General features: G+C 40.0%; 1 protein-coding gene across 1 annotated transcript; it reads right to left on the bottom strand.

Moving 5' to 3' along the window:
* Positions 1–42,832: 42,832 nt before the first annotated feature.
* OTC (ornithine transcarbamylase) lies at positions 42,833–120,710 on the bottom strand. Its single transcript, XM_005593294.5, has 10 exons — positions 120,540–120,710; positions 105,166–105,304; positions 102,743–102,824; positions 91,151–91,238; positions 70,495–70,648; positions 68,198–68,320; positions 63,112–63,165; positions 62,882–63,031; positions 59,615–59,752; positions 42,833–44,751 (listed from the first exon to the last, which is right to left on the bottom strand). Exons 1-10 carry the CDS (start codon positions 120,614–120,616, stop codon positions 44,692–44,694), a joined length of 1,065 nt encoding a protein of 354 aa, XP_005593351.3. The 5' UTR covers positions 120,617–120,710; the 3' UTR covers positions 42,833–44,691.
* Between the last annotated feature and the right edge of the window lie 23,352 nt (positions 120,711–144,062).

Genomic DNA, 144,062 nt, shown 5'->3' with positions numbered 1-144,062 from the left:
TGGCTGGTAAAGCATTGTTCTTGAGTATGTCTGTAAGGCTGTTTCCAGAGGAGATTGACATGTGAGTCAGTGGACTGAGAGAGGAAGATGGCCCACTCAATGTGAGCAGGCACCATCCAATGGGCTGCCAGTGTTGATAGAACAAAGCAGGAAGAAGAAGGGGGTATTCAGCTGCTTGCTCTTCTTTCTTTTGCTCGCTCTCTCTCTCTCCTGGTGCAGTATACCCTTTCCTCCCCGTGCTCTGGGACATCAGACTCCAGGTTCTTCAGCCTTGGACTCTGGAACTTGAACCAGCAGCCTCCCCAGGGCTCTCAGGCCTTTGGCCTTAGAATGGGGATGCACTATCAGGTTTCCAGGTTTGGGGCCTTACAGACTTGGACTGAGCCATGCTACCAACTTCCCTAGGGGCCATGCTACCAGCTTCTATCTTTCTCCCCCAGCAGACAGCCTGTTATGGGACATCACCTTGTAGTTGTGTAAGCTAATTCTCCCTAATAAATTCCTTTTCGTGTATGTATATATGTGTATACATATCCATATATATATATATATATGGTATACATTTTAACATTTTATATATATCCTATTAGTTCTGGTCCTCTTGGAGGACCCTGACTAATACAGAAAATTGGTACCAAGTAGCGGGGCATTGCTATAAAGATACCTGAAAATGTAAAAGCAGCTTTGAAACTGCATAATGGGCAGAGGTTGAAGAGTTTGGCTCAGAAGAAGACAGGAAGACAAGGGGAAATTTAGAACTTCTTAAAGACTGGTTAAATGGATGTGATCAAAATGTTGACAGAAATATAGATAGTAAAGGCCAGGCTGACAAGGTCTCAGATGGAAATGAGGAGCTGATTGGGAACTGGAGCAAAAGTAGCCCTTGTTACCCCATAGCAAAGAACTTGGCTGAATTGTGCCCACGTCCTAGGGCTTTCTGGAAAGCCATACTTAAGAGTACCTAGGGTATCTGGCAGAAGAAATTTCTTTTTTTTTTTTTTTAATCTTCTCATTTTTTTTATTATTATTATTATACTTTAAGTTCTAGGGTAATTTCTAAGCAATAAAGCATTTAAGAAGTGGCATGGCTACTCTTAGCAGCTTACAAACAGATATGGCAGCAAAGAAGCAATCTAAAGTTGAAATTTATAATTAAAATGGAAGCAGAACATATAAATTTGGAAAATTAGCAGCCTGGCCATGTGGTAGAGAAGGAAAGAGCATTTTCAGGAGAGGAATTTAAGGGTGCTGTGGTGCATCAACTTGCTGAAGAGGTCAGCATGACTGAAAGGGAGCCAAGTGATAATAGTCAGAACAATGGGAAAAAGGCCCCAAAGGCATTTCAGAATTCTTTGATGCAGCCCCTCCCATCACAGGCCCAGAGACCTAAGAGGACAAAATGGTTTTTTAGGGGACAAGCCTGGGGCACTGCTGCCTTGTACCACCCTGAAATACTGCTCCTCGCATCCCAGCTGCTTTGGCTCCACCCACAGCTTAAAGGGCCCCAGATACTGCTCAGGCCACTGGGCCTTCTGGAGGGTACAGTCCATAAGCCTTGGCAGCTTTCACCTAGTGTTAAACCTGAAGGCTCCCAGAATGCAAGAGTAAAGGAGGCTTGGTGCCTTCCACTTAGATTTCAGAGAATGTATTGGAAAGCTTGGGATCCCAGGCAGAAGCCTGCCACAGGTGTGAAGGCCCCACAGAGAGACTCTACTAAAGTGATGCCAAGGGGAAATGTGGGCTTGGAGCTCCCACAGAAAGTCCCCGCTGGAGCATTGCCTAGTAGAGCCACTGGAGCAGGACCACTACCCTCCAGAACCCAGATTAATAGAGCCACCATCAGCATGCAACCTCAGACTAGAAAAGCCACAAACATTCAGCTCCAACCAGTGAGAGCAGCTATGTGGGCTGAGCCTGGCAAAGCCATGGAGTCAGGCTGCCTAAGACCTTGGGAGCTCACCTCTCACGCCAGTGTGCCCTAGATGTAAGACCTGGAGTCAAAAATTATTTTGGAGCTTTAAGAGGTGATGTCTGCACTGTTGGGTTTCAGATTGTATGGGGTCTGTTACCTTTTCCTTTTGGCTGATTTGTCCATTTTAGAATGGGAATGTTTACCCAATGCCTGTATCACCACTGTATCTTGGAAGTAAATACTTGTTTTTGATTTTACAGACTCATAGGTGCAAGGAACTTGCCTTGAGTCTCAGATGAGATTTTGGACTTTTGAGTTGATGCTGGAATGGGTTAAGATTTGGGGGCACTATTGGGAAAGGATGATTATATTTTGCAATTTGAGAAGGACATGAATATGGGGGATTGAGGTTGAATGATATGGTTTGGATGTGTGTCCCCTCAAAATTTCATGTTGAAAGGCAATTCCCAATGTTGGAGGTAGGGCCTAGTAGGAGGTGTCTGGGTCATGGGAGCAGATCGCTCATGAATGTCTTGGTGCCGTCCTCATGGTAATGAGTGAATTCTCCTTATACTAGTTCCTATGAGAGCTGGTTGTTAAATAGAGCCTGGCACCTCCCTCCCCTCTCTCTTGCTTCCTCTCTTGCCATGTGATCTCTGCACACCATCGCTCCTCTTTCCTTCTTCCATGAGTGGAAGCAGCCTGAAAGTCTCACCAGAAGCAGATGCTGGCACCATGCTCCTTGTACATCCTACTTAACTGTGAGCCAAAACCACCTCTTTTCTTTATAAATTACTCCCCTTCAGGCATTCCTTCATAGCAACACTACACAGACTAAGTCAGGGGCCCTATAGGGATATTGTAAGGCAGGAGAAGAGACCATTCTTTCTCATTTTTGCATAATGCTCCTGGCAACATTGCCCCGGCAACATCACTTTGTCAGTTCCTGTCTCCAGTTTCTTTGGCATTCTCACAACTGACTGATCTTGCCCCTTCAGAGACAACAGCAGCAGCCAAGAGTACACATTCTTCAGAGGTCTGAGGATCAGCTCTGCAGGGCCTCTTCAAGCTCCTGAAATGCTAGCACCAGCCAGGCAGCACCCCTTCCTAGAAGGTTGGGGTCCCTGCCTCCAAGCTTCTAGGTCCTGTTAGTTACTTCCATTTGTTCCCACCCCTCCCACCCTGTCTTAGGAATGGTAGCTGTTTCCTGCAGGTATTATCTCTGATGATCACCCCATGTACTTACATAGTTGTCCCGTATTTTAGTTGTATCTTATTTTTAAGTTTAAAGATTAGATGTTATTATCTTTATATTCACTTGTTTTTTTTAAATTCTCCATTTGGATTTTATTCATTATTATTCCTTTTTGCATTTCAGACCTTATGTCTGCCATTATTTTCTCCTGCTTGACTGACAATCCTTTAGAATTTAATGATGATCTACTGATAAAAGCCTTTTATTTTTCTTTGTCTAAAAAAAGTTTTTTCATTTCTGTTCTTGAAATATAGTTTCTGTGGGTATGAAATTCCAACTTGACAGTTACTTAATCTCAGAATATTAAAGATAGTCCACTGCCTTCTGGCTTCAATGGTGGCTATTGATCTAATAGCTATCCTTTTATAAGTGTTTGTTAGCCTTTTCCTCTCTGGTTGCTTTGGATATTTTCTGCCTTTGTTAATTCACAGTTTCACTAAGATATATGAAGGTGTGGATTTTTCTTATTTTTCCTGTTTGGGATTTATAAGAATTTTATAATGAGGCTTGGGTCTGTCAACAATTCAGGAAAATTCTTATCCATTATCTCTTTGAATAGTTGTGTTGCACCATGTCTTTTAACCTTTTCTTTAACAGATTTTATCTCCTATCTCCGGGCTACATTCTAGATCTTCTCTTTAGGTCTCCCAGCTGGTGCTGTCACAACACATTCCTCTGTGGCTCAGGCTCTTGCCTCCCATACTGCAGCAGTGCTGCAGAACTGAGGCTCCCAGTTGCACCTTCTTTTTGTTAATGTGGGCCCTATCTTATGGCCCTCTCAGGAAACATGAATTTAAGTGGAGTTTGTTCCTGGCACCCTCTCGGCTTCATAGTCATCTACCTTGCCACGTCCTCCCAATTCTTATTTCTCTCCTCCAGGGACAGTCTAGCAAGTTGTCTGGCCTAAGGAGACATCCAATGAGGGAGTGCAATTCCAGTCTCCTTTTCTAACAGGCTATAACTTTATGAATGATTCTCTTGCAACTCCCATCTTGGCTTTGAAAAAGGGAAGTACCCTCGCCCCAGGTCAATCAGAGAAAGGTTGATGGCAATGGTGAAGGGTCACAACGGCTTACTTTACAGATACAGAGTCATGGGCTCTCCCTGAGTTCTCCTATAGTATATACTAAGAGAAGGGAAGGGGAGGATCTGCTTTCTTTTTTTAATTTCCAGTTCATATTCTTTGCAGTGGAGCAGTTGGCCTCAACTCTAGATGGCTATCTAAACTTAGATTTAGGGTACTATTTAGTCTTTTATTAACAGCTTTAGGCCTTAACTTTAGTTCCAGGGAAACAGAAAAATCTCACTCAACATCTAATCACACATTATTTTTTAGAGAAGTTGCTCAACCATTGGGATACTCAACTGTTACTGTCAGTTGTATTCCTAACTTTACTCCTTAATATACTGTGCTTAACTCAAATAATTCAATGAACATATGTTTAGAAGAATTATTAAATCTTTCTGAGCTCTTAGTTCTGATATAGCAATTTCTTTTATGATTTCTAGAATTCTATCTAAGGGATAGTTTGTTAAACACTTTAAAACGTATGAAATCTATGCAACTCAATAGACCCTATCCTCATCTTGGCTATTCCCTAAAACAGCAGCAAATAAACAAAAACATCTACTTCTGATTAGCTTCTCAAATTAGAGCAAGTATAAGCACAATCTATTGATTGTCTGGGATGCACACACACTAGCGTCATCCATTAACAATGTTAATTAGAGGAATCATCAATTAAAGTATAGCAGGCCTGGGGCTGAGAATAGACATTACAGAAAACAGTCATGATCTGCTAATTATCTAATCACTAATGGACATGAGTGAGTTAAACAGCATTATGACACTCATAAAAACAGTAAAAATTTTAAATAAGATGGCATATGCTTTTTGTAAAACAAGTTAAATAAAACAGAAAAGTATTAAAAAGAACGTAAAAATCCCCACAAATCATCTGACCTGGAGGTGAACACTGGGAATATTTTGGTAAACATCTTTATAGACAAATTTTAAAAGAATCACAGTTTGTCATGGTTTTATGTATCACAGGCATTACCATTTCAGATGCTTCTCAATATTCTCTGTAACTTCCTCATATTCTTTCATTTTATAGAAGATTAATGATTCACTAGTGTCTATTTGCAGACATTTGCATAAGGGAGTGGGATTAACCTCCGGAAAACTAGAATGTAAAGAGGTCATGGAGCCTATTTAGAAGCATCAGACTTTAAGAGTTGCCTATAATTTTAAGGAAATTCCCGAGCTTTAATGAGGAAGATTATATCTAAAGGCATAACATAGCAAGTGAGTTTTGCCCTGTCGATCCTATGTTGGTGTTAAATCAGTGGCAAGTTCTTTTTGGTTTTCTTCTGTGTGAATCTTTATAGTCGTCTTTATGGTGTCTCCTTTAATTGCTAAGCAGGACTGCCACCTAGCTTCAATTGCCTAAGCTTTCAGAATGTCAGAGCTTCCATTAGATGATGAGTGGCCAACTTGAAGGTCCCCTCAAATGCCTCTATCACTATCACTTAAAGTGCCTTTATCCCAGGCCAAAGGAGGTCTTCATTTGGCTTTGTTATATTATCGTTGCAGACAATGAAGATTTCAGAGGAAAAAATGTGATTGTTACTCTTTGTGTGATCACAAGATAACAGGAATCTGTTAGCAGCCCCTTTGGCTACTCAGAGGATGAAGCCAAAAGTATGCCATGGTCAAGTATGGTGGGCAGGGACATCCTTTTTCCCCAGGCAGATCTTAAACTTCCTACATCATTTACAATACCAGGTATTTTGTAATAGAAATAATTATTTAATGACTGTCAGAATCAATGATTCTCAACCCTGGCTGCACATTAGAATTATCTGGGAATCTTTTAATCAGTATCAATGATTACGTCCCACCTCCAGAGACGCTGATTTAATTGTTCCAAGGTTCTTCTCAGACACTGGTATTTTTAAGCTTCTCAGAGATTCTAATTAATGCCCACATTTTCAAACCACTGATTGAAATTACTAGAAAGGAGAGGAAACCTCATTATAGCTATAGTTTAGATAATGAAAGAAGCCAGTTTAGGGCCGGGAGCAGTGGCTCACAACTGTAATCCCAGCACTTTGGGAGGCCGAGGCAGGCAGATCGTCTGAGGTCAGGAGTTCGAGACCAGCCTGGCCAACATGGTGAAACCCCGTCTCTCCTAAAATAAAAAATAAAAAAATTAGCTGGGCATGGTGGCGTGCGCCTGTGATCCCAGCTACTTAGTAGGCTGAGGCAGGAGAATCGCTTGAACCCGGGAGGTGGAGTTTGCAGTGAGCCAAGATTGTGCCACTGCACTCCAGCCTGGGCAACAAGAGTGAAACTCCATCTCAGAAAAAAAAAAAAAAAAAAAACAGCCAGTTTGAGCAGATGCTCAAATTTTGAGGAAGGAAAAAATGGGAAAAAGTAATATGTTTTTCATCTTAGTCATGTTTCAGTGCTGTTTCCTCATAGCCAGGATGACCATATAATTTATCACCCAAATCAGGACACTTCTGAGAGTGAAAGAAGGAGCTATTAACAAATACGCTGGAACAAAAATTAACTATTACTGTCCAGGCAACTTGGGACCAGTTGGTGCCATGCTTAGATATATGGCTTGCCTGTCTTCTTGATCTCAATAGTTGCCCAAAGGTAAGCAATACTGTTGTTGATGTTTTAGTATTTGCCTATTGGAAGACTTTTAAGTCACTTTTAAAACTATGTGTCACTATCATATCAAATTCTAGCAGTCATTTTTTGGAAAGTTATTTTTTCCTTGTTTAAAAGATGCATGTTCTCAATATTCTTATTTTACTGCACCACCTTTCTCTTGCAGAAGAGATAGGAAATGCAACCCACATATATTGCCTTAAAAAAAATTTTGGCCGGGCGCGGTGGCTCAAGCCTGTAATCCCAGCACTTTGGGAGGCCGAGGCGGGTGGATCACAAGGTCAGGAGATCGAGACTATCCTGGCTAACATGGTGAAACCCCGTCTCTACTAAAAATACAAAAAACCGGGCGTGGTAGCGGGCACCTGTAGTCCCAGCTACTTGGGAGGCTGAGGCGGGAGAATGGCGTGAACCCGGGGGGCGGAGCTTGCAGTGAGCCGAGATCGCGCGGCTGCACTCCAGCCTGGGAGACACAGTGAGACTCAGTCTCAAAAAAAAAAAAAAAAATTTTAACCACTGTGGATACTTTTTAGTACCTCCAGCCAAAATTAAATGAGACAGAAGTTAGAAACCAGTTGCTGTAATTAAGTTTTTAGTTTGTGTGTGGATCTTGCACACACAAACTTGGTCCATTTCCCATTAACAAGGATAATTAAATGTTAATTGGACTTAAGACATTTGTGAATGTATAGTCTTAATTAATTACGTTTATTGATTAGCTTTATTCTTCTGGCTAAATGAAATGTCTGTGAGAACTCTTTAAAGAAGTAGAAAGTGCCATATAAGTGAAAGACATTATTATATCACTGAAGTTTGTGTTTTAAAACAAATAATCCTAATTTTCCTATGAGATTTGGTTCAATGGGTTTTCAATAGTTTTCTTAACCTGAGAAATATTTTAGCAAATGAAATTTTATTTAGAAACTCAATATATAAAATAGGTTAAAGACCTGCTGCTTGGATTGAAGTGAGAAGAGGAAATTGGGATGGGGACAAGGGGAAGGAGGCAGTACTTTGGCTATTCTGTTCACTCCCCCTCTTTCAGAATAAAGGTATATGAAGAGAGTGGGAGAGAAACTTGGGGCTTTGAAAATCTATGTTGTGTTCCTAGTTTCAGTACCAGCTTTCTGCTACAGCCCAACATATTAACTTATTTCCAGGGGTTTCCTTTTCAACTGATAGAGGATAACACAGTCTGCCATCTGCCTGCCACTCAGGGATGATATTTGAGCCAAAGATGATAAATACGACATGCTTTGATTTGCCAATGAGAATTTAATTAAATCTAAAGTACTTTAGGTTTCTATAATAAAATTATTACTAATGAACAAAAGAAGCAACAAGCCCAGAGAGAGAAAAGAAGACAGAGATTTAGTTGCTGAGTTGAAGAATATTTTAGCAAGAATCTTGCTCTCTTTACATCTTCTGTTATTCATAAAGCCAAGCTAATAGATCTACATGATCTTTAACCCAGACTTCTTTCTCTTATGACCATTTTCCCATCAATTGGTGAATGAACAAATTGTGGTATATCCACACAATGGAATATCACTCAGTAGTACAAAGCTAAATGAACTTTTGATACACATAACATGTCTGAATCTCAAAAACATTATGCTGAAGGAAAGAATCTGGGCACAAAAGACCATATACCCTATGATTCCATTTATATGACATTTGAGAAAAGACAAATCGAATCCATAGTATCAGAAGGAAGATTAATGGTTGCCTGGGCTAGAGGTGGGGAGTATTGAATAGAATGGGGTTGCAAGGGAGCACTTAGGGGTTTGGGAAATGTTTTGCATCTTAATTGTGTTGATGCTTACACAAGTTTATACATTTGTCAAAACTAATCAAAATATACACTTAAAATAGGTGCACTTTAGTGTATATAAACTAATGTCAATTTCATTGATTAAAAAGTTTCATTTTCTTTTCAAAGAAAGAAAGGTATGGGAAGAGAGTGGGAGAGAAACTTTGGGCTTTGAAAAGTTTTCTTTCAGTTCTTTCCAAACTGAATAAATACTAGTTTGTTCTTGGCACTGATGCCAGTGGAACAAGATGAAATATTACATTGAAATACTCCTATGCAATATATTGATCAGTTGGTCTGCTGTTATCTCCTAGACACTATCATATCTACTTCTAAAGCTTACACTGTAGATGTGAATGTTGTTATTGTTTCTACTTCTATGTTTACTCTTAGCTTCACATTATCCTCTGATTTATTTAATTTCCCTTCATGTAACGCTTGCTATTTTTTATGATGACATGCAACCATACAAGCTATATGTACTAGAAGTACAAGGTAGAGTATAAATTTTTTAAATAAAATAAAATAAACGTATTTGGGTTTTTAAAAATTATAGCCAAAAGCAACATGAAATTTTAACTCACTGTATGTATATGTATGTGTGTGTGTGTGTATATATATATGTACATAATATATATATAAAATAGAGCATGCATCTCACACACACAATTACTAACCATTAATAGATTTAGAAATCCAATGAAGTTGATGGATTTGGGAAGATAGTTCATAACTGTGACAGGTTCAATAAATGAAATATTTGCTGTGTTCTATGAGTCTTCTCCTAAAACAGAAACTGATCAAATAGGATTAATAGTGGACACCCTGTAATTGAGAAACCTGGCAAAAAATAACTCTAAAAAACCTCATTAGAAAAGCATTGTATGGATTTAGATGTTGCTTTTCATGTTACTGGTGGCAATGGAGATGAGTAACAATAAGCCCTACTCTTGTATTTAGTAATACTGAAAACCAGCTTTTCTTTCCTGGAATCAAAGCTATCTCATGACACCAGTGAAATGTGTTGTTTAAAGGAGATTTGCTATTGGGAAGAGTGCCCAAAGAAAAGTGAATAAATTAAGTTTCAGATATGGAATTGAGGGAACAAATTTAGGAATAACCCTTATTCAGTACTTTCATATCTTATGTATGAAATATATAGAAATATGTCCTTGTAATAAGGATAAAAAACATACAATTCTATTTGAAGGTACAGATGGTGCCTCTATGTGACTGAGATAGGAATTGGCAGTGCAGACATGCTAATAAAATTAAAATTATCTAAGAAAATACCACGTTCAAAATTTGTTCAAAATCCAAAAAAGAAAACTAAATAAATGATACAACATAAAACATACAGCAACAACTGCAATCTACGATTTTTGTATCAATTAAAATGCTAATTTTTTGTATCTTGAATACCTTTCCTTTAACTTTTTCATAAACATAAATGCTCTATTGGCAAGTACTTTAATTTCTCTTTCCTTCACCATGAATAGTCATAAAGAGATATGATTATCACATAAACACTTTTCTTTCCTTAAGTTCAAAGTTCAATAAACTAGGGCCGGGTATGGTGGCTCATGCCTGTAATCCCAGCACTTCAGGAGGCCCAGGCTTTTCTTTCCTTAAGTTCAAAGTTCAATAAACTAGGGCCCGGCTAATTTTAGCTGGGCTAATTTTAGCTGGGCTCACGCCTGTAATCCCAGCACTTTGGGAGGCCGAGGCAGGTGGATCACATGAGCTCAGGAGTTTGAGACCAGCCTGGTCAACATGGCAAAACCCTGGCTCTACTAAAAATACACAAATTAGCTGGGCATCATGGTGGGTGCCTGTAATCCCGGCTACTCGGAGGGCTGAGGCAGGAGAATCACTTGAACCTGAGAGGTGGAGGTTGCAGTGAGTCGAGATCACGCCACTGCACTCCAACCTGGTCGACAAAGTGAGACTCTGTGTCAAAAAAAAAAAAAAAAAGTAGATATAAACTGAAATTAAATTTCAAATGTTGAAATGTGCAACGAAACTTAGCATCAATATCCCTACCCTTGACCCTTGCTACTTCAAGTGTGGTCCACAGGTGGATCAGAAGCATCAATATCACCTGAAAACTAGAAAGGTAGACTCTCAGGCCCCACCCCAGCCCTGTTGAATCAGCATCTGCATGCATGTTAACAGGAAATTTGGGGACTTTGAATGCAGTTTACCATGAGAAGCCCCGTCCTAAACCAGTAATATAACCAGAATTATTCACAAAATGGCTACAGTAAATAACCATTCCAGTTTGCCCTAAGTCTGAGACTTTCAATGCTAAAATTGGGAAAATCCCAGACAAATCCAGATAAGATGGTCACCCCAGAATTGATCAAAATTCAACTTTAGAATTGAGGAGGAACAAAACATGGATGTGGAGAAATTACATCCTGGATCAATTTCCATTCATGTTAGCTCTTCTCCCATAGCCTGTTTCCACTCACTAATTTTAAGTAATAATAAAATAAATGAAATGAGGAACAGCTTTCTGCTCTCTGTGATGTTGAAATCCGAGAGCTCTTTAGGTCCTTCTATAAATAAAAACATGAAAACCAGGGTGAAAGGCCTAAGAGATAAAACTTGCTTTGTCAGTAAATTTCTTGCCACTGGGCTAAAATACTTGATAGTTTCAAGCAAGGTATTCTGTTCCTTTCCTTTCCTGGTTTCTCATTCAGGATTTTTGAGCTGTACCTCTGGCTTGTGCGTGATTATCTTATAGTTGCAAAAACCTCCAACGAAGGCCGCCTGGGATAGAACTGTTTGCTGTCATTAGCTGAGAAAACAAAGCTCTGTTTATTCCTCTTGCTAGTGTCAGGGGAACCCTGGTTTAATTCCAACACAGGTCTGGGTGTTGATTTCACACAAAGGGATTACCCTATGCATCAGTGAAAATTCTAAGGTACCCTCAAAGGAGACATTTGACTCAACACTGTGTGACTAGGAAATACTGGGTGTACATAATACATCATAATTTTCTTTTAACACATGTGATTAGCAAATTGTTATAAAGTCAAATCAAGTAAATAAGATGCCAATAATATTGACTCATCTATCATGGACATGGGTATTTATTTTGAAATCATCCCTGATACATGTCTCTTTTGTTCGGTGCTGACCTCCTGTGAGTGTGGAATGGGTAGTCACTCATTAAAGTAGTTGCTGCCAGTGCTCTACCCATAACCTCTTCAGTCTATTCACCATGTTCATGCTTTCTGGCTCCCTGAAGGCTTTCATTTCCAGTATCTACATTTCTTAGTTGGATGACTGCTCTCAGGCAGCTGAAGCCTGATTTGCCCAGAGATATAGAGAGCTGGAAGTGCCTGGGGGCCTGTGTCCCCTGAGAGCAGCCCTTAACCAATCAGTGACAGACAGTGAAAAGAAAAAACTGTTCTACCTCCCTTGCCACCTGTAGGGGACAATTCTGAGGCGTGTTTCACACGGTCTCCGTAACTCTCCTATGAGACTGACCCAGAGCAATATTCTCTGGAACTTTGCTTGCTATCATACCCTGGCTTAGCCTCCTTCTTTTTCTTGTCCCATTTTTCCTTTAGCATACTGTCTTCACATGGACATACCTGCTAATAATTCACAATCACATGAATCCTTGTTTTACGGTCAGCCTCTGGGGCACTGAAACTAAGACATTCATGTTACATAATTTGAAGAGCATTTAAATCTCTTCTGTCTTAAAGAGACAGACTGTCTATACAAATAGATATACAAATGAACCTCAAGCACGTGCAAGGATGCTCTGCTTAATCATGGTAAGATAAACAAATGCAAATGAAAACTACACAGAGATACTATTTATCACCCATTCAGGGGCAAAAGGAATCTCAAGGTTTGACAACATACTCCATTGGTGATGTTGTGAGGAAACAGGCATCCTCATTGGAAATGCAATGTTTTTGGAGAAGAATTTGTGACATTTGAAAAATTACATATGTATTTATCCTTTGACCAGCAATTTCACTTCTAGAAGTCTAGGAAAAATTCAAGATGACATATACCAAAAACTTCATTTCACCACTATTTGTAGTAGCACAAGCTTGGAAATAACCCAAACGACCCTCAAGGAGACTGGTTGAATAAACTATGCTACATCTAATCAATGAAGGACTAGTTTATGTTAAAAAGAATGAGGACGAACTCTTTATACCGTTGTAGGTAATCTCCAAGATATATTGTTAAAACCAAAAAAAGCAAGGTGAAGTAAAATATGTATAGCTTGCCACCTTTGGCACAAAAATGGTCTTGGAACACACACGCGCGCGCACACACACACACACGCTTGCTTCAATAAGAAACAATGGAAGGAAAAAATTAATAAAGAAATATTACTTACAGGAGGGGGAAGGAAATATATGGGGATATGTGAACAAGAACAATGAAGGAAGTTAGGACTCTGAATGTACCTTATTCTATAATTTTGACTTCAGAATCAGAGAATAATTTTTACACAAAACCAAAATTAAATTAGATTGTAGTGATGGAATCTAATTATAGTTCAGTTTGGTGGCATAACCACAGAAGTACTATTTCAAGTGATTTTTAAATGAAACCGTTTTAACCCCCTTAAATTATTTGAGGACTATATCCTAAAGACCAAATAACCTCAAAGAAATCTTACACTGCACTCAATAGTCTTGTTTTTAATAACAATATTGTTATTTCTGAGGCTATGACATATAAAGCAGGAAAATAAAATGATCGATTATTAATATGTTAATATTATTACGATGTTTTCCATTTAAGAGAAAAGGGATACACATCTAAAATAAGTTAAAAACCCAGTAATCTTAAATTTTTCCTTGGAACTAACAGCATAAACTCATGATTTGCTTTTCACTTTATAAAAATGTACACATTTTGTAATTCTGTTCATTGAAAAAATGTAGAAGCAATGAAAATCCAGTAGAAACTAGAATCTCTAATGTCCCAATTATGGTCTCTAAATAGCATTTGCCACAAAAAGGAATCAGGGCTCCTTAGAGTAATGTTTGGTTCCATGTCTGCAGCAGAAATGTATAAAAAGAATCTGAGACATCACATTGCTCCACAGAGCAAGAAGCTATAGAAGCCTATTGAGGTCATGACAAAAAGGCAACAGCATGAGGGGGCTACTGCTGGTGAAAGATGGGACAATTTGAGCATCAAAAGAAATAACGAAGCACACCAGATATATACATATTTATGAATTCACAATATTATTTGAAAAAAGGGAGGCTTCTTTGGAGGTTACTAGAACATCAACTCTTCTGAAAAATCAATAAAGAGACATAATCAAACATTTATTCTCTTTATTGTACAAGCTATACTTTAGGTAATGACATAATTGGTGCATGGCATTTCTAGCAGCAATCATCAAAACCTATCAAAATCATTAGATGGATGTCAGTGGGGACCTTTATAATGGAGGATACAGACTTACAACACCTGAACCCAATGTCATCAGTCAGGTCACAGAAGGAAACAATATGGCACAGCCAAATAAGACAGTTGAGGACAGTTTAATAAAAAGACTGCTTATCATGGTATGGGTGTGTTTAAGGAAAACCAACAAGGAATAATGAGGTACCCTAGGAGTCCCATAAGAAGGATGCCATTATTGCTTCTCGGCCTTTTGGCTAAGATGAAGTGTAGTGGAGAAGGATGCCATTAACCCAGAGCCTGAAGAGGTAAAGGGAGCAATTACTGGAACGTAGAGAGAGAACTGTAGCTATAAGAGAAGGCCATGCAATGGGAGTTGTGGCCTTTGGTGGAGAACTACAACCACTGCCAACCTGTGGCAACTCAGAAGAGAAGAAACCAAGGGAATAAGTACTCTGACTTCACTCCATTCCCATGCAATGATCTACATGTGTCTACCATTAGACAGCCAGGAATTAGAAGACAAAGAATTCTGTTGATGCAATCTATAAAAGTCAGCTCCTGGGGCAACGAGCATGGTAGAGAGGAGTGGAGAGTATAAATGAGAAAAACATATCTGACATGCAAGTGATAAATCCTTTCAGTACGTCTGAATCTTCAATAAACCCAAACAAAAGACCAGACTTCATAAGGATGCTCCCACCATTTAGGATTTTTTAATTCTTCCCTCACTTTGAAAACCAATAAGAAGCAGGCTGATGTTGTAATCAATTCCAACAGAGTCCTCAGGATAGAGGCCATAGGGACCCTATTTGTTCATCCCCATTTCCAGCTGGTGCACTAAAACACCCACAGTGAGATGCAAGATTTGGTTAAAATTCTGAGCTTCAGGAACTCCAGAAAAGGATAAAACTTGTAACAAATTCAATCTGGCCCCTTGCAGCTCCTTTAAGTTGATTTTAAACATAAAATTATCTTCAACAAAATCTTGGCAAAATTTTAAATCTTTCTTCCTCTCTAACTAATTATTTCAGAGTTCCTATCCTTTCTACCCATGAAAAAAACCTAATGACTTTTGTCACTTGATAACTAGGGTGAACTCTCAACAAATTAGGTATAGAAGGAATATATCTAAAATAACTAAAGGCCATATATGACAAATCCACAGTCAACATCATATTTAATAAGGAAAAACTGAAGGCCTTTCCTCTTAGATCTGGAACAAAGCAAGGGTGGTGCTTTTACCACTATTACTTAACATGGTACTGGAAGTCATAGCCAGAGCAATTAAGCAAGAGAAATATATAAAGGGCATCCAAATTGGAAAGGAAAAAGTAAAATTAGCCTTGTTCACAGATGACATAATCCTATATTAGGAAAACTAAATACTCTACAAAAAAAAAAAAAAAAAAACCCTGTTAAAACTGACAATTGAACTCAGTGACATAGCAGGATACAGAATCGCCATACAAATATCAGTAGTATTTCTATATACCAACAGCAAAAAAATCTGAAAAAGAAATCAAGAAAGCATTCCCATTTATAATAGCTACAAAAAATAAAATACCCGGAAATAAATGTAACCAAAGAAGTGAAAGATATCTATAATGAAAACTATAAAACACTGATGAAAGAAGTCAAAGAGGAAACAAAGAAAAAAAAAAGATAGCCCATTCTCATGGATTGGAAGAATTAATACTATTAAAATGTCCATACTATCCAAAGTGATCTATAGATCCAATCCAATTCCTATCAAAATACCAATGACTATCTTAATATAAATGGAAGAAACAATCCTGAAATTTGTATGAAACCACAAGAGACTGTGAATAGCTGAAGCAATTCTTTGCAGAAAGAACAAAGCTGGGGCATAACACCACTTGACTTAAAAAAGTACTACTAAGTGATGGTAATCAAAACAGCATGGTACTGACACAAAAACAGACACACAGACCAACAGAACAGAGTAGAGAACCCGAAAATAAATCCATGTATTTACAGCTAACTCATTTTCTGCAAAGGCACCACAAACTTATATTTGGGGAAAAAAACAGTCCCTTCAAAAAATGATGCAGGGAAAACTGGATATCCATATGCAAAAGAATGAAACTAGACCTCTGTTTCTCATCATATACAAAAATCAACTTAGGTGCAGTGGTTCATGCCTATAATGACAGCACTTTAGGAGGCCGAGGTGGAAGCATCACTTGAGTCCAGGAGATTGAGACCAGCCTGAGTAATATAGGGAGATCCTGTCTCTACACACACATACACACACACATACAAAGCATTATCTGGGCATGTTGGCACATGCTTATAGTCCCAGCTACTTGGGAGGCTGAGGTAGGATGCAGTGAGCCATGATCATGCCACTGCACTCCAGCCTGGGTGACAGAGCAAGACCCTGTCTCAAAAAAAAAAAAAAAAAAAAAAAATCAACTTAAAATAGATTGACTTAAATGTAAGACCTGAAACTATGAAACTACTAGAAGAAAACATTAGAGAAACACTTCTGGACATTGATCTGGGCAAAGATTTTTGGGGCAAGACCATAAAAGCACAGATAACAGGCCGGGCGTGGTGGCTCACGCCTGTAATCCCAGCACTTTGGGAGGTCCAGGCGGGCAGATCACGAGGTCAGGAGATTGAGACAAGCCAGACCAACATGGTGAAACCCCGTCTCTATTAAAGATACAAAAAATTAGCCGGGCATGGAAGCAGGCGCCTGTAGTCCCAGCTACTCAGGAGGCTGAGGTGGGAGAATGGTGTGAACCCGGGAGGCGGAGCTTGCAGTGAGCCAAGATCACGCAACTGCACTCCAGCCTGGGCGACAGAGCCAGACTCCATCTCAAAAAAAAAAAAAAAAGAAAAGAAAAAAAAAGCACAGATAACAAAGGCAAAAATAGACTAATGGAATTACATCAAACTAAAAAGCTTCTGCACAGCATAGAAAATGATCAACAGACTGAAGAGAAAACTTACAGAATGGAACAAGATATTTTCAAGCTATCCATCTCACAAGGGATTAATAACCAGAATATGTAAGAAACTCAACTCAATAGCAAAAACAGAAAACAAAAATAATCCAATTAAAAATGGGCAAATGATCTGAATAGATATTTCTCAAAAGAAGACATACAAATGGCCAAGAAGTATGTGGAAAAAATATTTGACATCACTCATTATCAGAAAAATGCAAATCAAAGCCACCATGAGATATTATCTCACTTCAGTTAAATGGCTATTATCAAAAAGACAAACAATAACAGATGCTGGTGAGGATGTGGACAAAAGGTAATGGTTTTACATTGTTGGTGGGAATGTTAATTAGTACAGTCACTATGGAAAACAGTATGGAGTTTCCTCAAGAAACTTAAAATAGATCTACCATATGATTCAGATATCTGACTGCTGGGTATATATCCAAAAGAAAGGAAGTCAATTTAGCAAAGAGATATCTGCACTCCCATGTTTGTTGCAGCACTATTCATAATAGCCAAGACGTGGAATCAACTTAAGTGTCCATCAAAGGATTAATAAATAAAGTATGGTATTCAATAACATTCAAGCTGAGAGCCATATCTGTAAAGAAATCATAGATAACACAAACAAATGCAAAAACATTCCATGATCATGAATTGCAAGGATCAATGTAGTTAAAATGGCCATATTGCCTAAAGCAGTAAACAGATTCAATGCTATTCCTTTCAAGCTACCCATGTCATTTCTCACAGAACAACAACAACAACAACAAACTATTCTAAAATTCATATGGAACCAAAGAGGAGCTCGAATAGCCAAAGCAGTACTAAGGAAAAAGAAGAAAGCTGGAGTTGTCTCATTACTCAACTTCAAACTATACTACAAGCCTTCAGCAACCAAAACAGCATGGTACTGGTACAAAAACAGACACACAGACCCATGGAATGTCATAGAGGACCCAGAAATAAAGCCATGCAACTACAGCCATCTAATCTTTGACAAAGTCAACAACAATAAGCAATGGGGAAAGGATTCCATATTCAATAAATGGTACTAGGATAGCTGGCCAGTCATATGCAGAAGAATGAAACTGGCTCCCTACCTTTTACCATATACAAAAATTAACTCAAGATGGATTAAAGATTTAAGGATTAGGCCTCAAACTTTAGTAACCCTAGAACAAAACCTAGCAAATACTTTTCTGGACGTCAGCTTTGGGAAAGAATTTATGACCACATCCTTAAAAGCAATTGCAGGCTGGGTGTGGTGGCTCACGCCTGTAATCCCAGCACTTTGGGAGGCCAAGGAGGGTGGATCACTTGAGGTCAGGTGTTTGAGACCAGCCTGACCAACATGGTGAAACCCCATCTCTACTAAAAAAAATACAAAATTAGCCGGGTGTTTTAGTGCACTCCTGTAATCCCAGCTACTTGGGAGGTTTACGCAGGAGAATCACTTGAACCTGGGAGGCAGAGCCTGCAGTGAGCCGAGATCCTGCCATTGTATTCTGGCTTGGGCAGCAAGAATGAAACTCTGTCTCAAAAAAAAAAAAAAAAAAAAAGCAATTGTGACAAAAACAAAAATTGAAAAGTGGGACCTAATTAAACTAAAGAGCTTCTGCACAGCAAAAGAAACTATCAACAGACTAAACAACCTACAGAGTGGGAGAAAATATTTGCAAACTGTGCATCTGACAAAGGTCTAATATCCAGAATCTATAAGGAAACTATACAATTGAACAAGCAAAAAACAGCCCCATTGAAAATGGACAAAAGACATGAACAGACACTTCTCAAAATAAGACATACAAATGGCCAGCAAACATATGAAAAAATGTTCAACATCACTAATAATCAGAGAAATGCAAATCAAAACCACAATGAGATACCATCTCATACCAATCAGAATGGCTATTATTAAAAAGTCAAAAAATAGGCCGGGCGTGGTGGCTCAAGCCTGTAATCCCAGCACTTTGGGAGGCCGAGGCAGGTGGATCACGAGGTCAGGAGATCGAGGCCATCCTGGATAACGTGGTGAAACCCCGTCTCTACTAAAAATACAAAGAAGATTAGCCAGGTGTGGTGGCGGGCGCCTGTAGTCCCAGCTACCCGGGAGGCTGAGGCAGGAGAATGGTGTGAACCCGGGAGGCGGAGCTTGCAGTGAGCCAAGATCGCACCGCCGCACTCCAGCCTGGGCGACAGAGCGAGACTCTGACTCAAAAAAAAAAAAAACAAAAACAAAAAAACAGATGTTGGTGAGGTTGCAGAGAAAAGGGAATGCTTATATGCTGTTCAAGGGAATGTTAGTTCAGCCACTGTGGAAAGCAGTTTGGAGATGTTTCAAAGAACTTAAAAATAAAAGAGGATTGCCATTTGACCCAGCAATCACATTGGCTGGGTATGTATGCAAAAGAAATACATCGTTTTACCAAAAGACTAATGCACTCATATGCTCATCACACCACTATTCACAATAGCAAAGACATGGAATCAACCTAGGTGCCCATCAACATGGACTGGATAAAGAAAATGTGGTACATATACACCGTGAAATATGATGAAGCTGTCAGATACAACCGATTGTTTCCTTTGCAGCAACATGGATGCAGCTGGAGGCCATTATCCTAAGTGAACTCACACAGGAACAGAACACCAAACACCACATGTTCTTGCTTATAAGCGGGAGATAAACAATGGGTATTTGTGGACAATAGACACTGAAGACTACTGGGGAGGAGGTAGGAGGAGAGCAGGGGTTGAAAAACTACCTATTGGGTACTATGCTCAGTACCTGGGTGATGAGATCAATAGTATCCCAAACCTCAGCATCATGCAATATATTCAGTTCACAAACCTGCGCATGTACCTCCTGAATCCAATATAAAAGTTGAACTTATTTTTAAAATGTGGTACATATACACAATGGAATATTATTTGGTCAAAAAGGAATGAAATTGTGTCATTTTCAGCAACATGGATGGAACTGGAAAACATTATGTTAAGTGGAATAAGCCAGGCACAGAAAGATGAATATTGTGTGTTCTCACTCATGTGCGAGCTAAAAAAGTTGATCTTCCTGAGTCCAAGTGATCTCATTGTTCAGTTCCCACCTATGAGTGAGAACATGCGGTGTTTGGTTTTCTGTTCTTGTGATAGTTTGCTAAGAATGATGGTTTCCAGCTGCATCCATGTCCCTACAAAGGGGAACATCACACACAGGGGCCTATCATGGGGAGGGGGGAGGGGGGAGGGATTGCATTGGGAGTTATACCTGATGTAAATGACGAGTTGATGGGTGCAGCACACCAACATGGCACAAGTATACATATGTAACAAACCTGCACGTTATGCACATGTACCCTACAACTTAAAGTATAATAATAATAAATAAATTAAAAAAAAAAAAAAAAGTTGATCTTATAGAGGTAGAAAGTAGAATGATGGCTGCCAGACGCTGAGAAGGGTAATGGGGATGGGAGGATGAAGAGTGGTTGACTAATGGATATAAAAATACAATTAGATAGGAAGGAATAAGTTCTAGTGTTCAATAGCACAGTAGGGTGACTATAGTTAACAGTAATTTACTATATATTTCAAAATAATTAGGAGATTTGAAATGTTCCCAATACAAAGAAATGATAAATGTTTGAAGTGATGGATATCTTAATTACTCTGATTTGATCACTACACATTGTATGCATGTATCAAAATATCACATGCATCCCATAAATATTTACAGTTATTATGTATCAATAAAAATCTTTAAAAATAACTAGGGTAATCATAATATACAGTCAGTTTTCATTATTCATGGATATTGTATTTAGAGATTTGCTTGCTTGCTAAAGTGTATTCATAACACCAAAATCTCTACTTGTGGTGCTTTTGCCATTGTTCATAGACCTGCTCAGAGTGACAAAAAATTTTAGCCACTCAACATGCATTCTCCTTGCTTAGGTTGAACAAGGTGACACCCTGCCTACTTGTTTCAGCTCTTACACTGTAAACAAGTGTTCTTTTCATGGTCTATTTACTGCCACATTTTCCCCATTTTTATGCTTTTACTTAATGATTTTGCTGTTTAAAGTGGCCTCCATGTGTAGTGCCGAAGTGCTGCTATTGTTCATAAACACAAGAAGGCTATAATATTTCTTTTTCCTTTTTTTTTTGAGACAGAGTCTCGCTCTGTCGCCCAGGGTGGAGTGCGGTGGCGGGATCTCGGCTCACTGCAAGCTCTGCCTCCTGGGTTCATGCCATTCTCCTGCCTTGGCCTCCCGAGTAGCTGGGACTACAGGCGCCCGCCACCACGCCCGGCTAATGTTTTGTATTTTCAGTAGATACGGGGTTTCACCGTGTTAGCCAGGAGGGTCTCGATTTCCTGACCTCGTGATCCGCCCGCCTCGGCCTCCTAAAATGCTGGGATTACAGGTGTGAGCCACCCTGGCGTATAATATTTCTTAAAAAGAAAATATATATGTCAGATAAGTGTCCTTCAGGTATGAGATAGTGTTATTGGCCGTGAGCTCAATGTATAATCTATAACTATATGTTAATGTATAATGAACCAACAGTACACATTAAATAAGGTGTCTTTAAACAAGAACACACAGAAAACAAGGTAATATATTGATTTGTTGATAAAAATGTGACCAGAGTCTTGCCGGAACCTGACCTTATGTTTTACCTAGGAGTGATAGTTCAGTATTCACCAATTTGGTGTTTGCAGTCAATTTATAGAACATAACTACTGTGCATAACAAGAATAGACTCTATTAAATAAAATACTTTGGGAAGTGAACGATGGCAGGTATGAACAACAGATACAGGGTGGGGCTGCCCTGGACACCCCACTGATAAGATTATATCTAATGTGTTGTAGCCAGCTCCCACTAACCTGCAGAGCTGATTGTGGGTGTCCCTTTCCAACTTCACATTCATTGATTCCACATTGCTAGCTTGATATTGGCCATTGTGGGAGTATTTACACCATGGAAATAGTCAAACCCTGTAAATCATGGATTCTTCCCCCAGGAGAGCCAGTTGTTAAACATTTACCAGCACACCACTGACTATAACTCTTCCTTTCTGTAATTCTCCCCTCAAATTTTTCACCAGTTGGAGGGATCTTTCCTCAGGTCATTGATTATCCCATATGCTGCCTAGAAAATGGAATGAATTTCTGTCTCTAGTTAATTCCTTTTTTGAACACTTCTTCTCAAGTGGAATTGACTAGGAAGCCCCAAATATCCCAAACACAACCATGACAAAATGTGATGAATGATCTATATCTCACCAAATGTGTTGAATTACAGGGAAGCTACGAGCAATGATATCAGCTGCCTGCAGAACTGGAGAGGGGAATGCTAAGGCAGATGCCTGGAAGTGGGTGGCAAAACCCCATGCCTTTTGTCTTTGTCTGCTGATGCCCATTGCCTTCTATTGTGAAATAATAGCTCCTCCTTCATTCCACTTTCAATGTCTCTCATATCAAACTCTAACTGGAACTGTGATGGCAAAAGAATCTGGGAAATATAATTTCCAGGCTTTCAGTCCTTGTGGTACAAGAAGGTGTGGATAATAATGAATATCAGTAAACTCTATGTGACATGGAAGGTAAATAACTCTGATATTAATATATATTAATAAATTATTCAATAAATAAATGTGCAAAGCAACATGCTAGAGCAGTAATTTTCAAATTATGGTAAAAATCTATAATTGGTTGTAATATAAATTTACTATGTTGTGTTCGATATTATTTTTAATACAATTAAAGCAGAATAGAATAGAAATATCAAAGTGCATCCCACATAGTATGAGTAAATTGTTTTTCTAAAACTTTTAGATAGATATATGTATGTATCTACTTGTTCGCTAAGTAAAATGCATTTCTTACTGTCAATTACAGACAAAGTTTTTTTAAAAAATGTTACTTTAGAACAGGGATCAGCAAGCCTTTTCTGTAAAGGGCCAAGTAGTAAATATTTGAGGCTTTGAGAACCATACAGTCTCTGTTGGAGCTACTCAACTCTGCCTCTGTAGTGTGAAAACAGCATATATAACAAATGAATGAGCATGACTGTGTTCCCATAAAACTTTATATACAACAACAGGTAGGTGACCAGTAAGATGTGACTAACAAGCCATAGTTTGCCAACTCCTTATTTAGAGCAGTGCTTTTCAAACTATCTGCATTAAAGTACCAGTTCTGTTCTTTTTATTCCTAATTAATTGCAAGCCAGACCAATACATGGTTCTGCTGCCCAGGGCAAGTATACAGCTCACACCACATGCAAGTCATTCTAGCCAGTTCAACAGCACTCAATCTGGCCTATGCCTTGTTCTACTAGACGAGCATACTCATCATGTACTTAGACGGTATGGTAATAGTAAATTTCTACAAAAGATCTTAAATATGTACTCTCAATTTGTGTACTTATCTTGTTGCAAACTGGCAACCAACTGTTCCCAGACCAGCTCCTCTCCATGAACCACATCTCACCGCTTTAGAAAATACAAAGAAATAAAAGATACTGCCATTGTATTCAAAAGGTTTGTAAGCTAATGGAGATGAACTTGTTAACAAAGAGCAATAATACAAGGTAGAATACAATAGGTGCTCTAATACAAAAGCTAGCTCATAGCACACATTTTTCCCAAACCTAATTTACCTGTCTGGAATGGCATATGCCATTTACAAAATTTCAAATAAATTATTTAATGCATATCAGTCATTATTAAAACTTTGTATTTGATAATAAGATGTATGTGTGTATCACAATTTTACATATATATATATATATATATAAGAATTTTTTACCATCTTTTTTGTTTTGAAAGGTGCTCTGTGAAATTTAAGAGGAAAAAGCCTCTGTGAAATTTAAAGGAAAAAGTTGTTCATAGACATCATTATGAACAACTCTGTGAATGAAGACTTGGAAAACATCCAACTCAATTACTGCTGGAGCTGCGGTTGACCAACTAGAGACAGAAGGGATTGTTATTTCCATGTCAAATGGCTTGTTTCTGTCTCCAGTGAGAACCATTACTCTCCATATGCTAGTAGCAAAAATAATTTAGGAAATATGTTTAGATTTATAAATATATAATATGGTAGATGAGAGCCAGATCATAGTGCGATGGAGTCACACTTTTTGACGTGAAAGTTTCTGGCAATTCCCCCTCCCCATTCCCTCGAAAATGGACTCTTTTCTTGCTATTTCTTTTTCTACCCAGCAAGGAGGGACTTCTGATGACAGAGTGGTTTGAGAGCTTCTATGCTGGAGAATCGGAAGAAAATGGTGAAGCAGGGTGTGTGATCAAGAGTTGCATGGAATCCTGATTTGCTAGATGTGGCTAGATCCTTGCAAGCATGGGTTGCTGACGTCAACTTCAATTTTAGTTATGTGAAATGTACTTCCTTGAAAGATAACACTGTATGTGAGGGATGGTTTTATAACAGTAATATTGTTGCCTTTAAACGAGTAGCATTAACTAGCAACGTTTTACCTCGTCATTTTCCTCCCTCAAAGTACTCAATGTTTGAAGCTAGATCTTCAAAATCTGTCAGAGCTATTTTTTTTTTTTTTTGATGAATGCAAAACCAAACATGGATAATGCTGAAAGAATCCCATGAGTCATAGATTTTAACACTATTTTTGGCTCTTATAATATTGATTCAATTAAAATTTGGGCATTTTCTCCTTTATAAGAACCTATAAAATGAGGAAGAGATAATCAATATAATCTCAGTTTTACAAACAGATAAATTTACATGCAAAAGATTAGATGCTTGATTTAAAGTCACTTGGTGAATTGGGTCTCCTGATAAATTAAATTACAAAACTGGCATGGACTCACAGAACTTTTTGTCCCAAAGAGAATGACTAGATGATTTTGGCAATTGGAACAGCTACAGACATAAGAATGAAGAGAAACTTCAATCAGCTACTGATGTTCCAGCAAGCTCCTCATCCTAATATCCTGCCGTGAACACCAGCATGTTCCACAGAAACATTACTGTTAAAGAAAGATCTTTTGGGACTTTTTGTGCTTTGAAAAAGGCTTCACTCCACCTATATCCCAGACCCCCACCTCCAGTTTCTCCTCTGCTCACATATTACCCGAGAAATGTCATACTCTTCATTACTTTAAGTTGGACTGACATCTGGGGGGATTTGGGACAATGCATTTTTATAAAATAAAATTTTTATTTTATACAGTATGTTTTGAGGGGAAAAGACCCAGGAAATATCACCAGGACAAAAATGGGACAGAAAGAAGACAGAGGATGAATTTTGCTTGAGTTTGTTTTTTATCATGCCATGAAATAGAAAGCTTGGAACTATTCTTGATAGTATACCCATGAATAAATGGGTCAAGGAGGAGCACTCTGAATCAGTCCTGTCACTAATAAGAGAAGGGGAAGTTGCCAGGCTCTGAAATACTTCCCCATGGGCAACAGATCTATTAGGTAGATATTGTCCCTCTCCCTGCTGGCAGAACACGATTAATATCATGGGAAAAGCTCAAGGATGATTAGGAAGCACATATTTTATTTTTAAAAAGCCTAACTGTCTAAAACCTGAAATGTATGTATTTAATTTTCTCCAGAAATGGTTTGCAATCATCTTCCCTTGTCACTGAATTTTTCAGGATAGAGAAAGCTCATGCCTTTGTGTTTGTGGTACACTTCAAGTTCTTGGAGTGACTAATAGCACTGCATTCTTGGATGATTCAGGAAGGACATTTAGTATTGTTAATGTATTATTTTAATAAGTAAATTTAAGGCAGACTATTTCTCCAGTTGAATTGCCTTTGTGAAATTCCACTGAGTCTTCCTAGTTTATATAATAAGGCTGACTCTGTTGGAAGGGTGACCTGCCTGCCTGGCCAGAGGGAAGAGAAATCGCTTTTTGACCTAAACTTACTCCCATCATTGATTTATTTTTCCAGATGCTTCAGCACAATCTTACTTACCTGGGTCAGGGATACTGCAAGAAAGAAAGCATTGATCTGGGTCAAGAACGGCTCCATATTGTGTTTCTGGTTTTTCTAAGGCAGGAACACAAACTCAGCATCTGGCAAATGGGTTGTATACAACCTTTTTTAGGTCATAAACGTTTTGAGTATCTGATGAAAGCTGTGTTGATCCAGGTCCTCTGAGATGGGGTTAACTGTGCAAGGGAGTCATTGAGGGAAAGACCTGTGAGGGAAAATGGTGAGAGAGAGGTGGTTAGGAGTGCCATCTGACTCTTAGGGTAGGCCAGGAGTGCCATCAGACTGAGAAGGGGATTCTGACCCCCTGTGGAGGAGAGACAAAACAAAGGTAGGCTAGGTGGAAGTGCCTTAGACTTTAATGCATGTCTAAGAAACTTTTGGCAAAGCTGATGAGTCCTCGGGCCATAGGGGCAGGTCAGAGGAGTCCTGCATCTCCCATTGAGGTGCCTGCCCTAGTGTCCCTGCAGCACTTACTCATGGCTGAAAGCAGCAGGTGGGAGGCATGGCTTCAATGAGTTGATGGATTTCAGAGCAGCAGCATGTCAATTATAATCCTGATAGTCAGGTCTGAGAGGGACATTCTCATGGCTGCCACAGTCTCCTTGCACTGCACAGATCTACTTCACCACACAAGGTCAGGGAGCAGATCCTACGTGGTTTCCATGAACCTCTTTTTCTGAGGGAAAAACTTAGTAAAGGAAGGTTAATAAGACGAATTACAACCCCTGTTCTGCAGCAGGTCTTGGGGCTGTCTCTTCCTCAGCCGTCACCTGTGCAGGTTTTACTGGCTTTACCTGATGGTTTAATCCAAATCTTCATTCCTGAGAGGTCTGAGCCTTTGGGAATCACACACTTCTGAGGTTGCAATCACCACACTTGCCCATTCAAAGTCATAAATGGGCAAGAGAGTACCTGGAGGCACCAAAGTGTATTATCTGGGCAACACGCACACATTCCTCCATGCTCCAATTGTATAAAAACAGCCCTACTTCCTCCTGATGATCAGCATCAATTATTGCCATAATTGTGACCCCTCTTCTTGCCTGCTGGCCCCTGGACACAAGTAGTCCAAAGTGTCCTGGTGGCAGCCATAGCTTAGAGTTCCATGGGACCCTTCCTACATCCCTTGGCAAGAGTGGGCCCTCTTTGAGGATCATAACCACAAACTCTGCAGAACCCAGAGTTGATGAGACAAGAAGCACAACGTCCTCCAGTGTAAGGCTACTCATGCTTCCACCCTTTGTCCTCTGGATCTATGTATTTTTTCCTACTGGGGACACAGCACCAGATAAAAGCCTCATATTTAACACATACACTGTATCCTGAAGGATGATGCCTCCTTCTTTCAGAGTGTTGCCTTCAAAGCAACAATTTAGTTACTTTCAAAGACCATTCCAGCACTGGTTGAAGCTGGCTGCTTCTGGACACTGTAGTACCTGATATGACCGGTGAATCTCATTATCATGGGGTCATTCTCACCCCTCCTTTGTAGTAACATGGGTCCTCTGGTCAGATGTTATGTTGCATGGGATTCCATGCTTATGAATCAGGACTTTCATAATCCCTCGATAGTGATGCTGGCTGAGATTCTGCAGGAAGTAACAGCAAACCTATGCCTAGAGTGGTTATCTATCCCTGTGAGGACAAACTGCTGGCCGTTGCAGAATGGAAGACGCCCAGTGTTTTTGACTTGACAGCTGACCAAGGGATAATGTCATATCTGGGAGCTCAGTATGGGTCTCTTTTGTTGACAGGTTGGATGTTCAAAGGCAGCATTAACTAGATCAGTCTTGGTAAATGGGATTCCGTGCTGTTGGCCTTTGTCTCTGCCAACATGACCCTCCATGTAGATGCCCATGGTGCCCTGCTTGTGTGGCGGATATTTTCTGGTGGATAGTTATGTGTGATACAAAGATATTCATACTTTGTACCCACTCCCATATGTCCATTTACATACCCCTACCCCAGCACCCCTGGTCTCTGATCTAGTCTTCACTTCCAGGATTCTGACTAGACAGACAGACCATTGGCCACTGCCTGTGAATCTGTAAATATTATTATTTCAGACCACTTCTTCCACAGAAAGTAGATGACTAGATGTACCACTTCAGCTCCCCATTCAGAAGATTTTCCCTCTCACTGTCTTTCAGGGCCACTTCTGAATGTGGTTGCAATGAAGCCATCATTCATGTTTAGCTTTCACTCACGTAAAAAAGCAGACTCATCTGTAAACCAAGAAAGAGGTTTATTCTCCTTCAGCTATTTATATGTGAACTCTCCTTCATATGGCTATAGGTGCAAACCAGGGAAGGAGAACTGGTGCATCATTTATGGATGATATGAGGGTCTGAGCTACCTGCTTATGCAATTTACTTGTGTTCTTGAGTCTTGCTTGGACTCCTTCCTAGATGTACCATTTCCATAGTATGATGGATTGATGGTAGGTCTATCTGACTTTATGACTTGGGTGGGTCAGAAAGAACCCAACTCATAATGAGTAGTTCTGGCTGCATGGTCACTTGACACCCATAGTCAAGTGTTTTGTCTTTATTGGGGCCCAGTAACATGCCGGGACTTGTTTTTCAAAAGGCATAACGTTTTTTGCTGCGGGTGGCAGGTCCTTGCTCCAGACCCCTAGGACCTACATTGTTTTGCTCCCACTGGAGCTTGCCATAAACTCCAGACTGTATATTTTTCCACCACTAATAACTGTAATACCATATGGTCTGCTGGATTATATGGCCCAAGTGGCAAGATTGCTTGTACCATAACCTGGATCTGCTGCAGATTATATTCCTGCTCAGGATCCTACTCAAAGCCAGCAGCCTTGCATGCCACCTTGTATACAGGCTAGAGGAATATTCATAGGGGTGGAATGTGCTGCCTCCAGAACCCAAAGAGACCTATCAGGTGCTGGACTTCTTTCTCTACAGTAGGGCATGTAACATACAGCACTGTGGTTTACTTTAAAAGTTGTATCCAAGCATGATCCTGACCACTGAACTCCTCTATTGGGACATTTTCCCAGGTCACTATCAGTGAAATCTTTAGCAATAGAACTACCACTTTGTGCTAGGGACTATCCGAACCCCACCTGTTAACCAGGACAACTCCTGGTACCACATGTGTAGTCCAACTCCTCCAAGAAGTAGATACTACATGGGATTAGTAATGCAAGAGATTTATTAAGGACAGTGCCTATGAGGGAAAATTGAGAGGGAGCCAGGGAAGGCTCAAAGCAGATCTGACCCTGGGTGAAGGACAGAGAGAAGGGAGGAAGGAAGGAAGAGAGGAAGGTTGAGTGGATGCATCTTGGACTGAAGTACAGTTCTGAGGGAGTTCAGCAAGGCTGTCAGGGAGCCCTTGAGCCAGAGTTGCCATCAGAGGAGTCCTGCCATTGTCTTGGAGCAAGCTGTGGGAAGTGTAGCCTTGACATCAACTCAGTAATGGATTTCAGAGTGCTGGGGCCATCAGTCAATATGCTCTTGGCAGTAGATCTGAGAGGTGCATATTCATGGCTTCCCAAAAAGCTCTGATTCCCATCACAGAAAAAAGTACTAATATACACATAAAATGTTGTGCGTAATTTTACACAGTTAATTGATCCACTCAGGTGTATTCATTGCCTCTCATGGGTGGTTAAGAAAACCTGTTTCAGAGTTCATTGTTGATCTCACTTAGTAAGAATAGATTCTGTGAGCTTTTATCTGGAGGATATGCAACACATCAAAAATCACTATAAATTAATTGCTGCTATGATTTGAATGTGTGTGTCCCTCCAAAATTCATGCATTGGAACTTAAACCCCAAGGTGATAGTTTTGGAAGGTAGGGACTTTAGGAGGTCATTAGTTCATGGGGGCTTCTTCATCGTGAATGGGATTAATGCTCTTTTAAAGAGGCTTTACACAGCGTTCATGCCCTTTTGCCCTTCTGCCAAGTGAGTATATAGCAACAAAGCACCATCTTGAAAGCAGAGATAAAACCTCCACCAGACACTGAATCTGCTGGCACTTTGTTACGGGACTTCCTGCTTCCAGAACTGTGAGAAATAAATTTCTGTTATTTATAAATTACCCAGTCTGTGATACTTTGTTACAGCAGCAAGAATAAACAAAGACAACTTCTTAAGGAGATATATAGCCTCTTCATTTATAAAAAGGGACCATATACTCTTAATATAATGTAAAGTACTGTATGCATTATAGATAATCTGAATTTGTCAAATGGGTATCAAATAAAGATACTAGCCAAAATTGTCCCATGTTAGAAATAGCTTTAGGAGTAGGAGTGAGAAGCAGCAATGGCTTTTCAATCTCTTGTTTTCCTCCTTTCCCCATCCTTCCCCTGGTCTTTCAATCTTGAACCCCTCTCTTTACTCGTAGTTTGGCAGAGCAGAAATTTGGCGAATCTACCAATTGCAGAAGGTTCAGACCCTCATTCTAATAAAGAAGGTGCCCAATTTCTTTAATCAAATAAGATGATTTAAAAGTGTAATTCCTCTTTGATAGGCAGTTCAGTTGAAGTGATGCAGTAGAATACATTTCCAAATCCAGACTAAAGATGATCTTGGGCAACTCATTTATTTCCTTTGCTTTGGATTTCCTTACCTTTCTTAATGTTTACAAATATATCATTATTTATTTACTTATAATTTTAATTGAGATAAAATTTAAATACTCTCCAGTGCATAAATAGTAAAGCAACAGCTCAATACATCCTTACAAACAGTTAGGCAACCACCAACCAGATCAAGTTAAATTACTGGGTCATAGGACATATGTATGTTAGCTTTGCTAGATACTGATAAATAGTTCTGCAATGTGGTTGTAGCAGTTTACAGTCCCATCAGCAAGGTATAAGAATTTTAGGGCCAGTCATGGTGGCTCAAGCCTGTAATCCCAGCACTTTGAGAGGCCGAGTTGGGCAGATCACGAGGTCAGGAGATCGAGACCATCCTGGCTAACACGGTGAAACCCCGTCTCTACTAAAAATACAAAAAAAAAAAAAAAAAAAAAAAAAATTAGCTGGCACCTGTGGTCCCAGCTACTTGGGAGGCTAAGGCGGGAGAATGGCGTGAACCTGGAAGGCAGAGCTTGCAGTAAGCAGAAACTGCACTCCAGCCTGGGCTACAGAGCGAGACTCCATTTCAAAAAAAAAACAAAACAGAATTTTAGCTGTTCCATATCTTATCCTTACATACACTAAGAACTGCAATTCCTTTACATTCTGGCCATTCTGGTGGGGATTTCCCACTTTTAAGTGAGACTAACTGAGCTACTATTACTCTGTATCACTCTGAGAGTCTCTTAGAAAGCTTGGGATTGTTTTATCCTGCTAGATACACAGAGTAGTGATGTGGTTTCATTTTATTGACTACATGTTAAAGTATTCTTAGTTCTTTGGAAGAGAGCTTACAGAAACAACCAAAAGAGGGGGGTGGGGGTCTTTAACACTACAAAGGCCCTCAGAAAAAAAACACTGGAAGTGATTCCTGGAAACTGGAAGTTGTGTCTATGGCCAAAATTGAAGTGGTATGAGGAGGGAAATGGCCTCTTCAGGGACCAGAGAAGTGGTCAGGTCCAGAGAAAAGAATGGACCGTGTATTTTATTATTGTAAATAACTGTCTGCTCTTACTTAAATATGTATAACTTCTTCCCAAGGCATTTAAATAATTTAATGATCAAAGAACTTGAGTTGTGTCGAGTCAGCAAAACATATGTTTATAGCCATAAGTTTCTGCTGAGATTTTCCTAATAAAAGGGGAAGGAGAAGGAAGCCATAAATAATCATAACTAAGTAGTTACCCTTCTTCATTCTACTCTCAGACTCATGAGCAGCAAATAGGTTCGTTTGATGTATTAGAGTGTAAATCAAATTTGAAGACAAGAAGTATAGATTCAGTATCTTCTTTAATCCTTTCTTTCCCTTAGCTACTCTCCCCCTATCAAACTGCCTTGATTTGTCTATGAGGCTCCATTTCCAAAAGTATAAAAATAGTTTAAAATGAACAAACATTTATTAATTGTTTTCCTTATGCTAGGCAAGGGGCTAGGAGCTCTTGCATCTATTATCATATTGATACTTCACAGTAAGTATCTTGCTTAAGTTCTTCTCATCTCTGTGAAGCTCAGATGTTATATTTTATTAACTCTGCTTTAAAGATAGAACTATTAAGGGAAAGAGGCCAAGTGGCCTGCTTTTATACATCGCATGATAATTTTTTTTTCAGACCTGGGGCCTCACTCTGTCACACAGGCTGGAGTGCAGTGGCACAATCATGGCTCACTGCAGCTTCAACTTCCTGGGCTCAAGCAATCCTTCCATCTTAGTCTCCTGAGTAGCTGGGACTACAGGCACATGCCACAGCCACTGGCTTTTTGTTGTTGCTGTTGTTGCTGTGTTGCTCAGGCTGGTCTTGAACTCCTGGTCTCAAGCAATGCTCCTGCCTTGGCCTCCCAAAATGCTGGGATTACCGGATGAGCCACTGCAGCCGACTATGATAATTTCAAGTTCAAATTGATTATTCTTTTCTTCAACTTTTAGATTCAACTGCCAAGTCCTGCCGGTTTTCTCTTGGCTCAAATCTTCCATTTTCATGACTACTGCCCTAGTTCAGGGAACAAACTAGCCAGGAGACTGGTTTCCCAAATAAATCTACACAACACCACCAGATTAATCTTGAGGAAGCACTGCTTTCATTATATCCCTCTTTAATGTCAAAATGTTCAATTTCCCCAGTGCCTGCAGGAAAAATTCCAGACTTAGTGCCTTATTAATGAAGGTGCTCCTCAGTTTTGTGCTAACATACTAAAGACTTCCACAAACAAATCCTCCACTTCAAATCATGTGGACTACTCACTGACCATCAAACATTCTCATCTCACACATTTACTCACAGTCATACCAACTGGAATGTCCTTCTTTTTCTTTGCCCACCCAAATGTTGCCAGTCCCTCAATGATCAAGTTGCATCCATCCACTGACCTGAAGGGGTTCTTTATCAGTCTTGCAGGTGGCATTTTCTCACTCCTCTTAGGTCTTGTGGCATTTCATAATTGTATGAAGCAGAACAAATATTTACAGAGTGGCAACAGAATGCAAGGTGATATGGTAGATTTGAAAATAAATGATATACTCCTTGAACAGAAAGTGCTCAAAATGTGAGATAACAGTAAAAATGGAAAGTTTGAATAGGAAATATGAGATATGTCACTAACATTTTTGAGCACGTGCTATGTAGAAGGCCATGCTCTAAACATTTCCCTGGACTTGCACATATATTTCTATAAGTAGTTGTTAATACTATCCTCTGTTTACAGATGAGGAGTCTGAGGCTATAGCATTCAGCCAAGGTCATCCAGCTAAGAGGACCAGTAGGATTGGAATAGCTGATATTCTCATCCTTCGGGCTATCAAACTAAAAAAAGAAAAGGAGACAAAATTAACATAGAGAGTTTATTTGGGCAAAGATTGAGGACTGCAGCCCAGGACACACTTCCAAGTTGCCTTGGGGAATGCTCCATTTGGGCCTTTTTGTTACAAGATTTTTAAAGGCAAAAGGGGACAAGGACTTGTCTGATACAAAGTTGTTTGACAGGAATTCTCACTAGTTTACCAGAACAAGATTGGTTAGTGGTTGGTTATGCATTGCTAAACTATGGCTATGAATTATGGTGTCTAGCATATGGCATTTCATAGCTACTTGGCTTCAGTTAGTCTAGAGCCCATATAGCAAGTGCCCTCAAGATGTAATTATTTAGCTCAAGTGGGAGTGAGATTTCACTGCTGTTGATTTTAACACCTCTCTGGGCCTGATAATCGAAGAGGGCTTGCATTCGTCAGACAAAAAGTCTCTTTTCCTTTTCAAGGCCAACCTGCACTTAAGATGAGATCCCAAGTTCCAATTCTTCCAGGAGAAAGAAAGATTGGAAGGATGGAATACATTGAAAGACTAATAGGGAGGTGGATACAGAGAAGCAGAGGAAGGCGAGAATTAACAATGGAGAAATGAAGAGAGAGAGTGAAGCATGAACCAGTAAAATGGAGCTCAGAATCCTGGAGCTAGTTCTGCCAACATTGATTGTGCTCCCAGGTACCTATTTTATAAACAGATCTGTTGTACAAACTCAAAGTTGTCTTCACAGGACACTTTTGATGGATAGGTTGTGTCAATGGCTCCCCATTGAACATAAAATAAACCATATTTCTTATCTTAGCCTCAAAGGCCAATATAGACTGATCCCTGCTGAACTTTTCAGATGTATCTTGTGCTCCTCTCTCTCTTGCTCACTATACTGTAGCTGTACTCTCTTCTTCCAGTCCCATGAAGAAGACAAGCCCTCTTTCATCTCAGAGCCAATCTGTACACTATTCCCTCTAGCTGGAATATTCTTCCCCTCCATTCTTCACTTAATTATGCGGAAATCAGAAATTAAATACCTTGATTTCTTTTACTGACCTTAAAGAAATGTAATTTTTACAATTATATTTAATGAAAAGCCTTGAGGGGAGATAATCTTATTAGCATAAGCACTTTGAGAATTAATTCAAAGTGTCATGCTGGTTGTTAACTTCTTAGCAAGACAACGAAGCGAATTTCAGAGAACTCAGAATTTATCGTTCAGTGACTATGTAAAAAGGCATTGTCAGAAAAAGAGCCAATTGTGGTGAAATGTTTTAAAGGTAAAGATATGTGATCTGTCCCTTGTTAATGGGATAAGTCTTTCAGAGAGATGTTCCGTGACATGGTTAGTAAATACAAAATGTCTAATGTAACCACTCCTGCTCATAAAACACGTTTGTTGTAGGAGCCCCTCTAGTCGTTCACTTAAGTAATCAAATGTATTTGTAATAAGAAATAGAATGGGCTCACTTAAGCTGTAAGTGAACTTCTCAGCCCTACAGCTGAAGCACTGGCATCACCTCAGACAAATCTAATCCAAATCCAATGAAAAGCCTGTTTTTCCCAATTATTCTCATCAGTCAGGACTCAGTTTAAGGTCACCTTCTTTGAGAGGCTTGCTCTGGGAACTATATTTAAAGCAGTACTACTCAAAATTTGGAAAATCATTTGGTAAAAATACAGAGGCCCAGGCTTTCCTTACTTTGATTAAGCCAGGACAACTGCATTCTTTATTAGCTCTCCAGTTAATTCTGATACCCATAAAAGTTTGAGAACTACCAATCCAAATGTTTATCTTTCCTTTCATCCCTTTATTTTCTATTATAGCATCCAATTTGTTTCCCACACAGCTCTTATCACAGTATCTATTTACATGTGGTTGTCAGTCTCCCCTACTAACCTATAATCATCATGAGGGCAGTGATCATGTCTTTCTTGTCAATTACTGTATCCCCAGAACCTAACACAATGCCTGGCACACACTTGGGGCTCTAAAAATAGACAGCTTTGTATGCATAGAATTTTTTTAAAAAAACTTCAATGTGAATTGCCTCCTAGTACAGCCAAGACTTGTTTTATAATAGTAAATCATAAACTTTTTTATTTTCCACCAGAATCTTTTTGAGGGAATGCTAATAATATTACAGATAAAATCAGAATGAGAGTTGGGCCTGGTGGCTCACGCTTGTAATCCCAGCACTTTGGGAGACTGAGGTAGCTGGATTACTTGAGGTCAGGAGTTCAAGACCAGCCTGGCCAGCAGGGCAAAATCCCGTCTCTACTAAAAATGCAAAAATTAGCCAAGCGCGGCGGCAGGCACTTGTAATCCCCGCTACTCAGGAGGCTGAGGCAGGAGAATCGCTTGAACCAGGGAGGCAGACGTTGCAGTGAGCCAAGATCACACCACTGTACTCCCGTCTGGGCGATGGAGCAAGACTCCGCCTCAAAAAAAAAAAAAAAAAAAAAAAAAAAAAATTCAGAATGGGGTCAGTGGTTCTTGTTTAATCAAAAATGGTTGTTCCAGAGTTCTGCCTTCTTGGCCTCTCTTGGATCCCTGAAGGCAGTATAGGGCCATGCTTTACAAAGTGTGGTCCCTGGAACAGCAGCATCAGCAGATGATGCAAAAGAAATGTTGAGAAAAACTGCCGACACCTTAGCACAAATCAAAGCAGTAGAACCAAAAATCATTGTATTCTTCACTATCACACAGAGGCACTTAACAAAAAAGCCAAGTTCACTTAAGAATGTCCTCGATGGCTGGGGCAGTGGCTCAGGCCTGTAATCCCAGCACTTTGGAAGGCCAAATCAGTCCGATCATTTGAGGCCAGGAGTTCGAGACCAGCCTGGCCAACATGGTGAAACCTCGTCTCTACTAAAAATACAAAAATCAGCTGGGCATGGTGGCGGGTGCCTGTAATTCCAGCTACTCAGGAGGCTGTGGCCTGAGAATCGCTTGAACCTGGGAGGCAGAGGTTGCAGTGAGCCAAGATCACGCCACTGCACTCAAGTCTGGGTGACAGAGTGAGACTGTCTCAAAAAAAAAAAAAAGTCCATGATGAAACAGTAAAAATTATTAATATTAAATTTCAGCCCTTGAGGACACATCTTTTTTTTTTTTGAGACGGAGTCTTGCTCTGTCACCCAGGCTGGAGTGCAGTGGCCGGATCTCAGCTCACTGCAAGCTCCGCCTCCCGGGTTTACGCCATTCTCCTGCCTCAGCCTCCCGAGTAGCTGGGACTACAGGCGCCCCCACCGCGCCCGGCTAGTTTTTTGTATTTTTTTTTTTTAGTAGAGACGGGGTTTCACCGTGTTAGCCAGGATGGTCTCGATCTCCTGACCTCGTGATCCGCCCGCCTCGGCCTCCCAAAGTGCTGGGATTACAGGCTTGAGCCACCGCGCCCGGCCGAGGACACATCTTTTTAATATTCTGTGTGATGAAGTGGGAGGTGAGCATTAAGTCCTTCTGTGGCATAATGAAGTATGATGGTTGTCTTGAAGAAAACCACTTTTGCAATTCTTTGAATTGTGCATTTAACTAGCCACCTTTTACATGGGACACCAGTTTTACTTGGGAAGAAAGCAACTGACAAAATGGTTGCTGAGACTTGGATATTTGGCAGATATCTTGAAAATTAATAAAATATACCTGTCACTTTAAGGAAAGCAGTTGGCATTATTTGTTTTCTTTTTTTTTTTTTTTTTTTTTGAGACGGAGTCTCGCTCTGTCGCCCAGGCTGGAGTGCAGTGGCGCGATCTCAGCTCACTGCAAGCTCCGCCTCCTGGGTTCACGCCATTCTCCTACCTCAGCCTCCGGAGTAGCTGGGACTACAGGCGCGCACCACCACGCCCGGCTAATTTTTTGTATTTTTAGTAGAGATGGGGTTTCACCGTGTTAGCCAGGATGGTCTCGATCTCCTGACCTCGTGACCCACCTGCCTCAGTCTCCCAAAGTGCTGGGATTACAGGCGTGAGCCACCGTGCCCGGACAGCAGTTGGCATTATTTCTTGTCAAAGATACAGTTTTTGCTTTCAAGAGAAAACTAGAATTGTGTAAAATGTGTATCTACTTCTCAATGCTTAAAGATTTTTCTAATGAGATCAGCAGTGATATTAACAAATATGATTTTCTGATTTTATAGAATGAAATGTGCCATTATTTGGAAGATCTGTGTAACTCAGTGAACTAATATTTTCCAAACGATCAGTGTGGAATCATGTGTGAGTAAAAGGTTCATTCAAAGGGCAAGATAGACATGAAATTGAATGTAACAGTGTAGAAAAGTTAATTTATATGGTTTCACATTCCACATTGCAACTAATTTTTTTTTTTTTTTTTTGAGACTGAGTCTCGCTCTGTCGCCCAGGCTGGAGTGCTGTGGCCGGATCTCAGCTCACTGCAAGCTCCGCCTCCCGGGTTCCCGCCATTCTCCTGCCTCAGCCTCCCGAGTAGCTGGGACTACAGGCGCCCGCCACCTCGCCCGGCTAGTTTTTTGTATTTTTTAGTAGAGTCGGAGTTTCACCGTGTCAGCCAGGATGGTCTCGATCTCCTGACCTCGTGATCCACCCATCTCGGCCTCCCAAAGTGCTGGGATTACAGGCTTGCAACTAATCTTTAAGGAGTTATAATCAGTTGTGGAGTTTCAGTGTAACAACAAAAGATATCCACAATTAGCTGCAAAGACTATTAAAATAGTCCTTTTTTCCAAAAACATATAATGTAAGGTGAGATATAAAACAAGTTTAGCCACTCCATTGATTAACTTTATTTTGTTGTGGAAAATGTAGTTGTTTCTCATAAAATATGTTGCTTATGTTAACTTGTGATATGTTTATTATTGATATAATAAATGAATCAATAAATATTTCTAAAATTTCTGTTTTACTTTCTAGTGTGGCATATACCGATATATCCCACATAAATAAAAGCTTTTTAAGATCTTCATAATTTATAAGAACATAAAGAGTTTCTGAGTCCAAAACTTTTGAGAACTGCTGCCTTAAAAACAGTGTGAAAACTTCTTCTTTTGAGCAGTACTATTCTCAGAGATGGATGATAAACCTTGATCAGTTCTTCCTAATCTTTTCCTCTTTTGCCAGCTAGACCTAAAGTCCAGCAATTACTAAATGCCCCTGATTTATTTCCCATAAATATATATTCCTGTGATGCCTTTCTAAGTAGAGTTTAGTCACCTTGATTAGATTTTCAGACTTGTTGGCCTCCATGATTCCATTTGGCAATGAGCCAAGTCACTCCCCTCAGTTGCATATTTACAAACCAGCTCCTAGACAGAAATTACTAAATAAAGTGTCAGCTGCTGGACTCTGCCAATTTCAGAAGACAAGCTCATTCCTTGTACTTTTTTTATACCAAATATTCCACTCAATATCTTTCTGATGATGGGATAGAAATTTTTACAAAGGGCTAAAGAAACAATAGACAGTGTTAAAAACAATTGAACAAATAAAAGGGGGCTAATATTTGTTTAGCATTTGCTCTAAGCCAAATACTATTATATATGTTACTGCATTTAATTCTCCCAACAACTCTGTGAGATGAATATTATTATTCCCATTTTACAGATGAGAAGAGCAGGGTTGGATAACTGTTATACAGTAGAGGAGGGATGAAACCCAGGCCTCAGTGACTCCTAAGACAGAGCAATAGTCAGACAATCTGGGTTGTGTCATATACTTTATAGTGGTATTTTATGGATATGGGGGGTGAAAACCCTTCATATAAGCCTTCAGAATTGCCTCAGACCAGTGATCTCAGTGTGGTCCCTGGACCAGCAGCATCAGCATCCCTAAGAACTTGCCAAAGTACAGATTCCTAGGCCTCACTTCAAATCTGCTAAATCAGATACTTTGTAGGTGGGGCCCAGTAATCTGTGTATTATCAAGCCCTCCAGGGGATTCTGATGCACACTTAAGTTGGAGAACCACTAAAACAAGCTTGTGTTTGTCCAACCCGTGGCCCATGGACCACATGCGGCCCAGGACAGCTTTGAATGTGGCCCAACACAAATTTGTAAACTTTCTTAAAACATTATGAGTGTTTTTGCAATTGTTTTATTGTTAGTTCCTCAGTTACCATTAGTATTAGTGTATTTTATGTGTGGCTCAAGATAATTCTTCTAATGTGGCCCAGGGAAGCGAAAAGATTGGACATTCTTGCACTAAAGTATGCCAACACAGCCTCAGGAAGCCAGGGCAAGGGGCAGACCAACTAAACAGCTACTGGGGTTGCCAATCTATAAGGGTGCTAAAATTCCACAGAAGTTAATCAGAAATATTTTGGCAGTTAACTTAAATCTCCTCTTCTCTAGGGAAAGTAAATTGGTCTCATTCCTATTCCATGCAGGTAATAAATTTCCTATTTTGAATTTGAATATGTGACAGAAAAATAGTGTTTGTTATTTTTAATATTCTGCTGTCTTCTACAAAAGGTTGATCCTGGTAACTGGAAGAGTTTTTGCTTGCTAAACATGAGTTCTTCCACATTTGTCTAATAGCCTCTTAGCTCTCCACTCCTCCTTGACGTCTGAAGGATGAGCAGTACAGACCGACAAAACATCTTATTCATGGGTCATCTTAGATCGTATTCCCTAGAACGTAGCCTGAGATGGGGATTCTTGTGCCAGTGATTTATTGAGGACACTCTCAGCAGAAGGCAATCAAGTTGAGGTGTCAGAGAGGGGTTGGGGGAGCAGTGTGGAGAGAAGCTAAGCAAGGACGTGGTCTCAAGTGGTTACTAGCTTCAGCCTGATCCCACCCACGTGACGTTATGAGGCTGAAATTTCACCCACACACTTGGTCCTGCCTGGAGAGAAGGGAGCCAAGTTTTTATATCCCTATATCAGTCCCTCATTAACTGTGGGCTACTAGTGGCCAGGCCAGGGTGAGAGTCTGACATCCTGGGCTAACAGTACTTCCTGGTGCCTGAGAGCAGCACTTTAAAGAAGGAGGCGGCTGTGAGGCATTAGCGCGCAACCCTGTCAGCAGCTGCGGGATGGACGAACCCAGGTGAAAGGCATCTGGATGGGGCACCACCAGCATCTACTACATGGATGTAATTTTAGGTGTCTGTTTGTATCTCTGGATATCAGTGTCCACTTCTGCCTAAGGTGTGAGTTTTCCTCTCTATCCCTTGGCCTTATAGAGCCATAGCTCTGGACCAGCCAGCTTCCCGTTCCCCATTCAGCCTATGGGTAAATCAAATCAAGCAGCTATATGTGTAGGATCCCAGATCATTTGCAGAGGGGCATTGAACACATGAATTATCCCTCCCTATTGAATATATTTCTATACTAGGAACATTGTTGTTATTTCCTAGTTTTTTCTTTTGTGAAATGAAGGGATAGACTGGATTTTTAAAAACCCTGTTCCAGTTTTAAAATTCATTTGCCTAATAATTTTGCTCCAGAACGCAGTTGTGCTTGCATTTTCTCTGGGGATGAGTTTCACAAAAGTGTGTATTAGAGACTAAGTCTACTGTCATGGACATAAGTGAGGCACTGATAAGACTGTGAAATGTTTTAGCACCTGCCAGGGAATTCAATTCCATTTGATCTGACCATGATTCTTTTATCAATAATTGATATTAATTTTTCTGAATAATTGTTAGGGAAGAATTTCTTTAAAATATTAAAGAACTACAGGGTTGATTATCAAATACTTGTTTCAATGATTCGTGTCATATGTTTGCCACACAAAATGGACAGACGCTATCATTTTCACTATGGGGTCTTAAGGAACCTAGCAGAAACTGAGGCAAGACACCAAAACTATCACTGCATTGTATGTGTCTCATTGCCCTCAAGTATAAGATGATACTGAAAAAATTCCTGATATAAGTTGTTGATGGCAGGGTCTCCCCTACTAGACAATGATCCTTTGTATGGTTTAAAACAAAGCACCTATTCGGGTATATGAAATACTAAAAAGTGCCCCCTCTCCATGGACAACATACAAAAAAGGCGTTCCTTCCTCCTGGCTACAAGGCCTGTAAGAAGACACAAGACTTGGTAACTGAAGTGCAGACTGGGTCTCAACCTTTATTCATTTCTTTCACCTGAGACTTTTACACAAACCACAACTTGCAAGGCAGTATGTGGCATTCTTGGTTATAGGAGTCTGATCATTGTGACTTGAGTGGTTTTCTGTTATTTAATATGACCCTTTATATTTGTCAAAGGATATCAATCCTACAAGATTGCCAAGTGGCACCATGTCTCAGATTTGCCTCAATCATCTCTACATAAGACATCAGTGAGAGCTTCCAAGATGAAAAGGCTCAAAAGGAATGTGTTCTGAATACTTTCTTCATATGTAGTGCTCACTCATCTTTATCACATGAGAAGACTTGCTATGGAATTTTGGCACTGGACCGAGGGGGCTCTGACATTTCAACTGAGGTTCTAAGGTCACTTGTATAGGAGATCTACAGTGACATTGCCATGCTGATTCTCTATGCAGATCTTTCTACCCAGGGACGCTACCAAAGTCAAGTAATTTAGCACAATCTCCAGATAGAAATATCTGATACTGAAGCTGGTTATGGTGACCCACGCCTGTAATCCCAAGCACTTTGGGAGGTCGAGGTGAGTGGATCACTTGAGCTCAGGAGTTTGAGACCAGCCTGGCTAACATGGTGAAACCCTGTCTCTACTAAAAATACAAAAATTAGCTGGTCGTGGTGGTACGTGCCTGTAGTCCCAGCTACTCGGGAGGCTGAGGCAGGAGAATTATTTGAACAGGTGGAGGCTGCAGTGAGCTGACAGCATACCACTGCACTCCAGCCTGGGTGACAAAGTGAGACCCTGTTTCAAAAAAAAAAAGAAAAAGAAAAGAAAAAAGAAAAAAAAAAGAGAAATATCTGACATTGAATTATTTTTCTTTATTTTCTTTCTTTATTTTTTTTTTGATGGAGTCTCGCTCTGTCACCTAGGCTGGAGGGCAGTGGCGTGTTCTCAGCTCACTGCAGCTTTCACCTCCAGGGTTCAAGCGATTCTCCCACCTCAGCCTCCCGAGTAGCTGGGATTACAGGTACCCACCACCACGCCCAGCTAATTTTTGTACTTTTTTAGTAGAGATGGGGGGGGGGGTTCACCATGTTGGCCAGGCTGGTCTTGAACTCCTGACCTCTGGTGATCTGCCCACCTCGGGCTCCCAAAGTGCCAGGATTACAGGCGTGAGCCACCATGCCCAGCCCTGACACTGAATTATTTTTCTAAAGTACCTGGAAACTTATCACTGAAAACAAAAACAAAAACAAAAACTGATGACATTGAAATCATTGCAGTGTAATCACTCGTGGTTTCTACTCCCAATGTTATTGTGGAGAAATCCTGGAAGAAAAGAGCTCTTTGGCTAGTTATGTTAGGTAATAGGATTTATTATGTACACCAAAGATGTAAGGGTCATTTCTATAGTTCTCATTAGACTTTGGAGTTGTAATAGTTATGCAGGAAAAGGGGTAAGAAGAAAGAGGAGATGAAAACAGCTTTGCAAAAATTAAGGGTGAATTTTCCTCCCCTATTTTCTTTTTTCCTGACAGTATAAATAATGTCTGATTAAGAGGAAAAGTTAAGAAAGCATATACATTCCTACAGAATTGGGCTGAGAATGAGGTTAAATTGTATGTACCCAATAAAGAAAGCTATAGGGCTTTTTGAGGAAAAAATGACTATATTTTGGCAAGAAAATGATTACAAGTTCTTTCCAATTGAGGGAAGAAGACTATGCTATCCATTTAATTCAAAGAATAACCAGGAATGAGACGGGACCTCGTTACTATGGGAGACCATTTGGTAAGTGGAAGGACACTTCTTTCTGTGTAGGCAATTTGAGGGTGAGCCTTCCACAATCCATATGACACCTTCTGGTTAAATCATTGTTATACTCTCTGCTGAAAGATATTCCACTGAACTCCACTCTCTTTCTAAGTGCTTCCAATAAATTACCACGGACATGAAAGTCACCTTTGACATTTACTGGAAAATTTGATTTTTTTTTTCTGTAACATTATAAGCCTCTTTCCCCCACAAAAAAAAAAAAAAAAGTTTTATTGCATCTTCATTGCAAATCTAATTTGTAATTCATCCCTTGCTTACTCATTTAAGTCAGAGATGTGTGCTGAAGAATATCAGTCAACCAGCCTGGAAACATTTTTCTAATAGTAAATGTAGAATGTAAAGGAAATTACATTATTTTGTATTCTGTAAAATGTATAATTTAAAAAAAAAACTTCACTTATGTTATTTAACATTTTAACTAAAAAATTCAAATTATGTCATAATCATTCAGCAATACAAATGTTGGTCACCCACAAGAGAAATCTAGTTGTAATTACATTATAATAATTCAATAATGTAAATTTTTATTATCCCAAAGAAAAATTCGAGGAAAAAGATTGGCCAAAATGTTGCAAGTAGTAGATTTATGGAAATATTCAGCATATGGTGTGAGTAGATGCATGATAAACACAGACATGAAAAAAACTAAATTGCTCTTGCTGGAGAATTTGAACCTAAGAAAATGCTACTCTAGGTATCCATGGTTTTACCACTTGCTAACAAAAGCTTCTTATGGCTTGTAACAGTAAGTACTCATTACAGAGAAGAGATGCATGCTCTTGAAGAACTCCCCACTACCACATTCTCACAAGTTATTGGAAAAAACTTCAGAGTTTGGGAACAGTAATAGCTATATTTTAAGAATTGTGTTATTTGCCTCCATAAATGAATGCCTGTCTACCTCATTGGCCTGAAAATTGTACCACATCTGTAAGATGAATCATTTGGCTTTCTAGTTGGTCCTGGGGGACAGGAACGCAGCCCACAGATTTACCAGTAGCTCACTGCCTGGTAAATGTTTACTTATAAATTAGTGTGGGTGATAATTTATTCAGGTAATAAGCATAGATTACATTTAATGGCTTAGACATTATACATTATGAACACAGTATTTTATGTTGAAGTAAATGTATATGATAATATGATATCTTAATGTAACTCAGAAATTGTGAATTAGAGAGTTTAAGCAAAGTTAAGCGTGTATTACAGTGCATCAGCACTTAAAGGCTTCAGGAAAGTTTCACAATGGCAAAGCGGTATCATACAGTTCACCCATACCATGTGTTAGGGATCTGTTTATTTTTTAGATTCTCTTCTCCTTTCCCCACAAACCAACTCATTCTGTTACTGAAGAACATTGCTTCTTTCTTGACAAGCAACACAACATCAAAATTTAGGCTTCTGGAGCTGAGGTGAGTAATCTGTCAGCAGGGACACCATGACAGCCTGATGACACGACAAAGAAAGAAAGAAATGGATAAACATTAGCGACAGTCTGCTTAGGGACCTAGAGAAGGTGAATTAGGTTTCAGCTTTGCAGGGCTACAGTTAAAATGCGTTTTCTCAAGAAAATGGTAAGAGAACAATTCTGAACTAATATTTATTTATTTATTGGAGGAGGGGATAAATGAAGGTCAACAGAGATCAGACTGACCCAAATAGATACACAAACACTGCATAATTAGGACTCACTCCAGGACTAGTGGGTCACAGAGTTGAAATGAGATGCTACAGTGGTAGCCGTGATTGAATTTTCCAGTCATATGTAAACCTAGTTATTGGCTAGTTTTAGAGAAATATAATCCCTCCTATCCCAGATCCTTGTGTTTATACTATGGTTTGATCACTCACAACCTAGAGAAGTTTAGGATGAATCAGATGTAGAGTGATCTGAGCAATGTCTGTTGTCTGAAGCTGGGTATTCCTGAAAGAGTATTATCTCTATAGCCAAGAGTATACAGCTTCCCCTTGGTCTGTCAACCACAAATGGTAATTTTCACTTTTACTCTTCTCAACCTCCACAAGAATGACAATAATAATATCAGAAACAATGGTGAGTGTTAGCTGAGTGCCTACTAGGTATTAGATAGAATACTAAGTACCATTTCATGTATTAGCCAAGAAATATTTTTCAAGCACTGTGCCAGGAGCTTTGGTGAGCTAGAGGGAAATGCTCACTCATTACCTCGTTTAATACAACAAAATTCTAAGGTAGTTTTTATCATTATAATTTATAGTTGAGGAAATCAATCCTTGAGATGACAGATAGTGCAGAACTGGGTTGGAACCCAGGTTTTCTCTGACTCTATTCTTTTTAAAAATTATTATTTTTTGATTGATAAATTATAATTGTATATATTTATGGAGTACATTGTGATGTTTTGATATATGTATACAATGTGCAATGATTAAATCAAGCTAATGAACATATCCATCACCTTACTTACCTATCTTTTTTATGGAGAGACATTTGACATTTCTTTTCTAAGTTATTTTGAAATATATATTATTATTGACTATAATAATCATTCTGCTGTGTAATAGATCTCAAAATCTATTCTCCCTGTCTACTTGAAACTTTGTAACCTTTGATCAACAACTCCCCATTGCCTTCCTTCCCATCCCCTAGCCTCTGGTAATCATCATTCTACTCTCTACTTCTATGAGTTCAACTTTTTTAGAGTCCACATATAAGTGAGATCATGTAGTATTTGTCTTTCTGTGCCTGGGTTATTTTACTTAGCATAATGTCCACCAAAAAACTGTTAGAACTGATAAGGGAATTCAGTAAAATTACAGAAAATGAAATCAACATACAGAAATCAGTAGCATTTCTAATGTACTAATAATCAACTATCTGAAAAGAAAATTAAGAAAATAATCACATTTGTAATAGCAACAAAAAATTACTTATGTATAAATTTTATCAAGAAGTTAAAAGACCTGTTTACTGAAAACTATAAAACACTGATGAAAGAAAATAAAGAAGACACAAATAAATGGAATGATATCCCATGTTCATGGATTGAAAGAATTAATGTTGTAAAAATGTCCACACTACCCAAAGTGATCTACAGATTCAATGCAACCCCTATCAAAATTTCAATGTCATTTTTCACATAAATCAAAAATACAATCCTTAAGTTTGTAGAGAACCACAAAGACCCCACATAGACAAAGTGATCTTGAACAAAAGGAAGAAAGCTGGCAGCATCACACTCCTTGATTTTAAAACATATTATAAAGATATTTTAATAAAAACAACGTGGTACTGTTATAAAAACAGACACATTAACCAACAAAACAGTAAGGAAAGCCTAGAAATGAACCCATGCATTTATGGTCAATTGCTTTTTGACAGAGGTGCCAAGAGCACATAATGGGGAAAGGACAGTCTCCTCAGCAAATGGTATTTAGAAAACTAGATCTCCACATGCAGAAAAATAAAATTGGACTCTTGTCTCACACCATATTAAAAAATCAACTCAAAATGGATTAAAGACTTAAATATAAGCTCTGAAGCTGTAACACTACTAAAAGAAAACATAGGGAAAAAGTTCTGTCTTAGTCTGTTTTCACGCTACTGATAAAGACATACACAAGACTAGGAAATTTATAAAGAAAAAGAGGTTTAATGGACTCACGGTTCCAATGGCTGGGGAGGCCTCACAATCATTGCAAAAGGCAAAAGGCATATCTCACATGGTGGCAGGCAAGAGAGAGAATGAGAGCCAAGCAACAGGGCTTTTCCCTTATAAAACCATCAGATCTCATGAGACTTATCCAGTACCGCGAGAACAGTATGGGGGAAACTGCCCCTATGATTCAATTATCTCCCACCAATCCCTTCCACAAAAATTATGGGAGCTACAATTCAATATGAGATTTGGGTGGGGACACAGCCAAACCATATCAAGCTCCATGACATCAGTCTGGTAATTATTCACATATGACCCTGAAAACACAAGCAACAGAAACAGACATGGACAAGTCAAATTGCATCAAACTAAAAAGCTACTGTACAGCAAAAGAAACAATAAATAAAGTGAAGAGACAATCCACAGAATGGGAGAAAATATTTGCAAACCATACATCTGTTAAGGGATTCATATCCAAAATATATAAGGAAGTCAAACAACTAAAGAGAAAGAAAACAAAATAACCTGATTAAAAAATGGGCAAAGGACCTGAACAGACAGTTTTCCAAAGAAGATATACAAATCATCAAGTTCATGAAAAAATGCTGAGTATCACTAATCGTTAGGGAAATGCAAATTAAACCACAATGAGATATCACCACACACCTATTAGAGTGGCTTTTATTTTTACAAAAATGAAAGATAAGTGTTGACAAGAATGCAGAGAGGGAGGATCTCCTGTGCATTGTTGGTGGGAATCTAAATTAGTATAGCCTTCATAAAAAATGGTATAGAGGTTCCTCAAAAACTAAAACTAGAACTCCCATATGATCCAGCAGTCCCATTTCCTAGTATATATCCAAAGGAACTGAAACCAATCTGGTGCAGGGATATCTGCACTTCCATGTTCACTGCAGCATTATTTACAATAGCTAAGATATGGAATCAACCTAAGTGTCCGTTACAGACAGGATTACTGCTTTCATAAAGAAGTTTTCATTATAGTGGGGGGACAGGCAACAAACAGACAAAAAAATACAAAAATATCAAGTAGTGCCATTAGAAAATAAAATGTAAAAAGAAGATAAAGGAGCCTTGGGAACCACTTAAGAGTGAGTGGCATGGGAAGATCTTGCTCAACAGTAACATTTAAGGTGATGTCTGAATGACAAGAAGGAACTGGTTTACCCAGGGCAAACTTTGGCATAAGAATGTCTACCAGGTAAAAGACACTGTAAACTTTTTAATGGGTTCCTGGGAGCCCCTCTCATTTTTGCTTTGTTTTTAATTGTCTATGGATTGTATCAACTTTATTTCCAAATAAAAACTTACAAATTCAACTTGGATTAGGATTGTCAGATTCAGTTAAATAAACGCAGACCGACAAGCAGTTAAACAAGAATTTCAGATAACAACAAATACATTTTTTACTGTATGTTCTAAATAGTACATGAGACATACTTAGACTAAAAATTATTCATTGTTTATCTAAAATTCAAATTTAACTGGGTGTCCTGTATTTTATCTGGCAACTCTAACTTGGGGAGAAGTAAATGACTATAAAATACTGTGAGTTACATTTGCAATGGTGTTTTGGACTTAAGAGTCATATGTGGATAACAGTGCTTTGAAGTGTCAGCTTTTTTTCTTTTTTTCAAGGTCCCTTTAGGTTATTTTAGCTCCAGTGTAAAATTTATAGGCAGAGGAAAAATATCTGTCCACATTTTGTGAGTCCTACTGCCTTATTAATCACTGAAAAATACAAAAGCAAGCTTCATGGGGAGGAAATGGGTGATTTTTGTTTTTAAACAAAGGGATCCAAAGACCTGTGCACTATGAAGAGAATGATGCAATTAGTGAAGCGTTCTGAACAGCACTACTGGAAGTCTCTTAGCATGGAGGCCTTAAAAAGCTACTCCGAGCGCTGAAAGAGGACACTTACGCTTTAAAAAATGCTACACCATTAAAGAAAAAGCCCTTCATCCTATTTTAGTTATATACCTTAAACATCAGTCATTACAGACATCTCAGAACTAGAGGGTCACGTTGCGGCTTTCCTTTCTTATTTCATCCTGATTTTAAATCAAGTTGTATGTGTGAAAATTATTCCCTGGAGTAGTGCTGTCCAACAGAGCTCTCGGCAGTGATGGAAGTGTTCGATGTCTGTGCTGTCCAATACCAATAGTGTAGCCACCAGCCACATGTGGCTATTGAGCATTCAACAACTTGGTTGGTATAATTGAGGAACTGAGGAATGGAATCTTCTTTTTTTTTCTTTGTGTTGAGATGGAGTCTTGCTCTGTGGCCCAGGCTGGAGTGCCGTGGCACAATCTTGGCTCACTGCAACCTCTGCCTCCCAGGTTCAAGCAATTCTCCTGCCTCAGCCTCCTGAGTAGCTGGGATTACAGACGTGCACCACCATGCCTGGCTAATATTTTTGTACTTTTAGTAGAGATAGAGTTTTACCATGTTGGCCAGGCTGGTCTCAAACTCCTGACCTCAAGTAATGCCCCTGTCTCAGCCTCCCAAAGTGCTGGGATTACAGGCATGAGCCACCGTGCCCAGCCTGAATCTTCGATTCTGTAAAATTTTAATTAGTTTAGATTTAAATTTAAAAAGCCACATGTGCCTACTGGCTACTGTATTGGATAAGCTAGTCTGGAGGAAGACAAGTATTAGAACATCTTAGAAAAATGTATCACAGCAGTGCTGAACCTAAAGGCCATTCTAAATAAGCTGTATAAGAATAATTAATTTGCGGCTGGCTGCGGTGGCTCACACCTGTAATCCCAGCAATTTGGGAGGCCGAGGCAGGTGGATCACCTGACGTCAGGGGTTCGAGACCAGACTGGCCAACATGGCTAAACCCTGTCTCTACTAAAAATACAAAAATTAGGGGGCGGAGCAAGATGGCCGAATAGGAACAGCTCCAGTCTCCAACTCCCAGCGCGAGCGACACAGAAGACCGGTGATTTCTGCATTTTCAACTGAGGTACTGGGTTCATCTCACTGGGGAGTGCCGGACGATCGGTGCTGGTCAGCTGCTGCAGCCCGACCAGTGAGAGCTGAAGCAGGGCGAGGCATTGCCTCACCTGGGAAGCGCAAGGGGGAAGGGAATCCCTTTTCCTAGCCAGGGGAACTGAGACACACAACACCTGGAAAATCGGGTAACTCCCACCCCAATACTGCGCTTTAAGCAAACAGGCACACCAGGAGATCATATCCCACACCTGGCCGGGAGGGTCCCACACCCACGGAGCCTCCCTCATTGCTAGCACAGCAGTCTGTGATCTACCGGCAAGGCAGCAGCGAGGCTGGGGGAGGGGCGCCCGCCATTGCTGAGGCTTAAGTAGGTAAACAAAGCTGCTGGGAAGCTCGAACTGGGTGGAGCTCACAGCAGCTCAAGGAAACCTGCCTGTCTCTGTAGACTCCACCTCTGGGGACAGGGCAATAACAAACACAGCCGAAACCTCTGCAGACGCAAAGGACTCTGTCTGACAGCTTTGAAGAGAGCAGTGGATCTCCCAACACGGAGGTTGAGATCTGAGAAGGGACAGACTCCCTGCTCAAGTGGGTCCCTGACCCCTGAGTAGCCTAACTGGGAGACATCCCCCACTAGGGGCAGTCTGACACCCCACACCTCACAGGGTGGAGTACACCCCTGAGAGGAAGCTTCCAAAGCAAGAATCAGACAGGTACACTCGCTGTTCAGAAATATTCTATCTTCTGCAGCCTCTGCTGCTGATACCCAGGCAAACAGGGTCTGGAGTGGACCTCAAGCAATCTCCAACAGACCTACAGCTGAGGGTCCTGACTGTTAGAAGGAAAACTATCAAACAGGAAGGACACCTACACCAAAACCCCATCAGTACCTCACCATCATCAAGACCAGAGGCAGATAAAACCACAAAGATGGGGAAAAAGCAGGGCAGAAAAGCTGGAAATTCCAAAAATAAGAGCGCATCTCCCCCGGCAAAGGAGCGCAGCTCATCGCCAGCAACGGATCAAAGCTGGACGGAGAATGACTTTGACGAGATGAGAGAAGGCGGCTTCAGTCCATCAAATTTCTCAGAGCTAAAGGAGGAATTACGTACCCAGTGCAAAGAAACTAAAAATCTTGAAAAAAAAGTGGAAGAATTGATGGCTAGAGTAATTAATGCAGAGAAGGTCCTAAACGAAATGAAAGAGATGAAAACCATGACACGAGAAATACGTGACAAATGCACAAGCTTCAGTAACCGACTCGATCAACTGGAAGAAAGAGTATCTGCGATTGAGGATCAAATGAATGAAATGAAGCGAGAAGAGAAACCAAAAGAAAAAAGAAGAAAAAGAAATGAACAAAGCCTGCAAGAAGTATGGGATTATGTAAAAAGACCAAATCTACGTCTGATTGGGGTGCCTGAAAGTGAAGGGGAAAATGGAACCAAGTTGGAAAACACTCTTCAGGATATCATCCAGGAGAACTTCCCCAACCTAGTACGCCAGGCCAACATTCAAATCCAGGAAATACAGAGAACGCCACAAAGATACTCCTCGAGAAGAGCAACTCCAAGACACATAATTGCCAGATTCACCAAAGTTGAAATGAAGGAAAAAATCTTAAGGGCAGCCAGAGAGAAAGGTCGGGTTACCCACAAAGGGAAGCCCATCAGACTAACAGCAGATCTCTCGGCAGAAACTCTCCAAGCCAGAAGAGAGTGGGGGCCAATATTCAACATTCTTAAAGAAAAGAATTTTCAACCCAGAATTTCATATCCAGCCAAACTAAGTTTCATCAGTGAAGGAGAGATAAAATCCTTTACAGATAAGCAAATGCTTAGAGATTTTGTCACCACTAGGCCTGCCTTACAAGAGACCCTGAAGGAAGCACTAAACATGGAAAGGAACAACCGGTACCAGCCATTGCAAAAACATGCCAAAATGTAAAGACCATTGAGGCTAGGAAGAAACTGCATCAACTAACGAGCAAAATAACCAGTTAATATCATAATGGCAGGCTCAAGTTCACACATAACAATCTTAACCTTAAATGTAAATGGACTAAATGCTCCAATTAAAAGACACAGACTGGCAAACTGGATAAAGAGTCAAGACCCATCAGTCTGCTGTATTCAGGAGACCCATCTCACACGCAGAGACATACATAGGCTCAAAATAAAGGGATGGAGGAAGATTTACCAAGCAAATGGAGAACAAAAAAAAGCGGGGGTTGCAATACTAGTCTCTGATAAAACAGACTTTAAACCATCAAAGATCAAAAGAGACAAAGAAGGCCATTACATAATGGTAAAGGGATCAATTCAACAGGAAGAGCTAACTATCCTAAATATATATGCACCCAATACAGGAGCACCCAGATTCATCAAGCAAGTCCTTAGAGACTTACAAAGAGACTTAGACTCCCATACAATAATAATGGGAGACTTCAACACTCCACTGTCAACATTAGACAGATCAACGAGACAGAAAGTTAACAAGGATATCCAGGAATTGAACTCATCTCTGCAGCAAGCAGACCTAATACACATCTATAGAACTCTCCACCCCAAATCAACAGAATATACATTCTTCTCAGCACCACATCGTACTTACTCCAAAATCGACCACGTAATTGGAAGTAAAGCACTCCTCAGCAAATGTACAAGAACAGAAATTATAACAAACTGTCTCTCAGACCACAGTGCAATCAAACTAGAACTCAGGACTCAGAAACTCAATCAAAACCGCTCAACTACATGGAAACTGAACAACCTGCTCCTGAATGACTACTGGGTACATAACGAAATGAAGGCAGAAATAAAGATGTTCTTTGAAACCAATGAGAACAAAGATACAACATACCAGAATCTCTGGGACACATTTAAAGCAGTGTGTAGAGGGAAATTTATAGCACTAAATGCCCACAAGAGCAAGCAGGAAAGATCTAAAATTGACACTCTAACATCGCAATTAAAAGAACTAGAGAAGCAAGAGCAAACACATTCGAAAGCTAGCAGAAGGCAAGAAATAACTAAGATCAGAGCAGAACTGAAGGAGGTAGAAACACAAAAAACTCTCCAAAAAATCAATGAATGCAGGAGTTGGTTTTTTGAAAAGATCAACAAAATTGACAGACCACTAGCAAGACTAATAAAGAAGAAAAGAGAGAAGAATCAAATCGACGCAATTAAAAATGATAAAGGGGATATCACCAGTGACCCCACAGAAATACAAACTACCATCAGAGAATACTATAAACACCTCTATGCAAATAAACTGGAAAATCTAGAAGAAATGGATAATTTCCTGGACACTTACACTCTTCCAAGACTAAACCAGGAAGAAGTTGAATCCCTGAATAGACCAATAGCAGGCTCTGAAATTGAGGCAATAATTAATAGCCTACCAACCAAAAAAAGTCCAGGACCAGATCGATTCACAGCTGAATTCTACCAGAGGTACAAGGAGGAGTTGGTACCATTCCTTCTGAAACTATTCCAATCAATAGAAAAAGAGGGAATCCTCCCTAACTCATTTTATGAGGCCAACATCATCCTGATACCAAAGCCTGGCAGAGACACAACAAAAAAAGAGAATTTTAGACCAATATCCCTGATGAACATCGATGCAAAAATCCTCAATAAAATACTGGCAAACCGGATTCAGCAACACATCAAAAAGCTTATCCACCATGATCAAGTGGGCTTCATCCCTGGGATGCAAGGCTGGTTCAACATTCGCAAATCAATAAACATAATCCAGCATATAAACAGAACCAAAGACAAGAACCACATGATTATCTCAATAGATGCAGAAAAGGCTTTTGACAAAATTCAACAGCCCTTCATGCTAAAAACGCTCAATAAATTCGGTCTTGATGGAACGTACCTCAAAATAATAAGAGCTATTTATGACAAACCCACAGCCAATATCATACTGAATGGGCAAAAACTGGAAAAATTCCCTTTGAAAACTGGCACAAGACAGGGATGCCCTCTCTCACCACTCCTATTCAACATAGTGTTGGAAGTTCTGGCTAGGGCAATTAGGCAAGAGAAAGAAATCAAGGGTATTCAGTTAGGAAAAGAAGAAGTCAAATTGTCCCTGTTTGCAGATGACATGATTGTATATTTAGAAAACCCCATTGTCTCAGCCCAAAATCTCCTTAAGCTGATAAGCAACTTCAGCAAAGTCTCAGGATACAAAATTAATGTGCAAAAATCACAAGCATTCTTATACATCAGTAGCAGACAAACAGAGAGCCAAATCAGGAATGAACTTCCATTCACAATTGCTTCAAAGAGAATCAAATACCTAGGAATCCAACTTACAAGGGATGTAAAGGACCTCTTCAAGGAGAACTACAAACCACTGCTCAGTGAAATCAAAGAGGACACAAACAAATGGAAGAACATACCATGCTCATGGATAGGAAGAATCAATATCGTGAAAATGGCCATACTGCCCAAGGTAATTTATAGATTCAATGCCATCCCCATCAAGCTACCAATGAGTTTCTTCACAGAATTGGAAAAAACTGCTTTAAAGTTCACATGGAACCAAAAAAGAGCCCGCATCTCCAAGACAATCCTAAGTCAAAAGAACAAAGCTGGAGGCATCACGCTACCTGACTTCAAACTATACTACAAGGCTACAGTAACCAAAACAGCATGGTACTGGTACCAAAACAGAGATATAGACCAATGGAACAGAACAGAGTCCTCAGAAATAATACCACACATCTACAGCCATCTGATCTTTGACAAACCTGAGAGAAACAAGAAATGGGGAAAGGATTCCCTATTTAATAAATGGTGCTGGGAAAATTGGCTAGCCATAAGTAGAAAGCTGAAACTGGATCCTTTCCTTACTCCTTATACGAAAATTAATTCAAGATGGATTAGAGACTTAAATGTTAGACCTAATACCATAAAAATCCTAGAGGAAAACCTAGGTAGTACCATTCAGGACATAGGCATGGGCAAAGACTTCATGTCTAAAACACCAAAAGCAACAGCAGCAAAAGCCAAAATTGACAAATGGGATCTCATTAAACTAAAGAGCTTCTGCACAGCAAAAGAAACTACCATCAGAGTGAACAGGCAACCTACAGAATGGGAGAACATTTTTGCAATCTACTCATCTGACAAAGGGCTAATATCCAGAACCTACAAAGAACTCAAACAAATTTACAAGAAAAAAACAAACAACCCCATCAAAAAGTGGGCAAAGGATATGAACAGACATTTCTCAAAAGAAGACATTCATACAGCCAACAGACACATGAAAAAATGCTCATCATCACTGGCCATCAGAGAAATGCAAATCAAAACCACAATGAGATACCATCTCACACCAGTTAGAATGGCGATCATTCAAAAGTTAGGAAACAACAGGTGCTGGAGAGGATGTGGAGAAATAGGAACACTTTTACACTGTTGGTGGGATTGTAAACTAGTTCAACCATTATGGAAAACAGTATGGCGATTCCTCAAGGATCTAGAACTAGATGTACCATACGACCCAGCCATCCCATTACTGGGTATATACCCAAAGGATTATAAATTATGCTGCTATAAAGACATGCACACGTATGTTTATTGCAGCACTATTCACAATAGCAAAGACTTGGAATCAACCCAAATGTCCATCAGTGACAGATTGGATTAAGAAAATGTGGCACATATACACCATGGAATACTATGCAGCCATCAAAAAGGATGAGTTCGTGTCCTTTGTGGGGACATGGATGCAGCTGGAAACCATCATTCTTAGCAAACTATCACAGGAGCAGAAAACCAAGCACCGCATGTTCTCACTCATAGGTGGGAACTGAACAATGAGATCACTTGGACTCAGGAAGGGGGACATCACATACCGGTGCCTATCATGGGGAGGGGGGAGGGGGGAGGGGGGAGGGATTGCATTGGGAGTTATACCTGATGTAAATGACGAGTTGATGGGTGCAGCACACCAACATGGCACAAGTATACATATGTAACAAACCTGCACGTTATGCACATGTACCCTACAACTTAAAGTACAATAATAATAAATAAATTTAAAAAAATAAAATAAATAAAATAAAATAAAAGTAGCAAAAAAAAAAAAAATACAAAAATTAGCCAGGCACAGTGGCGGGCACCTGTAATCCCAGCTACTCGGGAGGCTGAGGCAGGAAAATCACTTGAACCCGGGAGGCGGAGGTTGCAGTGAGCCGAGATTGTGCCATTGTACTCCAGCCTGGGTGACAGAGCGAGACTCCGTCTCAAAAAATAAATATAAAATAATAACAATTTATTTGCCTATAAAAGAGGAATTTAACATGGATAATCTCCAAGGTCTCATCCCACTTGAAAATGTTTATGCTTCTATGAACTGTACAGGCTATGTGGTGACTGCATACTATTCTCTTTTTTTCAATCTCCAATGCCTGGCAGAGGACCTGGCACAAAGTAGATGCTCATTGTATGGCTCCTGAAATGAACTGAATTCAAAGGGACCTCCAAATCATGTAGCTCAGAGACATAAAGAACACGGATGCAGCTGGAAACCATCATTCTCAGCAAACTATCGCAAGAACAGAAAACCAAACACCGCATGTTCTCACTCATAGGTGGGAACTGAACAATGAGATCACTTGGACTCGGGAAGGGGAACATCACACACTGGGGCCTATCATGGGGAGGGGGGAGGGGGAGGGGTTGCATTGGGAGTTATACCTGATGTAAATGACGAGTTGATGGGTGCTGACGAGTTGATGGGTGCAGCACGCCAACATGGCACAAGTATACACATGTAACAAACCTGCACGTCGTGCACATGTACCCTAGAACTTAAAGTATAATAATAAAAAATAAATAAATAAATTTAAAACAAATTAAAAAAAAAAAAGAGCACAACACATGGCCTCACCACCTCCTTTCTAGTGTCTGTGTTATGCCACTCTTTCTGTCTCACATCATAGGCAGGCTCAAAATCCTTCTCAACAGAATTTCTGTAGCCTGGTGATGAGATTAGGGATCTAAGAATTAAAACTCATTTGCCATCTCTATGGCTCAATCTGCTTATTTTACAGGAGAGGACACTGGGACCTAGAGAGTTTATACTTACCTAAGATGGCACAGCCGACTAGTATTAAGGCCAGTTACAGAAGTCAAATCTCATCACTTCCAGATGAGCATTCTTTCTACTTTAGACTCTCTACTTTCATTTTAACACGATTCTGTCTCTTGGTTTCTTTAAAATATTTTCCTTTAATAATAGTGGATAACTCAGGGGTATGGGGAATGGGGAGATGGCGGTAAGATCTAGATGGATGGAAAAATGGGTGGATGTAAGATTTCACCGTAAATATTTCAACCATGTGAATACATTCCGTATTTAATTTTTCAAGTAAATTGGTTTTAAAGATGTTGTTTAATACGCTCTTTAAAAAAATCAGAAGTTCAGAGCGTCTCCACAATTGATGTTTTAGAAAGTTTCCTTTTTGTTTTCCCTACTGAATTTCTACAAAGGATCTACTTTGATGGATTTACTTGATTTATCTTTGTAACTTCAATTGTCTTCTGATGCAAAACAGAGCTCAAGGAAAATGTTTCACTGTGTCTGTTCCTGAGGTATGTGGTTGGGGAGCTCACATTTTCTTCTTTGTCATCTAGATCTGTTACTCAAAATGTGGTCTGCAGGACGGTGGCACCTGCATTAACTGGGTCCTTATTAGAAGTGCTGGGCTGGCACGGTGGTTCACACCTGTAATCCCAGCACTTTTCAAGGCTGAGGTGGGTGGATCATTTGAGGTCAGGAGTTCGAGAGCAGCCTGGGCAACATGATGAAAACCCCATCTCTACTAAAAATACAAAAATGAGCCGTGCATGGTGTCGCCTGCCTGTAATCCCAGCTACTCGTGAGGCTGAGGTAGGAGAATCGCTTGAACCTGGGAGGCAGAGGTTGCAGTGAGCCGAGATCGCGCCATGGCACTCCAGCAACAGAGCGAGACTCCATCTCAAAAAAAAAAAAAAAAGATGTGCCAAATCTCAAGCCCCATCTTAGACCTGCAGAATTCAAATCTGCACCTTAACAAGACCCCCTAGGTAATTTAAATGCACATTAAGGCTTCAGAAGTACTGGCCTAGATAACAAGGCAGTTGACATTTTGGCCAAAGTTAGTGTCCTGAGGTGGCAAGCTGGAAAGATGCGGTGAAAAAATCATCCCTGTTATTAGATATGACAAATTTAGGCCTAATATACAAGCTTCTATTGAAAAGGGAGTCATGGTTGGCTGCCAAGCAACCATAGTTGAGCTTGAACCCCTGCTTATTTTATTGGGTCTGTATCAGATCAATAGTGAAGATGATGATAATGAGGGTAATAATTATGATAACAATATTTACCATGTGTTATGTGTTATGTACTATGCTAAAAGCTTTACAAATATTACTTTCATGTTCACAATAACCCTATTCCAATTTATAGATTAGATAAATAATTAGCAGCTCGTCCTTTCCAACTTGCTTTTCTCTACTCCAGAGGCTGAAAGCTAAAAACTACATTTCCCAAACTCCCTTGCAGCTAGAGTACAGGCATCCCACTCAGCTGCGTCTACTACAGACTTGGATGCAGAAGTGAACAACATGCAGTAGAAGCCGTCTTCAGAGAGATTGGATCTTCTGCTATATATGCAGGTAGAGAAATCCATTTCAGCTGTGGTGGCTGTAATGGAGTATCTGACATCTAGTTTCAAGGGCCTTAGGCACCAGGCTGTGTCAGTGGTGTTCTGGCTACAGAAGAACCACAGTGTCCCCTTGGGCAGTTTTTCTGCCTGTGTTGTCCCTGGCTATGTGGTGTCCAAGAATTATTCACTGCACTTCCTTTCCCAAAAGATTCTGGGAGCAGCTTAATGTCTCTTAATACATTATTCTCCATGTATCTACCTAGAGTGGACTCCCGTTTGCAAGTAAGATCCTGGCTGATACAGTAATTGAGACCAGTTAAGTCACTAAAAGCTAAAAAATGGTGGCGCTAAGTTAGACATGTCAGTACTATTTTCCAGAGCAGGTGACATTTGGGATATTGTAAAGTAGACATATGGTTAATATTTCCTAGAATGACAGTGATGGAGATGAAACGAGTGGCTTTATCTGAAAGGAACCATTAATTTTTAAGATAAGTTTTGCCATGAAATTTGGAAATGTTCTATACCTAAAAACACATGTATCCCTATGGCCAAACTCAAAGAACCAAAACAAGTATCTAGCCCAGTCATAAAGTAAGGCACGGAATGACGAAAAAGAGAAGGGAAAAAGTAAGATGTTTTGAATGCCCAGTTTATACAGGAACTGAATTAGGGCCTTCTCTAAACATGAACAAAGAGATTCTAAAATAAGAATTATACAACTTACAATGGTTGGCAAACAATGGTGGCTGGTGCTCAGGCGGATCAAGGGTGGTAAGAATTTTGGTTAAAATGGATTTATTTGAAAGGAGATTAATCTCACTCCATGCAAATACACTATAAATGCTAATAAGCACTAATGATGTATTATAAAGTTTCTGGAAAAAAAATAGATGTTACATGAGCAAGTAATGTAGTTGGATAATCTCACTTGCTTATTCTTTCCCCAAAGGCATGAATGACCAAGTTGGAACCACACAAAGAACTTATCCTCCATTCCTTGTTTCTTGCTTACCATGATTGTCCACTTTCTGTTTTCTGCCTCTGGGAACACTAGTGATCGTGGAGAGTAAAAGACTTCATCGTCCACTTCTTCTGGCTTTCTGGGCAAGCAGTGTAAAAATGTCCAGTCAGAGGCAGCAACTTTAGCAGTCTAAAGAGATGGGGATAAGACCATATTTTGACTATTATATGTGGCTGTCATATTTGTTTTCTTCGGTATTTAAAAACACACATGGCCTGCAGTCAGAGATCAATGCAAAGGGAGAGACAAGGAGCAGAGCGGTGGATTTATCTCAAGATACTCAGGAGAAATATACGTGGTACTTTCATTTATTATTATTATTATTTTTTTTTGAGACAGATTCTCGCTCTGTCGCTCAGACTGGAGTGCAGTGGTGCGATCTCGGCTCACTGCAACCTCCGCCTCCAGAGCTCAAGCAATTCTCCTGCCTCAGCTTCCTGAGTAGCTGGGACTACAGGCATGCGCCACCATGCCCAGTTAATTTTTGTATTTTTAGTAGAGACAGGGTTTCACCATATTGGCCAGGCTGGTTTCAGACTCCTGACCTCAAATGATCTGCCTGCCTTGGCCTCTCAAAGTGCTGGGGTTACAGGCATGAGCCACCGTGCCCAGCAAGTCTTTTTTTTTTTTTTAATTTAACAGAGCATCACTTCAAGTTACACCAGTAACTCAGTTTTCTGGTATTCTGTCTAGTGGAACAGTGGACATTTCAGTAAATAACTCTACTAATATAATATGTGGCTGATAGTAAAAGTCACCAATTATAGTCCACTATATTTAAAAAGTTGCTTTGGTGTGCTAATATTATATTTGGAGCTTATCTCCAAATTATTATTTTTAGCACTTGAAGCATACTTCATCACTAGTTAAAACAATTTGGATCAAAGTACTGAGGTAGGGGTGAATTAAACAGGATTATAAGCACTATGCATTCGATTTTTCATTCTTAATGCAAATGTACTAGCAGTTTTAATTTTCTCCAACAGTTAATTCCTGAAAGTTACATTTCCCTATATATTTCTATTGTTCACATACAGATTCAAAACTACATTCCTTCATACTTTCTTACCTCAAAATTACTGCCTTTATACTAAAATTTTGTTTTACCTCCCACCCAAGCTCTAGGTTCAGAACACTTAGAGTTTCTAAAATACCAGCAAAATTACATGGAAAAAAATAACATTTATACATGCCATACATCAATAAAATGACTGTTCTTCAAGCCTACAGTTCCAGCACCAGAAACACATATAAGATTGGCCAAGTAAGTGTAAGTATGAGGTGATTTATGTAATTTAAAATATCTCCATGAAAATATATTCCACATGTATAAGGGATTAGCCATAATATATAAAGAGCTCCTATAATCAATAATAGAAAAGGTGAAAAAATAGAAAATGGGCAAAAAATGTAATAGCAATTTATAGAAAAAAGGGCAATGCCCAATAAACATAAAAAGATGCTTAACTTCATTACTAACCAAGGAATTGCTAATTTTAAAAAAGATGAGATGCCATTTTTCCTCCAGATTTAGAAAAATTAAAAATGTAAATGAAAACTAAACATGGAGAGCGTATGGGAAAATAACTATAATATGCAGCTTCAGGAGCATACATTTTCAATCTTCTTTGGGTGAGCAATTTAGCAGCACTCTCATATTTTATTTTATTTTATTTTATTTTATTTTTTTGAGACTGAGTCTGGCTCTGTCGCCCAGGCTGGAGTGCAGTGGCCGGATCTCAGCTCACTGCAAGCTCCGCCTCCCGGGTTCACGCCATTCTCCTGCCTCAGCCTCCCGAGTAGCTGGGACCACAGGCGCCCGCCACCTCGCCCGGCTAGTTTTTGGTATTTTTTAGTAGAGACGGGGTTTCACCGTGTTAGCCAGGATGGTCTCGATCTCCTGACCTTGTGATCCGCCCGTCTCAGCCTCCCAAAGTGCTGGGATTACAGGCTTGAGCCACCGTGCCCGGCTACTCTCATATTTTAAAAAGTATATACCACTTCACCCCAAAATTCTTCTTCTCAGGATCTTATTCTCCAGTAATATTTGCACAAAGAAATATGTATAAGCAAGTTCATTGCAGCATTTTTGTAATCGGCATTCTCAGAAATAGCCTAATTTATCAATAGGAAACATTTTAAGTTAATTATGGTTCCACTTATCCTTTGGAATTCTATGCAGCAACTAAGAAAAATGAATGAGCAAGAAAATCTAAGATTTGTTAAGTGGAAAAAGTAATAATAATAATAAATAATGTCTAAAATTTATGAAAAATCAATAGTTATGTGTGTATTGAGGCATATATATGTGAATGCACAGAAAAGGTCTGCAAAGAGACACATCAAATTGTTAAATAGTGGCTACCTCTAGGAATAGTCTCTGTTAAAGAGATGGGAGAAAGACATTTTTACTTTTTATTTTTCAAACTTCTGTTCTATTTTATATGTAACAATAAAGAACTTGTATTTATGTATTACTTTATCAATATAATATTAATTGTACTTGCTTAATCCCTTTCTCCACCAAAGTAGATTTGTTGCTTTGCTGACAAAACCTCTGTGCACTTGGCTTTTAGGGTATTTCTCCAGAACATTGCTTCTCAAAGTGTGGCCCTGGAGGCAGCAGCATTGCATCACCTGGGAACTTGGTAGAAATGCAGATTCTCAGGTCTCACCCTGACCTACTGAATCAGAAACCCTGGGGGTGGGACCCAGCCGGCTGTGTATTAACAACTCCTCTGGGGATGCTAATACCTGCTCCAGACTGAGAAGCACTGCTCCAGATCTTACTGGAAGACCACCAAACAGATGAGTCCCCCGGAATGCCCTGGAGGGAGTTAGCAAAATCAAACTGGATTTAGAGGTCCTTGGAAAATGGAGGTAAGGACTAGCCTGAGGAGCATAGTTAAGGGGCTTTTCTTAGGGGAGAAATCACAAGAAACTGCATGCATCAGAAGTAACCTAATTTTTTTAAACACACAAAGAGTAAAACACTGCAAGGCCTCGATTCTTGTGAAAGGGAAAAGCCTGCTCCTCTCTTCTGACCGGGTTTCAAATTGCTTCATCCAGCACAAAAATGCCTTTCCAAAGGACACAGCTAATCTTTGGAAGGAGAGAAGTCCCTAGGGGATAGAGTCAGTGAGTATTTTTATAGGGAATGAAAGGACAGTCTGCTCCCCGTAAAGTGAATGAGTGATTAGATGGTTCTGGCCTTTATGAATGGAATTAATGAACCTTCAGAGAGGCATCAATTTGTACCTTCATTGTAACCTGGTAACCTTGGAAAGCCTGGAGCCGCTTTTTCTTCTCCTCTTCTTGTCCCATGCTTATCCAAGTGTCTGTAATTAATACATTGCCTCCATGCGCTGCTTCCAATGGATCATTCGTCAGCAACAGCTTGGTACCATTCTAGCATACATAAGCACGCTGGTTAGATAACTTCATGGGACAGTAAAAGGCAATCATAGCTTTACAGGTAAAGAGCATACCTCTTTGGCATACTGCTCTGCCAACTTGGTTACACTAGGATCCGGCTCATAACCCTACAGGAGGAAGAATTTAACTGTTATTTAGGTAATTTTATTATACATGTTTTCTTCCATATATATTATTTTCTTTTCAATATCTCTTCTCCTTCCCTTTTTCAAGATGTGGTCCCACCATGTTCAGTAAAATATGATTTTTACACCTAGAATTCCAAACTCAGTAGTGCCTTTTGGAATTTAAAAAGACAACAAATGGCCGCATCTTTCACTATCTCCAACCTCTTTAATCATAAAGGCAAACATAAGGCATGGTGCTTTCTAACTCTTGGACACACCTCTTCCGGTTTCCATAATGGCTTAAGAGGATTATATTCAGAAGTGTACAAATGAATGCATGTTTGCCTATCTTTGCACATGCTATCCTTTTTTGTCTGAAATTCTTTCTTCCACCCACTCCATGTGGGTAACTTTTTCAGGTCTCAGTTGAAATGTCCCCTCCTCAGAAAAACCTTCCCTGACCATCCCAGCTCAATACCCCCTCCCCCATTACACACGTCTCATTCTTTGGCATTCCCCAGCAAGCGTTTTGAGTGCAGGGTGCTTGTTTTGAAAGGCATTAACAGAACAAATACATTGTTTTTGCTAAGATTATACATTTGTTCGGGATTGTTTGGTGAGGGCAGAGTCAGACACCAGAGAGGCAAGTGAAGTGCCTAGGGCAAAACATTTAAGGAGGCGCTATAAAAAAAATTTAAAGAAACACGCATTCTCAGGGCCATGCATGCACAAATTTTGCACCCTAGGTGACTCGCTTGCTCAGCCTAGCTCCTACTCTGGGTGAGGGGACGTCATGGGAACAGCTAAAGCTCCCCAAGCTATCCCAGGTTCCCACAGGCAGCCTCCCTGTCTCGACCCTCACTCTCCAACCTATTCTGTACACAGCAGCAATAACTGTTTTCTCTGAAGCCTCTGATGTTTACTACTTGTTTCTTAAGTCAAAACTGATTAAGAGCATCAAGGCTCCCCACCTCCACCCCCTGCTTCTGTCTCTTTTAATTCTTCTCAACATCTTGCTGCAGGAAAGCCAATCTTATTGTCATCCCTGTACACATCTTGCCCTTTTCTGCCATCACAGCCTTTCACCCTTGAACACCTCCTCTCTCGTCCCCTCCTGGGTGTCTTCATCACAATGTGTCAGCTCCTCAAAACTCTAGCCCAGCCTCACCTCCAAGAGCCTCCATATGGAAGTCTCGTCAGTTCAAACACTGTCATTATCCTCACCTTCCTCTATCCTTCTCATTTTCCCAAGTTCTTAGCATTGATTACGAGTTGACTTTTATCACTTTTCACTGAGGCATTGTGGTGAATGCTGTGGTCTGCTCCCCAGATCCCCCTCCATGAATAATCATGAATAAAGGACTTATTCCCCCAGCTGCTGGGAGTGCTGCCAGAAGATGGCTTTCAGCTGTCAGCCCCCTTTGGGCACTGCCTCAGCTGCAGAGAGCAGCCGCACCCAAGGTCACACACCCTTTCGGGGCAACCCACATTCAATGGCTGATTGACAGGAGGGTAAGAAAACCTGACCCCCTATGCCCAACTTCAGACAGCTGAACGGACATCTCAGATCCAGAACTTTCCATAAGATCAGCCAAGGCTGTTGTTGGGCCTGCATCGCAACTCAGCTTCTCCCGCTTCTTACTCCTGCTTCCTTCTCTTCCTTTCCACAGTTGTTGATTTCAAGGGCAAATGCTAATAAGCATCCTGCCTGTCCCGCACGCTAAACTCTGAGTCTGCTTCCCAAGAAACCCAACCAGTGACAGGCATGTCTAGGTTTATTTGTGAAATTGTGTTTATTTGCACATGATTGTCTACCATAGTTTCTTCTTCTGTTAAAGCATTCTTGAAAGAAGAAACTACTCAGAGGTTGATGAAGATGCCTGCTGACATTTTAGCAGCTTTTCTACCCTCATGTAGCGATTAATTCTGGGGCCTTGTTTATAGAGATTTGGGGAAAGTAATTAATAAAGGCTAGCTAATTTAGCAACTAATGTTGTGAACAGCCATACTGGTAAACATAAATGAAGAGACTTGGATATTACCCCAGGTGCCTCCTACCCTGAAAATTTAGCCTTCCCTTTGGAGAGTAGGTTTTATACTCCCTAAGTATAATAATTCTTAGAAAATGAATCAATAAGTACTTAGAGAACCAACAGAGAGGTTTGGAAATTAGAAAATCACCCAACCTTGCATGCACTGTGGCATGACTTAGAATACAGAGAGGAATTCTTCACTCACATCTCAGCTTTCAATACTAAATCACTCACTAGCCTTTACATAAATTTTAAAACCAGACAAAGAAGGTGATTAACACACCCAGTTCAGTCTAAGTATTCACTTAGAACAATGTTAAAATCATTACTATTGATAGTTTATGGAGCAATTTTACAATCATGGACAAAATTATTTTTTCTTGAACATGTAAGTTATTCTTGGTTAAAGAACGGGAAAATAGATTAATCATGGCCTTGGAAACGTTTCAGTGTTTCTAAAATTTACAATAAATCTCCTAGCTTTATCTTTAAAGGAAATAGGTCTGCTAACAACTGAAGACTTACAAATTGATGGAACGACTTTTGCACTATCAGACTTTCCAGGAGACTTTGCAAAACTCTTACTCCCACCAAGGTTTAACCAGGTTTTAGTACCCTTTATCATTTAAATGAGTTTCTGCATAAGAACAATACTGCAATTACTCTGTAATATTAGAATTTTTTCCTTTGATGTTAATAAAACATCTTTGTCATACAATAAAATGTTTAAACCATATATTTCTTCAACAGAATGAAGCCTTCCAAAAGATCTTTATACCAGCGAACAATTATTGTTAATGTATGTTTCATCTGTGGGAACCAAATGCAATAAGAGTTTGCATTAATATAGAGCCTTTCTTCAAACTAGCTTTGTATGGAGAGTGTACTCACCCTTCCCATAAAGTGAATAAAAGCCACCTTAAGCACATATCGGATCTGACCCTTATTTCAGTTCACGCTGAATAAAAGAGGAGAATTATCTGTTGTAAGGATCATCTCTCTGAGTCCCGCAAATTTACTATAATAGGATGACTTCCACTGCATGCAGTGGAAATTTTTTCTATGGCAAGTGTACTTGGTTGAATAGTGTTCTTCAAAATTCACGCCCACCCAGAACCTCAGAATGTGACCTTATGTGGAAATAGTCTTTCCAGATGTAATTAGTGAAGATGAGGTCATACTTGATAAAAGTGGGCCTAAATTTAATATGGCTGGTGTCCCTATAAGAAGAGGGGGGATTTGTACAGAGAGACACAGACGCAGAGGTAAAGTGATGGAAGCAGAGATTAGAGAGATGCACCCATAAGCCAAGGAACGCCTGGGGCTACTAGAAGCAGGAAGAGGCAAAAAATGATCCTCCCTGAGAGGCTTCCCAGGGAGTGTGGCCTGTCAACGCCTTAATCAAACTTCTAGTCTCCAAAACTGTGAAAGAGTAAATTTTTATTGTTTTAAGCCGTGCAGTTTGTAGTAATTTGTTACGGCAGCCCTAAAAATCCAAGACAGCAAGAATAAAAACACCTGGTGAAAGCATTTGTTGGTGTCTAGTTTTGTTTTGGCCGGATGCAGCAGATGATGCTGGTGCTCTATTCAGAGGCACCCAGGAGATCCCTTTTCATGGCTTCTGCTCCCTCCCCCAGTTTCAGTGTTTTTAACACCTAGTGCTTGTAGTTCGTCTTCAGGGGACAGCTCTCTGGCTACCAGGCTGCTTTTCCCATCAAAAGTGCCAGGGGATTTACCACTCCACCTCTTCTGCTGCCCTTGACCAATGCTGGGATAACTTTAGGGCATAACTTACACTCCAGAGCTCACCTGTGAGATCAGACTGAAGCTGCTTTCTGTGGGACTGTGCATGACATGGGACTAGGCTGACCAAATCACCTTGGTTTGCCCGGACTCTCAATTTTAGCACCCCAAACCCCATGTCCCCAGAAATCTCTTGATCTTGGGCAAATCGGGATGGTTGGTCACTGTAAATGGCATCCTTGCTTAGATTCTTCCCTTTCCCTGTCCTGCTCCCTCTAATCCCTTAGGGATCTCCCTTGGGAGTACTTCCTTAATGAATCATCTGTACACAAATCCCCACAGTGGTGTGCTTGTGGGGAACCTGGCCTAAGGCTGATATTTAGTAATGGTGCTGGAACATTTATTTCACCATGTGAAAGAATATAGATAAATAAAAATATCTACCATCTACGTTTGTGTAAGTACACTGTATGATGTTCCCACAACGACAAAGTCACCGAAGGACCCATTTCTCAGAACGTATCCCTGTTATGAAGCCATACATGACTGTATGGTGAAAATAAAGTCTCCCTCCTACCTCTATCCTCAAGCCTCCCAGTTCCCCTCCTCAGAGGCAACAATTATTACCAGTTTCTTGTGTATCAAAAGGGTTACATTGGGCCTATGAAAGAAGTCATGTATTCCACACATGCTGTGAGAGATAGCAGCAAGGTAGGAGGTATGCAAGGGTCATTTTCATAGCCACGTGGGGCTCAAATTTTATAAGCCAAAAGGCCCCCAGAGTTGAGTTTTGAAATACTAAGCTGATGTGTATGCCATCACTGTGATCCTCACATTGAATTTACATTTTTCTACCAAATTACAGTATTAGAAAAATGACAGTATCATTCCCATGGGTTGAGAATTCTATGCTGCCTGAATTTTATTGCTTTCTTCAGCCTTCGTGGTGGTAATGCACGATGCCAGTCATCATAATGGCCTACAGCAGGGTATTCAAAGGGATAATTCAGACATGCTTTCAACACTGACTCATAGAATAAAAGGCATCAGCCAAGACTATCTCTTATTGTAGAGATCGGAAATTGGACTCTCAAGAGGCCAGATAGCTATTTAATAGTAGGGCTAGTAACGTAACCTAAATTTTGTGGCCTCACCTGTGCTATACTTAAATAGAAGAAAGCTTTTTTGTCACTGGGTAATTGCATCTGAGGATGATTTAAGAGAGGGGTTAGTTTCAAGGCAAAAAGTTTCCCTACCTTTGGAGTAGCTGCCTGAAGGTGCATCCCGAATTTCGCTGCGCTCATCATGATGGAGTGCAGGATATTGTTCCCATCCCCGATCCAGCTGAGGGTAAGACCTTTCAGAGAGCTATAGTGTTCCTAAAAGCAAGGGATGAAGGAGATGAAATCCAGGAGTAAATTCGCTTGTGCGTAGCAATTATTAAGGTTAAAATAGTCTTAATCTCAATATTAGTGCCTTATTAGAAGGAATGAATTCCCAATTTTTTTGCATTACACAGAGCAATTCAATAAGATGAATGTACAATCACAAAAACATGGTAAAATGTCTTAATATCTTAAACCAAGGCATCATATGAACTTGTACAGAGACTAAGAGTTTCATACATTTCAAATCTGAATCTTAGTTATATTCATTCATTGGATACAAATGAGCACCTTTAATGTCCAGACACTGAGACACTGTCCTTGGCCCTGGAGATATAACAATAAACAAAAGAGACACAAATCACTGCTTTTATGGAGCTGAAATTCTTTGGTATGAGAAAGGGGAAATACAGAATACCTGGAACAGTGTAGCATGGTGGCTCAGAGCATGTTCCTATTATATGAAGTTGACAAAGATGCTCAATAATACTGTTAGTTGGCCAGGTGTGGCGGCTCATGCCTGTAATCCCAGCACTTTGGGAGACCGAGGTGGGTGGATCACCAGAGGTCAGAAGTTCAAGACCAGCCTGGTCAATGTGGTGAAACCCCATGTCTACTAAAAATACAAAAATTAGCCAGACGTGGCACACACTTGTAATCCCAGCTACTACGGAGGCTGAGGCACGAGAATCACTTGAACCTGGGAGGCGGAGGTTGCCGTGAGCCAAGATCATCCCGCTGTACTCCAGTCTGGGTGACAGAGTGAGTCTCTGTCTCAAATAATAATAATACTGTTGGTTGTTTATGGCTATAGATATGTGTAAAGATACTAATATCGGGATAATAATATATTTGTGGAAGGGAAGAAAATGAGATCAGGCAGAGTCACGTGGTGGGCTTCAACTCTATCTGTAATGTTTTATTGAAAAACAGCAAAGAATTATAAAGTAACTACTCCATCACGTTAAAAATTGACAAAACTGTGTGAACACGTGAACGTTTGTTTTATTTTCTTGAAGTGTCTGTAGGTTTCATATATTTTATATATTTTAAAAGATTAAAAAAGAGAAAGGCTAAGCAATTTGGAGATCACAGAACTATTAGTTAGCTAAGCTGGAATTTAATTCCAGATCCATCTGATTTCTATTCCATGCTCTTAACAAGCTGCTATTTATTCATTCAGCTCCTACGTTAAGTATCTCCTATATGAAGGCATTGCACGAGGTCCTGCAGGGGACATTATGATGAACAGGACAGCTCATTTTCCCTCAATGAATTTATAATCTAGTAATGAATGATAAAGCCCCAGGGGGAAGCATTAAATTATCTGGTGTATATGTAAAGCCACAGGCCCAGACAGTCACTTTGGTATCTGACATAATTATATCATCTTCTCTGCATGGATCTCATCCTCATGTCCAAAGTGTTTTATTTTGAGCTTAACCTCACATTTAAATGTGTGTAGTTTATTCAAATGTGGAAGAAGATGGAACTATCCAGTTTATCTTGTCTCCTCAGTCATCCATAGACATAGAAACCATGGCTGTTAGGATTTCCAGAGGCAATACCATGTAGATTGGCTGTGGCAAACCAAACAAGGGAAATCTTTCAAAGTTATTCAAGTTCCTAATTTGGGAGGACTAGAATGGCTAAATTTGAGCTCCAATTCTATAAATTCTGCATATTCTTAAACCTACTTTTAAACAACCAGTTTATTAAAATGATAGAGAGTGGCCCCCTCTCCCAGAGTGACTTAGTAACTGGCCGTTTTGAATATTCAAAGCACACTCCACCAGTCTTCACTCCCAAGCCACAGACTCTGATGTCTATAGAATCACATACGGCTTGTCCATGTTGTATGCTCCAGTGTTCTCCATTCATTCATTGTGTTAAATATGGCACCGAAATCAAAGGGATTGACAGAACAGAAGATGAGATACGGGCTAAAAGAGTTTGGGAATAGGGTTGAGTGCAGAAGGATCTTAGAGTCTGTTTTTAACAATGCCCTGTTTTCCCCAGAAAATGTACACATAAGCTATAATTCTTTGTCAAGCTGGTATTTGAAAATAAAACCCCAATGCCATGATTTAAGTAAACGGTTTCACTTAGAGCAAGTCAGGAATTATTTGTTGATTTTTCTCTTTTGTAAGACAAATAAATAAACCAACCTGGAGCGTGAGGTAATCAGCCAGGATCTGGATAGGATGGTACAAATCTGACAGCCCATTGATAATTGGGATGGATGCTTCTTTAGCCAGGGTGTCCAAATCTGATTGTTTATACACTCGAGCCAATACTGCATCTGTCATGCTAGACAATACACTGTGGCAAACCAAGAAAAAGATAACCTAAGTTAATGATGCTTAATAATGCCTTATTTAATATAAGATAAGAAATAATAACAAGAAATACTAACAAATAGAATTTTTACTACGTGAAAAAAACTACCAACATTACAGGTTTAAAAGGTAATACTAAACATGTATTCATTACATAAGCCAGATGTTCTACCTTCCACAACTTATCCAGTGACCAGCGATTTTACATTTTTTATGGAGATAATTGTGGGCCCAGCAGACATAATGATGAATTATAATTGATAAATGGCCATTGGTTAAAAGGGACAAGACCAAAAGCAAGATATACAGAGAAACATTAATGACCTGCCATATGGCTAATTTTCTTTTACATCATCCAACAGAAAAAAGATACATTTTCACTGTGGAATTGCAAGTCCCAGTGTGGCAGCCATGGAAATGCACACACAGATCGCCCTACAGAAGAGAACTTGCTTGAAGAGAGCCATTGGCTGACACTCTAGCTGCTACACCTTTGGATGCCCTGCAGCATTCCTGCTAAGGCCACCCTCCCTAGGCTGTTCCAAACTGATGACAGAACACGGTGGGGAGAATAGTGCTGGGCCATTCCTTCCTGACAGGGGACCCCTCTGATGGGCAGTCTGTGCTCTGGGGCTCCCCATCAGCCTGGCTGAGACTTTCTCAGAGCTGCACTACTGGATGAGGCTCTCCCTACCCACCCATCCTTCCTTCCCACAGGGGTCAGACCTGCCTCCCTGTCTGAAGGCCCTCTTGGCCCATTCCTGCTTCCTCTCTCATTTTGTTTCTTGGTGTTTCCCTCAATAAATCTCTTGCAAGTCTAATTGCTTCTTGGAGTCTGCTTCTTAGTGGACCTGAACTGACACAGAAAGCAATAAACTCTGGTGCCTACAAAATTCAAGGACTGCTTGGCCCCAGGGATTACAGGATCAAAGATTAAAAACTATATTTCTATAACAATATTTTTCTAGACTTACAGATCAGATTTTTTCTAATTTTTAATGGATTTATCATGCCCATGGCTCCCAGATTTTCAAATTTCATGAACCAGCAAAATTTCCAAAAATATGTGGAGATCAACATAAGATTTGCAACTCTTTATTTACCAAATTAAGAGCATGAGAAAAGCAAATAAACAGGTATACTATGTTCCTACCTTAATTTAATTTACAAAGGATATTTTTAACATCAAAAAGGTGTGAAAGACAATTTCAAAGAATAATCTTGAAATGAATTATTTGAGTTTTATGAAATTCACTATATAATTCTTATCCTTATTTTTCTTATTTCACCACTTCTGATGGAAGTTTCTCCACACCAGGGTCAGTGAGGATAGAGATTTGTAAACCACTGCTTTGAACTATCTAAGCACACTGTATTTTATAGCATGAGGAGTGAATAAAAGATCCATTTTACAAAAAATAAAAACCAAAAAACAAAACAAAAAACATGTGATATTGGTTAACTTTTGATGGTGGACTAAGACAAGGGGTTTTCAAATTTTGCTGCACATGAAAGTCACTCGGAGAGTGTTGGTTTGTTTTTGAGTTGGAGTCTCACTCTGTCTCCCAGGCTGGAGTGCAGTGGCGTGATCTCAACTCACTGCAATCCCCTCCTCCCAGGTTCAATCGATTCTCCTACCTTAGCCTCCCAAGTAGCTAGGATTACAGGCTCTCCACCACACCCAGCTAATTTTTGTATTTTTAGTAGAGATGGTGTTTCGTCATGTTGGCCAAGCTGGTCTCAAACTCCTGACCTCAGGTGATCCGCCCGCCTCGGCCTTGCAAAGTGCTGGGATTACAGGCGTGAGCCACTGCACCTGGCCACTTGGAGAGTTTTTTAAACTCTTGATGCCCAGGCCATATTCTCTATCAATTAAGTCAGAAAAATCAAAATCTCTAGGAGTGAGACCTAGGGATCATTATTTTTTAAAATATTCCTACTATATTCTAACATGCTGCCAAAGCTGAGAACCAAAGCTAGCACCTTGCTCCTCAGAGTAGCAACATCAGCATCATCTGAGAGCATATTAGATCTTCAGAATTTCAGGTCCCACCCAGATTTACTGGAGCAGAATCTGCATTTTAACAAGGTTTAACAAGGATTCATTTGCATATTAACATTTTAACAAGGATTCATTTAACAAGGATTAACATTTTAACAACAATATCCATTTTAACAAGGATTCATTTGCATATTAAAGTTTGAGACTCCTAAGAAAGAGGGAATTGAGACCGCCATATTTTTGAAAGCATCATCTATTATTTTCTTAAAATCCTAACCAGGCAATACATCAAGAGTAGACAAAGCTTCTGAGATGGCAGCCCACAAAAACAGAAGACTCTATCTATAATATCCTTAGCAGGGAGGGAATTGAGGGAAAAAGGCAGCTAAACTCCTCTGAGCAAAGAATAATTCACCATCTTCTGTTAAGGCCCTTCTCATTAGAGAAGCAACTACCCTTCCTTATTCGATGCCCTAAGACAATGGTTCCCAGACTTGGGTGTGTATGGGAACTAAGTGAAGAACTAATACTAATAGATTACACAGAAATAGAGTAGGTCCTAGGCCTTTGTCCTCTTACTAAAACAGACATTCTGTTTTTCATACGATAAGAATGCAGGCTTCCATCATGGAAAAGTAACTTAAGTGGAGGTAGATATGTCAATAAGGTCTATAATTATAATCAACTATCAATTCCCTATATCAGATGAATTCATTAATTTTATGATGCCTAAAACCCCAAGAAAGAGAGAGAGAGAAGCAGAGCGTGGGGGCAGAGGAGTGTTTAATCCTAGAGGTCATACTTCAGACTTCTTTAAACATGTAGCACTCCCTAAAGTGTGTACAGACAGGATAAAAAAAAGGATAAGAAAAATGTGGATTAACATTGCAGTTGACCTTCTGGAATCTCATAGCCAGAGAAGCACATTTGACTTCTGTTATAGCTTCTCAAATCCTTTTAGGCAGCTAGGACCCTTGACTGCCAACTTGTTATGGTTTTTTCGAACTTTACAATACGTTGTTGAATTTTACTAGATTTAGTGTGTGTCACATGCAGACATTATCTTAACCTCAGAGATGAAGAAATCAAGGCCTTTTAAAATCTTGAAGTAATTAGAGCAAGGTTAGGAAAGAGTGAGGAAGATGAGGCTGAAAGACAGAAATGCTAGTGGAGCAATTGGAGAAGTCAACGACCTGTACACATGAGTCTTTCAAGAAGATTGAAAAAAAGGCAGATGTGTTTTCCTCTTTAACAAGTCCCCATCCCCAAAGCTCCTGAAGCAAAGCAGTCAAAAGATAAGCATTCATTTAATTTCTCTGTTTATAATGTCAAGCTGATATCCCTGGAACCTCTGTGGTGTAATTTCATGGGACTGTGCCTGGTTGGTTTTATTCAGGTTGCAACACTTTTCTAGAACAGAGGTTCTTTACTTTGGCTGCACCTTAGTATCACCTATGGAGCTTTTACAAAATCCTGACACCATATTCTGCTTTTTGGAAGGTTAAATCAGAAGCTATGATAGTGGGACCCATATCAACATTTTTAAAGCTCCCCAAGCTGCTCCAATATGAAAACTAGGCTGAGAACCATTGTCCCAGAAAACAGAGAGTCAGAGAGGAGGTAGGAGGAAAGCGGGCTACGGTGCTGCTGGGTGACACAGTGCATCAATGTAGAGGAAGAAACTCTTAGTAATTGCTGAAATCTCATACAATAAGAAAAATAAGGGATAACGATATGATAAGCTATACTGGAAAGAACAATATTTTACACACTTATAAAAGAAGTATTTTCTTTTTTTTTTTTTTTTTTGAGACGGAGTCTCGCTCTGTCGCCCAAACTGGAGTGCAGTGGCCGGATCTCAGCTCACTGCAAGCTCCGCCTCCCGGGTTTACGCCATTCTCCTGCCTCAGCCTCCAGAGTAGCTGGGACTACAGGCGCCCGCCACCTCGCCCGGTTAGTTTTTTGTATTTTTTAGTAGAGATGGGGTTTCACTGGGTTAGCCAGGATGGTCTCGATCTCCTGACCTCGTGATCCGCCCGTCTTGGCCTCCCAAAGTGCTGGGATTACAGGCTTGAGCCACCGCGCCCGGCCAAGAAGTATTTTCTTTAAGCGCAGTCACTACCAAGAGAAGTCCCAAAGCAGCAGTAATAGCTGTACTCTTTCCCCACTTGACACTTGTAAACATCCCTAGTGACCAGATTTTTGTCTCTAATATTGTTCTATTTAAAAAAAGAACCAGAAACCACTAGAGGATAGTCAATTTCATGTTATTGGGCAGAATAAAATCAGAATAGGTCTGTAACATTTTGTTGTTGCCAGGAAACAAGAGTGATTTGTTTTCTAAATGGCAGGGACACTGCCGAAAGGAAAAACAGTCAACTTAAAGGAGCTCCCATTTTTCAAGTTGTGATCATTTGTAGTAACAAAGATCATGAAATGAAATAAATTATGCTTCTAAAGGGACGTGATGCACATAAGAAAAAAGTTAATGTAAATAAAATGTACAAAATTATGATAGTAATATCAAAGAAGAGTGAATATTATGTACATTTAAATTTATTTACTTAAGTAGGAAAGTGTTTATACATAGCTATAACTATAGATAGATATTTGTGGGGTTTTGTTAAGTATATTTCTGTTCATATAGTATAGATATGTATTGTTTTTATCTGCATAAGCCACAAATAACTAACATAATTTGTAAGCCAAATTATTGCAAGAAATAGTAGAAACCGTACCATGAAAAAATAGGCCTCAGCGGCATTTGTGGTGTTATATATATAAGTGAACTGGAAAAGGAGTCCAGAGGTTAGCTAGCACCAGTCACATATGCAATTTCCAATGAGGAAAACAATAATAACCATTTGCTCCAAAATACCAACTTAGTTAAATGTCCATAAAAATAAGTCAATTTTTTTTTTTTCCCAGACGGAGTCTCGCTCTGTCACCCAGGCTGGAGTGCAGTGGCGCTCTCTCAGCTCACTGCAACCTCTGCCTCCCAGGTTCAAGCAATTCTCCGGCCTCAATCTACCGAGTAGCTTGGATTACAGGCATGCGACACCACGCCTGGCTACTTTTTGTATTATTAGTAGAGACGGGATTTCACCATGTTGGCCTGGCTGGTCTCAAACTCCTGACCTCAGGTGATCGCCCACCTCAGCCTCTCAAAGTGTTGGGATTACAGGCGTGAGTCACCGCACTTGGCTAAGAAGTCTAAATTTTAAGATTCACTTTTCTGTTTCTCTGGAAGTGAAATCTTTTGATGATTTTTTAACTAATTAATTACAACACAATGCCAATAAGAAAGGTCAATGTTTTTAAATATTGAAACCAGGCCAGGTTAATATATTATTAAATATTGCAATGGGTCATGTGATGCCAGAGATTAAAAACAGACAAATAAAACTTAAATCTTCTAAATTTCTTTAAAAATCAGAATCCATGGCGGGGCGCAGTGGCTCACACCTGTAATCCCAGCACTTTGGGAGGCCGAGGCAGGCGGATCAACTGAGGCCAGGAGTTCGAGACCAGCCTGGCTAACATAGTGAAACCCCATTTCTGCTAAAAATACACACACACACACACACAAATTAGCCAGGCATGGTGGCACATGCCTATAATCCCAGCTACTCGGAAGGTTGAGGCAGGAGAATCACTTGAACCTGGGAGGCAGAGGTTGTGTTGCACTCCAGGGGACAATGACAGAGTGTAATTTTGATTGTGGCCATTTCAAAAGCATTTGAACTGGAATTAGTTGGTCAGGTTGGGCCACCATATCTTGCATGTCTATGTCAGGGAGACTTGGCTTTCTTTTTTTTTTTTTTTTTTTTTTTTTTGAGACGGAGTCTCGCTCTGCTGCCCAGGCTGGAGTGCAGTGGCCGGATCTCAGCTCACTGCAAGCTCCGCCTCCCAGGTTTACGCCATTCTCCTGCCTCAGCCTTCCGAGTAGCTGGGACTACAGGCGCCCGCCACCTCGCCCGGCTAGTTTTTTGTATTTTTTAGTAGAGACGGGGTTTCACCATGTTAGCCAGGATGGTCTCGATCTCCCGACCTCGTGATCCACCCGTCTCGGCCTCCCAAAGTGCTGGGATTACAGGCTTGAGCCACCGCGCCCGGCCGGAGACTTGGCTTTCAAGGGGACAGCACTCAGCCCCAGGAGGAGCCTGCAATTCGTCCTTGTCTCACAGTTTGTGCCATCCATGGGGATAAAGGACAGTAAGGAACAAAACAGAACCTGCTGTCTAAATGGGGGAACCTACACGCTGGGGTGCTTTCGTGTCTGCCCTTCCTCCTATGGATGGAACTGTGACCTTGTTGTGTGCAGAGAGAGCTGTGAGTCTGTGCACCATGACACCTGGCTGCCCAAGAAGTATTTATGTGTAAATACTGGCATGGCCAACCCCACGGCTTTCCTGAGGCATTTCTACCTGGTTGTGATGGTCTTGTGATGGATGAGCACCTCATGGCTCTCAGGACTCTGGAATACTACCATCTACATGTACCACTTTTATGCTAGCTGGCATGTGCCGTTCCATACAAAGTTACTATTAACTGACACCTATTTCCAGAAATAACAATTTTAGATCTCATGCAATTTCATGACCAGTAAAGTCTGCTTCTCCAATGTCCTAACTGAAAGAAGATCATTTGTTAGTTGCCTTAAAATAATGAATACAATTTTGGGAGGCCGAGGCAGGCAGATCACAAGGTCAGGAGTTCGAGACCAGCCTGGCCAACATAGTGAAACCCCCGTCTCTACTAAAAATACAAAAATTGGCTGGTTGTAGTGGCATGCGACTGTAGTCTCAGTTACTTAGGAGGCGGAGGCAGGAGAATCGCTTGAGCCAGGGAGGCAGAGGTTGCAGTGAGCCAAGACCACGCCATTGCACTCTAGCCTGGGTGACAGAGTGAGACTCCGTCTCAAAAAAAAAAAAAAAAAAAAAATTTCCATAATGGTCCCTAACACTTCCTCACTTCCTTAACATACCAATTACTTCTTACCTCTGCCCTGCCGTCCCCTCAGAAACTACTTTCCTTTTTCAAAAGAAAGTCAGCCGTATGTACATTGTGCCCAAGTCCTATGTTTCTTGACACATGTAACTCTACCAAGGTCTTATTAAGATGGTCTTTTAAACAATTGAATTATATCTTCAGATTATTAAAGGCTAATCCTAATGTGAACCTGAGGATAAAGTTTTGAGCAGAGTTGATCAAAATCAATTAAAATGGTCTCTTTAAAATGAAAGAAAGCCTCTTTAAAGGGAGGTGATGGAGGGAAGGATCAGAAAGCGCTGGGATAATAGAAATCTGTCTGCATGTGTGCCAGCGAGATGCGGTAAAAAGGAGGAAGCAAATGGGAGAGATGGACAGGAAAAGAGAAAATGAATTACTTGATTGATGATTAGGCGGATGTAGAGAAGCAAGTTAAAAGACTAAATTGAAGGGCAAGTTTCCATCATCTACAGAAAGTTATACAAGACAGACTCTCCTTTTTGCTAACAGCATTATAAAAAGAATGAAATCTCCTTGGAAAAAAAATTATACCTAAATTTCCCCAACAAGATTGCTTAGTAAACTATATTTTCTCCAAGCTATGCAATTATTTTAACTGTTATAAAAGAAAAGAAAATGTTCACAATATATTTAGTTGTAAACCAGGCAATAAAATTATATATTGTAAAGCCTAATTAAAAATGCATTGTGTATATGTGTATGCACAGTAAAAATGGGAAATATATTGACAAAAAGTGTCAGGTGGTAGACAAAATAATGGTCCCCAAAGATGTTGATGTCCTAAACTACAGAATCAATGAATATATTGCTTTACTTGACAAAAGGAATTTTGCAGATTCATATTCATAAGTTAATGATGTTGAGATGGGGAGAGTACCCTGGGTGGGCCCAATATAACACTAGAGAATAAGAGAGAGGCAGGAGGTTACAAATGAGAGGAGAAGCTATGAAGACACTGGGTTTGAAGACGGAGAAAGGGGGCCTCAAGCCCAAGGATATAGGCAGCCCTTGAAAGCTGGAATGGACAAGGAATTGGATTCTCCTCTGGAGCCTCCAGAAGGAACACAGCCCTGTATACTCATGTTAGACTTCTGCCCTCCAGACCTGTAAGATAATATATTTGTATTGTTTTAAGCCACTAAGTGTGTGGTAATTTGTTAAAGCAGCAATGGGAAACCAATGTAGATTCCATGACAAAAAGCAAAAACTATGTGATAAAAAGATATTGTCTAGTGGCCAGCAGCTTGAGTTTAAGTCACCTTGAATTTAGCAATCAGTTCCCACTAACCAACCAAAATTAAGTGACTTGCCAGTAATCCACTTAACCTGTATCCCTGACTTCCTGAGGCAATGTGTTTGTTCTTTCCAGTCTGGAAAAATGACATAAACCCTGAGAAAGTATAAAGAGTCTCTTGTAGAATTCCCAACAACCCAGCAATGCACAGAAGTTTAAATTCCAGGACCATACAAAAGTAAAAATAAAAGGAGATTTAAGAATAAAAAACAAAATTAAATCTATGGTATTAATAGCTTTGTGCCCAGTTACGTTGTCAAAAAAATAATTGGCTCTGTAATCGGTATGGTATTTTACGTGTATTTTTTCCTTTGTAAGATGTTTAATGCAGGGAAATCTGAAATGTTAGGCTTGTGATTAAGTTAAATGTTTAAATGCATTTCACTAAGTTTGCAATCAATGTGTAAATGGTTGAGGAGATTTGTTTTGTTCACTTAATATACATTTGATTTATTGGTTGTATAAGTAGTATGTGAGTATTTAAAGCAACGAAAACTTGAACAGGCATCAGAATTACCGGGACGACTTGGTAAAACACAGCCAGCTGCTTCTGATTCAGGAGGTCTGGGTTGAGGCCCGAGAATTTGCATTTCTGAAAAGCTCCCAAAGGCTATTTATGCTGTTGACTTGGTGGCCATGCTTTGAGGAACGCTTATTATTTTAGGTTTTAAAAATGCTAAATGTTTGACAAATTCATAAGGTTATGAAACTGGACTGTAAACAAAGGACAAAGGGTGTGGAACATCCCTGTAGGCACAAAAAGCCCCTTGGACATTAAAGAACCTGTGGGCAAAAGGGAGCATGACAAAGCCTGGCAGAAAATGCCACTTTAGTCCTCTTTCAGCCTCAGGAGCTGCAAGTAAGGTGGAATCCAATGATATGGGGTTTGAGACGGAGCAGCTTCTAGGTTACTTTCACATTGGACTCAGTTGGGGGAACAAAGATATTAAAGACACTTAACTAGACAATTAGTTCATATTATTTTGTGAATGACATTGATATCTACTTCATGCTTAAAATTACTAGAAATCACCATTTTAATTCTTCCAGGCTACTAAAGATCTTTAAAAAATGAAAACAAACCTTTTTCACTGGAAACAATGACAACCCTATAACTAGAGCTGGACTACAAGCACATTAATAGTAATCTGGGATTTATAGAGCTCTCCATCAATCTAAAACCCCAGCTTTAAATGTTGTAAGAGTTTTATTATACGTGTTACAAATGAAAAGTAGATAAGTTTAAAAAATACTCTCTGGTTCTGTAATGACTTTTCATTTTGGCGTCTTTTCATTTCTATTAATACATACAGTTCTGCTTGCCTTCCAGTACATTCTTACAGCTCTGCAGACGATCTTTGGCATTAGCCAACAATGGTAGCAAAAAAGCTTTTGCAAAATCCAAATTACTCAAATTTAAAGTTTCCCACATATACCAGTTTGCCCTGGAAATTTAATGGCCAATATTAGAATTTTTCAAAAATAATTAACAAGTTAAAATATGTATTCAACCTATTTTGTCTAAATATTTAAAATGTCTAGTTTCATTCATCATCTCTTTTCCTACTGTTTAGAAAAAGGAAAGGCACGGCATGAAACTTTAAATGGAAAGATGGTTTGAGAGATAAAATCCATTATTCATCCATTATTTCTGGATGATGGTGGTATCAGTGGCTCTGTTTTTTTTTTTTTTTTTAATCTTCCTTAGTATATTCTATCAAAAGGAATATTATTTTAATAATCAGACAAAATACCACTCAAGAAAGGAAATTTCTCCCAAGCATGACTTTGAAAGTAATTGAAAATACCCCAAGTCTTCTTAGAGCAATGGCTAATTCTTGGTCTTGATAAAGAAATGTACAAGATGAGCCTGCAACATCTTGTCACACCGCAAAGCAAGGGAGTTATCGAAGACTGATGGAGTTAGGTCAAAATGACCCAACTTGAACAAAGATGACATTGACCAAATATGGAACAATTTGATAATTAATAAGAATAATAATTATAATACATTGAAACATTCAAATGTATGAGCATCCAATGAGTTTATAAAGATACTAATAAAATGGAAGAACAATGAGAAGAATCATAGCAAGACCAATTCTAACTCAATTTCGAAGAGAATTCTCAGATTGTATAAACTTTTGGTGAGAACAGTCAGACTACATAGATATCAGACAAAATAGCTGAGTATGTAAAGAGTGCCTTAGTACTGGGTACTTTTATGCAGGGCTCAATGACCATTTTGAGAGAGTGATGGTCACTCTCTCCATGAAAACGATGGTCGCTATGAATAAATCCTTTCCAACCCTTAGTTTCTGTTGTTGTTTGGTGTTTTTTTTTTTTTTTTTTTTGGTATAAGATTGAAACTTGTTTAGGAATTAATGAAAACACCCTGAAGGCTGAAACAAAACAAAGCAAAATGAAACAAAAAAAGACAATAAACAAAGCCCCTCATGACGCCAGGAAAAGCTGGTGCAGAGTTAGTGTGGTTGGGTGAACAAATACTAAAAAATAAAAAACAAGTAGTGTGCTGGGTCAGATCAAACATGGATGTTGATGAGCAAACATGGATGTTGATGAGATGAACAATCATACAGCAATCCTGGTGCTCTTAGGAGTTGAGTTGTTCCTAAAGTATTGGAACATGGTGAAAGTGTCTCAAAAGCCAAAGGCAAACAGGTTGTATTCTCATAGGGTCCTGTTATTCATTTCCTCTTTTGTCTCCATCCTGCCTTGTTCGAATCAGACTGCATGCCCTCTAAACTCCAGTTTCTTTCACTGATAACTCTTACCAGTTGAACAGCTGACTGGGAGATAGAGGAAGGACGTTTTGGTTGTGCATATTACATCCTTGAGAACACCGTAATCACTTAAAAATGGATGTTTCTGATTTTATTTTTTGTCAAATTCGGCCAAGTCCCAAAAGGAGACTTAAGCCAACTTAATCTCTATCCCCAATGTAAATTCGTTATGAGATAAACTCTCTGAGTCTCCCTCTAGGAAACAGAATATTCTAGCCCTCTGGCATCTCTACTCAGATAATGATTTTAGTTATATCAACATAAGAATGATGAGGAAATAAGATGGATAATACCCTCAGCAAACCTAGATGAGTTCTTGTCAAATGGGCTGGTGTTGGAAAAAGCCAGAGATGTTGAATAAAATTGCCATATTCAATTTATTAATGAAGGATCTATAATGGCCAGGTTGTTTTGATTTAAATGTTAGATCCCAAGTTTGAAGACCTTAGAGAAAGATGAACGGGGTATAATGACATTTAGAATAACTTCTTCAAAATGTGCTAATGGAAGTTCAGTGAGTCAGTGTAAGCTGTTTAGGAAAACCACAGATATAGCCAAAATTGAGTCAGTGCTTGTCTTGAGATTGGGTTAGATCGTAACTTGATTCAACCAACATTGCTTGAGTTTCTTCTGTGTGCCTGTCCTTTACAAGCATGATCTCATTTACCCTCATATAATGCATTAAGATAAGTATAAGTATCTCCATTTTGCAACTGAGGAACCTGAGACTCAGAAGCATCTGGCCCAAACCATAAGGGCTAGTGTGTGGTAGAGCTGTGAATTGAACCAAAACGTGCCTCTGCTTTGAAGGCCCTGTCCTTGATGCTCCGGCAAACTGCCTCTAAGAGAATATATCATTGCTCATGCTGTGAGAGACTGGTTTTGTCATCATTCTTCCCAAGAATACAGAATTTTCATACCTGCTGGGTTCTTGTGTTCTCTGTAAAGGTTCATGGAAGTATCATATTTCCCATTAAGTACCAATTTATTACTACCTCATGAGGTACATATTTCCCATTAGGTACCAATATTTTGAAACATTTTACCAAAAATTATAAAACATTTAACCTTTTCAGTCTGGATATAATTGGTATAAATACATAAATAACAGTATTCCAGCTTTTTTTTTTTTTTAAGAAATATTCCTTTTAACATGACAACGATTCACTCCTCTTGAGGATTGGGCCTCATCCACAAATCCCTCTATAACTTTCATTATTTGAGAATAGCAATGATTGGAAACCCCTTTTATGGTGTCACAGGGACATGTGGATATGTGGTTGTAGTGGGTTGAATGGTGTTTCCCCAAAATCCATGTCTACCTAGAAACTCAGAATGTGAGCTTCATCGGAAGTAGAATATTTGCAGATGTAATTAGTTAAGATGAAGTCATATGGAGTAGGGTAGGTCCTAAATTCAATGACAGACATTCTTATAAGAAGAGAGGAGAGGATACACAGAGAAGCCCAGGCAAAGATGGAGGCAGAGTTTGGGGTGATGCCAAGGAATGCCAAGGATGACTGAGAGGCACCAGAAAGGGAATTGTGGTCCTGTTGAAACATTGATTTTGGACTTCTAGCCTCCAGAACTGTGGGAAAATAAATTTCTGTTGTTCTAAGCCACCAGGTTTGTAGTAATTTGTTGTGGCGGCCCTAGGAAACTAATACAGTGGTCTACATTCGTTTTCTTTTCTACTGGTTTTACATTAGCTAAACACACTTTAGCAATCACTACCATACGTAAATTACATCTATAGGGAAAGAAATTAGAGTAGAACAATGTTACATTATTTGGCTTTAAATGGAGCCTTTCATACACGTGGTTCCTGAAGCTGCATTGCTAAGTACAATATTAGAAGGCAAACGACTGTGAAGCTATTATGCACTTTTCAGTAGTACACGCAGAGCATTAGGCATGAAAAGCTGTCATTACAGAAGAAACAGAAAGCCTTGAAACTGGAGTGATAATGCCCCACTTGCTATTGCTAAATTCCATATGATTTAAAACTTCTAAAAAATCAGTGATCTCAGTCATGCAAAGGTGTCACTTCTAGTGTCACATCTAAAAGGACAAGCCCAGAGCAAGAAAAAGAAAAAGAATATCCAGTTCACAACCCCAGTAGAGCACCTGGTAACTGACAAAATCTGAAAATACCCTCACCTCTGACATAAACTTAACTGAATATCTATGTGTATGTTTTGTGTTTTCTGATATGTTAGGGGGTGAGAAAGAGTTTCTAAGGGAGACTCTTCAATAAAGGGATGTGAGCAATGGGACTGATTCTATCCAGGGGAACCTAGGCCTCCAGGGATCCATACTGAAGCAAGAAAACAACTCAAATCTTAAGGCTGTCTTCCCATGGATATAACATACACTCCCTTACCAGTTACAGTACATCTAGGTAAAAGAAATTGAGCAAAATTCAGAAGAGAGATGAGAGCCTGGTTGTGTAGAAAAAAGCTAACACAGCAGCCTTGAGGTGGCTGTCCTTCAAAGGGCTGCTTACAAGGCTGACCCTTGACTAGCATCTGGGAACTTGGACTTTAGGAGGGTTCCCACCATTCCCAGAACTGATAAGGGTGGTTCACTGTGCCCAAACTATTTGTATATGCACTTTGTTTTATGCTGCACACCTGCTTTCCTTCTGGAATCTGGAATTTTGGGATCACGCTAGGCAGAGGGCACTTTTGTAACTAGGCCCCAGTAAAAGCCTTGCGAACTGGTTTGCTGGGGAAATTAAGCACATCCTGTGTGACACCACTGGGAGGGCACTTGTGGAAGCTTGTGCCTCGTCTCCCCTAGACTTTACCTCATGCACCTTTTTTCTTGACTGATTTTGCTTTGTGTCTTTTGTTGTGATAAGTCTTAGCCATGAGTATCACTGTATGCTGCTCCCTGTGAGTCCTTCTCATGTGGTGTTAGAGACTCCAACACATCAGCTCCTCCAAAATATCAGTGGACAGCTCCACCTCAGTGCTCCCCTTCAGTCACCTTCAGATTATACAAAATGCAACTAAGACCGAGCTAAGGAGATTTCAGCCACAATATTCTGTATAGTGAATAGGTTTTATTATGTAACAAGGAAGAAAAGAACAAGACATTTTTTTTCCCTCCTTAATTGTCAGATCTTCTTTGGGATACTTGTTTATTATGATCTAATTTTTAAAATCTTACTTAACTCTAAATGTGAGACTTTTTATTGTAATAATACTTCAAATGAGATCTAAAAAGCTTCTGCACAGCAAAAGAAACTATCAACAGAGTGAAAAGGCAACCTATAGAATGGGAGAAAATATTTGCAAACCTGTGTCTCATAAGGGGTTCATGTCCAAAATATTAGGAATGCCTACAATTTAACAGCAAAAAAAGTCAAAATTTAAAAAATAGGCAAAAGGCTTAAATAGATATTTCTCCAAAAAAGGTATATGAGTGGCTAAAAGGTATATGAAAATGTGCTCAATATTACTAACAATTAGGGAAATGCAAATTAAAACCACAGTGCAATATCACTTTACACCTGTTAGGATGACTATTATCGAAATGACAAAAGATAACAAGTGTTGACAAGGATGTGGAAAATTGGAACCCTTCCGCACCATTGGTGGTGATGTAAAATGGTGCCACCACTATGAAAAACAGTGTGGAAGTTCCTCAAAAAATTAAACATAGAATTATCATATGATTGAGCCCCCTTCTGCGTATTTAGCCAAAGTAATTGAAATCAGAAACTCGAAGAGATATTTGTATTATTGTGTTCCTTGCAGCACTATTCACAATAGCAATATGTGGAAACAACCTAAATATTCATCAACAGATGAATGGATAAAGAAAATGTGGTATGTATTTACAATGAAATATCATTCAGCCTTACAAAGAAGGAAATCCCAGCATATGCAATATCACGAATGAACATGGAGAACATTATGCTAAGTGAGATAAGCCAGTCACAGAAGGACAAATATTGCATGAGTCCACCTATGTGAAGTATTAAAATAGTCAAATACAGAAAAGGAGAAAGTAGAATGGTGGTTGCCAGGGGTTGGGGGTAGGGGGCAATGAGCATAGATGTTCAACAAGCATTTCAGTTATAGAGGATGAATGAATAAGTTACATATATATATATATATATTTTTTTTTTTTTTTTTTAGAGAGTCTCACTCTGTCACCCAGGCTGGGGTGCAGTGCTGTGACCTCAGCTCACTGCAACCTCCAACTCCTGGGTTCAAGTGATTCTCCTGCCTCAGCCTCCTGAGTAGCCAGGATTACAAGCATGTGTCACCATGCCTGGCTAATTTTTGTATTTTTAGTAGAGACGGGATTTCACTATGTTGGTCAGGCTGGTCTCAGACTCCTGACCTTGTGATCCGCCCACCTCAGCCTCCCAAAGTGCTGGGATTACAGGCGTGAGCCACCATACCAGCTTTTTTTTTTTTTTTAACGGAGTCTTGCTCTGTTGCCCAGGCTGGAGTGCAGTGGCACGATCTCGGCTCACTGCAACCTCCACCTCCTGGGCTCAAGCGATTCTCCTGCCTCAGCCTCCTTAGTAACTGGGACTACGGGCGAGCGGAATTTTATTTTACTTTATTTTTAGTAGAGATGGGGTTTCGCCATGTTGGTCAGGCTGGTCTCAAACTCCTGACCTTGTGATCTGCCCACCTCGGCCTCCCAAAGTACTGGGATTACAGGCATGAGCCACCACACTGGCTTTTTTTTTTCTTTTTTTTAACAGAGTCTTGCTCTGTTGCCCAGGTTGGAGTGCAGTGGCACAATCTCAACTCACTGCAACCTCCACCTCCTGGGCTCAAGCGATTCTCCTGCCTCAGCCTCCTTAGTAACTGAGACTATGGGCGAGAGGAATTTTGTTTTATCTTATTTTTAGTAGAGATGGAGTTTCACCATGTTGGCCAGGCTGGTCTCGAACTCCTGACCTCAGGTGATCCGTCTGCCCCGGCCTCTCAAAGTGCTGGGATTACAGGCGTGAGCCACCACACCCAGCCATAAATAAGTTCTAAAGATCTGCTGTACAATACATTGTATTTTGAATGTGTATTTAGGATTTTTATTCCTTGTTCTGATTTTATCTTTCCTTTCTTTGGTGGGTGAGACTGAGGACCAATCTGTAAGGTGCTTTTTAAAAAATCAGGTTTAAAATATGTTTCTTTGAAGATTTTAGAATATTAATGGCTTCCCTTTTGTTCCTGAACACATCTCTCTTGTTGCTGCCTTAGGCTGATGCATCAGCAGTTCTTTCTGTGACGCTCTTCCCACAGCATTGTGTACCTGGCTCTGTCATTTTATTGAGCTCTTAACTGTCACCTCCTCAGAGAGGCCTTCCCTGACCACCCAATCTAAGGCAGCCCCCACCCCACCAACAAATAACCCTGCTTTAGCTTCATCGTAGCACTTATTTCAACCTGCTCATCTATTCATGCTTTATTTATTTGTTTAGCAAAAGCCTCCTTGCTCCAGAATGTAATTTCCACTCCAACAAGAATCTTGTTTGACTTGATCAGCATTTTATTTTATTTATTTCTTTGAGACAGAGTCCCGCTCTGTTGCCCAGGCTGGAGTGCAGTGGCTCAATCTCGACTCACTGCAACCTTCACCTCCAGGGTTCAGGTGATTCTCCTGCCTCAGCCTCCTGAGTAGCTGGGATTACAGACATGTGCCACCACACTCGGCTAATTTTTGTATTTTTAGTAGAGATGGGGTTTTGCCGTGTTGGCCAGGCTGGTCTCGAACTCCTGACCTCAGGTGACCCCCCCCACCCCCACCCCCACCCCTCGGCTTCCCAAAGTGCTGGGATTACAGACGTGAGCCACCGCGCCCAGCCTTGATCAGCATTTTATTCTCAGTGCTAAAACAATGTCAGGAAGAAAAACGAGGCATTCAATAACTATTTCTGAATAAATGAATAATTAAATCATTTGAACAAATAAGTGACACTTTGGAAATTGCATTTAACAGCTTTCAAGAGACTGGCCCGGTTTTCTTTCTTTCTTTCTTTCTTTTCTTTCTGTTGCTACACTCACTATATTCTCCCTCAAGCTCTTCTTTCACCAATGTGCAGGCATTTTTTATTTGACCAGGCCCTCAAAGCACCTGGACCAGCAGATGGAGAAGCAACACTGTCAATCAGTGTCAGGTATGCACGATTCTTTTGATTTGAAAGGGCCAGCAATGTCATTTAATCATCCTCCAATCCCTTTGCACCTTAAAATGTTAAACTTCTACAAAAAGCAAAGGAGGCGATTGCTGAGGGTTACAAGGTGCGTATCAGCAAGGTAGATGTCATTAAGGTTCGCTTCCTTGCATCACCTGTTCAACTGCATCGGTAGAAAGTGGTGGATTTCTCTTGTCTTCTTCAATTTAGCTTTATTGAATTTCTGAGTCCCAGCATATCTTGTTTGTCAGATATTTTGGCAGATTAAGCAGTAATGAGGTACACGGAAGAAAGTCAGATTTCTACAATAGCTACTCTACTCCTTTTTCTGACATCCCCCATCTCCCATCCCAGCCTCTTCCGATATTGTACTATCCTTCTTCTCTTTGTACCTTGAGGATTTCCTCCTCCCCCTCCCTAATTGCACCTGTTCTCATGGCACAGCCTTCTGCAATTCTCCCACATTGAGACCATGGAGCTCATTTTTACCACTGAGCTTATATTTCTTCAGCTCTCAACTTCACTCAAGGTCTTTATCTCCAATGGCTTGTGAACATTTGCACTCAGAGGTTCAACCTTTAATGCAATATGTTCAGTACCTAATCTGTCACTGTCTCCACAAAGCGGAAACTTCTTTCATTTTCCTGCTTCTATCTTTACCCTTTGTTGATTGTGCTTGGTATACTTTCATTGTAATAAATCATAACTATGAGTATGACTATATGCTGAGTCCTGTGAGCCCTCCTAGAGAATCATCAAACCTCTGGGTTGTCATGGGGACCTCTTGACGTGAAAGTCAATGTTTTCTTTTCTCTTTTTCTTTGCTTTTGAGATGGAGTTTTGTTCTTCTTGCCCAGGCTGGAGTGCAATGGTGCGATCTTGGCTCACCGCAACCTCCGCCTCCAGGGTTCAAGCGATTCTCCTGCTTCAGCCTCCTGAGTAGCTGGGATTACAGGCATGTGCCACCACACCCAGCTAATTTTTGTATTTTTAGTAGAGACAGGGTTTCACCATGTTGGTCAGGCTGGTCTCGAACTCCCGAACTCAGATGATCTACCTGCCTCGGCCTCCCAAAGTACTGGGATTAGAGGCATGAGCCACCGCGCCCAGACCAATATTTTCTATAACTTGTTTCACTGCCCCTCTCGTGGGCTGAATAGAAGAAGCATTATGGGGTAATCAAAACAACACAGCCTTAAAAAATAAAGACAGCTTGATTTAAACCCTGACTTAGTCAGCTTCTAAGCTCCATTAACTTCTCTGAGCCATGCTTTCCTCATCTATAAAACCAGGCCAATAATACTTACTTTGCAAGATTTTTTAAAAGATTTAGAGATAATAGCAAAAGAGGTCCACAGCAGACACTCTTTAAGGAGTAGCTATTATTTTCAGTGTTTTGCATAAGATAAAATGATCAAAATGAATTATATGGACTCCATTTTGTGGACCCAGGTATTCATGTAGCAATGGAACTATAATAATTATATGGACTCAAAATGTCCCAATCATTTTGGAACTTGTAACAACAAAAAAAAATCTGTAAGCAGGCTGTTTTGCTAAGGATCTATGTAGAACTCCTCTGAGGATTTGCAGTGAGAATTGTGTAGACAGCAAGCCCAGAAAAGAGCACGTTTATACCCATCCTCAATTTTCAGCCCATGCTTGGCTGTTTGTCTCTTGCTCTTGGGATCCTGCCCACTGCACTGATTTCTGGGCCCTGACCTCCTTCTGACTGCCAATCTGCACTGCTCACCTCCTTTTTTGGATACTCAGCTGTTCCTCCCACTGACCCCTCTTCCAACCAGTGCTTTACATACGACTCATTCACCATCTTTCACCTGGTCCTATATGGAGGATCCCCGCTGAAACTTTGCTTGGATATGTCTCTGGCTTCATCCCTTGATGAGCTTGTAATATTTGCTTTTGAATAAAGTATATTTCACTTTCGTGGAAGCAGAATTATTAGACAAATATAATCCCAGTCAGTGGCAGATTATTTGAAAGAAAAACTTTATGTTCCTTTATTCCTTTTGTCCCTAGAATCCAGAGGCTAATCACACTTCTTAATACTTTCATTGTCCCCTCTGAAATAACATACCTAAAAGGTTTAAAGATGAGTTATTTGAAATCTCTTCAGCAAGTCAAATGAGGTGAATTTTTTAGTATATACCAGGGTGGTTGCCATAAAAAGCAGACGGTATCTCAATAAATAACTTTATCGCATATCATTTTCAGGAAAAGAATCATTCGTCTTCTCTTTTGAGGGCAAAACTTTTAACAAAGATATTTGCTCTGGATTTTTTAGCCAGACATGATGTAGTGGTAAGAGCATTGCATGAGGAGTCAGGAGGCCTATGCTTCAGTCTTTCATTATAATATAGTGGGTAGGAGTCTTTCCCCATTTCTCCCTTCATCTAGATGGGAGTGAGCTACTCGTACTTCCTAATGAAATATAAGTGGAACTGTTTGCACCTGCTTCCCTGCTAAGGCGGCTTTGAAACAAGTATGCCTTCTCCATGCTCTGTTCTCCTTGGTCCTGGCTGGATGTTAACACCCAAACTGACCTCGGAGGTCACATGTTGAAGATGGTAGAACCACTCTCAGCCAGTGTCCCTGAATAACCCATGTAAATGAATAACCTGTTCTTCCCTTTTACCAGTCAGGAACATCTGCACTATGTTAGCACATTGACATTTGAGATTTTGTGTTACAGCAGCTAGTCTGTGTCTAATTCAGTTGTTTCACTTCTTTATGACAATCTGTTTGGGTTGTTATAAGGATTAAACAAGTTAGGAAAATACCTGGCACATAATAAATGCTCAATAAATGTTATTAATAGTTATCAATGTGATTACCTAGTCTGATAGTAACTGGTTATGAGTCACTGAACGTCAGTTTCCCTGGACCTTCATTTCCTCCTCAACTGTTAAATCTAAGAGTCATACTTGATGAACTCAAGATTTCCATAAGTTTGAAATTTTATGATCAGAAGCTTCTTCAAAAAATTGCCAAGAAAAATTATTTCAACCCATGGAAAGTGGCCACCATAGGATGAGGGAGAGGCATTCCGAATATCAGGGAAAGAGGGAAAATGGAGAACAGAACAATCAGAGGGAAAAACCATTATTTAAAGAGAAGCATGTTTTCTTTCTGAAATTTATCCATCAGATTCTGAAATCGGCTTTGGAGAGAAGAAAATATTTACAAACCGGGCCGTGTCCGTGAGACTTTCATTCACACCCAAATGAATATCTTGTGTGGTAAGAAAACAAGGGTGTCCTCCCAGAAGTGCAAAGCCTACAATTAAAAAAAAGAAAAGAAAAGAATCATTTTGGAAAAAAGAGCTAAAGTGGAAAACAAAATTACAAAGAATTGGCATAATCTCAACTGAAAAGTCAAAATCTTTAAAGCTCTCCAACTTCTCTGATAGAGAATTCCCATGCAAAACAAAATGAGGAGCTGAGGGAAGTAGATACAATTTTGTGCTCAAGTACTTAACTCTCCTTCATATGTGTGCCCATTTCTCCACCCTCTTATTCAAGATGTGACAATAATGAAGCATCATTCCCTCTTTGGGGCTATCCCTGGTTTTGGTTCTCTAAAACATACAAAGCTGGCTGGGTGCAGTGGCTCATACCTATAATCCCAGCACTTTGGGAGGTCGAGGTGGGTGGATCTCCTGAGGTCAGAAGTTCAAGACCAGCCTGGCCAACATGGCAAAACCCTGTCTCTACTAAAAATAAAAAAATTAGCCAGACGTGGTGGCAGGCGACTCTAATCCCAGCTACTCAGGAGGCTGAGGCAGGAGAATCGCTTGAAACTGGGAGGCGCAGGTTGCAGTGAGCCGAGATCATGCCACTGCACTCCAGCCTATGCAACAGAGCAAGACTCTGTCTCAAAAACATAAAAATAAAAAAAATAAACTATATGACGCTGTCTTGGTTGGAAGATAAGGAAAACAGTAAAGTGGCCCTTTGACTTTTTGACTCTTAGTGACTTGAAACCACTATCTCAATGCTTACTTTCTTTTATTTTTAAGCCTTTCATTTTTATTTATTTATTTTTTGAGACACAGTCTTCCCCTGTCACCCAGGCTGGAGCCCTTTCATCACACATTCTGGGGAAAATTATGGGAGATGGTGACATCCAATCAGAACTTTAGTATCTCATTTGAGACTGGTTTAATGCTCAAAATTTCTCCAATACATAATTAAAGGCAAATACACATAATTGCAAGATAGAGGTTTGTCCAAGGAATTTTGCAAACATTACTTTTCTCCTCCTTATTATGATGTCCCTGATTTATCTTTTGGGAAATAAGCAACAGTCACAATTTGCTAATCCCATCTGTTTCCCATAAAGAGGGAAGAAATCATTAATTGCACAGTGAATTGGGGGATGAGGAGTTTCAGATCCACAAAGGAGAATTTGACTCAAAATCTCACGAAACATCCCACTGAAGCCTTAACACGGTTTGAATGTGGACTGATATTAAATGATATTAAGGAATCATCATTTTTGTTCAGTGTGATCATGACATCATAGCCATATAGGACAATATCCTTATTTTAAGATACAAAATGATATATTTTGGGGTAAAATATCATTATAGCTTTAATTTACTTTAAAGTAGTTCAACAACAAAAACAAATAGACAAAGAAGGCAACATATTAACAATTGTTAGACCGATGTAAGAGTATTGGTATGTTCATTATGCTAATCTTTTTACTTTTCTGTTTATTTGAAAGTTTCACTGTAAAAAGTAAAAATCAAACCCACACAAAGCAATGGTCTCCATTTCTGTTACTGTGTATAAAATGAAATAATTATAGCCTAGCTATTTTATACTTAAAAGTGTTCTCTTAAATATCCCTAGACCAAATGATCTTTTACTAGAGACCGCCATGTTCTGACCCTAGCAATGACCCTTCACAGAGTATGGTCATGTGATGGCACATTATTAACATTCTTTCACTGAATCCCTTAGTCTGACAAAGTGTACAGTAGATATTACAAGAATTTTACAGAAAAGGGTTCTGAGAGTCAGAGTCTAAAAAATTGTGCAAGATTGTTTTTAAGTCCCCACAGTCCTAGGCCTTGCCACAGGGATGCCAGCTATTGAGTCAGCTCAAAGTGTGATCTACAGAGACAGAATGACATAGTGGGACTGAGCTCAGTCTTCTTCATCTGAAAAATAAGACAGTCTGCCTAGAGTTGTAAGATTCCTTGCAGATCTTATGTGCTACGTGCCAGGTAGGATCAAAGAATATGAAATGCCCAAACAGTCCTACTTGCTATAGGACCTATAATGAACAATCTGACCCCATTTCTGATGTTTGCCTGCCCACCTCTCCCTGCCTGACCCTTCAGCCCTACATTGGGCAAGCTGGTAAGGAAGTTCAGGTGCTCCCTCCTTTGGCACTAGCAGGAGGTTCAAACTGCACAAGCCCTACCCTGTGCACGGGAATCCTCATCCCAGCCCCATCGCCAAATCACACTAGAACTTCGTATCATTTCTCTGCTCTCTGAGGCTACTTTTGGACCTGCTTGGGAGCCAGACCTACTATCCCCAGAAAGCCACATGATGTGAGTAATAAACTTTTTCGTATCTTCCTGGTGCATGTGAGATATTCTCACTCTCAGCAATCAAACCAAATTTTAGGTGGATGGCACATCTCATGTCTATGGAGTAACTACACACCACAAGAAGTCCTGGTCTCACTGTATGATTCTGAAATTTATTCATTCATTCTGAAAATATGTGCCTGGGGCTGTTCCAGGCACTGAAGAAAGCATTGTAAATAATAGACAAGTCTTTGACTACACGGAACTTACTTTCAAATGGGGAGAGACAGAGTGTAAACTGAATGATTAAATTAAATATATTGTGTGTTAGGTACTGATAAGTGCTATAAGAAACACAGAGCAGGGAAGGAGAATAGGAAATTTACAGGACCCTAGTTGCAATTTTAAGTAGTATGGTCAAGGAAGCCACACTGATTGTGGGACATTTGAGTAAAGACCTGAGGAAGATGGATGGGTGAGCCATAGAAAACATATGAGATAGTGGGAAAAGCATGTGCAAAGTTCCTGTGTAAAGGTCATGATTGGTGGGTTCAAGAGACAACAAAAGGCTGTGTGCGGTGGCTCACACCTGTAATCCTAGCAATTTGGGAGGCCGAGTTGGGCGGATAACCTGAGGTCAGGAGTTTGTGACCAGTCTGGCCAACATGGCGAAACCCCATCTCTACTAAAAATACAAAAATTAGCCGGGCGTGGTGGTGGGTGCCTGTAATCCCAGCTACTCGGGAGACTGAGGCAGGAGAATCACTTGAACTCAGGAGGTGGAGGTTGCAGTGAGCCAAGATTGCACCACTGCACTGCAGCCTGGGCAACAGAGTGAGACTCCGTCTAAAAAAAAAAAAAGAAAGAAAGAGAGAGACAACAAGAAGGTAGTGTGGACGGTGCAGAGGTGAGGCTGCTGAAGGAAGCTGGGGAGAAGGCAACAACTTTGACTTTTGTCCGGATAAAATGGGAAGCTTTTGAAGGCTTGGAGCAGCGGAGGGACATGATTGACTTACATTTTAATTGGACATCTGTAGCAGGGCCAAAGCAGGGAGACAAGTCAGGAGACTGTTGCGAAAATCTGGGTGAGAGTTGATTGGCTGGAACAGGGTGGTAGCAGCTAATGTGGTGAGGAAATGGTTGGCTTCTTCATATGTTTTTTGAAAGTGTATCTTTTCAAAAACCCAACTTTTTATTTCATTGATCTTTTGTATTTTTTTAGTCTCTGTTTCATATATTTCTGCTCTGATCTGTATTATTTCTTTTCTTTTACAAATTTTGGGTTTGGTTTGCCCTTGCTTTTCCAGTTCTTTAAGATGCATCATTAGGTTGTTTATTTGAAGTTTTTCTATTTTTTTGATGTAGGCATTTATTGATGTACACGTCCCTCTTAGTACTGCTTTTGCTGTATCCCACAAGTTTTAATATGCTGTGCTTCCATTTTCATTTGTTTCAAGAAATATTTACATTTTCTTATTAATTTTGTCAATGACTCAATGGTCATTCAGGAGCACATTTTTAAATTTTCATGCATTTATATTTTTTCCAAAATTCTTCTTGTTATTGATTTCTAGTTTTACTCCATTGTGGTCAGAAAATATATTTAATATAATTTAAGTATTTTTTTAATTTGGGGTACCTGTTTTGTATCCTTGATAATGTTCCATGTGCTGAGGAGAAGAATGTGTACTCTGCACCTGTTGGGTGAAATGTTCTGTAAATATCTATTATGTCCATTTGGTCTATAGTACAGATTAAGTCGAATGTTTCTTTGTTGATTTTCAGTCTGGATTATCTGTCCAGTGCTGAAGGTGGAGCGTTGAGAAGTCCTCAGCTATTATTGTATTGGGTTCTATCTCTCTTTTTAGCTCTAATAATACTTGCTTTATATATCTGGGTGCTCTAGCATTGGGTTCATATATATCTTTAGTTGTTATATTCTCTTGCTGAAGTGGCCCCTTTATCATTACATAATGGCCTTCTTTGTCTTTTCTTCCAGTTTTTGTCTTGAAATCTATTTTACCTGATACAAGTATAGCTACTCCTGCTCTTTTGTAGTTTCCATTTGCATGGAATATCTTTTTCCATCCCTTCATCATCAGTGTATGTATGTCTTCAGAGGTGAAGTGAGCTTCTCAGCTGTTCACCTTGCTTCCTACCTCACTGAAAAAATTACAGCAATAAGAGGAGAACTTCCAGATTCCACTCCATTTCCTCACTAGTCAGCATCTGTATTCATATACTCTGCTTTCCTTTCTATTAAGCATAGATGAATTTTCTATGCCCCATGTAATGCCTCCACTCATGCACTAGAAGCCACTCCCCTTGCCTACTCAAAGACATTGCTCTAGCAATTCCTCCCTTTCTCCCTTATGTCACCAACATCTTGAATGGGTTGTTCTCATTTTTTCACTCATTACTAAAAAACAGATACAGATTTTCTGTTGGTCCTAATTTCTCTGACAAGTATTCCTTTAATTGTTTGCTCCCTTTTGCAGCAAAGCTCTTTGTTCTTCTTTCTCTTTCTAGTTCCTCTCTTCTCATTTCCAACAAACCTATAAGGCTTTGTCCCCAACCACTGCTGCACCAAAACTCCTCTCACCAAAGTTATCAGTGACCTTCACGTTACTACATCCAATGGTCATTTCTGATCCCTCTTCCTTCTTGACTTAGCAGTATTTAACAAAGTTGATCTTTATTTTCTACTTGATAAACTTTCTTCACACAGTGTCCAGGACATCACACCTGTTTGCCTTTGCATCTACCTTGGTAGTTGCTCCTTCTCAGTCACCATCGTTGGTTCCTTCTATTTTTCTTGACTTCTGAATGTTGGTTGTGCCCCAGGACCAGCCCTTGGTTCTCTTCTCTCATCCTTCAATCTATACTTACTCTCTTTATAATTATATCCAATCCCATGGCCTTAAATATCATCTATATGTTGGACATACACAAATATCCCTAGGCCAGTTTTCACTCCCAAATTCCAGACTCATGTCCAACTGCTATTTTAACATCTTTGCTTATATGTCTAATAGACACTTCAAACTCAATATATCTAAGACCAAATTCCCAACCTTCCCCTTTTCATTTGTTCCATCAGCAGCCTTCACATTTGCTCAAGCAGAAATCTTAAAGTCATCCTTGACATCTCTCTCTTACCCAATACATCAGTAATCTTGTCTCTCCCTTCAAAACATATCTAGAATCTGTTCCTCTTACCCTTTCCACTACTGCCACCCCAGCCCCAGCTTCTATAATTGATAGCTATCTATTGACAGGCTTCACTACTTCTACCTTGTTTTCACCCTGGCCCCCGCCCCCACAGTCTATTCCACAGTTTATTCTCAGTCAGTGGGATCCTTTTAAAATGCAATTAGATCATGTCCCTCCTTTGTTCAAAATCATCCAATGATTCCCCATTTCACTCAAAATAAAAGCCAAAGTCCCAATAATGGTGTGCTTGTTTTTCCCTCAGTTCCAGGCACATTCTTCTCCTTGCTGAGAGTACTTATCATCTTCCAACATACTGTACCATCCACTTATTTATTATGTCTGTTGTTTATTGTCTGTGTACCCACTAGAATGTAAGCCCCATGAAGGCATGGATTTTCCTGTTTTGTCTACTGAGGTATCACTCTCGAGCACCTAAAATAAAACCTGGCAAATAGTAAGTGCTTAATGAATACTCATTGAATGATTAAAGGAGGAATTTTGACTCTGAAGAAAGGACCCATTCTTCTCATTTGTGAACAGCCTCTCATTTTGCTAACAGAAAGAACAGAAATTTCTATTGTCTGTGAAGCAATGTAATGAAGTTTAGTGGTGATTATAATCACTAATCACTCTTGAGTACTTAATTTCTTTATAAAAGGCAACTTCAGCTAAACACATATAAATACTGCACATTCGTCCAAAAATTATTTATTGTGCCTAGTACAGGTATGAGTACCATTGAGGGTTGAGGACTATGGATGAAGATTTCAAGCAAACTTTCGGACCTCCTGGTAGGTCTATTCCAAGTCACACTCTTTCTTTGATGATAAGTCATTTTGCTATAGCAACTCAGGATTAGTCTGCTGCCCTTCTACTTCCCTGTTTGTGCTATACAGAAGATCCATATGGTGCCTGGACTTACAAAATAGGGGTAGGAAGAAGAGTAACAGAAAGTGTGTACAAGTAGGAGCCAAATACTTCAGCAGTTCATGAAAAAGATTAAATGGGGAGGAAATACTGCCTCTGAAAAGAAATTGCCTTTGCAATTTTTGTCACAGATCAAAAAGAAGCCTCAGATCCCTGCCCAAAAGTACAAGTCACGAATTTGCCAGTTTGCCAGGTCTGGATGGTAATACGTGCTTACGAAGGGCATCAGAGATTTTGAGAGGCCACTAGGAGCTGCCATTGCCAAGAAGAGGACAGAGAGATGGGCTTCCACTCTCTTTCCACCCTTTATCCAGAGGAGCCTGCTTTTACCTGTTTCATTTGTTTATGCTTTAACATCAGCTATTTTTGAACAAAGGGTTTCTTCTGTTTTCTGTTAATTTCTTTTCTTTCTTTCTTTTTTTTCTTTTCTTTTCTTTTTTTTTTTTTTTTTTTTTTTTTGAGATAGAGTATCACTGCCCAGGTTGGAGTGCAGTGGCGTGATCTCGGCTTACTGCAAGCTCTGCCTCCCGGGTTCATGCCATTCTCCATTCTCCTGCCTCAGCCTCCCAAATAGCTGGGACTACAGGTGCCCAGCACCACACCTGGCTAATTTTTTGTATTTTTAATAGACATGGAGTTTCACTGTGTTAGCCAGGATGGTCTTGATATCCTGACCTTGTGATCCACCCGCCTCGGCCTCCCAAAGTGCTGGCATTACAGGTATAAGCCACCATGACCGGCCTCTTCTGTTAATTTCTTAATTTCTGTTTGGTAAAATAAAAGTAAATCTTATTTTGCTCTTTCACTTCCCCATAGATCCCTGCCCGCTTTGGAAAAAAGAGTATAAATAGAATTCATTCACTGGAAATATGAGGGATCCGAGGACCCTTGCTGGTAGAACGATGGCAGTTATTAACCTCTCTGTGCTTGGCTTTTGTAACTGCAGAATAGTATCACAATTTTTATATTGGCATCTTTGTACAGATGATGATTTTGAAACAGCTGTTAAAACACCAGCTTCTATTTCACCTTGAAAGTGAAATACCAATGTTAAATAATGAAAAGAACCATCTCTTAGAATGCCTTTTGCATCTTTTATCAGTTACTGCATTTACTGAGATTAATAAATGTATCTGTCTATCGGCTCAATTCATTTGCTATAAAAGAATATAATCATTGGTAGACACATAGGAGAATTGTCTGGTTTGCCAGGCAGGCACACACAAAGGGTGGACGAGGCATGAATGATCTACAACTACACACAGCTACATCGATACATCTCACAATGTTGAGTGGACGAAGTGAGACACAAAAGAGCGCATGCTGAATGATCCCATTTATGTAAAGTTCAAAAATAGGCAAAACGAATCTGTGATGTTAGAAGCCAGGATAATAAGTTATCCTTGGGTGGATGAGGAGCAGTGACTGGAAGGAAATAAAGGGTATTGGGGAGCTTGTGGGTGCTACTACCATTCTGTTTCTCTAGCTGGGTATCAGTTAACGATGGTTTTTTCATCGTAAGAATTCATTGAACTATACATTAAATGATTTGTGCACTTTTCTGTTTGTGTGTTACACTTTAGTAAACACGTTACATAAACAATTACTATGGTAAGAGTTGGGTGGAGAATTTGATTCTGTCTCCTAAGTAGGAATATGAATGTAGCTCTGAAACTCAGGCTTGGAACAGAATTGCCAAAGACTGTGCTGTGAGGATCATCTCAGAGGCTGGCACAGATTTGGGGCAGTAACAGTTATAATTATACCTATTTTAATTCTACGCACCAAAGTAACAGGTGGTACTTGTTGAAAAATTGTACCAAAGGACAACTGTTAAGACGCACATACACACAATAGGAATGTTCTGTCATGATTTTGATTGGGGTTTACTGTTTCTGTAAACAATTAAGGCAGCTACTCGCTTTGAGTGATTCTACTGTTGAGTTTGGCAGGATGCCATATGCAATTATTGAGGATAATGACAAATGCTCCATGAACTATAAGTTTTAACAGTCATACGTTCCTTGCTTCATGTATTTGTTGTTATTATTTACGATTTTGGGAAGGTTTCTAAGGATTTCTTTATAGAAAACCATCATTTAACAAAAGGCTTAATGCCACCAGTAGAAACAATTTTACTAGAATAAAACATGACTATTACATTCCGTATAATTAAATTAAATCAATAGATTCAGTTTACTAAATTAGATATTTAAAAATATATATTTAGTAATAGCTTCCAATCCTGGGTCTGCCATTTATTAGCTACGTGCCTTTGAGCCATTTGCTGGCCCCGTTTCAGCCTGTTTTCCTCAATGGTCTTGCTCTCAGAGTTGTCATGAGGATTAAGTGAGATAACACACATAATTAATGTAGAACACCTGGCACGGGGTCTGCATCCAAAAACTTATTAAATTGTCACTCTCGTTTTTATTAATAGATTAACTACCACATTATTATACATGGTGAAACCGATCATTTATTCAGAAATATTCTGGTTTCAAACATAACATTTGAACAGGGAAAAGTCATAGAAATGCCATGAACTCAGCAAAATCCCTTTTAAAAAAACTTAAATTTGAGAAATTTCTATGTATTAATCAATTATTTTGGTGACTTCAAAAAAGACCACTTCTCTTAAGTACTAATGGTAAAAACAGACAAAAAGATACAAGATAAAATAAAATAAAATAAAATAAAATAAAATAAAATAAAATAAAATTCTACCCAACTCATGGAATACTAGTGTTGAAAGGCAGCAGAATTTGAGAATTACTGACTGGTTTATTCATTTCTTCCCTACCATCTGTCAGATATCAACATGATCTCTTATAGCAGCCAGCTTTAACGAGCAAAATGTTCTTATCTGTTCTCTTCCTAGGGCTTTAAAGATTAGCACCTTATAAAATTTCCCTCTTCCTCCTTCCTTCTCTTTAGGGGGAAGGAGTGTGCATTAGTAAGAATAGTGGGCTTCAGATCTGAATCTTGGTGCTACTGGTATTAATTGAGTGAATCTGGCAAGTTGCATAATCCCCCTGAACTTTCTTTTTGATATCTATTTGGTAAGCTTGCAAGGTAAAAATCTGATCATTGCAAGGTAAAAATCACATGTAATAGTTGTTTGCGTCTAAGCCCTAGGAAGCTCTGATACTCGTAAGGTAGAATAATCTATTTGAAATATCAACGAATATGTTTTTGTTTGTGGTACTTCCTCCTTAACCCTGTCTGATTGCTCACTTGGGCAGTCATATTATTGATTCAAGTGAGGTCTGGTAGAGCAGAAATGCAGAGAGAAAGAAAAGAGGCAATTTGTGTTATGAGTTTCAAAGTGTCCATTTTGAAATTGCAGAGATGATAGCTTGAGAAAAAAAATATCCTTAACAGCCTAGAATTCTAGGCACAAAAGCATAGATTTGGAATAATCCATGGATAGTCAGAGCCAGTTTTTCCTCCTGCTTTGTTTCCTGGCCTCCAATACTGGGAACTGAAAGGGGAAGAAGAGAAGCAAGAGAGGAGAAGCAATAGAAATAAAAATTGGTTGACCTTTGACACTGTACCCTGCTATGTGTTCCCCAGGTCAACTTCTGAAGGATGGGGAGCATGCTGGAAAGCTCCATGAGTTTGGAGAATCCTAGAACTGAGGACAACCTGTCTTGCTTTTTTTTTTTTTTTTTTTTTGAGACGGAGTCTTGCTCTGTGGCCCAGGCTGGAGTGCAGTGGCACGATCTCAGCTCACTGCAAGCTCCGCCTCCCGGGTTCACGCCATTCTCCTGCCTCAGCCTCCCGAGTAGCTGAGACTACAGGCGCCCGCCACCACGCCCGGCTAATTTTTGTATTTTTAGTAGAGACAGGGTTTCACCATGTTAGCCGGGACGGTCTCGATCTCCTGACCTCGTGATCCACCCATCTCGGCCTCCCAATGTGCTGGGATTACAGGCGTGAGCCACTGCGCCCGGCCCTGTCTTGCTTTTAAGACAGACCTCTAGAAGGCAATAAATGTTATAGAGCTCCCTGGCACCCAGCAAGAGGAAGAAACAATACAGTAGAGGCAGCCTTGTAGTACCTCTGTGCCTAATGTGTCTTGGAGAGCTGCTAAGAGATTGAGAGAATGAAACCACGAGATACATTGTTGTAATGGGGTCACTGTCACACAACCATGAAATATTAGGCTCACAGACACTTTGAAGGGTGAGAAGAGTAGGGTTTATCGGGTGAAAAGGGAAAAAAGGGAAAATAGGGACTCTCAAAAGAGCAAGAGTCCTGCTAGTAGTCTTCCCGCCTCTCAGATTGAATCCCAGGTTCCACCTCGGAACAGGAGAGGCCAGCTCTTCCCCGCTGCAAATGCTGTGAACTTCCTGAGGCTTCACCCCCGTGTGCACTCCTCCCAGTGTGCAGGCCGGCTGGAAGTTCTCCAGTGACCTCTTTATACTTGGTTGTCTCACTATCAGGTCTTTTAATGAGAGTGAAGCAAACCTTGCAGTAAGTGGGAGACAGCCAAGATCCGATGGGAATATAGAAGTCCCAACAGAACCCAGCATGGACATTTGATGATGATGTTCTAATGACCAAGGACCGGATCCCCATAGCCCTACATGTCTTGACATTCAGATACTCTCCATGATTTAACCATGGCTGTGGGGAAATGGAGAGGAGACCCAAAATGGACAAAATAAACCATGAAACAACTGAGGATTGCCTAACATTGCAAAGATTAAATTTCCACCATCTAGCAGAATTGAGACACACAAGGAAATGTTCTTGACATGCTAGAAAAATAGACACATTTCCTACCCACTGAGTTCGAGGCCTGAAAATCTGTGCCCACCTACATTTATTTTCTGAACATAAAGAGTTATATGGAACTTCTACTCAGTTCCTTATGGAATTCTTATAGATGAAGCTAATTTTTCTGCTTGCAGCTTTTATGAGAACTGGAAATCTCATCCACAGGCTTGCACTGCTGCTCCCAGTAAAAAATGTTTTTTTTCTTTGTGGTTGTTAGAGGCAGACAAATCCCCGCACTGCGTTACCCCTCCAAAGTTTTCACCCTTGATCCCTCTCTTTAACACAAGTGTGAATTTGGCAGTGGACTTACCTGTTTCTGTAGACAATCTTGTTCGGGTACTTCTTTTCTCAAAAATCATGCCTAAGGACTTCCCTTGCAATAAAGGCAAATACTATAAATCAAGGACAAGAATAGAATTAAAATATATCTTATATATAAATTATGTTTTAAAACATATTCTTTATTAGAAAATAAGTAATAACTACCCCCAAGTAAGTGTTTAAAATATTGTTTAAAAAGTGAGTTTAGGCCAGGTGCAGTGGCCAATGCCTGTAATCCCAGCACTTTGTGAGGCCGAGGCAGGTGGATCACCTGAGGTCAGGAGTTCGAGACCAGCCTGGCCAACATGGAAAAACCCCGTCTCTACTCAAAATACAAAAAAAAAAAAAAATTAGCCCCGCGTGCTGGTGTGCGCCTGTAATCCCAGCTACTAGGGAGGCTGAGGCAGGAGAATTGCTTGAACCTGGGAGGTGGAGGTTGCAGTGAGCCAAGGTCGCGCCACTGCACTCCAGCCTGGGCGACAGAGCAATATTCCATCTCAAAAAAAAAAGTGAATATAAAATGTTTTTTAACATACTATACAAATGGGAGAAGAGAACAGTAATTCCCACAGCTTATTGACATGTAATTAGAAAGCAGTATTAATTGTTGAGTTCAACATGTGAATTTTTTCCAAAGTATGTTAATATTTCATACTGGAACCACCTTCTTACTTAACGCCATTGAAATCCCCATTCAGTTTTCAATGACCTCAAAGGTGTTTGGTTTGGAGGTGTTTTCTCAGCTGGGAAAATGCTACTCTGTTACGACATGGGGCACTATGACTTCCACTTGGATCAATGATGAAGCCCTAGTGTTTTAGCTACACATTCATCATGCATCCTAATGGGAATACAAAGACTTTGCTTCTGGAAGTTATTTGAAAACAATCTGGAGAGTTTGAAATGTGGGGCGGGGCACTTCCTCCTTCCTCTTCTGTAGAAGGGCTTCCGGATAGAATGAGTTCTGGAACAAATAGATTCCTGCCAGCTAACCTCCCTCATCCACAAAGTGTCAAGAATATAGGCCTGGGCCTGGGGAGACCTTTTCTCCTTATTTCAGGTGTTTTATAGGAACATCAACCCGTAGCAGTTGCAGTCACTCCTGTCCACAGTTTCTCTTAGGAGCTTGGAAAGCCAGCCAACTAAATAAAATCAAAGCCGTGTCAAACTTTCTCAACCTGAAACCAACTCTTTAAAAAAGTTGAACAAGCTTGGAATATGAAAATGCTTTCACAATTAAGCAGTCTAAATGAAGCTACTGTATTAATTGTGTTTCAAAGATAAATTGCTCAAAATGCAGAATTAAGCTTATAGCTAAGAACCATATGCCATCTCTTCTCCTACCTGGATACCATTAACTGTTTCTTTGCTAAACTAAATGCTTTTTAAAACGCTGTCACATCATTGTGAATTTTTTGACATTATCCTAATGATTCTATATCTGATATGCATCCAAAATTAAAATTTGTCACTAGGAAAAAAGGATCACTTTCTTCTTCTTCTTCTTTTTTTTTTTTTTTTTTTTTGAGATGGAGTTTCGCTCTTATTGCCCAGGCTGGAGTGCAATGGCATGATTTCGGCTCACTGCAACTTCCGCCTCCCAGGTTCAAGCGATTCTCCTGCCTTAGCCTCCTGAGTAGCTGGGATTACAGGCATGTGCCACCACGCCTGGCTAATTTTGTATTTTTAGTAGAGACGGGGTTTCTCCATGTTGGTCAGGCTGGTCTCGAACTCCCGACCTCAGGTGATCCACCTGCCTAGGCCTCCCAAAGTGTTGGGATTGCAGGCATGAGCCACTGCACCCGGCCTTAATTTTTGACTTGATAGAAAATACACAGAGAAAAGAAAAGGGGTATAAAAATAAAATCTTGACAGATCACCTGAGGTCAAGAGTTTGAGACCAGCCTGGCCAACATGGTGAAACTCCGTCTTTACTAAAAATACAAAAATTAGCTGGGCATGGTGGTGTGCACCTGTAATCCCAGCTACTTGGGAGGCTGAGGCAGGAGAATTGCTTGAACCCGGGAGGCGGAAGTTGTAGTGAGCCAAGATCATGCCAATGCACTCCAACCTGGGCAACAGAGCAAGACTCCATCTCAATAAATAAATAAATAAAACAAAATAAAATAAAATCTTTTCAGACAAATGATTTCTTAGGTTCGATCCAGTTAATAATGAATTTCAGCATTCCACATGAAAAAAGTGCAATGACTTGTCATTCAATAATTGATTTTTATGCTCTTTTGTATGCCTGTATGCTCCATGATAATCAATTACCTTGACTGTAAGGGTTCATTACTTAGCTACTGTTTAAGAATTTTAATGTATTTTCTTTTTCCTCTTTTTTTGGGAAGGCTGCCTTTAAAAAGGCGGACTGATAGTAATGGAAGGTAAAAAGAAAATGTTACATACCTCTCCTTTCTGTTTTATCCTAAATTTCAGATCTGCTGATAGCCATAGCATATATTTAATTTCTTCTCCAGTGAAGTTTTTTAGAGTGAGAAGGTCACGGCCCTTCAGCTGCACTTTATTTTGTAGTGGTTGTCCACACCTATAAAAAGAGATTTAAAAAGGAGAAATATGTATTTCAGAAAAAGCCCATGTACTATGGTGATTCATTGTTTTATTGTTGATAAAGCATTCTTTTTTTTCTTTTTTTTTTTTGAGACGGAGTCTCGCTCTGTCGCCCAGGCTGGAGTGCAGTGGCCGGATCTCAGCTCACTGCAAGCTCCGCCTCCCGGGTTCACGCCATTCTCCTGCCTCAGCCTCCCGAGTAGCTGGGACTACAGGCACCCACCACCTCGCCCGGCTAGTTTTTTGTATTTTTTTAGTAGAGACGGGGTTTCACCGTGTTAGCCAGGATGGTCTCGATCTCCCGACCTCGTGATCCGCCCGTCTCGGCCTCCCAAAGTGCTGGGATTACAGGCTTGAGCCACCAAGCCCGGCCTTTTTTTTTTTTTTTTTTTTGAGACAGGGTCTCACTCTGTGGCCCAGGCTGGAGTGTGGGACAATCTAAGTTCACTGCAGCCTCTGCCTCCCAGGTTCAAGGGATTCTCCTGCCTCAGCCACCCAAGTAGCTGAAACTACAAGCACACGCCACCAAGCCCGGCTAATTTTTGTATTTTTACTAGAGACGGGGTTTCTCCATGGTGACCATGCTGGTCTGGAACTCCTGAGCTCAAGTGATCCGCCCACCTTGGTCACTTGATAAAGCATAGCAAATGCTTTATCTTTTTATTCTTTTTAAAGCACAGCAAATCACATATAACCTCATGTGTCTCTGCGAAGTGTTAATGCATTGAAATTTGATATGGCCATCGTTTATATTTTATATGTCCAGTATTTTGGATGTTTGACAGAAAAAAAAAAAGAATTTGCAAAAAGAGATTGAATTCTTATTTGTTTGAAATAGCCACATGAGTGGCTTTGTCACTTACTAGTCATACAACCTAGAGCAATTTACTTACCCACTCTCTGCTTCTAAATTTCTCACCTAGAAAATTACTATACTAATCTTATAGAGTTGTTGTGAAGATAAAATTATTTAATACATGTAAAGCAGACATTGTCTGGAATATAATAAGCATTTGATAACTTTTAGCTATTATTATCAAAATCATTAGGCTGTACAAGCAGCATGTGTAATGCACAATAGAAAATAATTTCGTATTTTCCCCCTACTGTCCTTCAAATCTGTTCTTGGGGCTTGTTCTTTTTATCCCTGGATGAAAATACAATGGACACTGTAGCTTTTCTACTAACTCAGAAAAATACAAAAAGCCCTCTGCTTATTTTACTACCTCAAAGAGTCTCAGTAGAATAACATGTAACAAAAATATGATAATAATAATAGTGATTAAAAAAAAAACTTAAGAAATTTACTGCAGGTTAACACCTTTTCCCTTCCAGCTTATGCCTGATTAAAGCTGGCCTCCTCTATGGGGAAAGAGGGGTCAGTGTGCTATTTCCTCTGTTTCCTTCCTTTCAGTTCCTCGAAGTGAAGCCAAGGGAAGATGAGGAGTTAAGAGCCAGCAAAAACCTGGTTCTGCTCTAGCAATCTAGCATTGGTGCAGGTGTTTCAAACACCTGACTCTCTTGTGGAGTGTTTTTGGAGGTCCTTTGGAGAACCCCCCCTTATCATTAGGAATTGCTCATAGCAGTCTTTGATGCAGACAATTACATTTCCTCTGGCATCCAAGGGAACACATCCAGCCTCTATTTTGCTGAGATTTCCCCCACCCCTCCAGGAGGTCTCTTGGTCATGATCTGAAACAATACCATGCTGGGTTTTTTTTTTCTCATTCCCTATTGGTTCACGGGAAGGTCTCCACGTTCTTTGCTCTAACAAGTGTCAGGTCCATCCTAGTACAGACTCCATCTTGTTCTGCTATCAGAACAGCTAACTAGCCTGTCCTCCTTACTTTAAATTTCTCAGGTATCGTCCTGACATCAGTTTACTGTGGACCCTAGTGGAGCCATTTCCTTGGGCTTGAAGTGAAGGAAGAGTATCCCCTTCATGGGGGAGAGGGCATATGATACACAATAGAAACACTCTCTATAAATTATCTTCTAATTTCCAACCCCTTTCTTGGTTTCTGCAACACATTTTATAAGCTGAAGGGGGTACCCAAGGGATTCCAAACTGAATTTTGTCTATTTCCTTTGCAATTCCATTTGTAGTGGTCTAGCATCTCACTTTAGAATGAGAGAAGAATCAGTATCTACTGGGCCTGGGCCTGGCCAGAAACCAAAACTGGAAAATATTGATTTTAACATTTTGTTATATTGTTATGACAATAATTGTTATTTGCGGTAATCAGTCTGTAAAATAAGCATCATTTTTCTCTCATCATTCCCAGTGTCATCTGTGTTTAACAATAATTGGTATTTTCTACCATTCGAAATCATAAATAGCCAAAGGCAAATTGTGGTTCACCACGTGTACTAAACATTAATTTTACTAGAAGTAAAATAACCATCACAAAATGATCATGCTGTAATTCTAACCTAATAAGAGAGCTTGTGCTACTTGGGATGAAGAGTTAATCATCTGTTGGGATTTATGGAGGCCTTTTTGCAATGGTAATAAACTTATAGGTGGGAAAATCACAAATTCACTCAATTTGTTGTTTCCACTGCATGATGTCAGTAACTTAGACAAGTGAATATTGCACTACATATGTTTCTTGCAGAGTTGATTGGTTCATTTAATGTTCAGTAGGTGAATAGATATTTTTCGGTAGACACTTTGTGAGACTGAGCCCTTTAGAGGTCTAGTTAGTAGGGAAGATAATTTCCATAAGGATTGAGAGTTTCTGGGTTGGTTGGCTAATTGGTTGATTGACTGATTTTTTTTTTTTTTTTTTTTTTTGAGACGCAGTCTTGCTCTGTCACCCAGGCTGGAGTACAGTGACATGATCTCGGCTCATTGCAGCCTCCACCTCCTGGGTTGAAGCGATTCTTGTGCCTCAGCCTCCTGACTAGCTGGGATTACAGGCACCTGCCACCACACCCAGCTAATTTTTTGTATTTTTAGTAGAGACGGGGTTTCATCATGTTGGCCATGCTAATCTCAAACTCCTGAGCACAAATGATCTGCCCACCTCAACCTCCCAAAGTGCTGGGATTACAGGTGTGAGCCACCGCACCTAGCCAATTGACTGATTTAATCTAAGACATTAGTGACATATTCAACTACAAACAGAAATTACTGTTTTCAGCTTATATGTGGAAACAAAATTTTGATTAACATTCCTATTTCAAAGATGTATTATTGTCTTTGACTTTTAAAAATATGTGAATCGTAGGCTCTCCAAATGGAAATTTCTTTAAAGCAGTGGTCCTCAACTTTTCAGTACGTACCTCTAACAGTAAAAAATTTTAAACATGGATTCATAATGTATGTTTTGTTTGTTTATATGTGCTGCTATACTAAAAGATTATGTACATAACAAAACATAAACAAAAATAAAAATTTAAAAAGTTTGGACTAAAAAGAATCAAATATTTTATTTTATTTTATTTTATTTATTTTTGAGACGGAGTTTCGCTCTGTCACCCATGCTGGAGTGCAGTGGCGTGATCTTGGCTCACTGCAACCTCTGCCTCCCGGGTTCACACCATTCTCCTGCCTCAGCCTCCCGAGTAGCTGGGACTACAGGCATGTGCCACCACGCCCGGCTAGTTTTTGTATTTTTAGTAGAGACGGGGTTTCACCATGTTGGCCAGGCTGGTCTCGAACTCCTGACCTCAGGTGATCCACCCGCCTCAGCCTCCCAATGTGCTGGGAATACAGCACGTGAGCCACCACGCCAGGCCAAGAACCAAATATTTTAAAAATAAGTTTGTAGATATACAAAGACATTTTGCTGGCTAAAGAAGTTTCTAGACAGCCCTTCATTTTCTTCCTTCTACTGAAACCCTAGTAAAATGCTTACACAACTGTGCCCAATATCTCCATCGTAGTCAGCAATTTGATAACTTTGGAAGTAAGGCATTTAGGCAGAAAATTTGTATTTACATACAAATTTTGGTTATGTGTTTTCTTCTGATAATATTAATTAGTAATAATATTAAGCAACACTTGGAATACCAAGTACTGATAATGTTAAGGAGTAAACACTGACTAATATTCATGCATTTTTCAGGGTCAACTGAAATCTTCTGGGGATTGTAAAACAGATTTGCATATGTGGCCTGAAATGAAGGCACGGCAGCTTAACCTTTCTCAATTCACAGTTAGGGCAGATTTGAAAATACTTTTCTTCTGGAATAAGATCCAAGCAACATAAAATTACAGAAAATAAACCTTCTTGACTCCATGTCTTACAATAACACATTAATATTCCTTGGCTTAAGACTTCCTCTAATATTATTTTAAAAGGGGAAGAATCCTTCGCTGGAAAACCCCACTCCCTCTGTTTCAAGGAATTTGGGAAACATCACTGTAGCTGTTGAACTCACATCCATCAACCACAGGAAAAACCACTCATGAACTAATTTTGAGGCTTTCAGTTTTTTGCCTTGAGTAAAACATTTTACTCAGACTCCTGGTTATTTTGGAGCCCACAAAAGCTGAGTCTCCAAACTGCTATACTTAAAGGATTCAATACTGTCCCCTATTCTCAGCCTCTGCGGGATTTTGTTGTGTGCTCTCACTTCTGAATGCTCACAAGACTACAGGTTTTATTTAAGAGAATGTCGTAGATCTTAGAATTGTGTCGTTCTTGTTGAATCTCAGAGAAATAGAAGTGGAAATGAAAATTTTGCAAAGAACTAAACTTTTTCTCCCCAGTTTCCATAAAAGGAAACAGGAAAGAGGAGGACCAAGAATACCTTACCTTTTACTACTCCAAAAGCTCCAACTTCCAGTTCTTATTATCCCCAGTAGAAGACAAGACTGGAGGAAGTAACAAGTTTCTGGGGCTTCCTCAGCTTTTGTCCTACATACTTAGAAGTTTCTAAGTTGGAGGTGAAATTAAGCTTGTAGTTAGGGTTAGGGTTAATGTTCTGCTGTGGGTTTGCGTCGTGAGATGCTGCTGTTTCTATTTCTCCACTGACAGAAGATTTGAATATAAAGGTAGAAAGAACACACAAACATCCTGCTTGAACCTTTCCTTTTTGTCAAGGCCTTTGATTTTCAAATGTATATAGAACAGAAACTTTTATTTCAATATTTTTCCCTTGGACTACAAGTGATCGGAAAAATCTCTCTTTCTGACTCTAGACTTTCCATGGCAGCAGCTGATAATGTTGCCCGCACTCTTGCTGCCCTCAAATCACATCTCCAATAAATGTTAGCAGACAACCTTCCCCCACCCCAGAGTTTCCTTGTGCCCCTTTGTGTTTTTGTTTGCTGGTTGGTTTTGCAGTAAGGACACTTAACATGAGATCTAGTCTCCTAATAAATTTTGAACTGCACAACGCCATATTGTTAACTATAGGCACTAAGTTGAACAGCAGATCTCTAGAATTTATTCATCTAGAATAATAGAAAGTTTATATCCATAGAAAAACTCCCCATTTCCCCCACTCCCAACTTCTGACAATTGGTATTGTCTGATGTTTTAAATTAGAATCTATGAGTTTGGCTATTTTTGATTCTTATATAAGTAAAATCATGTCGTATTTGTCCTTCCTGGCTTATTTCACTTAGCATAATGTCCTCCAAAGTTTTTTTTTTTTTTTTTTTTTTTAAATAACACAGGCAGTTTTTAATTTGCATGGTAGTGTGTGGGACTGTGAATAGCCATTAAATCTGAAACCATGCAAAGTAACCTTAATATTTAGCGGGAAAACTGTAATTGTTCTGTGACTTTTAAAAAATTGTCAGAACATTAAAAACTTTTATTGTCAGCTATAAATGTGTAGGGAAGTGAAAAATAGTAAAACTGATGTATTTTTTAGTACAATGCAATTTAAAACATTAGAAGCATTGAGAATTATAGTGTTTTATTTCCTTGTAAAACTCTATCAAGAGTAATTTGAACAGTGCTTGCTTTCTCATCATAGAACTTATGGTATAGAGCAAGCATCTTTTCTATGTTGTGATAAACTGTCATAATTCTTTCTAAGTTTGGATAAACTTTTAACATTTTCCTTTGCACTTTGAACACTGTGTAATATCTCTGAGAGTTCCTTTAATGTGAAGTGTTTTGCTGGTGTTACTTCCCCTGGGACATCTTCATCCTTTTTGTCACAACCACTTTCTGCAGTTATGTCAATAACTTTATCTTCACTAAGTTCCTCTGGCTGTATATCTACAGTCTCTCAAACAGCAGCAGGGTAACAATCACATAATCAGCTGTTTCTTCCATAACTCGATTTACATTCAATTCAAATTTAACTTCCACTGCTATCACTTTTTTTTTTTTTTTAACGGAGTCTCACTCTGTCGTCCAGGCTAGAGCGCAGTGGTGCAATCTCAGCTCACCACAACCTCTGTCTCCCGGGTTCAAGCGATTCTCCTGCCTAAGCCTCCCAAGCAGCTGGGATTACAGACGTCTGCCACCAGGCCCAGCTAGTTTTTGTATTTTTTAGTAGAGACGGAGTTTCGTCATGTTGACCAGCCTGGTCTTGAACTCCTGACCTCAGGTGATCCCCCCGCCTCAGCCTCCCAAAGTCACTTTTTATTTCTCTGCTGCACTTTCATGTACTGCACTGTCATTATCCATTTTTGTAAAATGTCCATGGGTTTATCACTGGGAGAAAAGGAGGCAGCACAGCTATACTCTTTGCTGTCTGTATGCAAACTGTATGACAGATGCACAGTGACCAATCACCAACAGACTTTAAAAGAAGTGATGTAATTGGTCACTGATCATGATGTGCTGTGTATGTATTAGTTACATGGTGATTTGTAGACTGAAGAGTTAGCAATGAAGTTTTTGCTTTATGAATTACTTATAATTAATATGCCACGATGACTGAAATTTGAACTGTGTTCGTAGTGGCCTAGTGTTATTAACTAAACTGTGGTAATTGAAATTTGTTCACGTTGGGATCTTGCAAAGGAAGGGCTGCCTGTACTCCAAAAGTTTTCCGATCACAGGACTCTGATATACCATTCCCTCTGTCCAGAACACTCCTCAGTTCTCAAAGCTGGCTCCTTCTCATTCTCAGGCTGTAAGCTTAAATATCACCTCCTAAGAGATTCCTTTCCTGACTCTACTGTCTAAGTAGTCTTCACTTTACCTTCATTTTGTTTGTAATACTTATCACAATTTTAACATAGATTTATGTGTTTATTTATTGCTTACTTTTACTCTTCTCACTGGATTACATATGATCCACAAATAGCAGAGACCTTTCCTGTTTTATTCACTAATATATACCCAGTGCTTAGTACAGTGCTTGGAATATAGTAAGCATTCAATAAATATTTCTTAAGGAAATGAATAAATGATAATAGGTCTTCAGGGCAAAAGTAAATCTATTTGTATAAGAAAGAATTCAGGCCAGGCGTGGTGGCTTATACCTGTAATCCCACTTTGGGAGGCTGAGGCGGGCGGATCACTTGAGGTCAGGAGTTCTAGACCAGCCTGGCCAACATGGTGAAACCCCATCTCTACTACAAATACAAAAAATTAGCCGGACGTGGTGGCAGGTACCTGTAATCCCAGCTACTCCTTGGGAGGCTGGGGCAGGAACCCTGGAGGCAGAGGTTGCAGTAAGCTGAGATCGCGCCATTGATTGCACTCTAGCCTGGGTGACAAGAGTGAAACTCCATCTCAAAAAAAAAAAAAAAAAAAAAAAAAATAGAAAGAAAGAATTAATTCCTAGCAGATTTCTGGGATGAATATCGAAAGACTTGTCATGATGGAGTTTCAACATCCTGACCAAGTTCTGATGATAAGAAAAGACATAGGCCAGGTGCAGAGGAGAGAAAACAGTGCACTTTGATTATTCACAATGTCAAAACTTAAAATGAATGCCTTTTAAAAACATCACTTCAGCCGGGCGTGGTGGCTCATGCCTGTAATCCCAGCACTCTGGGAGGCTGAGGCGGGGGGATCACCTGATGTCAGGAGTTCGAGACCAGCCTGACCAATATGATGAAATCCCGTCTCTACTAAAAGTATAAAAAATTAGCCGGACGTGGTGGCGGGGGGCCTGTAATCCCAGCTACTCGGGAGGTTGAGGCAGGAGAATCGCTTGAACCCGGAAGGCGGAGGTTGCAGTGAGCCAAGATGGTGCCATTGCACTCCAGTCTGGGCAACAAGAAGGAAACTCCATCTCAGAAAAAAAAAAAAAAAAAAAAGACAAAATGTATGTTGTAGGAAGAGCAAATATGGGGTATGGTCCAGGCTGAACACAAGGCCTGAAAATCACGGAGGATAATTAACTGTGGCCTAGTGTGTTGCTAAAGCTGAAATTCCCTAGAGCCCCACCACTCTGGTATAGTATTTGCACTACTGGGAACAATGGTTGGACATATGTATGTGAAACAAGAGTGGACTAATCTTGGATCCTAAGCACGGCACTGTGAGTCAAGGGCCAAAACCTGGAAAACTGGTAAGAACACCTCATGGGGCCAGTGTTTGCTCATATCACCATGAAGACTGAGCTGGAAGTACGGTAACAGTGGACTACACTGATACTTTGGTTCTTTCTTGCCACAAACTCCTTTTGGACAGACTAACTTGTCAGGGTTCTTAGGGACAAAAGCAGTAGAGAGGTAGATACTGTATATCTGGTCATACCAGCGTCTGGGGGCTTGAGCGATTAACTAGAATTTCTTTTAAAATTGCACCACAGCTGGCCAGGTGCGGTGGTGGCTCACGCTTGTAATCCCAGCACTTTGGGAGGCTGAGGCGGGTGGATCACCTGAGGTCAGGAGTTTGAGACCCGCCTGACCAACATGGTGAAACCTCATCTCTACTAAAAATGCAAAAATTAGCTGGGCATGGTGGCAGACGCCTGTAATCCCAGCTACTCGGGAGGCTGAGGCAGGAGAATCACTTGAACTCGGGAGGCGAAGGTTGCGGTGAGCTGAGATTGCGCCATTGCACTCCAACCTGGGAGACAGAGCAAGACTTCATCTCAAAAAAAAAAAAAAAAAAAAAAAAAAAAATTCCACCACAGCTAGTGAAGGGGGGTTATGCTGTTTATACCACTGAAATATCATTAGAGTGGTCACCACCTTTTTCAATTCCATCCAGGAGGTAGGGCAGGAAATATTAGCTTGGGAAAAAGAGCTGTTTTTCATAGATATCAAAAACTAACCAGGAAAATTTATCACTGGAAGGAAAGCAAATACAATGGTCCCAGTTTAAATTCCTATCCTGTTTACTCTCTCCTCATAGACCTCCCCTTGGCTTCAAAATGGAGTTGCCACACCTCTTTCCTAAGCTACATAAAAATTAGAAGAGTTCCACAATTGTACCACATTAAGACAGTTCTGACATAACGCCTCCTTTTTTTTTTTTCTGGTCTGTATCAAGCATTTTCTTGCTTTTGAGTGAAAAAGCAAGCTTGAATTAGCCAGGTAAGACTGCTGGCATCAGTGGCTATTAAGTTCCCCTAGAGACCTCATTCTTCAATAGGAGGCAGCCTGCTCTGGTTCACAAGCACCAGAACCAGGGCCAAATGCATTATTCGAGTCTCCTGTAAAATGCTTGCTTTTCTTGTACCAAAGTATACAAGAAGTAAATCAGAGTAAACAAGAAATCTCCTTGGTACACCAGACATAAACCACATTATTATTCTTCAGCCTGCACCTAAGAGGGAGGATACAATGTTGTAGCAAACAATGAGAAGCACGTACAAATATTCCATCAAAACTGTCACTGCAGTCTGGTCAGAGCCAGAGCCCTTGAAAAAGGCAAGACTAGTTCCTTATATTCATTTTATTCCTTGAAAAATAATTACAGAGATTTTTTAACCCCAAATCACTGAATGCTAAGAAGCTAAGCCAAGGTAATAAGAGATCCTTGTATTAACTTTACCCAAATATCTTCCTAGCTACAAAATGGAAGAGTATTCGCTACTGGCAGAATGAAGCCTTTCATTGCTAGTGTCTGCATTTTCCAGCTCTGGTAAACTGGGGGGTGGGAGATACTTGGACGTATTCCCTGGTATAATTGTATTTTATTGGAAGAGAAAGTGCTTGATTTGAGTAAAATGTGGTCAGTCAGAAACTGATTTTGCCAGAGTAGGAAAAAATTCAGTGTTAAATGATACTCTGATCCCCATGGACAATTTGAGATAAAGACTTTAACTTCTGGAGATGTAAGAAGGGGCCAATGGGCCTTATGGCTGAGGTTTTTATGTTTCTTTAACCTTGCATTAATGCAAGAGCTAAGGCATGTTTTCTTATGTATGTTTTTTTTCTTTATTGAGATATTCTGACTGTACCTTAAAAAGGATATTAGGCAAAAAGGTAGATTGGCCAACTTGATCAATTTGAAGGCATCAAAGTAATATAAGCAGTGAAATGAAAAGAGCAGTGCCTTTAAATATTTGTAGTCCTAGTTCAACCCAGATTTAGGAATAAACAATGGCCTTTGGAAGGTTATTTGCCATCTCGAGCCTCAATTCTTCATCTGAAAATTTAAGAAAGTGAACGAAATCAGCGATTCTCTTTGTCTATGTCTTCCCCACACTCATGAAGTTTGTAAACTGGAGCCACTTAAATTTTCAGTGGCCTGACTTTAATTATATCCCTTTCTTTCCTTCTCAGAAAGGCATATTAGAAGGCATGCAAGCCGGGCGCGGTGGCTCAAGCCTGTAATCCCAGCACTTTGGGAGGCCGAGACGGGCGGATCACGAGTTCAGGAGATCGAGACCATCCTGGCTAACACGGTGAAACCCCGTCTCTACTAAAATACAAAAAAAAAAATTAGCCGGGCGAGGTGGCGGGCGCCTGTACTCCTAGCTACTCGGGAGGCTGAGGCAGGAGAATGGCGTGAACCCGGGAGGCGGGGCTTGCAGTGAGCTGAGATCCGGCCACTGCACTCCAGCCTGGGCAACAGAGCTAGACTCCGTCTCAAAAAAAAAAAAAAAAAAAAAAAAAAAAAAAGAAGGCATGCAAGAGAAAGGAGCTGTATTTTCACACACACACAAAAAACCTTGCAGTGATCCCACTGATGTGAAAAAACTCACAAATTATTTCCAAATTTATTCTTATTAACAATAACAATAATAATGTATTAATAAAAGTTTACTTGAAACCCTCCTCACCGTTGCCACATACCCATATGTGATATAAATTATTGATAGAGACAGGAGGCAGCCAAGGGACCCCCACCCCGCAACCCCCAGCAAAATCCCAACTTCAAGCCTAAAACAGCCTGTAGGCTGAAAAACAGGACTGCCTGTCCTGGATGAGACCCGCCCTTTCCACTCACTCCCCTGACTGATTCTTTCTGAATAATGCCCACCTTCACACTGGGAGGACAGGGTGGGGCCTTGGGGAAGTTCGCACTGCAGCGGTTGGAGATGGGAGGAGCCGGGCCTCTCCTGTTCCGGTGTGGTAACCTGGTATTCAGTCTGTGAGATGGGGGCCTGTTAACAGGAACCCCTCTGGCTTTGCTGAGTTTTTTCCTTTTCACCCAATAAATTCCGCTCCCCCTCACCCTTCAAAGTGTCTGTGAGTCTAACTTTTCCTGGTCGTGTGAAAAGAACTCAGTTTTTTCTACAACGTTATTATCGATCACTGAATGACTAGCCGTTTCTAAGATACCTTAGATCATTAATAGTCTAAAATTGTGAAACTTCTCCTTATCTGAAAATTGAAGAATTCAGATAAAGGCTAACTTTCTGCAGACCTACTATTAAAGGTCTGGAAACCTGAAGCTGCCAAAAATCAGTGGCTTATTTTATCTAAGTTAAATTACTAAATTACTAAAAATAGACTAGGAAACAAATTCCCCTGTTGGCCAAGGAAAACATCATGACCTCATTCAACTTTTGGTCCCATCTCTTATATGATTTTCTGAAGTGAAGTGATTTTTTTTTTTTTTTTTTTTTTGAGACAGAGTCTTACTCTGTCACCCAGGCTGGAGTGCATTGGTGCGATCTCAGCTCACTGCAACCTCCACCTCCCAGGTTCAAGTGATTCTTCTGCTTCAACCTCCTGAGTAGCTGGGACTACAGGTGCATGCCACCAGGCCCAGTTTTTTTTGTTGTTGTTGTTGTTTTTTTTTTTTTTTTTTTTGGTATTTTTATTAGAGACAGGGTTTCGCCATGCTGGCCAAACTAGTCTCGAACTCCTGACCTCAGGTGATCCACCCACCTCGGCCTCCCAAAGTGCAGGGATTACAGGCGTAAGCCACTGCGCCCAGCTGAAGTGATGTTTTTAAAAGGCATTCATTTTAAGTTTTGACATTGTGAATAATCAAAGTCCACTGTTTTCTCTCCTCTATTCGAGAACATGAATGTCTTATAATCACGTTGTCTGGATGTCCACGTGCGTATGGATGGGCAAGTGTGAGAGACGGGGGAACATAATGAGTTATGTGAGCCCTTATAGAGGTCTGGAATGAAATACCTGAGAACTCGTCACCTCTGGCTTCAATCCATAACCTCCACAGAATTGGGTGGCTTAGCTCAATATTCTCTGAAGAAATTTCTATTTGTGAGATGAGATGGAACTGCACTTACAAATTAGTCTTTTCTGATCAAGAGATTTTTTTTTTAGTGGTTTCTTAAAAAGCTCTCAATGGTTTCCTTAATAGGCAACAAATCACAGGACATTCTCTATTATCCAAACACAGCAAGGCTTTATTTAGAGCCTTGTTTACGACATGGAAAGCCTGTGAATTGGGTTTTTTCAGCAGTCTTGGTTTCTGATCCTATCGATTTTGTTTAAAAAAATTTAACTGACTCAAAGTGATTGATCCAGGGGCTGTGTGGATGGTTTCAGCCTCATTTAAGCTATTATTTTATCATGTCCATGGCGATATGACTGCTCACTTCAAAACTGCGATTCCTATTTTGTGGCACTATCACACTCTAACCACATATTTCCTATTACTCTGGAGTGTAAACTCACGTGGTATGTTACATAATAAGGGCCCTCCACCTTTCCCAAGAGATGTGGGAGAAAAAAATCACTTAAATCCCCGTGAAAGGCTGAAAATCAAAGTAAAAATACAGAACAGTCAGAGCTGACAGGGAGTTTTTCTCTGTTGTTGAGGGCTTTGTCAAAGGTTATAGGTCTTGTGGGAGATGAGAAACTCTGAATTTATCTAGCTGATAAGGTAGTGCAACTAACCAATAGAGTAGGAAAGAAAAATACCTACGCCACGTGAGAATGCATGTCGAAACCATGTCAACATTATCTCATTTTTCAATTGAGACTCACGCTATTGACTTTCTAACAACATGGGTGACTCCAGGCTTTCACACTTTCAAATAGAAAGTTTGGATTTGGGCTGATTTAGCCATACTTTTGCCCCAGCCCCCATTCACTGTGAGAAATAGCTCGCCAGGATTTTCGGAAATGTAGTCTGGCTACTGGATATAGACAGTAGTGTATCAGTAAATACAAAAAAAAAAAAAAAAAAAAAAAAAAAAAAAAAAAAATCCAACTATTTTGAAGAGGTTTTACTTGCAAAATTTAATCCGTAATAATTATTTTAAAAATCAATTATCACTATAATTATCAAAGAACAGTATAAGTTTAAGTTCCAGGCTTTGGTTATTCATTCAGTTGGGTGTTTTCAACTCAGTGATGATTCCTTGTTAAAAACTGTAGAATAAAATTTCATCATCTTTTTTATCTGATATAACTCAGTGTAATGGAATACTAAAATAAATAATGAACATTGGTCTGTCACTTTTTAGGTTTCATGTACATTATCTCACTGATTATCACTAGACTATGAATTCATGTAGCTGGAGTGAAGTGTGTTTTTACGTTATTTACCACTGTATCTCCAACTCCTTGATAGGGCATGGCACAAAGTAGATGTTCAATTAATATTTGTTGAATGAATGATTGAACTACCCTGCAATGTAGTCAGAACAGGTATTATCCTTTTTTCCGTTTTATAGGTGAAACAACACTGCAGAAAAGTTTAGTGACTTGTTCAACGCCATATAGCCAGCAAGGGTGGTGCTAGGCCTTGAACCTGGTTCTTTAGACTTTTCCCCAGGTTGTTATCTGATCTAACTCTGGCACTAATTGCTAAACTCCATAATCATTCTGGGCTTTTTTTTACCTTATACTTAAAACTGGAGAAGTGAAATAATTTCAATTGAATATTTGAGCTGTCTAAGAAATAAAAATCACAATTCCTCCCAAAATAAAATAAGAGAGGGCATTATTTCATGGTTCTGAGATCTCAGCTAGGTCTAATATTATGGGCTTAATTTACAATATTATTTACAGTATCATTCTGACTTCTGAGAGCCTTATAGTCACTAAAGAAGTAGTGCTAATAATGGTGGAGTCCAGAGAACCTAGAACTATCAGCTGGTCCAGAGAAGGGATGCCCAGGGCCACTATCACAGGTCCACTTCCTAATAATAAAAGAAAACTTCAGACCAAACGCTTCTTCCTTAAGGAAGTCAGGGAGGTTGCTTTAGGTTATAAAGAGGCTCTGAAGAAATTCTATTTCATTATTAATGTGAAACTGTTCTAGAAGCTTTCTGGTAGTGATGTCTCCACCTGATGGCCTTGTTTACCCAGCTAACTCATGTCCCATGTTCCCTTCTCCTTTCCCTTCCCCACCGACACACCACACCATCTTCAACCACATGCGCAATGGTTGTAAGCAGGATGTAAACTTGTATAATGAATTCATTGGAGACAATCTGCTTTACACACGCCAGCAAGAATTTCAGGGATGGTTTTCAAACTTGTATTTTATTTAAAAATGTCATTATCCCCATCACATATAAGACTTCTTTGCAGCAGCTTTGTCAGTATTTATTAGTTGCTACTTGGAGTCTGTTTTTTCAAAGGAATGGATTAGTCTCAACACCTTAGAGTGATATATTGTTCTCTAGCAAGCCCAAATACAAGCGGAAGGCCCTGTGTAAATTACTTCCCCTAATTTCCTTCAGCCACTTGCTTGTTTAGAATGTACACAAAGGAAAGATGTCAAGAACGTTTAGTCTATTATACCCGCCATGGGCGGCTTCCCCTACAGCACACGGTGAAATCTGATTACAGAAGGACTGAGAAATGAAAGTTCCGCTGGAATTAGAGGCAGCTGTCTCAGATGAGAGTAAAGCAGAGCGTGGCACTACACTCTGCGGAAAGAGGCCTTACTGCAGAATAGAATTGTATGCATCACCATGATTCCTAAATCAAACCCAAATCTCTGACCATCACTTACCGAAAATTTCGAACCACGAAGCTGTGACCATTTCTAAAAGCTGCATTGTTCAACAGGATCCTCAGATTAAACAGCATCTTCTTTTAATAGTGAAAAGGATGATTCTATGCTCTTGAAAACTCCACAGCAAGTTAGCCAGTGGGGGCCACCTAAAAACTAAGAAATGTGTTCAGTTGCAGTGAGGGAGCAAAGGTAATATCAGCCTTCAGCTTCCTTATCAAAGTCCCCTGGTTAGAGATACTGCAGGGCAGGGTGCAGGAGCATTTGAACTTCATGCCAAACTCCACCACTGTGTATTTTTTTTGGGGGGGGAAAGAAATCCTGACTCTTTTATTGCCTGGCCTCCTCATTTTTCATAATATATTTATACTGTCACATGCATGTACAAAATCAATTGACAAGTACTCATTGAGCATATAATATATGCAAGGCACTGCAGTACTGGCTGCTGTGAAGATGCGTAGAAGTAACTCACTCAGAAAATGCAAACTGGCATTGCAAAAACACAGATGTAGATGTGACAGCCCTGAGTAGTACTATTTCCATTTATTTCACTTTTCTATCTCTAATTGCCAGTCTTTCCACAAAAACAAATACGAGTGCCCTGGAAGCTATTTTGGGGGTACAAGAAGATAGAGAAGGTATAGTAAAAAATATCTCAGTCCTGGAGCTTCCTTTGTGCCTTGCACATAAGTCTTCAATAAAGAAATAATTGCTGGCCAGGCGTGGTGGCTCATGCCTATAATACCAACACTTTGGGAGGCTGAGGCGGGCGGATCACTTGAGCCCAGGGGTTTGAGACCAGCCTGGCCAACATAGTGAATCCCTGTCTCCACTAAAAATACAAAAATTAGCTAGGCATGGTGGTGCACACCTGTAATCCCAGCTATTTGGGAGGCTGAGGCATGAGAGTTGCTTGAACCCGGGAGACAGAGGTTGCAGTGAGCCCAGATTGCACCACCGTACTCCAGCCTGGGTGACAGAGTGAGACTCTGTCTCAATAAAAAGACAGAAAGAAAAAGAAAAGAAATAGTTGCCTATTGATTCTAACAGGAGCCCACAGTCAGTACAAGTGGTAAGTGGGGATACCATATACTCCTCCCCCAGCAGCCTATTCAGATCACTAGGGGGCCATCTGCAACTTCACATTTATTCATTCATTTATCCTCAGTTATAAATCAGATGATTTGAAGTCAATTCTGTATCAGATACCGGGCTACACTGAAGTTTCAGAGAGGGAAGATGACATCACCTTTGCAGAGTTCACAGTTCAGTAAAGGTAGTATGATTTATAAACAAATATCCATAATACAAGCCTGTAGGAGAGGTCCAGACAAAATTGTCCAGCTTCATCGAAGCGGGAAACCTCTAAGGTAGGAAAGGTAGGAGGAAGGAGAGGAGAGGTCGGGGTAGGGCTGCCTCTTCTGGTCAATTTATATGACTTTAGCAAACCCAAGTAAATATTTGCCAGAAGTTTGTGGGATTCCAAAAAGTGTTAATTAAAAACCAACTATGGCCACCTCAGGAGCCGAGATGTTTGTGATGTCATAATTAATACTAGTAGACAAATAAATATTGACACCATTTCCTATGATGTGAGATGACGTGAGGGGAAAGACTGACATTTCCAAACCTCTACCAAATCTTCCGTTCTGGAAAGGATATTCCAGGCAGAAGCAACTGCTTGCAAAGGCACAGAGGTGAGAAGGGAGAGAGTGACTTTGAAAACATAATAAAGCATCTCTGAAGAGGCAAACAAGGCCAGTTATTGAATAGATTGCAGAGAGCAAAAGTGCTCCACATAATAGAGAAGTGAAATAGAATGTTTGCATGGAGCCTGAGGGAGATGAGGCCAAACCACAGGCTGATATAAAGCCCATAGCTTGACCCCGTATCTTCACTGAACTGTGCTAGTCATACACACAACTCATATTGGTAATGCTTGGGGAGAAATCAAGAAGTGTCTGCAGTTCCATGCTGGAGAGTACAGGCAGCATTTTGAGATGCCAAAGCAATTCACAAACCCTCCTAATGCTACGGATGCAGGAGCTCAAAGCCAGAGGGAACTAAGAAAAAGTTAAGACACCAATAACTCCCAGAGAAATTGGAAAAAGGGAGCTGCACCACAAGTGGGATGAAGTTAAAAGCAATTTCACTGAATCTCAAAAGGCAAGACATCTCAATGGACTTGTTGAGGGGTAGATTTCAACTACCCATCTTCTGCTGATTGTGTCATATGTGGAGTCTGTGTTACTTTACAGGCTTTGATGTTCATCCTCAGAATTCATCCAGGGGCTCTTGTTGACCCCATGATTCCTCTAATTCAATTTTAACTTTCTTGTTTGGATACGTATCTAGTTCTCTTTGTTCACCTAGACTTTCATTCATCCAGTTTTCTCTGCCACCATCAACAATTGTGCAGCCATCATAAGCCAATCCTCTGTGCTGTGTGGGTTCTGAGAGACAGAGTGATAAAACAGGAATGATGAGTTCCTTCCAATATTCACCATTTGGAATGACTCCAGAATACAATTTCTGTCTCTGCTCTCTGACCCCAAACATCTTAACCAGGGAGAGGGGATTGTTACCTGCTCCCTTGCTTCAAGCCACAGGAGACCTCCAGCTTGACTTGACCATCATCCAGCTTGTATCATCAGGGGGTGGGGATTAGATGGGATTCCTGAAAAAGGTGGCACTGATTTTTTATGAATTGCAAGAATCAGAAAATAGTCAAAACTAGAGGGAGCTACAAAAGATATTGTAGCAAAAAAAGGAACCTGTGAGTAGACCCAAAGGAAGGAACAAATAGAGTGTGTAGGGTAACAACAAATGATACATAACTGGAAAAATACATTCCATCATTGGCCATTGAAATGAAGCCCCACCACCACCAAGCATGCTATGAAAACAAAAAACCATGAGTGTCTGTATCTTGTTTATATCCCCTTGGCATTCGGTCTTCCCCTACACACCTGCTGCTTCTTAATGCAAATACCCACTGCTGTTTTCTTCAGGATAAACTTCTCATATTCCTCACTCTTCATGTGGGTGGCTTAGTCCATTTTGTGTTGCTGTAATAAAATACCACAGACTGGGTAATTTATAAAGAAAAGTTGATTTGGCTTACAGTTCTGGAGCTGGGAAGTCCAACAGAATGGTTCTGGCGTCTGCAGAGGGTCTTTGCGCATTGCCGTCCCATGGCAGAAGGTAGAAGGGCAAGAGAGGGTGAGAGTGACAGACAGAGAGGATTGAACTTGCTTTTATAACAACCTATTCTCTCAATAACAAACCCACTCCTGTGATAACCACATTAATCTATTCATGAGGACAGAGCCTTCATGTTCTAAACATCTCTTAACAGTCCCACCTCTTACTACCATCACAATGCCACTTAAATTTCAACATAAGCTTTTCAGGTGACATTCAAACCATAGCAGTGGCAACTATGAAGCATATTCTACATGCTCCCCAAAAGGTCCCCAGTGGAATTGAACCTCAATTGCCCACAGTAATAAACTGCTCATCAATCTACCCTGTATTAGCCACCTTCCCTTCCGTGTCTCATTTCCCTCACTACCCTACTAGTGCTTACTGGGCCTACCTCCCAAATCAACTACTTGAACTCAAATCCCTTTCTCGGTGTCTGCTTCTATGGAAACTCAACTTTTGCCCAGATCTGCCTTCTCAACAGTTTTGCAACACAGCTTTTGTTCTTTTCCCCCTGGCCCCCCATCTTTGAGTTGGTACCTAGGTTTTCTGTGTCAACAACTTGGTCCCCAATACCATATTGCACCCTCACTCTCAAGTTCAGTCCCAGTTAAACTGTAAATAGTGGTATGCCGGTAAATGTTTAATAACTAGCTCTTCAAACAAACAAAAACATAAGCTCTGAATTGTAGCAGTCTGACTTGTAAGGTGTAAATATTCCCACCACAGCCAATTTCAAGCTACTAATGTGACATCACTGAACACAGAGAAGAAGAGAGAGGTATAAAAATAGTTCTTGCAAGCTCCTGTGAGCTGGCTCCTGTATACCACTGTCTAGTACTCCCATCCAGAAAGGAGGGTTGTCTCAAGGTTTGGAACAAAATATTGAAGCCAGATTGCTGAGGGCCTTGAAAGCCAGATTATAGAGTTGAGAATTTAATCTGTAGTCAAAGGAAGATTATTACAGTTTTGGAGCTGGGGCAGATAAGAAGACATATGTCATTATTTGCTTTGGGTTTTGAAACCATTAACCTGGGGCCATTGTGTGAGAAGTACAATATGAAGAAAATAGAGGCAAAGAGACAAAGAGGTTATTGTGTGACAAATATAAGGCCTGAACACATATTAGAGCTGTGGAAATCGAAAACAGGAGATGGATGCAAGAGAGATATAGACATTAGAATTTGCCCATCAGGAAAATTGATTGGATGTTGAGAGAAGGGAGATGAAGAAGCTAATGAGATGCTAGGATTTCACATTTATCCTATTACTGAGAATAAAATTCCAAATAGCCAAATGTTGCTATTGGGGATATAAAGAATGTTAGTTCTCTGACATTTTGAGCTTTTAAGTATCTGTATAAACTTGAAATATTTCTTTGAAATTGCCAGTGTGCTTCCCTAGTGAAATCCAAGCACTGAAGAGGGAATCAATGTGATATAAAGGAAAGAATGATGGGAATGATGTTTGAAGATCAGATGTGACCTCTGGCTCAGTCACTCGCTCATGGTGAATTTGGCTAAGTCATTCAGTACCCTCAGAGTCCTCACCTGTCCTACTAAATAAAATGAGTTATTATGGCGCTGTGGAAATTTTAACATGCTAATCAAACATGAGGTATAGTGTCTTAGAGCCCGGGCATAGATAGTTATTATCAAAAGAATACTGCAAATGTGAGATCCATACAAAAAAAGACAGATGGCGATTACTGTAGTGCGAAGTTCTGATTTGTTTCAGTGTTACTAGTTACATAAATAATTTTTATAGCTGGTTGCCTAGAATCTTTAAGATCCTAAGAAGCCATGGCATTTGCATGCAGTACACACTAGTTAAGTCTTCCGAGTTCTGTGGGATTGTTGCTGGTGAGCTATTTTCCACTGGATATGGACAAAGAAGCTTGTATCCTTGTCTGAGACCAGTAGCCACCCTATGACAATGAGGGGAGGTAGCCTTAGAAGGAAGCTGTGGTTGACTGAGTGGAAGAAGGAAGGAGTCTTAGTCATTTAGGACATCACTGAGTTGCAAAATTAACCAGCCTCATGAGCCTCCCTACCACTTGCCACTTCATTATGTGAAATAGCAAATGTCCTTATAGAAGGACAATCCCTCTGAATTGGGGTTTTCGTTACTTGCAATCAAATCTATGCTAACTAATACACAATTTGGCTTAGGTATTTGAAGGTTTGTTTCTCATATAACAACAGAAAAAAATAATGTTCTAGAAGTGGATTCTAGTTCAGAATTTATTTATTGGTTGAATAACCTTGGGGAAGTCAGTTTCCTTATCTGCAAATGGAAATCAATACTCTCTTACAATTTTTCTTTTGTTAAATGAATGTACTTGATATGTTTTGTTATTTAAAAAATGCTTACATTAGTATATAATAAACTTAACGTTTTTTAGCCTACAGTGCTATGAGTTGTAATACATGTGTAGATTTGTATAACCACCACCACAATCAGAATACAGAATGGTTGTATCACTCCAGAAAACTCCCTTTTAAATTCCTTTGTAATCACATCCTCTTCTTTTCTAATCCCTGGTATACTTCTCCTGTCTCCCTTATAGTTTTGCCTTTTCCAGAATGTGACGTCATCAGAAACGTAAACTATGTAGTATTTTTGGACTTGCTCCTTAGCATAATGTCTTTGAGATTTACCCATGTTGTTGTATCACTAATATGTTCCATTTTATTGTTGAGTAGTATTCCATTGTATCAATACATCACAGTTTATTTATCCATTCCCTCATTAAAGCACAATTGAGTTGTTTCCTGCTTGAGGAGTTTGTAAATAGAACTACTACGAACATTTGCATATAGGTTTTTGTGTGAATGTAAGTTTTATTTATCTAGGGTAACTAGAAGTAGAATAGCTGTATATCTGGTAGTCATATGTTATGTTTAACTGTTGAAGAAACTGTCACGTGGTTTTGCAGAGTTAGTATAACATTTTGCAATCTCAGCAGTAATGCATGAGAGGTCCGTTTGTTCCACAACCTTTCCAGCACTTGGTATTGCAAATATTTTCCATTGTCACCCTAACAGTTATGTAGTACAAATTGTGGTTTTAATTCTCATTTCCCTAAAGGCTAATGATGTTGAGCATCTTTTCATGTCCTATTTGCCATCCATTTATCTTTCTTGGTAAAATATCTGTTAAATATTTTCCTACCTTTTTTTTCTTTTATAGATAGAGTCTTACTATGTCACCCATGCTAGAATGCAATTGAAACCACCTTTGAAAGGTATGACTGAGATAGTGAAAGAGATCTAACTTAACCGAGTCCATCTTGCTTCTAACCTCCAAGCTGTCCTTGTTCGTTCCTGGGCAGAGGCTGAACTAACTTTGAGAGAAACTTAGTTCATAGTTTATAGTTTAAACAAAGACGATAACGGTCCTTTCCCAAGCAAACCTCCTTCCTGCCTGGGGACTAGATTGCCTTTGTAGTAGAAATTATGGTTTAGGGTCGGTCACGGTGGCTCATGCCTGTAATCCCAGCACTTTGGGAGGCCAAGGTGGGCAGATCGCTTAAGGTCAGGAGTTCGAGACCAGCCTGGCCAACATGGTGAAACACTGTCTCTATTAAAAATACAAAAATTACCCAGGTGTTATGGCACACACCTGTAATCCCAGCTACTCGGGAGGCTGAGGCAGGAGAATCACTGGAACCCAGGAGGTGGAAGTTGCAGTGAGCTGAGTTTGCACCACTGCACTCCAGCCTGAGTGACAGAAAAAGACTGCGCTTTCAAAAAAACACACAAAAAAATTATGGTTTAAGAGTCATGCAGCTGGAAGTTACAAGATTCTGACCCTCCCTAAACTGCTCCTAAAATCAGTGCTTGGGGTATCAGTGCTGCACTTGATGGATCAGCTGGCACCACCAGGTCAATAAACTGGCTCATCTGATCTGGTGGCTCTCGTTAGTCCTACAAAGGAAGTCTAGTCCCCAGGCAGGAAGGAGGTCGCTTTGGGAAAGGGGTGTTACCGTCTTTGTTTAAATCAAAAACTATAAACTAAGTTTCTCCCAAAATTAGTTCAGCCTATGCTCAGGAATGAACAAGGACAGTTTGAAGGTTAGAAGCCAGATGGATTCGGTCAAGTTAGATCTCTTTCACTGTCTGTCATAATTTTGCAAAGACGGTTTCACAATGGTGTGATCATAGATCACTGTAACCTTGACCTCCTGGGCTCAAGCGATCCTCCAGCCTCAGCCTCCCAAATAGCTAGGAGTATAGGTGTGTGCCACCACACCAAACTAAATTTTTTGGTAGGTATAGAGTCTCACTATGTTGCCCAGGCTTGTCTCACATTCCTGGTCTTGAACAATCCTCCAGCCTTAGACTCCCAAAACACTGGGATTACAAGTGTGAGCCACTGAGACTGCCTGACCCCCATTCTTCTTCTTCTTCTTCTTCTTCTTCTTCTTGAATTTTTTGTTTTCTTAATGTTTAGTTTTGAATGTTCTACATATATATTTCAGATACAACACTTTTATTGGATATGTAACTTGCAAATCATTTTCCCAGTCTGTTGCTTGTCTTCTCAGCCTCCTGACTATGTTTTTCACAAAGCAAAATTTTCAAATTTTGATCAAGTTCAATTTACTATTTGTTTCCTTTCTCTGGATCATGCTGTTGAACTCTTTGCATAACCCAGGGTAACAAAGATTGTCTCCCTATGTCTTCTGAAAGTGTTGTAGCCTTATATTTTCCATTCAGATCTATGATCCATTATGAGTTTTGTCTAAGGCTTGAGGTTGAGATTGAGGTTTTTTTTTTTCCACATATGGATGCCCAATTTCTCTTAAGAGTCCTCTATGTCCCAGGTCATATCTAATGTGCTGAAGGACCTAAAAATCTTCATGTGTTAATATTCTAATATTCCCAGAATGTTTTATAAGCTGTAAAGCTCTGCTCTGTTGTGAGACTGTATTGTTTTGTGGCTTGGACCTGTGTGGAAAATGGCAATAAGAAATAAATTAGAATTATTATAGTAAAGGAAATCATCTATCAGCTGGCTCCTTTTTTTCTTTCCACATGCATATATATATATAAATCAGGAGCAAAAGAGCTCCTGATTTACAGAGAATCTGAGAATTACTTTATTTTCCATTTTTTAATGTTTTTTTTGGGGGGGGGGGCAGAGTCTCACTCTGTCACCCAGGCTGGAGTGCAGTGGCACAACCTCAGCTCACAGCAACCTCTGCCTCCTGGGTTCAAGCGATCTGAGAGTTACTTTCTAATTAACAGATGGTAATGGTAATGGTAGTTTGTCTAAAAATACTGATTCAGGGGTGTTTTCTTACTATATCACCACTAGGTATTTATTCAAACAGGCGGGCCCTAGGGGAAATTGTGAAATCAGTGAAGATTATCTCTGATCCCCTCTCCATCCCTTATCCCGCCATACTCTTTCAATTGAGGCATTTGAAGAAGGTAGACAGCGTCCCTCATAAAGACTAAAATTCTGAACAGAGTGTGAAATGCCAATCATCAAATTCAAGTATAATCTCACTTCTCTCTTGTCGTATAGACTACATTTCCATTGAAATCATTCTTCTGTTAATCATTTGCCCTGGAAGTTATTGATTTTAAGCAGAATCCAGAATTTTTCAAGCTTAGATATGGGCAAAAATCTCAAGTTTCCATACCTGGTTCTTTTTATTTTGTGCTCTGGTAAATTTCTGCATAGAAGACAAGATTAGGAAATGCACAATGAGGTGCATCTATGAGGTAAGAAAGGGGTAAACAAATATGATTAATGACCCAACGTTGTGTCAGAGGCAGTTGAGATGCAAAGGGCGAGGATGCCCTTTTATCTCTTCAAGTTCCCACACAGAATCCTAAAGCTATCTCTTCTCCCATAGGCTGATTCCAATTCCTCCCCATTGGAAGTTCAGAGGTCAAACTGCATAAAGGAGATTTGTCAGCAGACTGAAAGCTATCAGGCACTGAGCAAACAGGGAAATCACAGAGGTTCAAAGTTCACCAGTGTCTCAACAATCAGCTCTAATGCTCCCTGTGACTACCAGACACTCCCAGGGCCTGAGTGATAGGGACCCCATGAGATCATTTTCATTGCTTTCTACTACCAGGGCTTCGTCCAGGAGCACTGTCTCAGTAATAATTTTCATGGCAATATTCTCCCCTTGAGCCCAGGAGACATGTCTTGGATGGCTTCAAAAGTCACTGCTTGGTGAATGCCTTCTCTGCCCATTTCTAGTTTTTGGTGAAACTCGAAACCATCTTTGTAGTTGGTGCCTCTCTCCAGACCCTACTTGGGAAGTGCTCTTGACCTGCTCTTGATTGCTTTATTGGGCTATATCTGCTAAGCAGGGGCTCTGCCCTCATCTTAAGCTAAAGATTAAACACAGCCTTCTTCTCTCAAGGCTGCTCCACTGGTAACAACTCTGTGGCCTGTAAAGATGGAACCTATTTAGGGTCTGGAAGATAGACCATGGGAATCTTGTCTTCAAGATTCAAGAGAAACAAGCCCTTTTCATGGGGCTTTGTTGAATGTTTGGAGCCTGGGTCATGGGTGCTACATATTCACCATTATTGATTTATTCCTCCAGAATTTTTCAACTGGAGTTCACCATTTCTTCCAGGGAACTAAGGAGTTCGTGGATTTCCAGGTCACCTTCATTGTTATGCAATGTATTGCCATTAAGAAGTAAGCAAATCACCTGGCAAGCAGTACTAGCAGCTCCTACTCATAGCTTTGTTGTGAGGATGAGATGTAATAACGGATACAGAGTACTGTAGTACAGTACCCAGCTCAGTGTTCAATAAATGTTAGCTTTGGTAACTGCTACCATTGGCACATGTGGTGAGAGGCCCCATCCCTGGCTTAGTTCTTGGCTTATTCTAACCACTTTCCTAGAAATAAAAGTGTTGAGGTGTCCGTCTCTCTTTCATCCCCCCAACCCCACCCCAGAGCTGTATTAAAAGTGAAATTCAGGCTGGGCATGATGGCTCACGCCTGTAATCCCAGCACTTTGAGGCAGGCAGATCACTAGGTCAGGAGTTCGAGACCAGCCTGACCAACATGGTGAAACCCTGGCTCTACTAGAAATACAAAAATTAGCCAGGCGTGGTGGTGGACGCCTGTAATCCCAGCTACGCATTGAGAGGCTGAGGCAGGAGAATTGCTTGAACTCGGGAGGCGGAGGTTGCAGTAAGCTGAGATAGCGCCACTGCTCTCCAGCCTAGGTGACAAAGCAAGACACTATCTCCAAAAAAAAAAGTGAAATTTAAGAAAATAATAAATTTAAATAAAATAAAATAAAGAATAGAAAGGCAAAAAACAACAAACAAAAAAAATCACACTCTTGTCCTCTAAACTAGTGGAAAATAAAAAAGAAACAGTGTTTCTCACTGAAGACCTATGATGTGTTTTCTTATTTCTTCTTTTCCCTTCTTGCCTAAATAATGTGAAAGCCAGGATCTTTGTTCTCCCTCAGTACAACTGTCTAACATTACAAGTTTCTAATCTGTTATTGTCCTTCTGTGACCCTGTTATGCTAACCAACCTATCCCATTTAAGATGAAAATAAGATAAAAGAATAAATGATTGTTAAGTACTTCAAAAATACAAAAGACTCTATAAATGCCAAGAGTGATTATTGCCTTCCGGTGTAATGAAGATGTATAATAAAAATGGATCATAAAATCCCTTCACTACCTTTTTGCCAGTTAAAATGTACAATTACAGTCTGTTTATTCAAAGCAACAGGGTACATGGAAACAGCTCAGTCTTTTTCTGAAGTAGGTTCCCCCAATCACTTGAACACAGAACGACTCTAGAGACATCAGTGATACATTTTTCAAAATCCATATGAAAATAACACATCAAGATCATCTTCAGTTTCTAATAATGTCACTGAATCCTCTCCACCCCCATACTCTTTTTCTCCAATGCGTATGTTGTTCACATATCATCTTCTGTATGTATTGGTTAGTTTATATTACTACCAGGTATTTTTTCTTATATGCCATGCATCGTGGCAATAGGACACTAGACAGAGAGAAAAAATAATCCAGATAATTTTGGGTTAGGAAGGGAGAAAAACAATCGGAACAACTTCACAGAAATAACATTGAGTGAAAAAACTAGATATAAAAAATAAAGCGTGTTTTTCAGTTACAGAAAATTCAGAAACTGGCCGGGCGTGATGGTTCACACCTGTAGTCCTAGCACTTTGGGAGGCCGAGATGGGTGGATCACTTGAGGTCAGGAGTTCATAACCTGCCTGGTCAACATGGTAAAAACCCCATCTCTACTAAAAATACAAAAAATTAGCGGGGCATGGTGGCAGGTGCCTGTAATCCCAACTACTCAGAAGGCTGATGCAGGAAAATTGCTTGAACCCAGGAGGCAGAGGTTGCAGTGAATCAAGATCGTGTCACTGCACTCCAGCTTGGGCGACAGAGCAAGATGCTGTCTCAAAAAAGAAAAAAAGTTCAGAAACTGACAAAACCAATCTATGGTGATAAGAGGATACAAGATTGGTTAGATTTATGATGGAATGTTCATTAAGAGGGCACAAAGGAAGCCTTACTTTTACTTTAAAGAACCATAGTATCTGCATATTATAACTTTGATTCTTCTTATTAGTTTCATAATGTTTTACATATGTTATTATTCTACAAAAAAATTAAATACTATGGGGAGAAATAAGCATTTTTTGCCTTCTACCTAATTTTTAGAAGAATATCCTGGTTTATAATTTATCTTGTATAAAAAGAAACATGCATGATTTTGTTTGCAAAAAGCAAATAAAAAAAAAAAAAACAAGGAAGGGTGCAAAGTGTGAATGTATTATTTAGTTTAGAAGAAACTATTTGATCAATTGAAAGTTAAAGCAATTTGCTAATATTCCCATTATAATTTCAAGTGGAAAAGCATTTTAAATCTGCCAGATGTAATTGCCATTCCTGGAAGCCCACTTATTTATTTGGGTCTGGGGAAGTTTTTGGACTTTAGTAGAATTCTACAAGTAATTAAGATGTGTGGAGGGATGCAAAAATGGGGTCTTCATTGGAGGGTCTGAACGTATTCTCCACCTAGGAATCAGGGTTATTTTCAACCAAATTCATATAATAGTGTTTCACAATTTTGAAATTTACCACAATTTTCAACACATTCTGTGCTATTTTCTTCTTTTTCATCCCAACACTGCCCTTTGATTTGACAAAGTGATGTTGGCACCTGACACTATTCCTTAACTTTATTAAGTGAGTATAATTAAAAGTTATTTGCGTTCAATTATTTGCTTATCTGCTTCTTTGATTGTGCTTTCTCTTTTCATCAATACCAATTTTGGCTTCATTTAATCAAACTGGTGAAATAATTGGATAGATAAGAATTTTATAGTAAAACTGATGCATCCACCTTGATAAGACCCTAAGGTCTCCTGGAATATCAACTTCCTATATCACCATTCTCCCTAAGGTTCACCTTGATTTTTATATGCATTTTAACTTATGTGGACTGGGGTGGAGTGGTTACTGAGGGGTCCATTAAAATAAACATAAAACGTTAAAGGGTAAGTGAAGTAAAAATGCTTTAATATCAACAATTATAGGGGAATTCCATAAATATGTAGAATCTGACATATGTAAAAGTTTCGTATTCAATAAGAAACTGGGTCAAAATGATCATTTAAAACTACCCATTAGTAGGAGGAGGGAGAGAAGCAAAAATAAGTAAATAAATAAATAACTATTGGGTACTAGGCTTAGTACCTAGGTAATGAAATAATTTGTACAACGAACTCCTGTGATAGGAGTTTATCCATAAAACAAACCTGAACATGTACCTCCGAACCTAAAATAAACGTTTAAAAAAAGCAACCATTTAGATAAAGGGAATGATCTTGGACTATGTATGCATTTATTAAACTCCTCATGTAAGCATAGTACCTTCCTTACTAGATTTGTGAGAGGTCTAAGATGATAGAGCATTAGACATAGATGGATTAGATATAGATGCACCCTGAATATCTTAGTTTAACTCTCTGCTCCAGAGGACCAGAAAGGTATAGTGATTTCCTTAAGATTAGGTAAAGGAGGGAGAAAGAGAAAGAAATCAAGTGTTTAAGTGAGAAATAGAAAACAACTTCTGGATTCCTAATGAAAGCTCTTTCTACTACTGATTCAGAGAAAATAAATTTTCATTGCCTGGCATCCGAACCCGCCCCCCAACTAGTTCCCATTTTATGAGTCTGTTTAGTGTAAAGTATTACGCCCTCTCTCCACCCGCTGCTAAGCCAGGTCATGGGCACATGATCCGGTCTGGAATGCTCCCCACCTGGGGCTTTGGATCTTGAAGGACTAAAGTAAAAGAGGCAGTAAATTGAGATTTACCAACAAATAATGCTGTGTCCTGTGGCTAGCAAGGCCTTGCCATGGTGTTTAGGTCCCGTAGCGGTTGTGGACTACAGCAAAGTCAGCAGCAACATCCTAACCCAATTTTCTGCTGCCTCTCTTCCCTAGTTTCTCTCCTTTGCCCAAGCATTTATCTCTAGACTTTCCGTAAACTCTAAGCCTTCCCTGATGGTTTTTTGCCTTCTACCTAATTTTTAAAAGAATATCCTGGTTTATAATTTCTCTCGTTTAAAAATAAACATGCCTGATCTTGTTTGCAAAAAACAAATAACCAAAAAAAAAAAAAAAAAAAAAAAAGGAAGGGGGCAAAGTGTGGATGTATTGTTTAGTTTAGAAGAAACTATTTGATCAACTTAAAGTGATCCCACTAAATCCTTTTTATTTCTCAAGAACTCTGACTGATTCAGAAACCGGTATCACAAAATGAGCCACAGGCAACTGATTCTCAGGGAAAATTAAAAATCAGGACTGGTTGACTGGCAGTAAACTGAACCTTAGAAACACACGTGCAAAACAACTTAAACAGTTGCCTATGGTCACCTGGAATGTCCATTGAGAGTATGATTCAAGAATAGTATAAAGGGCATGAGGAGTTCAATGACAGCTGATGAGGTGGCTATTTCTTATAACAAATAGCTTAATGGTGAAAAAAGTCATTTGCCTCAGCAGATCTGAGGTGGTCAAAGATAAATTCAGACTTTGGTTTGATCTTGTGTGCTGATGAATTACAGTGTCAGTAGTACTCACAGCCCTGACAGGTTTCTTAGGTGCGTATTGTGGCATTATCTGGGTTAGATTGAAAGCTGGAAAATTGACATGGAAATATGTGAGAAGAATTAGAAGACCCCATGAATGCTGAACCCTTAATTCTCATTAAATCTCTTTTGCCAGCTTCAGAAATCTCTCTTACTTTGTCTGATGAAACTGTTCTTCCCTTGATTGAAGATGCTTTTTTTTTTTTTTTCTACCTGAGAGAGTTACTTGCAAGAGAAAGCCAATTCTCATCATCCTCCTGTCTTCTCTATCATTTCCCAAGATTGTCAGATTTCAGCATGGCCCTTGGAGGGCGGTAGCAATAACAAAATCAAAAGCCAGACAAGGCCGAAGAGCTTCCAGATTTCTAGTTTATACTGGAAAAATTCAGGGAATTGTGTATGGGAATAGACTGTAAGGATGATTGATGAAGGTTGAGAAATGTAATTATAGATTGGTCTGGATCCAACAATTCAAGATTCATTGTAGGTCGAGCATCTATGCTGAATCCAAGGGGTGAATACAGCAAATGCTCCTGGTGAGCAAACCTTCAAGCAGTGCCTCTCACTGCATTTTACCTGGAGAGAGAGAAGACCTGAGGCATAGACCTATACCAAATCACGAGCCGGGGTTAATGGTTTGGCCAGATATTTAGGGACATGGAAGGAACAAGACTAGAGACTGGAGGCAAGGAAATTTGGAGAAAAGTGTAGATGGACTTTTCAGAGAGTGAGAATATTTGTTGTCCCTTGTGAACACATACCAGAAGGCGCACACAGTGCAGAAGAGTCTCTTATGTGTGTCTCATCTTTTACTCTGTTAAAAAATGTTACATTGTATTTCAAGGATATAAATATAATATAAATGTTTCCCACAGAAAGAGCAGCTGAGAAAAACACAACATTGTATTGAGATACATGCATCTTCAATGAAGTTTAGGTATCAATGAACCAAGAGGTTTCTACCAGGAAAATGTCGACTAAGGCATGCTATTTGGTGGGCCTATATATGTTTTTTGACGGCCCAGAATTTGAACTCTCAACTAGATTTGGTGATCTTAATGCTGCTCTCTTGTACAAAGATCTAGAGAGATAAAGGGGCTTTCTGAGATCAGGAAATGGAGGAAGGAAGGAAATGAGGGAGAAAAGATAGAGAACTGGAAATAGAAAGACAGATAGATCTCTGTACTCTTGTCTGCTAGTTTCCTGTTGCAGATTAATAAAGATTTAGGAGGTCATTTGTTAGTGGAGACTTAACTTTTTTTAAAGGAGAGAGAACTCCCTTGTTTCTGAGCTGTTTTTTAATATCTACAAATCTCTAATTATGTGAGTCTTGAAAAAAAGCAGAAGCCCAGTTCCTACCAGGGAGGGCAAAGGCAAGCAATATTCTTTCTCCCTACCCCTTGGCAAAGAGGGTGTGGGCAGATGAACTAGCCTCAGCCAATGGAATGTTCCCACCTAGGACTTTGCTCTGGAGACTGTGATTGAAAAATAAAGGGACAATAAAATTAAAAGTTTGGTGAGAGCAGTACCTGCATCCAGCAGTAGTGTCCTAGCCGGATTGCTCCTGCTCTGTAGCTTTTCTTGATCTCTCTCTCTATTTTTATTTTTATTTTTTTATTTTTGAGCACCAGCTGACAGCCTCAAGTCATACTAGGTATCTATGTATGAAAGCTGATTTGAAAGCTCATTTGCATGGCTACATCAATGAGCTCTCATATCTTCTAGTTTCTGGTTGGGTTTGGCCAGTGAAATCCCAGCAGGAGAATGGAGGGAGGGAGTAAAGTCAGAATATTTATTCTCCCTTCTCTGTAAGGACATCTTGGGTTGACTTGCTCCTTAATAGAAATTCACTGTTTCTCTCAAGGTATACTGCTCTACACAACTCTCTTTCCTTCCAAGTTCTAATAAACTCTCCATCCCTTTCTCTCTTTGGGCCAAAGAATGGTAACAGCTCTAATGCTGTTATCCCTGGATCTTCTGCACTATGCCTCCTGGTTACCCCAGTCTCCTTCCAACCCCTCAAAATTAGTTCCTTTATAGATAAATCCTTCCCAAATTATCCTAACAAGAGGGTATAATCTGTTAGTTGGAAATCTGACTGATATGCCTTCAAGGACATTTCTTTTCTGGTTAACTTTGTGCCAAAGAAACCCAACAGACTTAACACTCTCAAAGAGGGTTAAAGAAGGAAAAAAACTCAGAGTTGGGATCAAAGGTGAAATTTTTAGTGAATGGTAGTAAATGAGACAGAATATTTTCAAGGGACCCTGTTAGGAAAAAGTCGCCCACAGAAAGGCACAGATAAAAATGACTGAAAGTACACTCAGAATTTTCAAGCCTGATTCCCACTCACAAAGGGCAGTGACTAAGAGCTGATGTAAAACGGAGCTTCTGTTCACAGATATACAATTGCTGAACAGTTGGGCCATTCATTTTTAAGTGTCTGACAGTCAGTGAGTCCTCCCTTTCTCCCCTCTTCCCAATTCCTATAGTGCTTTGCACAAAGTAAAATGCACGTAGGTTTTTCCAGATATCTCCTCCTCAATTTTCTGTTCTGTCAGAGACACAGCTGCGCCATATTTGCAATAATGCAGCATGGAAAAAGCTATTAATCTGGCTCCATCTAGATGCACCACGTCTAACTGCAGGGCTGCCTGCAGCTTAATTACAGGAGTGGGTAGGAAGTAATGAAATTTTAAAAACACAGACCATGAAACACAAATATTAGGAATTAAAATTCTGGGAGAAACTAAGTAATAAGTAAAAAGCTTGCTGAAAACCAGGCACTGCAAGTTTTGTGCACATCATATCAATTAAACCACACAACAATCCTGCAAATTAGGAGGTGTCATCCTGATTTACCAGATGAAGAATCAGAGACAGAGAGTAAGCAGCTTGCTCAGATTACTAAAGTAGTAAGTGATAAAGCCTATTCTCTAAATTGGGGTGCATGTCCCCTAGGGCAGCGGCCTCCAACCTTTTTGGCACCAGGGATCAGTTTCTTGGAATACAATTTTTCCATGGACCAGAGGGTGGGGAATGTTGGGAGGATGAGGAAGGTTTCGGAATGAAGCTGTTCCACCTCAGATCATTAAGCATTAGTTAGAGTCTCACAAGGAACGGGCAACCTAGATCCCTCACATGCGCAGTTAACTATGGGGTTTGTGCTCCTATGAGAATCTAATGCCTTCATTCATCTGACAGGAGGTGAAGTTCAGGCAGTAATGCTCTCCTGCTGCTCACCTCCTGCCGTGTGGCCCAGTTCCTAGCAGGCCATGGACCAGACCGGTAGAGGTCTGCAGCCCCGGGGGGTTGGGGACCCCTGCCTTAGGAAATGCTCAAGACAATCCATCTTGGTGGATCAAAACAAATAATATAACTTTTAGTTATGTTTATTTATCACACCCTTTAAAATCTTTTGTTTATTGTGTATGCTTTACAATATACATAATATAGTAGTACAGTAGCACATGCATACAAATATATAAATACACATGTATTGCTTCTGCTGTGTAATCTTCCTTGATCTCTGCCTTTTTTTCTCAGCCTCATTCCTCAATCTTCTAACTTGAGTCTGTGCACCAGCTGATCGCCTCTAGTGCTAGATATCTACCCAGGAAAGCTGATATGCATGGGCTACATTAATGAGCTCTCATGTCTTCTGGCTTTTGGTTGATTATAAATGAAGATGTGTAAGCTAAAAGGTCTGAAGACTACTGTTCTGTGTTCTTTCAAGACGCAATAGAGTATAGTTATTAGGAACATAGATTCTGGAACCAGGCTTCCTGCGTTCAACTCTCAGCCCCCGCCATGCTTTCGCTGAGAGACCATGGGCAACTTAACCTCTCTCTACATGCCAGTTTTCTCTTCCGTAATATGGGAATTTAAAGAGTTCATACATAGAGTGCTTAGAACAATATCTGGCATGTAATAAGAGATATTAATCTAAGCCATTATCATCATAGTACATGGTCCTTCAAAGTAGTCATTCAGGACATTACCTATTCATACAACTACTGTCACAGATACCTCAAAATTCTTCTTTTGAAACTCTATCCTGGCCGGGCGCGGTGGCTCAAGCCTGTAATCCCAGCACTTTGGGAGGCCGAGATGGGCGGATCACAAGGTCAGGAGATCGAGACCATCCTGGCTAACACGATGAAACCCCGTCTCTACTAAAAATACAAAAAAAATTAGCCGGGCGAGGTGGCGGGCGCCTGTAATCCCAGCTACTCGGGAGGCTGAAGCAGGAGAATGGCGTGAACCTGGGAGGCGGAGCTTGCAGTGAGCTGAGATCCGGCCACTGCACTCCAGCCTGGGCAACAGAGCGAGACTCCGTCTCAAAAAAAGAAAAAAAAAAAGAAACTCTATCCTGAGGAAGGAAAGTGCAAAATTTCTTCTCTGGCGTAATAAAATGTGCAGTAGACTGTACCTGCCATCTGTTTCTTGTTCATGAATAAAACCCCCTGGCTTTGGACCTGTGAGTCCTCAAATCATATATCCTAGAACTGCACTAAAAAGTTTAGAAATCAAAGAGGTAATTAGAATCTGTTTTGTAAATATATATGTTTATGGGATTTCCCAGTGGAGTTTGTAGAGACACACCTGTTTATCTGATTCCACATAGAGAAATAAACAGCGATGGCAGCTGCACTGTAATGCAACTCAAAATTGCAAGCTTTGGACGTTTTGTTGAATGCTGTCGAGAAAGAAACAAATACAGCTAGGAAGCATAATCCATCAAACGTCTTCCTTGTTCATATACACCTCTATTCCTAGTTGACATACAATGCTCCAGAAATGAATAACAACTTGAATTAATAGAGGAAATTGCTAAGACTTGGGCATGTTGTCAGACTTGTCATGGCTTCTGTGTATCAACATGATTTCCTAAGGAGCAGAGGAATATTTGGCCGTGTATGAAGGGGACATCAAAAGCGTGCATGACCGTTAAGATATGTAAATATATGTAAAATTATACCTGCCTTCTCCAACACGAGGGAGGTGGCTCCACAGGCTGAAACCATCTGACTGCGGGGATTGTGGCAGAGGTGTTTACTACTTACTGAATGTCCACATTTCCCAGCCTCTCTGCAGTGCACAGAGGCACGTGACACTAAATCCAGCCAATGGGTTGTGAGAAGGAGAAACATGTTACTTGTGGCCTGAAACATTTCAGTTTATTTCTCTCTTTTTTTTTTTTTTTTTTTTTTTTGAGACAGTTTTCTTCTTGTTGCCCAGGCTGGAGTGCAGTGGCACCATCTCGGCTCACTGCAACCTCCGCCTCCCGAGTTCAAGTGATTCTCCTGCCTCAGCCTCCTGAGTAGCTGGCATTACAGGCACCCACCACCACATCCAGCTAATTTTTTGTACTTTTAGTAGAGACAGGGTTTCACCATGTTGGCCAGGCTGGTCTTGAACTCTTGACCTCAGGCGATCCACCCACCTCAGCCTCCCAAAGTTCTGGGACTACAGGCATGAGCCACCGTGCACAGCCTTAAACATTTCATTTCTAATTTCCTCTCTCTCTTGCCCTGCTACAGCAACCAAAGAGGTCATGAGTTGTATATGGTGTTGCTACAAGGTAGTTGAACTTCTATATGTAGCCTGAGCCCCTGCTTGAGCAGCTAGAGCAGATCCTCCAATTGACTCACATTGGAAATGTAGCATTAGTGAGAAAGAAACTTCTTTGTGTCAAGCCACTGAGATTTGGGTGTTGTTTGAGCTGCAGCATAGCATGGGTTATGCTGACGAATACAGTGAGCTGCCTTTGCCTTATTAATAGCTAACACAGTGAGCTGCCTTTGCCTTATTAATAGCTAACACTGTTGAGTGCTCCATCATTCCAGGCACCAAGCTACAAGTTTTGCATGCATTACCTAATATTTCACAACCACCTTCTGAGATAGACGATAGCATTATGTTATATTTTATATATATAATATATGTATATTTATATATATATATATAAAATCTAGGGCTACAGCATAGCTATATATATATCATATATATATATGTCAGTGGTCCACAACCTTTTTGACACCAGAGACCAGTTTTGTGGAAGACAAGTTTTCCACTGACCAGGGATGGGGGGTGAGGGGAGGGGTGGGGATGGTTTTGGGATGATTAAAGCACATTACATTCATTGTGCACTTTATTTCTATTATTATTACACTGTAACATATAATGAAATATACAAATGTATGTTGGCATACATTATGTTATATACAAATATACAACATAGTGTAGAATCAGTGGGAGCCCTGAGCTTGTTTTCCTGCAACTAGAGGGTTCCCATCTAGGGGTGATAAGAAACAATGACAGATCATCAGGCGTTAGATTCTCATAAGGAGCACACAACCTAGATCCCTCCCATGTGCAGTTCACAATAGGGTTCACACTCCTATGAGAAACTAATGCCACCACTGATCTGACAAGGGGGTGGAGCTTGGGTGGTGGGGAGTGGCTGTATATACAGATGAAGTTTCACTTGCTCTGCAGCCCTGTTCCTAACAGGCCATGAACCAGTGCCAATTCATGGCCTGGGGTTGCAATATATATTATATAGCTCTGGATCATATATATCAATAGTATAGATGGCCAGGCACAGTGGCTCACGCCTGTAATCCCAGCAGTTTGGAAGGCTGAGGTGGGCAGATTGCTTGAGCTCAGAAGTTTAAGACCAGCCTGGGCCATGTGGCAAAACCCCATGGTGGGGGCAAGCCCTAGTGCAGGGCCTCAAGAGTCCCTTTACAGAGTTTTCTGGGGTTTTATTACCCTCTAGAGGTTTCCCATTGGTTACTTGGTGCCATTCCCAAGTAACCATTGGTACATTTCCCATTGGTTACTATGTAAATGAAGTAGTGGCCTTGCAACCAATCAGAGGCTGAAGTGTGGTTACAAAGGTTACACCCTATTCAAGCATCTGATTGGTTGTGGAAAGCAACCAATCAGAGGCTAAAGTGAAGTTACAGCGTTATACTCCTATGCAGATGTCTGATTGGTTGCAAAAAGCAACTAATCAGAGATACTTTCAACTTTCCGTCTGCCACGCAGAAAAAGGGGGTCGTGGTTGAAAAGGGAGTAGCCGCCGGGCGCGGTGGCTCAAGCCTGTAATCCCAGCACTTTGGGAGGCCGAGGCGGGTGGATCACGAGGTCAGGAGATCGAGACCATTCTGGCTAACACGGTGAAACCCCGTCTCTACTAAAAATACAAAAAAAAAAAAAACTAGCCGGGCGTGGTGGCGGGCGCCTGTAGTCCCAGCTACTCGGAGGCTGAGGCAAGAGAATGGCGTGAACCTGGGAGGCGGAGCTTGCAGTGAGCCGAGATCGCGCCACTGCACTCCAGCCTGGGTGACACAGCACGAGACTCCGTCTCAAAAAAATAAATAAATAAATAAATAAATAAATAAAAATAAAAAAAGAAAAAAAAAAGAAAAGGGAGTAGCCTCTGGTTCTTTTGTTACTTAGGTGTGGAAAGTTGGGGTTTTCCTTTTGATTTAGTTTTAGGAGGTCAGCATGAATTGGCCTTAGGTTTCCTGACTCCCAACGCTATTCTACTGCCTCAATTCTACAGTCACTTTCCAGTGTTGCAAGTATCTCAAGCCTGCTTTCACTATATAGACCCAGTCATTCCTCGAATATGTGCTTCCTTCTGGGGCTTCTGCTCACCAATTACCTGCTCAGCACCTCCAATTTGATGTCTTAGTGTGCTCAAGGATGAACTCATTATGCTCTTCTTGCCCCATTTACCTAACTCCAATGTCACCAGCTCTTTCTTCAGTGTTCCCCATCTCAGTAAATGGTGCCCCCCTCCTGCTATTTGCTTATGTTGGAAACCTTGGAGTAGGGCTGCATCAATATCTTCTGGGATGCTTAGCACCGAAATGTGCCTTACTGTATTTTGAAATAAAAAAAAAATGACTGCGTATCATAAAGTAAATCTCTAAAAATTCCAATTTTCCCATAGTAACAATTATGATGCTCTAAAAATGAATATCAAATCCTTTTCAAAATAATTGAGGGCCCCATCTTTGCTGTTGTTCTAGAACTGTTTGGTAGTCCAGCACTGTCTAGGAGTCAATAGTCAGAAACCATTTCCTGTTGACTCTACAACCTAAAATATTTTCAAATCTTTCTACTCCTCTCTGGCACCAATGAACTGTACTCCCAGTCATCCTGACCACATATCTGAAATTCTGCAATAGCCTCTGAACCCTTCTCACTGCTCTAGTTTATTCTCTACATAGCATCCAGACCAGGCAGAATGATTTCAGGGACACACATAACTGATCCTGTTCTGTTGTTCTACTGCCTAAAACTTCTCAGTGGCTTCACAGTGCCTTTAGTATAAAATCTCAGATCCTTAATAGGCCCAAGACCTTGCCACCTTGCTAGGAACCAGCCTCGCCTCTTGGTGTTCCTTTAAAGAGTCAAGCTCCTTACAAACCTCTATACACAATTTACTCTCTGCCAAGAACTCTCTCCCCCTCCTGGCTTCTCTTTCCCCAGTTTTTAGATTTAATGTTCTTTCTTCAGATAAGCCTTTCTTAACCCTCTACACCAGGTCAATGCTTCTTGTTAAACACCTCCTTCGTAACCTCCAGATTGCTTTGTAAGTAAAGGGTTATTTGTGTAACTAATAGTTTAATGTCCCCTCTTCATGTTAATGCAAACTTCCTGAGAAAGAGTTGGTAACACACACGAGTAATTCAGGGATCTCTGAATCCAGTTGTGTCTGATTCTAGAGCTCATGTCCACAACTACCAAGTGTACATAAATCTGCTCGTCCTGGAAGATGGCTTTTTGCTTCTTTATTTCATGATAGCCAAATGTTGATGCACGGGAAGCCCTGCATCATATAACATCGCTGAGCAAATTCTACAGCAATGATGTTGTGCTGCTGGTGATCCCCTTTGTGCATGTTCTGTGAGTAGTGGACCACATACACCTCAGCTTTTACTTTCTGTTGACTACAGGCTGGACTAGCTGCGCTAGACTCCAGATCTCTTATTGTATAATCTCCACATGCTTAAACAGGGGTGACATTAACCACTTTACAGGGTTGTAATAGTACTCATTTGGTCAATAAATACGTAATGAGCATTCAATATAGGCCAGACCTTGGTTTAGATGCTGGGGATGCCTTTAGCAGAGTGCTTATCTCCTTT

The sequence above is a fragment of the Macaca fascicularis genome, chromosome X (assembly GCF_037993035.2).
Source record: "Macaca fascicularis isolate 582-1 chromosome X, T2T-MFA8v1.1".
NCBI classification, from domain to species: domain Eukaryota; kingdom Metazoa; phylum Chordata; class Mammalia; order Primates; family Cercopithecidae; genus Macaca; species Macaca fascicularis.
Note: the sequence above shows the minus strand (reverse complement) of the source record. Positions and strands in the feature narration are given on the sequence as shown.

Excerpts from the sequence above, each read along its gene's own strand:
- OTC (XM_005593294.5), bottom strand. The coding sequence starts at position 120,616 with ATGCTGTTTAATCTGAGGATCCTGTTGAACAATGCAGCTTTTAGAAAT. Across the intron at positions 91,239-102,742 it reads AAGATTGTCTACAGAAACAG|GCTTTGCACTTCTGGGAGGA; the intron begins GTAAGTCCACTG and ends TTTTAATTGTAG. Across the intron at positions 63,032-63,111 it reads CAGAGCAGTATGCCAAAGAG|AATGGTACCAAGCTGTTGCT; the intron begins GTATGCTCTTTA and ends TATGTATGCTAG.